Below are 143064 nucleotides of genomic sequence, written 5' to 3' on the forward strand. Positions count from 1 at the left end.
ACCTTGGGCTAGTCACAGCTCTTCTGAGCTCTCTCAGCCCCACCTACCTCACAGGGTGTTTGTTGTGAGGGGGGAAGGGCAAGGAGATTGTAAGCCCCTTTGAGTCTCCTGCAGGAGAGAAAGGCAAGATATAAATCCAAACTCTTCTTCTTCTTTTTCTTTGTAGACTACAATACTGATTTTGGAACAACAGAAGGCCCATAAGAGCAGTCTAATATGCCAGAACAATGTAGCTTTTATATTTGTTGTTTAAAGGAGACGTGAAATGCACGGCCACACTGCAGAAACGCACTGAGATGTCGCCTTTCACCCACAGAAAAGGCCTTCTCTTCTCCTGGCTCTCCCCAAGTTTAAGGGAAGAAAAGTCTTGTTTAAACCATCCACCAGGATTTCAGAAAGCTTGCCGTTTCAGATCCATGCTTAACATACCAGGGCGGTTCTCTTTTGTGAAGAGCTGGATATGAGTGTCACCAGGTTATTCAAGGAGAAATTTGTCACCTTCTTTCATAATGCTTGCGACTTGGAAGCCACCCAACGAGACAGGCAGGTGAAGAACGGCTCAAAAATGGCATTTGGCCATTTTTCAAGGGGCGGGGGGAGAATTCCTTCTCCGTTTACAACATAGTATCTTTCTGCATACCCCCAGTGTGCAGAAATCTAGGCCTTCTAGACCTTGGGCTAGTCACCGCTTCTCGGAGCTCTCTCAGCCCCACCTACCTCACAGGGTGTTTGTTGTGAGGGGGGAAGGGCAAGGAGATTGTCAGCCCCTTTGAGTCTCCTGCAGGAGAGAAAGGGGGGATATAAATCCGAACTCTTCTTCTTCTTCTTCTTCTTCTTCTTCTTCTTCTTTTCTTCTTCTTCTTCTCCTTCTTCTCCTCCTCCTCCTCCCCTCCCCCTCCCCCTCATAGGCTACGTCCTCTTCTTTCTTTCCCACCAGTTTCACGACCAGGAGCAAACACCTGCAGGAATTACAGACTATAAGATTGGGGTGTTGCCTGGCCTTGAGTCTATGGTTATTATGGTCCTTCCAGCGATGCTTTATAGTCAGGGATAAAACTCAAGAACTGGGAGGGGGGGAAGGTAAAACTGTGGGTTGATATATTGTGACAAAGACCATTTCAGAAGTTATTGTCGAAGGCTTTCACGGCCAGAATCACTGGGGTGTTGTGTGGTTTCCGGGCCGTATGGATGTGTTCCGGCGGCATTTTCTCCTGACGTTTCACCTGCATCTGTGGCTGGCCTCTTCAGGAGGCGTTCCAGATGTTATTGGCACTTCCATCATCCCTGCCAGCATCATGCTGGCAGGGGATGGTGGGAACTGTAGTCCATAACATCTGGAGGGCTGCGAGTTTGACACCGGAAAATTATGTTAACGAAATGGCAACCATGGTTTCAATACATATCTAAAATAAATGAAATAGCAACTAATCCAGTAGAATACTAATTGAACTAACGACCTTCACTTTGGATGATAATAGTAAAATTAAAAACTTTTAAAAGATAACATTTAATCTAGCATATAATGTACAATGAATTGTATATTATATACAGCAGCAGTGGCGTAGGAGGTTAAGAGCTTGTGTATCTAATCTGGAGGAACCGGGTTTGATTCCCAGCTCTGCCGCCTGAGCTGTGGAGGCTTCTCTGGGGAATTCAGATTAGCCTGTGCACTCCCACACACGCCAGCTGGGTGACCTTGGCTAACCCCAGCTTCTTGGAGCTCTCTCAGCCCCACCTACCTCACAGGGTGTTTGTTGTGAGGGGGGAAGGGCAAGGAGATTGTAAGCCCCTTTGAGTCTCCTGCAGGAGAGAAAGGGGGGATATAAATCCAAACTCTTATTATTATTCTTATTCTGACTAATGTTTTTTCTATTTTTCAGATATGGAACTTAACAACCTTGACAAAGAAACAAAAGAAAGGTTACTGACTAACAACAAATAGGTTTAGATTCTTGATATTCTATATTGATATCAATTTTAGGTAATCAGTTTAGATGACTAGATGAGAAGAAAACTAGGGAACTCTGTAGGGGAAGTCCGGGGGGGGGGGGGTAGTGCAGGAAGCATGGGAGGGGGGAGTTAGGAGGTTTATGATTACTTCCTGTTTATGTTAAGGGGTATTGTTTTAAACCGATAGCAACTTAGTATCTCCTAAACATTATAGTGGGGAGGGGGATGTAGTAATTAATAAAATGTGGAATTTATGGATGTTAATGATTTATACTGATTTATACTGATTTATAGCCAATGTCACTGATTTATACTGATTTATACTGATTTATAGCCAATGTCACTGATTTATACTGATTTATAATGATTTATAGCCAATATCACACCAATCTTTAAGAAAGGGTCTGGGGGGACCCAGGAAATTACAGGCCAGTCAGTTTGACATCTGTTCCTGGTAAATTAGTAGAATCTATCATTAAAGATAAAATTATTAAACATGTAGAAAAGCAAGACCTGCTGAGGAAGAGTCAGCATGGCTTTTGCAGAGGCAAACTTACAAACTTACTAGAGTTCTTCGAGGGTGTAAACAGGCATGTGGATAAGGGGGAACCAGTGGACATTGTCTACTTGGATTTCCAAAGGTTTTGACAGAAGTTCCTCCACCAGAAACTTCGTTGAGAAACCTCAGAAATGGAAGGGAATAAGAGGGGAAGTCCTCCTATGGATTAAAAAACTAGCTGAGGAACAAGGAAACAAAGGGTGCCAAGGTATAACCGGGAAGTTCACAATGGATTGAGAGATGTAGGGAGTGGTGTGCTCTCAAGGATCTGTTTTTCCTTTGCAGGATCTGAGGTTTGCAAATGCCTTAGCAGACCAGGGTGCTCAGGAGCAGCTTAGCAGCAGCAGAAGGCTCTTTGCTTTCACATCCTGCATCGAGCTCCCAAAGGCACCTGGTGGGCCACTGCGAGCAGCAGAGTGCTGGACTAGATGGACTCTGGTCTGATCCAGCAGGCTAGTTCTCATGTTCTTATACTATTATAACCTCTCACCAATTGGTGGGATATATATGATTTGCTTCTTAATTGCACACATTTGATATCTTTTTAATGTATATTTTCTGAAACTTTCAATAAAATATTACATTTAACCAAAAAGGTCACTCAGTACTGTGCTAAGTAAGGATTTGCTGCCAAGGTCTCCCACGCAGCCTGCCAGTTTTGCAAGGAATCACTTCTCCGCTACAGTTGCAATTGGTCCAGAACTTTGCAGAGGGGGGTAACCTCTCAAAAAGGGCGCCCCTAATTTCAGTGGTCATTTTGGCAAGGAGACCAAGTCCCACGGTGCCCTGCCTGCCAGCCGGCCGACTCCTCCCTGGCAGCACCCCTATGCCCACAGAACTACTCCTACCACCTCATTATCAGGGGGTCAAGGCAGCCCTCTGGCTCCCAGATGTTCGCCATGGATCTACAGAACTGCTTCGCCCCTGCCAGTTGGCTGCTTGCTGGCAGGGGCTGAGAGTAAGGGAATTGTAGTCCACGAACATCTGGAGAGCCGCAGGTTGCAGACCCCTGCCCAATATGCATACGATGTCACATTGGAGAACGAGGTTCCTGCCCCTGCGCAATTTGCCAGTATACGATAAACAGAGATGCCTTCTTTTGAACCCGGCCTTCGTCTGGCCAGAGTCCACATCTTGTCTCTCTGCTCATAGAGGGGAATTGCTCACAGCCCCTGGCTCCATTCCGTGACATGCAGAATAATGCACTTTCAAACTGCTTTCAGTGCTCTTTGAAGCTGTGCAGAATAGCAAAATCCACTTGCAAACAGTTGTGAAAGTGGTTTGAAAACGCATTATGTTGCATGTGTGGAAGGGGCCTCTGGCAGAGAAAGGTCTTCTGCATCACCCAGCACTTGGTCCTTTTAAAAAAAAATGGAGACGCCAGATATTAAGCTTGGACTATCTGTACACAGAGATGCTCCGACGCTGGGCCACAGAACCTCCTCCAGAGAGGGTCAAAGTGCCACTGGAGTTTGGCCCAGACACCACCCCAAAGCATCCCCGTAGCAGAGAAGAGGAGGAGTTTGGATTCATAAACTGATTTTTCTCAACCGTAAAAAAAAAAGGAGTCTCAAAGCCGCTTACAAATGCCTTTCTCTTCCTTCCTTCCTCCCCACAACAGTGAACACGTTGTAGCCAGGGTAGGTGTGAACCGGTGACTAAACGAAGTCAGAATCTCTCTAGGCAGAGGATGCAAACGGCGGCCTCAGCCAGTATTAGATGTTCGGACTGGACTACACCAGTTCCCATCAGCCCCTGGGTCAGCGCATGGCCAATTGGGTCACGTTGGCAGGGGCTGATAGGATTTATAGTCCATGAACCTCTGGAGAGCCGCAGGTTGCAGACCCCTGCTATAGAAGAACAGGATCTTTATTGAAAGGCTGAGGCTCCGTTCAAAGGCTTGCAAGCAATGGGATAAAAACTGTGAGAAGTGCGTCCACGAGAACCCGAATTCCTCCCCACAGAGAAACTCTTCACACAGCTGGACCAGCAGAGCCAGGACTGGGAAGAGTGCAAGTGCACACGGATAACACAGCCAAAGGTGACTGTGCCACAGCAGGTGTGAAGCAGTAGCTGACCAACATTCCAATCCCCTCTTCACAGCAGGTGGGGCTGTGTCAGGCGGAGAGAGTTCTGAGAAAACTGTGACTGGCCCCAGGTCACCCAGCAGGCTTCATGTGGAGGAGCAGGGAGGCAAGATAAGAGTCTCATGTGGAGGAGGAGGGGATCGAACCAGGTTTTCCAGATCAGAGTCCACTGCTCTTAACCACTATACCACCATAGGCTGTCAAACTGCATGACTTCAGATGTTATGCATTAATATTCCCATCCTCATGCCCTGCTGGCAGCATGATGCTGGCAGGGGATGATGGGAACTGTAGTCCACTGCACATCTGGAGGGTCATGAGAGTTTGACACTCCATGCACTACACCATGTGCTGGACGCGATGATCGCTACTTGCGACAGAAGTCTGTCCCACTGGATACATTGTCCCAGTGGCTGGGAAGATGGCAAGCCAATGACGTCCCGTGAGGAATCTCACAAGCCCCTCCTTGTGGCAAGCCGATGGCACAGGAGACCACTGCGACATAACCATGCTACCGAAGATTAGGCAGACAATTCAGGTTTCGCATTACCATGTATGACACCTCCAGTCTCAGTGAGAAAGGCAAGCTATGAAGTCAATAAAAAGAAATACTTCAGCAGTGGCATAGGAGGTTAAGAGGCTCGTCATCTAATCTGGGTGGAACCGGTTTTGATTCCCGGGGCTTCTGCCCGTCCTGACAGGCTGTGGGAGGCTTATCCTGGGAATTCAAGGGATTAGCCTGTGCACTCCCACACACTCCAGCTGGGTGACCTTGGGCTAGTCACAGCTTCTCGGAGCCTCAGCCCCCACCCTCACCTCACAGGGACATGTTTACAGGTGGCCAAGGGGGGAAGGGCAAGGAGCCATTGTCAACTTTGAGTCTCTCCTGCAGGAGAGAAAGGGGGGATGATCCGAACTCTTCTTCCTTTCTTCTTCAGCAGCACAGAATTACTCGTCCTGTTTTAGCATAATCAGCCTCAGGTGTGTCGCACTTCCTTTCGTATCTCTGGACAAGCACAAAAGTAGCAGAATCAGAACCTCCAATTAAAGTTTCCCTCCTTCTAGGTGCAGTTCTTCTGGAAAGCCACCTGGCCCATGCTGTGGGGCGGGGGGGCATACAAAGCCCCCCCATGAGGCACTGTCATCCCCACAAACTCTGCCCAAGCCACTGGAACACTTGAGCAGTGAGGCAGGTGGGTCTAGAGAGAGAAGTTCACTGAGAGGACTGTGAGCTGGCCCAAGGTCAGCCTCAGGCTTCATCTGGAGTGAGGGATCAAACCTCGTTCTCCAGGCTTAGATTCCAGTGCCTGGCAGGAGGAGTGTGGAATCAACCCGTGCTCCAAGATTAGAGCCTGCACGGCCACGGAAGGGAGTGGGCTAATTGAACTTGGTTCTCCAGGATTAGAGTCATGAGCTCTCATGTGGGAGGAGGGAGATCCGAATTCAGTTCTCCGGATGACAGTCCACCATTCTTAACACTACACCACGCTGGAAGCACACACCCCCACCCCCAACACACTGCACTGAATCACTGGATCGCCTTCCAGCAAAGGAATCCTTCTAGCGGTGGAACCCAACCGAGTGATAACTCACAGGTAGACCTTAGCGCAGTGGTGGTGAACCAATGGCACTCTAGATGTTCATGGACTACAATTCCCTCAGCCCCTGCCAGCATGGCTAATTATGCTCAATAAACACCACAGTATAGAGTAGGTGTGAAGCCCAGCCCTGCAAATGGCATTCTAGATCTGTTCATGGACTACAATTCCCATCCCAGCTCCCCTGCCAGCACCTTGGCCAACTGGTGCTCAATAAACACGAAGAGTATACCATAGAGGTAGGGTGGCCAACCTATGGCACCTTTCAGATGTTCATGGGCTACAATTCCCCTCAGCCCCCGCCAGCATGGCCAACTGGTGCTCAATAAACACAGTATAGAGTAGGGTTGGACAATCCATGGCACTCTAGATGTTCATGGACTACAATTCCCCTCAGCCCCTCGAAAGCCATGGCCAACTGGCACATGCTCAATAGAAGCACACAGGTATAGAGTAGGCTTGGGACAATCTATGGCACTCTCTATGATGTTCATGGACCTGAACACTCCTCAGCCCCTGCCAGCATGGCTAACTGATGCTTCATTATAAACCTGCAATTATATATAGTGAGGGGGGACAACCTATGGCACTCCAGATGTTCATGGACCAATTGGCCATGCTGGCAGGGGCTGAGGGGAATTGTAGTCAATCAATCAATACAACAACCTTTATTAGGCATATTGGAATTGTAGTCAATGAACATATGGGCCAATTTTCACAGGTTCACCACAGAAGCCTCCCAGCACCTTCCAACAAACACACACACACTTTTCATGCTTAGCAAAGGCTCTTTCCTTGAAGGGTAACCCGCCTCCTCCCTTGAAGCCTGGAAGACTTCTGAGCAGCCGGACAACAGCCATCATTGGCACCCACCCCCGCCATTTTTTTTAATTAGAGAAACATTTGGTCACCCTAAAAGCTTCCTTAGAACTTCGACGGAAGGAAGGACGGCCACTTCAGGATGAGGCAAGGCAAGGCAGCAAATCGCCTGTTCCTTGAGGGGTCAATTGAGTGTTAATTTCAGGAGAAGCTGATGGGGAGGGGAGGGAGACTCCTGGCTGTCATGGGGGGGGGCTCACCCCCTCCTCCCCGGAAAACTCCCAGGACGACTTCTAGTTGCCCCCCCCCCCTTCTATGATACAGACATCAATCAAGGTCCCCATTCCCAGTTCCCTTTAATTCCTTTCCCCTGGGGTTCTAAAACAATAATATAGCCCTCCCAAAGCACACCTGGGTGAATGAGGGATGGAGAGAGGGTGTCTACCCAAATGCACCCCCACTCGCAGCCCCAAGAATTCCCCTAGGGCCCAAAGGGAGGCTGAGATGCCAAGAAAGGGGGGGGGGGTCTCTCCTACGCTAATATCCCTTGGAGGGAAAGTGTATGTGTGGGGGAGGGATTTAAATGAAAAGGCTGACTGATGCGCCCGCAACACACAGAGAGAGACAACGAAAGACGGGTCGACGGGATTCAAGGTTGCAGGCCGGCAGGGTGGCTTTTTGCATTTCGGTCTGGGACGCTGCAGGGACTCGTCTGACACACGGACCCGAAATATAGGAAACCCCCCCCCCCCCCATACACACACACACTCTCTCTCTGCTTGCTACGCTTTTGCTTTGCAGCACGGCGGCACGTTATTAAATTCCCTTCCTTTCCCTGCACCTTGCAAGGACGGGAAGCAGCAGGGGTATGTCCTTGCTTCAAGGCCGAGACAAAAACAGATGCTTCCACTCCCCGTCTTTTCTTCCGAGGCAAGGGGGGGGGGGTGGCTGTGTGCCTCCCAAATCCACTATGGGGGGGGGGGAATACTCTACAAAGCAGGAAAGGGGGGGGGGAGCAGTCAACAACCACACCTCTACAAAAAACACAAGCCCAGTAAACTGTAGAAGAGGCTCACTGACATCCAAAACTAATCAGCAGCATCTTCTAGATTTCCAAGGGTGCCCCTCTAATAGGAGACTCAGTGACAGAAACCTGCCTTCCTCCAGAGGACCTGCAGTGGGGCAGGGGAGGAGACGGGGTGGGAGGAAACCCCTCTCGGCCAAGTCTGGCGCGTGTTAAGAAAGTGGGGAGGGGGGGGGGTTGTAACTTTCGACCATTAAATCGGAACCGTGCACGGCCTCCGGGGATCCTAGGACCGACCCTCGGGAACTCAAGCACCCCTCCCACCCCACCCACCCCCATACAAACAATAATTTCGAGAGGACTGGAGCTTCCGCAGACCTCGAGGATTTCTTAATAACACAAGCCCCTGAAAACACAGCCCACTCCGTCCCCACTCAATATCTGAGCGACACCTCAGGGTACATTTTGTTTACCCCCCCTCTGCCAATGACAGACATCAATCAAGGTCCCCATCCCCAGTTCCCTTACCCCTTTCCCCAAATTCTGAAAAACACACATAGCCCTCCAAACACTTCGGGAGCAACTGAGATTCACCCCTCAGCCAGTGGCACCTCCCCTCAGTCCCAACCCTAGTCTACCTTGGGAAGGCAGGATTCCTACCCCCCACAACAACTCAAATGAAGGATTCCCACACACCCACAACAACGCAATACCAGATTATTGTTGTCTCCCCACTCTGCTAGCACCCCTTGGCAGCACCAGAGCCAGGAAATGCCAATATCCCCTCCGACAAAGACCGAAACTGAGTGAAATGACCCCAACTTGAAGCTGTACAAGGTTGAAGAATGAAGGACCCCCAACCCACCCCCATTGTCCCATCCATTACGGCCAGGGTGGTGTGGTAAGTTCTGCAGGACCCGAGTTCGACTTCTCCGGCAAAAACATGCCAGGCTCCTGGGGCTGTAGTAACACCTCCCCCCTCACAGAGAAATGCCCTAGAAAGACTTTGGGACCCCGGGAGGCGGGCGTGGTGCACAGCAGACTGGGAACTAGCTAGATCGCAGGATAAAACCAGGTGTTGTTTTTTCACGGGGAAACGCGCTGAGCATAGTGGCTAACGTCCAACCCAAGACACGGGAGAGCCAAGGACTCTGAGTCTCTCCCTTTATGCTGAGAGTTGGATTTAAGACCTTGGGCCCGTCTCAGCCTCTCAGGTTGGAGTAAGGATAAGATCAGGAAGGAGGGCCAGGAAACCCACCAGCAGGGCTCCACAGAAGGCACCTCAGGGCGTCCTTAAAAACATGGGAAGGCTTCAGGTTGGTGGCACGCTTCCCACCATCTTTAAAAGACTGGGGAATGCTGGAAGGAAAAGGAATGATGGGTTGCCAGCGTGTGCACACCTTGAACCTCTATTGGCTGTTGGTAGGTGTGGGGGGGCCTAGGGCCACAGTTTTAAGAGAAGAAGAGAGAGAGAAGAGGAGAGAGAAAGAGAGAAGAAGAAGAAGAAGAAGAGAGAAGAAGAAGAAAGAAGGAAGGAAGAAGAAGAAGAAGAGAGAGAAGGAAGAAGAAGAAGAAGAGAGAAGAGAGAAGAAGGAAGAAGAGAAGAGGAGGAGGGAAGAGGGAGGGAGGAGGAAGAGAGGGAGGAGAAGGAGTTTGGATTTATATCCCCCTCTCTCTCTCTAGAACTGCAAGGGCTGAGACTCTCAAAGGCTTACAATCTCTTGCCCCTTCCCCTCTACAACAAATACCCTGTGAGGTAAGGAGTGGAATTAGAGGCTGAGAAATGAGCTCTGAGAAGCCTGTGACTAGCCCAAGAGTCACCCAGCTGGCATGTGTGGGAGTGCACCCATATAGGGCTAATCTGAATTCTCCAGTAGATAAGCCTCCCACAAGAAGCTCCAGGCAGAGCTGGGAATCAAACCCGTCCCTCCAGAGATCAGAGAGTGCACCTGCTCTTATGCTTTCACTGCTTCTTAGCCACTACGCCTAACAATGATCTAGATTCTCCCAGAGTGGGCCCTCCCTGGAGTCAGGCATGGGGCTCAGGAACCAAAAGTTTGCAGTGGGAAATTATTTAAGTTCTCTCAAAGCCCCCCCTGTAAAGACTCCAGTAGGCAGCAGAGCGCTCCAACTCTTGGTGCCCCCCAGTGATACCATGGGACTGTTGATCTTCATCATCAGCTCCTGCCATGCTGGGCATGAACATCTGGGGCACCAGAGTTTGACACCCCTGCTCTAGGGCACCTGGATCCAGGGTCAAATTCTTCACCCAGGCCTTGTGCCCCTGGTTGCAAAATAGGCTGACCTTCTGGGGCGGCTGAACCCCGACATGGCTCCGAGTTGAGACTGGGGCACCTGAAAGGGGTCTGGGGATGAGGGGTTGGCAACCGGGGGCCCACAAAATCCCCCCTGCTGTCCTGATCCTCTCTGCACAGCTCAGCAACTGGAGAAACACTCCACCCCCACCCCCCCATGGCTGGGTGTCTAAGGGAGGCCATTGTCCCTCCCCTTATGACCCTTAATTCTGAATGAGGGGCAGAGAGCCCCGGCCCTGACTTTAATGGAACTGCTGCACCCCCATCATGCCTCTCCCGGAGAAACCCCCACCTGCCACTCCCCTGAGTCTGAAACTTGGGAAAAGCTACGCCCAGCTCTCCCTGCCCCACTGTGGATCAGCTGCGCCCTCCTCCAACAACGCCCCTTGGAGAGGAGGGCTCTGAGCCTGAGCCCAAGCCTGCATTGGAGAAACAGAGCCAGGAGGACCCCTAGCTGGCACCTCCCCCCACCACCAACCCCATCCCCGGGGGTCTTCCCAGGGTTTCCCTAGGGTGCCATAAGGAGAGGGGGGGTCTCCTAGGCGGCCATCAGGCGTAAGGGTCTCTCCAGGCTGGCATAAGGAGTGGGGAGTCCCTCCCTAGGAGGTGATGGTGCAGGCGGCTTAGATCGATATGGACTACAATTACACTATCATACCCCCCCGCCAGCATGTCCAAATTTGGGTCATGCTGGCAGGGGCTGGGATGGGAATTGTAGTCCATAACATCTGGAGTGCCAAAGGTTCGCCACCACGCCCTAGGACACAGTCTAGTAGGTGTCAACTGGTTATCCCTCCAGATGATGATGGACTACAGTTCCCACACATCATCCCCAGCCAGCATCACATGCTGGCAGGGGACGATGGAAACTGTAGTCCATAACATCTGGAGTGCCAAAGGTTCACCACCAGGGCCCTACGGCATAGGTGTCAAACTCACATCCCTCCAGATGTGATGGACTACAGTTCCCATCATCCCCAGCCAGCATCATGCTGGCAGGGGACGATGGAAACTGTAGTCCATGGAGTATGCCAAAGGTTCGCCAAACCTCACCACAGGGGCCCCCTACCGCATAGGCAGGTGTCAAACTCACATCCCTCCAGATGCTGAGGGACTACAAGTTCTTATCATCCCCAGCCAGCATCATGCTGGCGGTGGGGACGATGGAAACTGTAGTCCATAACATCTGGAGTGCCAAAGGTTCACCAGGCCCAGGGCCCTAGGGCATAGGTGTCAACTTCACATCAAACTCATACCAGAAGGCGCAGGGACATTTACAGTTCCCATCATTTCCCGTAGCCAGCATGGATGTTGGCAGGGATGAGTGGGAACTGTAGCCCATAACATCTGGAGTGCCAAAGTGTTCACTCAACACCAGGGCCTCTACGGCATATGGTGTCGAAACTCACATCCCACTCAAGATGCTGATGGACTCTGATGGATTCCCATGTTCTACTATCCCCAGCCAGCAGCATCATGCTGGCAGGGGACGATGGAAACTGTAGTCCATAACATCTGGAGTGCCAAAGGTTCACTTTCACCAGGGCCCTAGGGGCATAGGTGTGTCAAAGTCACATATCCTCCAGATAGATGGCTGGATTCACAGTTCCACATCATTCCCAGCCACAGCATGATGTTGGCAGGGGATGATGGGAACCGTGTAGTCCTGTATAACATCTGGAGTGCCAAAGGTTCACCACCAGGGCCCACTACAGGGCATAGGTGTGTCAAACTCCCACATCCCTCCAGGACGGCACTCCCCGCCGCTGGGGGGAGACATGAATCTCCCCTGGGTTTTGGCCCCTCACCCCAGAGACATTGTGCCTGCCGAGGAGCCCCAAGGTCAGTGGGGAGGCCTGCCCTCCCCCGCCCTCCCGGGGAGGTTCGAGCTCGGCCCGGCTTCACCTCGCTGAAGACCTGTCGTGCGCCCGCCCCGCCCCCTCCGCCGCGGGCCCTCAGCCTTGAAGCCCGCCAGGGGTGGCGAGATGATCCAGGCGCCGGCCGACTTGACGCGCTCCTGCTCGCGCTCCACCGCCTTCTGCGAGCCGAACATCCGCAGCGAGAACTTGTTGACGCCCGGCTGGAGCATGGCGCTGAACTGGCGCTGCATGAAGGTGGCTTGGCTGCCGCCCGCCTCGCCCTCCGGCCCGGCCCCGGCCCCGCCGCCCTCCTCGGCCCCCTTGGGCGACCCCCCCGCCGCCGCCGCCGCCGCCGTCCGGGCTGCTGCACGAGAACGAGACCTTGGCCGGCGCCTGCGGGGCCGCCGCGTCTCCCCGCCGGCACTCGCCGTTGGGGGAGCCCCCCTTGCCGGCCCGGCCGCCCATGCCGCCCCCCCGGCCCAGCCCCAGCAGCCGCCCCGCCTGCCTCCTCCCCGGCCCCCGGGACGACGCCCCGGCGCCCCCGCCCCCTGGGCCGCATTGCCGGGATCTCCAAGCCAGGCTCCCCGGGTGCTGCACCGCCGACGCCGCTGACGCCGCCGTAGCTCCTGAGGCCGCTCCGTGCGCGCCAGCCAGCGCCATTGCAGCAGCGGCGTGCGCGAAGGCGGCGCGGCGCCAGGCGGGGAGGGGCTCGGCCGGGGGAGGAGCCGCCGACGGGCGGGCGGGCGAAGCGGTGAGCCCCCCCCCCCTCCCCACATGCACACACACACAAGGGAGACGGGGGACGCCCCCAGCCCCGCACGGACGCCCGGGACCCAGCGCCTGCGCCCCCCCCAACACCGGCTTCGGCTGCAGATTCCACTCCTTACGGCGCCCTAGGGAGACCCCCACTCCTTATGCCAGCCTAGAGAGACCCTCACGCCTGATGGCCGCCTAGGAGACCCCTCCTCTCCTTATGGCAGCCTAGGGAGACCCCCGACCCCTTATGGCAGCCTCCCAGGGAGACCCCCCACTCCTTATGCCAGCCTAGGGGAGACCCTCACGCCTGATAGCAAATCGCCTAGGGAGACCCCACTCTTATGGCACCCCCAAGAGACCCCCCTACCCCATTACGCCGTCCAGCCTAGGGAGACCCCCCCACTCCTTACACCCTAGCTTGGAGAGACCTCTCACGCCTGATGGCCGCCTAGAAGACCCCCCCTCTCCTTATGGCACCCCACAGAGACCCCCTACCTCTTTACGCCAGCTCTAGGGTAGACCCCCACCCTTGCTATGCCAGCCTGGGAGAGACCCTCACGCCTGATAGCGCTGCACTTCAGGAGACAACCCTCCTCCTTATGGCACCGCGCTAGGAGACCCCCACCCCAAGGTTTTCAGCCTAGAGAGACTCCCTACCCCTCATGGGTAACTCCTGTAGGCAGTGGACTTGAGTAACCTAGATTGGTACTCCAAGACTGTTATGGGACTACGCCAGCATCTCGGCCACTGGCCCACCATGGCCCAGTGTGAGAAGCCATACAGAATGGGGGCTTGATGGAATTGTAGTCCATAACATCTGGAGTGCCAAAGGTCTGCCATCACCACGGCCTCTGGGGAGCACTCCCTCCCTCACTCCAGCTCTCGCAAGTGAAACCACCTTTTTCACTACAGTGGCTGGTGGCTGCTTCGGCCACAGTTTCTTTCTCCCTCTTCTGCTTCCTGCACCTCCTGCTGGCGCTTTCTAGCTGCAGGGATCACTCCAGCACAGGTAGTGTTTGTTCCAAGCAAGGCAGGCCCTTCCTGATGTAGAGACCAGGCCTCCCTTCCTGTGTGTAAGGCTGGTACTGCAAAAGTAAGTCGGGAAGTTATTAGCAGACTGCTAGGAACGTGGGGAGGAGGAAGGAAGGACTGAGCTCGAAGCTAGGAACAGGGAGAGGGAGGAAATCCCAAAGAGACGGACTAAATTATTTTTTTCTGAAGAAAGAAAAGTCGCAGGCATTGTGACCCAAATTTCAGAGCGGTCCCCAGCAGGCCAGGTGGATGGATGCAGGTATGCATGAACGAGCCCAGCTAGACAGATGCCCAAAGCCAGGGGTGTCCAACTCTGGTGGCCCAGGTGTTCATGGACTACAATTCCCATCAGTCCCTGCCAGCAGGGCTTAGGCTGAGCAATTCAATGTATAGCTCTAGCACTCCCGTCATCGGATACCTTCTGACTATGATTTTATCGAGTCCCTGCCAGCCCAAGCCAATTGGGACAGCAGGGAGTGATGGGAATTATGAATTAGCCCAGAACATGGGGGGGGCGCCAGAGTTGGACACTCCTGCCTAAGAAGATAGGAAGCCCCTCCCATTGAAATGTAAAGAAGGCTTCCAACATGCCCCCCCCACAATAAGCGTCAGGGGTGTCATCAAATTAGGTGCCTAGAGACGTAACCTCCTCCCCATCCCCCCAGGCTTCTGGCTCTCTACATTCCAGCAAGAGGTAAAAGCCTTCAGCCTGGTGAGGAGGAGGAGGAGGAGGAGGAGGAGGAGGAGGAGGAGGAAGAGGAAGAAGAAGAAGAAGAAGAAGAAGAAGAAGAAGAAGAAGAAGAAGAGAGAAGGAAGAGGCGGAAGGGCGGGCGGGCGGCGTTTCGATGAGTATCCCCCTTTCTCTGCAGGAGAGAGACTCAAAGGATGGGGCTTACAGCACCCTTTTTGCCCTTCCCCCCTCATATAAAACACCACCCTGTAAGCAGGTAGTGTGGAGCTGAGAGAGCCTCCGAGAAGCTGTGAAATCAGCCTGTTGGGTCCCACCCAGCTGGACGTGTGTGTGGGATGGTGCACAGGCTAATTCTTGATTCCCTCTAGATAAAGCCTCCCACAGCTTTCCGAAAGGCAGAGCTGGGAATCAAACCCGGTTCCTCCAGATTAGATAGACGAGCTCTTAACCTCCTACGCCGAACAGATGTGAATATCAACAAACCCAAAGGCCTCCCTAGTAAAGACCTCATTACTCAAAACCTCATTACTCACACAGAGAGATTATCTTGACGTCTGGTCACGGTTTGAATGCACGGCCTCTGAAATGAGATGTTGCTCATTATGGGGTCACCCAGGAGAGCAGCCTAATGGTAGGTACTACTCATGAGTCATGAGATTTTGACTTGTGTAAAAGTGCTCCGTGTCGTTCCATGGCATGATCCCACAGGTCCCTAACTGTTAACTTTTTATTTCTATACATTCCAAGAGTGTATTGGCATCTTTGCCCTGTGATTCGTTTATTTATTTTGCTATCGTATCAAATCCAGCATCAACTGCCCAGGTTCTACCAGAGCTGCTCCTTGCGTGTAAGTCTGCCAGGGGTCTGCAACCTGCGACTCTCCAGATGTTCTTGGAGTACAATTCCCACCCCCCACCCCCGGCCACTATTTTCTCCAATTTTTTAAAATGACTTCAAACTAGCATTTTACATGAGGCTTATCTGTGTCTTGGGACTTGAGTATTGTGGGTTGTGACACTAATGAAGCAGCAGTGGCGTAGGAGGTTAAGAGCTTGTGAATCTCATCGGGAGGAACTGGGTTTGATTCCCCGCTCTGCCGCCTGAGCTGTGGAGGCTTATCTGGGGAATTCAGATTAGCCTGTGCACTCCCACACACGCCAGCTGGGTGACCTTGGGCTAGTCACGGCTTCTCGGAGCTCTCTCAGCCCCACCTACCTCACAGGGTGTTTGTTGTGAGGGGGGAAGGGCAAGGAGATTGTAAGCCCCTTTGAGTCTCCTACAGGAGAGAAAGGGGGGATATAAATCCAAACTTTTCTTCTTCTTCTTCTAATGGTATTCTATACTGTCCATTGTTACGGGAGATAACTCCAATCCTACCAACCTCTCTCCAGTAAACAATGAGAGTCATGGACCCATTTCCAACTCAACTTCCCCCATCTCTGGTCCACATCTTCAAGTTTTTAATAGTGGATCTAATGGATGCGTCTATGAAGACATCAACGGCAAACTCTATGCTGGGGATAATTAGGAAAGGAATTGAGAATAAAACTGCAAAGATTGTCATGCCCTTAAATAAAGCCGTGGTGCGACCGCACTTGGAGTCCTGTGTTCAGTTCTGGTCGCCACATCTCAAAAAGGATATCGAAGAGATAGAAAAAGTGCAGAGAAGGGCAACAAGGACGATTGAGGGACTGGAGCACCTTCCTTATGAGGAGAGGCTGCAGCGTTTGGGACTCTTTAGTTTGGAGAGGAGACGTCTGAGGGGGGATATGATTGAAGTCTATAAAATTATGCATGGGATAGAAAATGTTGAATGGGAGAAATTTTTCTCTTTCTCACAATACTAGAACCAGGGGGCATCCATTGAAAATGCTGGGGGGAAGAATTAGGACTAATAAAAGGAAACGCTTCTTCACGCAACGTGTGATTGGTGTTTGGAATATGCTGCCACAGGAGGTGGTGATGGCCACTCACCTGGATAGCTTTAAAAGGGGCTTGGACAGATTTATGGAGGAGAAGTCGATTTATGGCTACAAATCTTGATCCTCTTTGATCTGAGATTGCAAAGGCCTTAGCAGACCAGGGGCTCAGGAGAAGCAGCAGCCGCAGAAGGCCATTGCTTTCACCTCCTGCATGTGAGCTCCCAATGGCACCTGGTGGGCCACTGCGAGTAGCAGAGAGCTGGACTAGATAGACTCTGGTCTGATCCAGCTGGCTTGTTCTTATGTTCTTAACGGCTCCTTAAATCAGGTTACTGAACTTGATTGACTATCTGATTGTTGTTCAAGCATTATGTCTTGGCACATCGCTGGTTGGTATAAGAAGTTCCAGAATGCTGATTTCTGCAATCTTTTAGCCAAGTTTAAGATAATTATGCTCCAAGAAACCTGGTCACTTGCTCCTCCACGTCCACCAGGGTTCAATACTTACCATCTTACTGCCTTTAAGAGCCACTCCAAAGGGCGCTTTAAATCTGGCCTCGCTATGCTCACTTCCACAGATCTTATGTTGACTTCCACTAATGGTATTCTATAGTCTTTTCTAAGACCTGAAGGTTTATTTCGAGGAGGAGGGGCGGGGAGAGATATATTTGCAGTTTACTCCAGTGATAAAACCAGCTCCGGGGTCAGCTGGGGTGTTTTTTTTGTTTTCTCCCATTTGGAATGGCAAGGGGGGAGGTGATTGTAACGCTGCCACAACGCACAGGTGCATTTTCCTTCTGAGCGGGCGCATGCGTTGAGTCACGTCCATAACATTTAGAAGTCCCCGTGGAGCAGCAGAAGCCCTGGGGACAGGAGGCTCGGTGGCATTCGCACGGAAGATCTGTATCTGTAAACAGCCCAAATATTCTTTGGGAAACTGTGGGGCCCCCCCCCCCCCCCGCATTCCACAATACAAACCTTGGTGCAGGGGTCTGCAACCTGCGGCTCTCCAGGTGTTCATGGACTACAAATCCCATCAGCCCCATCATAGTCCATGAATATCTGGGGCAGCAGAGTTGGACATGGGGTGCCAATTGGCCATGCTGGCAGGGGCTGGTGGGAATTGTAGTCCATGAACATCTGGAGAGCCGCAGGTTGCAGACCCCTGTTAGGATCTGGGAGAGGCAGAATTGAATCCCCACTCTGCTATGGACGTTCTCTGGGAGGATTCAGGCCAGATGGTGTGTAGGTCCAATCCCCTGGTGTTCTCTACTATGTGGGACTGGCTAATTCCCATCTGCCCCTGCCAGCATGGCCAATTGGGAATCATAGTCCATGAACATCGGGGGAGCCAGAGTTGGACATGGGGCGTCAATTGGCCATGCTGGTAGGGACTGATGGGAATTGTAGTCCATGAATATCTGGGGCACCAGAGTTGGACATGGGGTGCCAATTGGCCATGCCGGCAGGGACTGGTGGGAATTGTAGTCCATGAATATCTGGGGCACCAGAGTTGGACATGGGGTGCCAATTGGCCATGCTGGCAGGGATTGATGGGATGTGTAGTACATGAATATCTGGGGCACCAGAGTTGGACACGGGTGCCAATTGGCCATGCTGGTAGGGACTGATGGGAATCGTAGTCCATGAATATCTGGGGCACCAGAGTTGGATGTTGGGTGCCTATTGGCCATGCTGGCAGGGATTGATGGGAATTGTAGTCCATGAATATCTGGGGCACCAGAGTTGGACATGGGGTGCCTATTGGCCATGCTGGTAGGGACTGATGAGAATCGTCGTCCATGAATATCTGGGGCGCCAGAATTGGACACTTCTGGTGTAGAGCCTCACTCCCGCCTCACTCCCCTAGTTAGGGTCTCTCAAACCAGGTCCAGAAACCAGGTTGAAGCTGGGCTGATCGGCCACTGCTTGTCGTGCATGCCTTGCTGGATAGCATATCCTGGCTTGTTCCAGTTTTAGCGCAAGGCCAGCTGGGTCTCTGCGGAGGTAGCGTAGCCAGCATCTGTTAAGGCAAGCAGGGGCTGGAAGGGTTACCCGTGAGGTGAATTGTGGTTTTCACAAACCAGCTGTCACGAAAATAGGCCAGCGTCCTGCGTGGCGCCCACCCAAAGCCACAGACTTCCAGACTTTCAACCATGTGGTAAAGCATTCTGGGACACTGCTCAAGGTCACCCCCTCCATTGCGGCCCCGTCCGTTTGGCCTCGCTGCCTTTGTCCTACGGTGAAAGGGTGCCCTAGAAATCACGGAACATGATATCAAGGAGCACCAGGGAATGGGGCCGGGGAGGACAGACGTTCTTTCAAGGAAGGTTATCGACGGATCCTCTTCGGGTTTCTCCAGCTGTCTTTGATGGGACCACGAGAGGAGGAAGTTGCACACCCCGCTGCCAATCTCCAGGCGGGGCCTTGAGGTCTCTCGGAATTACAACAAATCTCCAGATGACAGAGGGCAGCTTTGCTGGAGAAAACCACAACTATGGAGGGGTGGTTGTATTGCCTTGTATCCCGCTGAGGCCTCAACACTATGGCCCACCCCTTGATCTTTAGGGTCTTCCTGACCCAGAGGTGGCAATCCGATGCCCGGTGCCCAGCATTCTCCCCCATGCTTTCCCAACTGCATCAGAGGAAGGGCGAGGCAACACTCCCCTTCCGTCCTCTCCTTTGCATGCCACCCCTCCCTCCCTCCCCCTCCCCTTCCTTTAAGGTCACCCTCCTCCCTCCTCCCTCCGCTTAGGTGGTAGCCATGTCCAGATGCTGGACCCCCTTCCCCTTCCTCCCCTCCCTTGCATGCCTCCCCTCCCTCCCGCTCCCTTGCATGCCACCCCTCCCTCCTTCTGGTGAACTAGATTACATGCCAGCTACAACCCTAGACCCCAGAAGTCTGAATTGAATGAATTGAATTGCCCAGATAAGCCTCCACAGCTCAGGCGGCAGAGCTGGGAATCAAAGCCGGTTCCTCCAGATTAGATACACGAGCTCTTAACCTCCTACTTACTGCTGCTCCTGAGTGGAGAACTAAGACATTTGAAAATCATTCCTTGAAGCCTCATGACCGCTGACTAATTGCTGCAGAGTAACGGGAAACTGATGAACTAGCAACCACGTCCTCTTGGAAGTGTATACTAGAAGAATAATGAGGGAACGCTCAGATAGATGGGGATTTCGGAAGCCAAAATCCAGATATTCAGAACGGCTGCAAAGGGAGCAAATATAGATCTGGAACACAAGTGACAGCGACACAAAGATCACCCTGAAGGCACCTAATTGCGGAACAAATAACACACTCCCTCGGTTACATCCCCGATAACTAATTGGCATTTCCCTGAACCAGAGTCCCAGCGCTAATCTTAGCTGCTGCTGCAGCAGAAGACGGCACCGATTCCAATGTTGTGGCATCCCCCTCTCCTACCCTGTTTCCCCGAAAATAAGACATCCCCTGAGAATAAGACGTGGCAGAGGTTTTGCTGAAGTGCAAAATATAAAGCATCCTCCGAAAGTAAAGAGGCGTAGCCCAAGTTTTGTTTGGAAGCGTGCCCGTCAGACAGAACGCCAGAGCGTGCAGCTGTGGAGGAAGCTGAGGAAAAAATAAGACATCCCTGAAGAAGAAATACAGACGCATGGCGCATCTTGGGGGTTAAAATTAATATAAGACACTGTATCTTATTTTCGGGAAACATGGTAGTTGAAGATTGAGATGCGTTCCTATACCTCAATGCAATGCAATCGCTACAAGATACTTAATAAGGCACCAGCCTGCTATACATGCTACCGCACTCGCTGTAATGGGACATTCTTCCTTGTAGTCTTGTCTTTTATGGCTTCACATCGTACGATAACTAGCGCTTACTCCCTGACAATTCCTGTACTCCTATGGGAAAACAGGATGTTTCCGTTTTTCCTTCCTGTGAAGGGACAGGAGGCCAGGTGGCTTCATCTCTATAGGACTGAATTGCCGCCAACAATTTATAAAACGCAGTAATTAAAATACAAAACTCCAAACGCTGAAAAATGAGTTCCGCTCCTATGTTTCTGGGCTCAGTCGTAGAGTTAAAGAAGAGGTCAAGATTCTTTTGTTTTGGGGAGCAAAAATTAATATAAGACACTGTCTTATATTCGGGGAAACATGGTAACAGGGAGGTGATTTGGAAAGTGGGGGAATGCTGGGGGAAATGGCATCGGTTCAGGTTGCCGCTGCAGCTTGGCCGTTCTTACTGTTTTCCGTTTTGCAAGTCTGTGAGGCGGGAGCACCAGTCCCAAATCACGCAGTGAGCTTCACGCGTCACGTTGCCAGCCACTACATCACAGGTGTCAAACTCACGGCCCTCCAGATGTGATGGACTACAGTTCCCATCATCCCCTGCCAGCATGATGCTGGCAGGGGATGATGGGAACGTAGTCCATCCCATCTGGAGGGTCAGCGAAGTTTGAGACCTTTGCACTCATATCAGTGATGGTGAAGACCTTTCGGCGGGCCGAGAGTGCCCAAATTGCAAACCCAAAACCCACTTATTTATTGCAAAGTGCCAACACGACAAATTTTAGCACTTACTTTGAATACCGAGGCTTTTCGTTTAGCGAAAAGGGTTAGCTCCAAAGCCGCGTTACTCAGAATGCAAGGCACGCTTGGTGGCTTTGCTTTGTAGTTAGTGGCTTTGTTTTGAAGCAACCATGCAACTCTTCCAACGGGTGTATCACGACCCTAGGAAGGTTTACTCAGAAGCAAGCCCTATAGCCAAGCTTGTTCCCAGGTAAAGGATTGCACTTTAGTTCTTTGCATGAAAATCAGTGGGGTTTAACAGCGCTTAACAGGGTTGCCTACACTGCTTCCCCAAACCTAGGTCTTAGGTTTAATGCTTCAATAACAAATCGTGAGCCCCCCCAGGCCTTGCAGGCCAGCCCTAAATGTGTGTGGGGCTTCTGTGGGGGGGGGGGGACTATGCTGCGTACCCCACAGAGAGGGCTCTGAGTGCCACCTCTGGCACCCGTGCCATAGGTTCGCCATCACTGCAATATGTCATTAACCGTTGTACAACACGGCATGCGGTATGCAGTTGTGTTTCTTTGTCTCTCCCCCATTCCTCTTGACTTTCTACGTCTCCGCCTGCTGAAATGTAAAGCAGGCATTCCTTGGGGCAGGGACCTGATTCGTGATGTTGCGCACGTCAGCGGCGGACTCGGAGGGAGACGCTGATCAGCTTGGCAAGGATCTGGCAAGGGAGGAGGGCGGCCAGGGGGGGGGGAGGGGGGCTGCTGGAGGACAGCACCTTGGTTTGCCTCGCATTAATTGCTCCATCTCCTTGTGCGTTTTTTATATGCGAACCTGCAGATAATGTTTCCGAATACCAATGAGCGTCACAATGACTTTCCCGGCACGCCGAGGCGGATCGTCTGGCTAACCGTGCCGGCCCAGAATACCAGGAGAGAATAACAAAAACCGTTATTTTAAAGAGATCTGGTCAGAGGGGAAGAGAGAGAGAGAGAGAGAAGGATTTTAAGGCAGGGATTATTATTTTTTTTAAAAAAGAATTCAGCTCCATCGATTTCGTCTCGATTTCCATGCGTACAAAATCTGCGCATGTAATTAAATTATTGAAGAGGCCTCCGTTTCAGCGCAAGGGCGCCGGCTGGAACAGGTCTCCTAGCAGTGGGGTTGTGACAGGAGCTCTTTTGCACAATCCGAAGGCTGCTTTCTACCTTCTCCGAGGCAAGGAACGGTTCCTCCCCGTTGCCTCGCTGAAAGGTGCGCTGGCAGATGACTGCTCTTTGCTCAGGGCTGCAGAAAGAGGAATTCTGCAGGGGCCCATGCTTCCACCCCCATTCCTGCTTTCAAAGAACACCGCCTGCCCCATCCTCTCCGTCACAGACCTGTGGCCCTCCCCTGGACTGTCACAACACCCCGCCAATGGGTTTTCCGGCACCTGCTTCCTTCTTCAGTCTATCCGGCTGTAACGTTCGTGACTGGACGTTCAAATGTGATGCATCAAAAGATAAGATTAGCCGGCAAGGAAAAAAAAGGGGGGGGGGAGAAAGGTGCAAAAACGCTCTGCCAGAAATCCAACAAATCAGCACCTTATCTCATGGAATGCAAATTCTGCAACGTTCAGCGTGACATATTGAACCAGAAAAGCAAAAATAGAAGCCGATATCGGCGGCAAACTGACGACACAATGCCGATTCTATATGCAGCCTAGAAAAAAATATATTTTTAAAAAGTTCTCATGAATTATTCTCAGTCAATAATCAAAACAGAACACAAAGAAGCTCCAGCGCAGCGTTACGAAGTTGATACGGTTCTCCGGAAGATCATATGCAGGGGTGCTGTGTGGTTTCCGGGCTGCATGGCCGTGTTCTAGCAGCATTCTCTCCTGACGTTTCGCCTGCATCTGCGGCTGGCATCTTCAGAGGATCTGATTGTAGGAAACGAAAACCAGTGGAGTATATATACCTGTTGGAGTGTCCGGGGTGGGGGAAAGAACCATTGTCTGTTAACAAGTGAAGGGTTCAATTAGCAAGCTAGATTTAGATGTGTGGAGTGGGATCCACCCATTAGCATGTGAGTGACAATGAAGATAGCAAGGTCAATAGGTGAAGGCATCTGAATAGAAGTAGCCCAGCCACAGATGCAGGCAAACCTCAGGAGAGAATGCTGTTAGGAGGAGGAGGAGGAGGAGGAGTTTGGATTTATATCCCCCCCTTTCTCTCCTGCAGGAGACTCAAAGGGGCTGACAATCTCCTTGCCCTTCCCCCCTCACAACAAACACCCTGTGAGGTAGGTGGGGCTGAGGGAGCTCCAAAGAACTGTGACTAGCCCAAGGTCACCCAGCTGGCGTGTGTGGGAGTGCACAGGCTAATCTGAATTCCCCAGATAAGCCTCCACAGCTCAGGCAGCAGAGCTGGGAATCAAACCCGGTTCCTCCAGATTAGATATACGAGCTCTTAACCTCCTACGCCACTGTTAGAACACGGCCAGACAGCCCAGAAACCACACAGCACCCCAGTGATTCCGGCCGTGAAACCCTTCGACAATATAATATGCAGGGTTGCACAATTCAGAGATGCTTCACATCAATAGATACCTAGTCTAAATCTCCCAGTCTAAATCCTCCTTTTGGTTCAAATTGATTAAAAGCGATCATGCTAGAACTCCTTGTTTGGTCAATTTTTGGTTGCAAAATCTCAGAACCGCTTTCACTTCAATTTGCTTCCAGGCTACGCTCCCAAATACCGCAGGCCCCTCGACTTTGTACATGCGGAGCACCCATACCCGAGGACATACTGCATTATATTCTAACTTGTTCTCTTTGTTTACAACCCGGAGCCAAATCTTCTCAGGGATAACTGATGGACTTCAAACCTTTCTCAAGCTCAAGAAAATGGTCCTTTCCCCTTCCTGACCACAATTCAACTGTTTCCTATTTGGGGGGGGGGGGCACTTTTGGCTTTGGCAGCCCGGAAAAGACAAGCTGGAATTACATCCAAAATGAGAAATAACTCTACTGATCCGTTTCTTTCATGTTCTTCTCTTTAGTTGGTTCTACGGTTCAATCTGTAAATCTGCAATTATGTCGTATAATGTATATTTTATATATGCTTCTGTGAGATTCAGATTGTAGTCGGCCATGGCCACAAATAATAAAATTTATTTAATCATGGAATCATAGAGTTGGAAGAGACCCCAAGGGCCATCAAGTCCAACCCCCGGCAATGCAGGAACACACAATCAAAGCTCTCCCGACATATGTTCATCCAGTCTTTGTTTAAAAACCTCCAAAGAAGGAGACTCCACCACTCTCCGAGGTAGTGTGAATTCCACTGTCAAACAGCCCTGACGGTCAGGAAGTTCTTCCTAATGTTTAGGTGGAATCTCTTTTCCTGCACCTTGAATCCATGACTCCGTGTCCTGGTCTCTGAGGCAGCAGAAAACAAGCTTGCTCCCTCTTCGACATGGCATCCCTTCAAATATTTAAACATGGCTATCATGTCAGCCCTTAACATAAGCATAAGCATTTTATTGTCATTGTGCACGCACAACGAAATTTACAGCAGCGTTCCTCAATGCACACAATTTCAGACTCATATCCCATCCTCACTTTCCCCTTCCTCCACCCATCCCTACACAGCCCCAAACACATCAACACGAAGCCGTGGAGTTCAGCATAGCCACAGCTCTAGAGTAGAAGCTGTCTCTAAGCCTCTTTGTCCTAGTTTTTATAGACTTGTATCGTAACCTCCTCTTCTCCCGACTGAACATCCCCAGCTCCCTAAGCCTCTCTTCGTAGGGCATGGACTCCAGACCTTTTACCATTTTGGTTGCCCTCCTCTGGACCCGTTCCAGCTTGTCACTATCCTTCTGGAATTGCGGTGCCCAGAACTGCACACAATATTCCAGGTGAGGTCTAACCAATGCAGGATAGAGAGGTAATGTTTCCTCAGCCTTGAGCATTTTGGAATACTCGCCGCTTTGTGCTGGAAACCTGTACGGATGGGGTGTCGGACGTATTTGTTACAAGGGCCAGACGTGACATAAATGGGACCGTGTTGGGCTGGGCTAGGGAGGGGGAGGGGCTGCCTCAGAGGCCCCCAAAATGGGATGGGGGGAGGGTGCCTGCAGCAGGATGGGGTAACTGCTTTGAGAGGACATATAAGGCCCCTGTGCTTCAGCTGGCTTGCAGGCCTGATAAGTTCCCTCCAAGGGCCAGCTCCCCAGCTCCCAGGCTGTATGTCTGACATCCCTGCTGTGTTGGACACCCCCGCCATAGGCAGTGCTTCTTTCCACTACCTGGTCCATCCTCAGTAGCCCCCTACCAGAAAAAGTCTTTGGACACAACCAGTGGTGGGATCCAAAAATTTTAGTAACAGGTTCCCATGGTGGTGGGATTCAAACTGTGGCGTAGCGCCAATGGGACTGGGCGGGGCACGACGGGGCGTGGTCGGGCATTTCGGGGGTGGGGCATTCCTGGGCGGGGCTGTGGCAAGGACACAGCCGCTGCGCCGGTCCTTGGGCGGGAAACGAATGCACGCAGGCGCAGGCTGCCACGCACGCCGGTGCACCTCCTGCTCGACCGCTTCAAGTTCTGCGCGCTACTGCTGAGAGGAGGGGCGTCACTGAGGCAAAAATCACGGGGCAAAATCGCCAATTAGTAACCCCCTCTCGGCACACACAAATAATTAGTAACCTACTCTCGGGAACCTGTGAGAACCTGCTAGATCCCACCTCTGGACACAACTTGGGAATGGCTGGGTGATGCCAATGGATCTGTGTGGGGACAACTTTTTGAAAGAAGACAAAAAATGCTCTGGTTTACAGACTGATGCTGTAGGGGTGAGCCCGCGAACCCAGCAGAACCGTAGATAGAGCGCTTGGGATGCCGGTGCCGGCTACGGCCTTCTGGGCGCACTCGCTCCCCCAATCCCCGTTCCCCCGTGAGTCACAGGTCATGAGATGCCTGACTCACGGTCACCAGATGTCCCAGACAAAGGGACAAAGGGGCTCTTGCCCCCAGGTGTGGATTAGACCCAGACGCGGATGCTTCCTCCTGCACGTAAAAGCACGTAGAAGCCCTATGAGATCATGCATCACATGATGATCTCCCGCTCTCCTGCCTCCCGGTCAGCCCACATCACCCCCCCTCTTGTAAACCCTAATAAAAGGTGCAGGAGACTGGCACAAGGGAGAGTTGCCAGGATCACGGGATCCCGCGCTCCCTGCTGCTGGCGCTCTCCACCAGATGAAATCTCCGCGTCTCGTCTCTTCCTTGGGGCCTCGTGGGCAAGACTACAGATGCAACTCACCTCTGCCAGGCAGGGGCGTAATGCCCATTGGGCAATGTGGGCAGCTGCCCAGGGCACCACCTTGTGGGGGGGGCATCAAAATGCAGGGTTCGTTTTTGGGTATTTTTAGTGGTATCCAACAAGTTTTGCCCAGGGCTACAGTTTGCCTCGTTACGCCCCTGCTGCCAGGACTGATCCGTTCACTACTCTAGGGTAGAAAAAGTTCCTTCCTTCCTTCCTTCCTTCCTTCCTTCCTTCCTTCCTTCCTTCCCATTCTCATTGAAGTAGAAAGACTGCAGGCACACCAGGTCATCATTAACAGCACGAGAAAATGCACTTCGTTCCTAGGAGGTTCCTTTTGCTCTGCCTCCTAAACCACATTTCTAAATGAGCGATCTGGCACACACCAACCTGCATATTATATGTTTAGCCAAAGATTCTCTTCTGCCCTTTTAGGCCTCGCAACACTTCCAAAAGGTAGGTGACGCTGAGCGCATACACGCGCAGCCGGCCAGTGTACTGGGGGTCCAGATTATCTCTGGCATGTCGGCCACTGTCTCACCTGGATCTATGCAACAAACCCAGATATTATCCCCCCCCCCCACTTTACTAAATAGTACTTGTTTAGTACATGCCTGTCTTATCTCAAGCAAATCACGGGAGGGGTAGTTGTTAAAAGTGCCGTGCAGCCTCAGGTGATTTTGGCAACCCTGAAGGGGTTTTAAGACAAGAAACTTGAAGAGGTGATTGCCTGGCTTTGTGAAGCAACCCTGGACTTGCTTGGTGATCTACCATACAAGGACTAACAAACAGATGCGTAGCTGCCGGGGGAGGGGTGGGGTGTCTTGCCCCGGGCACGTGTCGGTGCAGGGGCGCAGGGCACACGTGCCTCGGGCACAGTTCCCCCTCGCTACGGCTCGAGCTTTTGAAAGCTGACAAGTTCAGGCTGACCCAGCCCATCCACGTCAAGAGTTAAATGAGTCGTTTGCCCGCTTACCTCTGCCTAGCAACTCTGGTATTACTTAGTGGTCTTCCTTGCAAGGGCTTAACGGGGGCCAAGGCTGCTCGGCTTCCAAGATCTAACGAAATTGAGCTAGCTCGAGCCATCCGGGGGTCCGGACCCCATCAGGATTTCAGCTCTTTGCCATAACATTCCGTTGAGGACAAGCTGTTGCTGTGGCGTAGTGGTTAAGAGCAGGTGCGTTCTAATCTGGAAGAACTGGGCTTGATTCCCCACTCTGCCGCTTGAGCTGTGGAGGCTTCTCTGGGGAATTCAGATTAGCCTGTGCACTCCCACACACGCCAGCAGGGTGACCTTGGGCTAGTCACAGTTCTTCTGAGCTCTCTTCTGAGTTGTGAGGGGGGAAGGGCAAGGATATCGTAAGCCCCTTTGAGTCTCCTACAGGAGAGAAAGGGGGGATATAAATCCAAACTCTTCACTCTTCTTCTATATGTGCCGGAGGGGGAACTGCACCCGGGCATAAATATTGGTATTTATTAAATGTTAAATACTTATTAATTTTTTAATTGGACTGTTTTAACTAACCGAACTAATTGTATTGCAATTTTTAGACTGTTACTCGGTTTCCAATTTTACGGTCTACGTACGCCGAGACACTTTTATTGTATCGTTGTCGGTGTGTAAATCACCCCAAGCTCGCTCTGGGAGGGGCGATTAAGAAATTCAACAAACAAATAAATAAACGAGGCTATGGGCCGGGAGAAGTTGGCATTGTGGGAGTCTTTAGCTTGTTATGCTGATAACCCTATGCACGTGGAGTTTGTATTTTGGGCACGTAGTAACATCTCACCTTTCACAGCAGCCAGAACCTGGACTTTATCCTCGTTTTTGGTCTTGGAAACTTTGCACAGCCAGGTAACGTTCATAGGGATTTCACCCCGCTGGGATGCTGAGGGAGGGGGCTAGTGGGGGGGGGGGGGGTGTGAAGAAAGGATCATAGCCAGAGATTGTGTATACTCTTTTCGGCTGAACAATTAAAGTGCAGTCAGTTGTGGTGCGACGGAAGAGGAACTAGCATGCTTCGCATTAGAAAATAGTCCCAAATGAAGGAGAATTATAATTCATTCTCAAGCGCCGCCTTTGCCAAAAATGGTTATGCTGTGCATATTTAAACATGGCTCAGCAAGCAGGGGGAGCAGGAACCTGCCGGGGGTGGGGGAGGAGGAAACTTCAGGCTGCCTTGCTGACAAGGGGAGGTGGCGACGGCAGCGAGGCTTGGCTGGCGGGGAGCAGGAAGAGAGGGAGTGCACGGGCAGTCGCAGAGGGCCGAATTCGCCCACGGCTGTGGCAGAGCCGGGTGATAAGAACATAAGAGAACATAAGAACAAGCCAGCTGGATCAGACCAGAGTCCATCTAGTCCAGCTCTCTGCTCTTCGCAGTGGCCCACCAGGTGCCTTTGGGAGCTCACCTGCAGGAGGTGAAAGCAATGGCCTTCTGTGGCTGTTGCTCCCGAGCACCTGGACTGTTAAGGCATTTGCAATCTCAGATCAAAGAGGATCAAGATTGGCAGCCATAAAATGCCCTCCACCCACCCTCTTAGAGATGCATCTAGGTCAGTGGTTCCCAACCTTTTCGAGGTACCCTTGACCTCACTCTTCATATCTCACGGTACCCCTGCTACCACCCTCCACCTTCCCCTCCCATTGCCCCTGCTTGCCACACCCCCCACCTTCCCCTCCCAGGGTGAAGGGAAGCACTGGGGGTGGGGGTGGCTGCTGACCTTGTGGCAGGCCCTGCCCCATGGGCCAGCTCCATGTCCTTGCTGGCGCCGGTGGGAGACACCACAAAAATGAGGGGGGCAGGCGGTAGTGTTGCCATGGTACCCCTGGGACATGCTCACGGCACCACGGTACCCTGGTTGAGAATGGCTGATCTAGGTGATTTGAGATGCATTCCTAACTCAAAGTGATTGCTACAAGATACACGTAACCAGCCGGCCATATGTTACCACTGCCATTCTGGGGCATTCTTTCCTTGATCTGTACTTTATGGCTTCACACACTTACAGTCATATTTTGGTTTTCGTCTCCTTTGGAAATCGTTGTTTTCGGTTTTCGCCGATGGGATCCATCCTGTTTGTTGCCTTCGGTTTTCGTCAGTCGCCTCGGATTTCGTCGGCGACTTTTGCGTGAGTTGCTACGCCGTTTGCGTGAGTTGCTACGCCGTTTGCATCGCGCCCGCGCAAATGGCGTAGCCTCGGTTTTCGCCAAGGTAATCCAGATGGATTACCGACAAAAACCAAGTTATGACTGTAGTAGATAACTAGGCTTACCCCTGACACTTTGGTCTCATGGGAAACGGGATTGTTTCTGTTATCTCGTGGGGCTGGGATGCCAGGTGGCTCGCTATTTTGCCCCAACCTTGGGGCACCTTAGCTCCAAGCTAACTCTTTCTCGCATTTCCTGGGAAAACGGGAGGGGGAATAACATCGGAATAAAGGGGATCGCGAAAGCCAGGTTCACCAGAACTGACTTTGTCAAGATGGGTGCTTTGGTGCCTATCAATAAATACTGCTGATTAACTACACAGAGTCTGTTTATTGCTTCAAGGTTTGAGTCGGCAAAAGGCAAATGGGGCGGGGGGAGGGAGCAGAACTAGGTAGGCACTGGGACCCAAACAGACCTTCCACGACAAAGAAGTGGCTTGGACAGATTTATGGAGGAGAAGTCGATTTATGGCTACCAATCTTGATCCTCTTTGATCTGAGATTGCAAAGGCCTTAACAGACCAGGTGCTCGGGAGCAACAGCCACAGAAGGCCATTGCTTTCACATCCTGTATGTGAGCTCCCAAAGGCACCTGGTGGGCCACTGCGAGTAGCAGAGAGCTGGACTAGATGGGCTTGTTCTTATGTTCTTATGAAGGTCCAGCATGTGGCGGATGAATATACAGCTGTACTTTAATCTTTCAGTGGAAAACAGCATAACGGAACTCAGCTCCAGCAAATCTTGCTTGTATCCTGTTCGCAGCATTCCTGCTAATAAACCGATTTCTGAATCTGAGTGTCTGGTTGTTGTGGGGAAGTTGACAGAACGTGACACTAGAGGGCGCTGAAGCTCTGCTCCCAAACCTCCGGAAGCCTCATTCAGACACGCTTCTGACTTCTGAAATTTCGCCTTACATCCTATCATCTTTTTGCAATTAAATCTGCCAAGAGCCAAGAGCCCGTGAAGACCTGTTAGCATTTCAGCTCTTCCCTGGCTCTTGCCATGAGACTTTGGGAGAGGACCGGCAGCAAAAAGAGTGCGACCCCCTGGCTTGGTTTCCTTTGCTTTGTTGCATGCTGTAACTTTCTCAGCCGGCACCTGGCATTATCTTGAGTTTGCCTTGAAGCTCTGCACCGCCTAGGAACGCTGCGAGTGATTTCACCCTGCGGGGATCCCGAAGGTCGGGGCTGTAGGAATGTTTGGGGGAAGGATAATAACCAAGAACCGCTGCATTGAGACTCGATACTAGCCAATGCTGGCTTGCATGCTGTTTGTATAACCTGACAAGGAGCCAATTTCGGAAGCCACGAGCCTGGTAATAGAAGGGGTTGACAGATCTTGACAAAATCTTCCTAACGATGGTGGCTAGAAACCTGGGTTGTTTTTTCCTTAAAGGAAAGCAGAGATCCTTGGAAGACCTGATACGGAATTGCACATTCCTAAGGAAGAAGAAGAAGAAGAGTTTGGATTTATATCCCCCCTTTCTCTCCCGTAAGGAGACTCAAAGGGGCTGACAAACTCCTTTCTCTTCCCCCCTCACAACAAACACCCTGTGAGGTAGGTGGGGCTGAGAGAGCTCTGAAGAACTGTGACTAGCCCAAGGTCACCCCGCTGGCGTGTGTGGGAGTGCACAGGCTAATCTGAATTCCCCAGATAAGCCTCCACAGCTCAGGCGGCAGAGCAGGGAATCAAACCCGGTTCCTCCAGATTATCTTGATAACCAAAGAACCAACTCATAACATCTGTGCTCAACAAGGTCATGTGTGTACTAGCGCAAACAAACAATTTTGGTCCTTTGTACAATGGTATTCAGTCTTTTACTTTTTAACCCCATGGAGTATTGTATTGTATGACGTCTTTTATCTATTTGAAATCTCTGTACATTGTAAATGTTTGTATATTATTAAGAAGAAAAAGCAGAAGTGTTGGATTTATAACCCTTCTTTCTCTCCTGTAAGGAGACTCAAAGGGGCTGACAATCTCCTTTCCCTTCCCCCCTCACAACAAACACCCTGTGAGGTAGGTGGGGCTGAGAGAGCTCTGAAGAACTGTGACTAGCCCAAGATCACCCCGCTGGCGTGTGCGGGAGTGCACAGGCTAATCTGAATTCCCCAGATAAGCCTCCACAGCTCAAGCGGCAGAGCGGGGAATCAAACCCGGTTCCTCCAGATTAGAGTGCACCCGCTCTTATCCACTACGCCACTTCTGCTCCTGGATGCATATGTGAACCAAGCACATAACTGACTCTGGGGAAAACGGAGGTGACGTCAGGTGTCTCAGACAACACAAGTGACCCCCAGATTCCCATCTTCTGGGCTTCCTGCCATGGCGCTTCTTCGCCAACTTTGCTACAGGATTTCTTTCTCCTGATAGCATGACCAGGCTCTTGGCATGACCTGGCACCGTTCGCCTCCGCCACCCCTCAGCATATTCTGGTGTATCCTCGCGGGCTGGGATGGAAGAGAACATTCCAACCTCCTGGCAGAGAGATACTTGCCCTCACCTCTGAGTTTAAACAAAACAGATCTCTCAGGAGCAGCAGTGGCATAGGAGGTTAAGCTGGCTTCGTGTGTATCTGAAATCTGGAGGAACCCGGTTTGGAGTTCCCAGCTCTGGCTAGCACTCTTCTGAAAGCTGTGGAGGCTTATGCTGGGGAATTCCAGGATTAGCCTGTACACTCCCACACACGCCAGCTGGGTGACCTTGGGCTAGTCACAGCTTCTCGGAGCTCTCTCAGCCCCACCTACCTCACAGGGTGTTTGTTGTGAGGGGGGAAGGGCAAGGAGATTGTAAGCCCTTTGAGTCTCCTGCAGGAGAGAAATCCAAACTCCTCCTCCTCCTCTTCTTCTTCTCCTCTCTCTCTCTCTTGCACCTCAGATCAGCTAATTTTCTGATTATGAAACAGGAGTTTGTCCTCGCAGAAGCCTGCCCCGGGTACAAGCGCTGTGGAGGGAGCCAGTCCAGAGCAGCAATTCATGCAGAGGTTCAACAACCACCCTCCTCCCAGGGTAACTGCCGCGCTGTGAGCAGCTGAGCGACCCAAAGTACATGCAAAGACCGGGGGGTGGGGGGTGGAATCACACACTCAGAGGCCAAAGGGAGAAGGGTGAAACAGCAACCCGCTACAGAGGAGCGACAGGCAGCCTCCCCATCCATGATGGGCTACTCCAATCATCAAGAGCCCTCATCCATGGTTTGGATTGACAGTTCCCGACGAAGGAGAATCAAGAGGCTGACGAGGCACGGTAGACATTTCAAAACTTTTTTTTAAACCCTTTTCTATTTTACAGTAATTTATAACCGCCGTGTTGAACCAGCAAAAGATATCCCCACAGGGGAAGCCGAAAGACCGATCCACGCTTGCTGCTGAAAGAGGGAGAAACTCCGATACAGTGCCAGGAGCGGGACGGAGCAGGCTGGGCTCACGCTGGCATCTGAAGCCAGCGGTGGAATGGCAACCCCACTCAGTACACCAGTAGGGGCACGGAGGAAGATCTCTTTTCCGAACATGCAAGCACAAATCCTTAAGACTCCGGGCCAAACATTCTTTTCGACTGGAAGGTCTGCGAGGGACGGCGGGGCCAGCGGCTCCTTTGGGCCTGACCCCTGCAGGCAAATTTGATTTCCCAAAAATGCTTTGTGGTCTTTTTTTTCTTCCCCAGTAGGAGGCATCACAGATCTCTCTGTGGGGCTGGATTTGTCCCACACCCACCGGGTGGAGATGCTCCCGAGAGAATTTCCCCCAGGATACCGTCCTGGCAAAAGGAAACAGACTATTCCTGGAAGCAAGAGCTGAAATGCAAACAAGCGGCCCCGTTCCAGCCTGCCGTCCCTGCCTATGCAGACGATTTGCGGTAGAGGCAGGTGGGAGCTGGTGGCGCCTGCACCGAGGCAAAAATCGAGGGAAGGAAGCGGTCCCTGAAGGAAGGTTGCCTCCCCTACAGTCCCTGCTTTCCCTCCAGGAGTTAGGACAGGGGTGTCCAACTCTGGTGCTTCAGATGTTCATGGACTACAATTCCCATCAGCCCCTGGCCATGTTAGCAGGGGCTGATGGGAATTGTAGTTCAGGAACATCTGAAGCACCTGAAATGGACACCTCTGAGTCAGGCCATGGTGAAGCATCACAGGAGGGCAGCAGAGGGCAAACTCACCTCCAGATCTGAGGCATGGGGGGGAGGGGAGAGGGGGGGAACGGACAGGGCAAAACATGCCTCTTTTGTTAACTTCACAGAGATGCACAAGCTTCTGCAGGCACCTGCGCCCTCAGTGGCCCGATCTGTGAGGCCTCCCACGCTCCATAACCTCCCTCTGCCACGGCTGCACCCGCCCACAAAGAAACAGCAAAGTCCTCCATGGATCAAGAGCTTGCTACGGCAGCCCAATTGAGTGTGAGGGCTGCAGTTTCTCGGGGGAGGCCCTCCCTGCGCTGTAGAAACCATTGGGACTGGGCCCCTCCGTTTGGATCCTGGCGGGACAGCACAGCCGGTCCTAGGCCCGGGCCGGGCCACGCGTGGAACGTCGGGACCAGCAGCGGAGGTCAACTGAAGAAGTAGGTGGATTCCTTCACTTTCTGCAGGTCGAAGTCACCTGGAAGAGAAAAAAAGGAAGGTCAGGGGAAGGCAGAATGCATTGTGGGAACCCCAAGTTTCTGTTTACACAAGTGTGGCCAACAGCCCCTCTGCCCTCAGCTTGACACGACATGCTGTCTTTAAGCCCCAGATGATGTTCAAACCAGGGGTCACTTGGAACTGGAATTCCAAAACTGCGATCAAAAAAACAGTTTGTCAATTGGCTCACAGAAGGCTCCTGGGGGAGTGGAAGAATCCACTCAGAAAGGAGACAAAATCCCGCCCCCCCATGCCTCAAGGAGCAGCAGTGGCAGAGTGGTTAAGAGCAGGTGCACTCTAATCTGGAGAAACCGGGTTTGATTCCCCGCTCTGCCCACATTTTCTTTGGGTATTCAAAATGAAAGAGAAGAAGGGTTGGATTGACATCCCTCTTCGGGGTTACAAACTCGTTTCCCTTCCCCCCCTCCCCACAACAAACACCCTGTGTGGTAGGTGAGGCTGAGAGAGCTTAAAGAACTGTGACTAGCCCAGTGGTGGGATCCAAAAATTTTAGTAACAGGTTCCCATGGTGGTGGGATTCAAACAGTGGCGTAGCGCCAATGGGGCTGGGTGGGGCACGATGGGCGTGGCCGGACATTCCAGGGGGAGGGCATTAATAATTTCTCTGTTACTGTAAAAAACTCTTACTGTAAAAAAAAAGTTCCTAATTTCCAGCTGGTATCTTTCTGTCCATAATTTAAACTTATTATAGCAAGTCCTATCGTCTACTGCCAACAGAAACAACTACTTCTCCTCTAATTGACTGCCTGTCAAATACTTCATACTTTCAAATACTTAATTTTGTTTCTAGAAATCAAAAGAAGGAGACTTTCCTTAAACAAGGAACTTTACCATATTTCTAAAACATGTTTTTAAAACAGTCCAACAGGGAGAATTATCCCATTGTCTACCTTCGCTAACCAGCCACATAGGAAACAACCGGACTTTATGATTTTTGGACCTAATGGAATTTCTAACGGAAAAGCAGACCCAATTAGTAACCCCATCTCGGCACACACAAATAATTAGTAACCCACTCTCGGGAACTGGTGAGAACCTGCTGGATCCCACCTCTGGACTAGCCTAAGGTCACCCAGCTGGCATGTGTTGGAGTGCACAAGAAGAAGAAGAAGAGTTTGGATTTATATCCCTCCTTTCTCTCCTGTAGGAGACTCAAAGGGGCTTACAATCTCCTTGCCCTTCCCCCCTCACAACAAACACCCTGTGAAGTGGGTGGGGCTGAGAGAGCTCCGAGAAGCTGTGACTAGCCCAAGGTCACCCAGCTGGCGTGTGTGGGAGTGTGCAGGCTAATCTGAATTCCCCAGATAAGCCTCCACAACTTAAGTGGCAGAGCTGGGAATCAAACCCGGTTCCTCCAGATCAGAGTGCACCTGCTCTTAGCCACTGCTCTTAGCCACTACTGCTCCCTAGTTCACCAGATAAGCCTCCACAGCTCAAGCGGCAGAGCGGGGAATCAAACCTGCCCTTGACCACACCCCATGTTTATTCTCAACAGGTCTGTTTTATACCAACAGGGTTATTAAAGAGCACTGAGGATCCAAGAGTGCGCCCCCCACCCCCTTGAATAAATGAGTGCTCTTCCTCTCCAGTCTTCCGAAGTGAAGGGATGCTGGGCAAACAGCCAAGAGTGCATCCCAGGGGATCGCGTTTGATGGCAGGGAGTCTTCAGAGATCAGGGCCAGAGACACGGCAGAGGTGGGCCGGGAGCGCGCCTTCTTTTTGAAATGACCTGGCGGCTGCGCCTGGCCTGCAGTGTGGCAGACAGGAGGCTGGCGGGCCCCTGACCGGGCTCTGCATGCGAGGGAAAGCTCTCTGCCAAACAGCACGGCCGCTTCGGGGCAAAACAGACCGGAAAGAGCAGCTGGCTTTTCAGCCAGGACATTTCACAGAGAAACGCAGCCAAACCAACGAACGCTGCAGTCGGCGTCCCAGAAATAAAGCAAGGGGGAAAGCTCGCATCGGTCGACGACTGCAAAATGGGCAACTGATTTTGCATGACCATTTTCCCCGCCCCCCCCCCCCCCCGCCGTCTTTACACTTTCCTGCCTGACATAAGTGTTCCTCGAGGATACGAAGTTCTTAATCTAGTTCACCAGATAAGGAGCAGCAGTGGCGTAGGAGGTTAAGAGCTCGTGTATCTAAGCTGGAGGAACCGGGTTTGATTCCCCGCTCTGCCGCCTGAGCTGTGGAGGCTTATCTGGGGAATTCAGATTAGCCTGTGCGCTCCCACACACGCCAGCTGGGTGACCTTGGGCTAGTCACAGCTTCTCGGAGCTCTCTCAGCCCCACCCACCTCACAGGGTGTTTGTTGTGAGGGGGGAAGGGCAAGGCGATTATCAGCCCTTTTGAGTCTCCTGCAGGAGAGAAAGGGGGGATATAAATCCAAACTCTTCTTCTTCTTCTTCTTCTTCTAGAAGTGCCCTTAGGCATGTAACAGACAGAACTGGGTAAGTTTTACATGAGCTACGAGAACCGTCTCAGAACAGATTGGTGAAAGCACGGCCAGTCGAATGCACCTTTGAAGCCAGATGGACTAGAACAGAGGCGTCCACTAACCTGGCCACTAACCTGGATAGCTTTAAAAAGGGCTTGGACAGATTTATGGAGGAGAAGTCGATCTGTGGCTACCAATCTTGATCCTCCTTGATCTGAGATTGCAAATGCCTGAGCAGACCAGGTACTCAGGAGTAGCAGCAGCAGAAGGCCATTGCGTTCACATTTTGCATGTGAGCTCCCAAAGGCACCTGGTGGACCATAAGATCATAAGCACTCTGCTACTCGCAGTGACCATTGCAAGTAGCAGAGTGCTGGACTAGATGAACTCTGGTCTGATCCAGCAGGCTCGTTCTTATGAGGAGAGAAAGGGGGGATATAAATCCAAACTCCTCCTCCTCCTCCTCCTCTTCTTCTTCTGGCGCTTCTTCAGATAGCCCATGGGACTGCTACCCTATCAGCCCTTGTTGGCATGACCAATTGGCCATGTCAGCAGGGGCTGATGGGAATTGTAGTCCATGAACATCTGAAGCACCAGAGTTGGACACCCCTGGACTAGAAACCTGCTTCATCTTTGATGCAAAGGGTCTCAGAAAACAGACCAGCCAACACATCCTGTGCGCCTTCAGGGGCTTGGAAACAGTCCCTCATTTTCAAAAGCTGCCTCCAGGCGAGCAAGAGAGACTCTTCACAGATGTCAAGGGACCACCCATTCGTAACAGTCTGATTTTCTCTAAATTCCCGTGGGCATCAGCCAGCTGCGCCGCAGCGCAGTTTCAGCAAGATCTGCTTTAGCAGGTGCACAAGTACGAAAACCAGAGTTGGGCTCTGGGGCACTCGTGCCGCCTGTCTTCATTCCTGAAAAAAAAACCGGTCTCCAGAATCAACAACAGCATTCTCCATGTTCGTACCTTTCTTGGGAACACTAGACAGCAGCTGCACCAGTCTCTGGAACTCAAGGGGTTTCTTTTGCCTCCACTCAGCCCTAGGGAGGGGGGAAAAAAGAGAGATTTTGTCATATGACGAATTGAATTATGTGTGCCAGGGATCGGCAACCTGCGGCTCTGGAGCCACATACGGCTCTTTCGTCCTCGTACTGCGGCTCCACAGTGGCGATGCCAATGATAGCAAGTTGCACTTGGGACGCGGCGAGCGTGCCTCCTTCCCCTTCCTTCCTTCCTCCCTCCCTCCCTCCCTCCCTCCCTCCCTACGGTGTCCTTTCCCCTCCCTCCCTCGTCTGGCACCTGGGAAGGAGAGGACGCTGGAGGGAGGGAGGGAGGGAGGGAGGGAGGGAGGGAGGGAGGAAGGAAGGAAGGAAGGAAGGAAGGAAGGAAGGGGCAGGGAAGGAGGCGCACTCGCCCCGTCCCAAGTGCAACTTGCTCTCATTGGTGTCGCCGCCGGGCAGGGCTTGGGGAGGCTGGGGGCGGGGCTTGGGGAGGCGGGGCCAAATGGCTCTTTGGGTGCTAAAGCTTGCCGACCCCTGATCTATGCCGACAAAACAACAAAAAGCCCTTCCCTCCAATCTTTTAGCTCATGCAAGCAAATGAATCCTACATGGACTCAGATCTAGGAACCGGGTTTGACTCCCCGCTATCTGGAGAAGGCCTATCTCAGTGATGGCGAACCTTTTCGAGACCGAGTGCCCAAATGGCAAGCCAAAACCCACTTATTTATCGCAAAGTGCCAACACGGCAATTTAACCTGAATACTGAGGTTTTCGCTGAGAAAAAATGGTTGGCTCCGAGGCGCGCGTTACTCGGGAGTCAGCTGGGTGGTAGTTGATGGCTTTGCTTTGAAGCAACCATGCAACTCTTCCAACGGGTGAATCACGACCCTAGGAGGGTTTACTCAGAAGCAAGCCCCATTGCCAGCATCCCAGCTTACTTCCAGGTAAACGATCGCGCTTTAGTTCTTCACATGGAAAATCAGTGGGGTTCAACAGCGCTTAACAGGGTTACCTACACTACTTCCCCAAAACTGGGTCTTAGGTTTAATGCTAATAATCGAGCCCAGCGGCCCAGGCCAGCCTAGATGTGTTGGGGGGACACACTCTGTTTGCGTGTGCCCACAGAGAGGGCTCTGAGTGCCACCTCTGGCACCCGTGCCATAGGTTTGCCATCACTGTCCTATCTGGTGAACTGGATTTGTTTCCCCATTCCTAGGTTCCTCCTTGGCTAGTCTCAGTCGGTCACAAGGTGTCTGTTGTGGGGAGAGGAAGGGAAAAGGCATTTGTATGCTGCCTTGAGTCTCCTTACGGGAGAGAAAGACGGGATACATATCCATATTCCTCTTCTTCTTCTAAACTGGTAAACTGGATTTGTTTCCCCGCTCCTGCACATGAAGCCTGCAGGGTGACCTTGAGCCAGTCCCAGTTCTCTCAGAACTCTCTCAGCCCCACCTACCTCATAATGTGTCTGTTGTGGCGAGAGGAAGGGAAAAGGAGTTTGTAAGCCCCTTTGAAGAGGGAAAGGTGGGGGTATAAACCCAAACTCCTTTTCTTCTTCTATTTAGAATTCTGAAGTTTGTGCTGGGGGACTCTTAGCTAAGAAACTGCATCTCTTTCCCCGGAGACTCTGTAAAATCTCACAATGGGAACCTGGTTACTGATACTGCTTTTTTCATTGCTCTCTCTCTCTCACTACCCCTGATCTAAATAGAGGCTGTTTCGTTCCCAGAACCAAGAGAAATTTCATCCAAGAAGCCTCCCAGCCCTCCAGATGTTGTGGACTACAGTTCCCATCATCCCCTGCCAGCATGATGCTGGCAGGGGATGATGGGAACTGTAGTCCATAACATCTGGAGGGCTGCGAGTTTGACACCTGTGAATAAAGTCTTTTCCCCATATCAAAACCAACCCACAATGCTTCCGTAGGTCAGCTCACTAATCACACCATTTGACTGACTTCCTGCTACAGCCTTGGCGTTGGGTGCCATTTTAGGTTGCTATGGCAACTCACCATGCTCTCTGGATGCCGGGTTTTTAGGGGGCAAGGTTTGCATATGCCTAGGTGTTGACATGGCTGATCCAGGGGATTGGTTGGTTCCCCAGCCCTACGCTGAGGCCGTAAATGGTGTGAATATTTCCTGTTGTTTATAAATGGTGCAGCCCTTGGCTGCCAAGATAGGAGAATAATAATATTCAGCCCAGGAACGGGTTGACTTCAGGCTTGCTCTGTCGAGTGAGACCACGGCCCTGTGGAACCTATCGCAGTTCTGCAGGGCCGGCAAGCCAGAGTTGTTCCGCCGGGCATACGGTTGAGGCAACAACTTTTTCACCCCCTTGGATCTCCCCTTTCTCTGCACTCCACCTTGTATTAAGCTATTTATGGTCTTTTTCAAACCTCCCTGCAGGATGGACTGAGTCCCACCCGAATCCAAGCCTGTCATGACCAGAATTTTCAGTGAACCATAATTGTGTCGCCACATCGATGTAAACCCGTGGTGGTGAACCTTTGGCACTCCAGATGTTATGGACTACAATTCCCATCAGCCCCTGCCAGCATGGCCAATTGGATGGGAATTGGCCATGCTGGCAGGGGCTGATGGGAATTGTAGTCCATAACATCTGGAGTGCCAAAGGTTCGCCACCACTGATGTAAACCATTACAGAGGAGCCGCGTGGCGTAGTGGTTAAGTGCTTGCACTGCCACGCACACGGTCAGGAGTTCGAGCCCCCTGGGGGTCAGATATCCTGGCAGCTGGCTCATGGTCAACTCAGCCATCCATCCATTCCTTGGTCGGTAAATGAGTACCTAACACATAGCTAGGGGGTAAAGAATAGCTGGGGAAAGCAATGGCAAACTACCCCACAAAAACGGCTTGCCTATGAAATCACTGCATGCAGTGGTACCCCAGGGTTTGACACGACTGAAGGGGAAACTTTACCTTATACCATTAGATCCTTTTAGCTATTGTTACTGATTTTATGTTTTATATGATTATCATGTCGTTAACCACCCTGAGCCCAAAAGGGGAGGGGCGGTCTAAAAATCTAATGAAATAAATAACACTCTTCCTCCAACGGTCCGGGCCCTGCGGGACCTTGCTGAGTTCCGCAGGGCCTGTAAGACGGAGTTGTTCCGCCGGGCTTTTGGAGTGTCCAGCCGCTGAAAGTGCCCGCTCTCTCCCTCTCCCTCCTTTTCATCTTATAGGTAGGGTCCACTCCATCTGTAAGACCCACTCTTTTTCTTTCCCCCTCGGGAGGGTCTAAGAGGGACTTTGCGGGCATTGCTGTATCATGTATTAATTTGCTGCATTTTAAATATGTTATTTAGTGATTAATTTATATATTGTTTTTATGCTTATTGTATTTGAATTTTGTGTTGTCCGCCGCCCAGAGCCCTTCGGGGGGTTGGGCGGGATATAAATTTGAAAAATAAAATAAATAAGCAAGCAAGCAAGCAAGCAAGCAAGCAAGCAAGCAAGCAAGCAAGCAAATAAATAAATAAATAAATAAAAATAAACTGTCTGTGGTTCTCCTCCCTAGAGCCCCAGGGGTCATTTAGGATGCCAAAGGGTCATTTAGGATCTTATGAAACTGCTGCTTAAATTTTAAATCTTAAATGTTAAATGTTAAATTTCAAACTGATCAATAGGTTAAGTTTTAGGATGTATGATTGCTGTTTGAATAACAGCCGTGTTGTGAGCCGCCCCGAGCCCTTCGGGGGTGAGGCGGCTTATAAGTCAAATAGTAAATAAAATAAATAAAAGTCAAAATAAATAAAAGTATCGACAGTCAAGTGGTCTGGTGGGGAAGAGACAAGCAGCCGGCCACTCACGGGAAACGGGCACAGTATTTCTTGAGCAAGAACTTGGAGAGGTCCTGCAGGATGGGCTGGCTGTGAAGTTCCACAAACTGCTCTCGGCACACCTGGGAAACGGAATCAAGGTGAAAGGCAGAACCCCAATATCCCAAAAGCCAGCTCAGCAAACAAGCCCCAAGGGAGCAGCAGACTCACCTCCGCTGGGTCTCCCCCAACCCCTGGCAGTATTGACATTCAGGCCCTTTCCCTCCTCTGAGCTCCCCTCTCTTAGAAGGTGTGTCTCAACAGCAGAGTTTAAAGCGGAGTCACTCTGGTTAAGATGAGAAAGCCTATAGCAGTGGTGGCGAACCTTTGGCACTCCAGATATTATGGACTACAACTCCCATCAGCCCCTGCCAGCATGGCCAATCGGCAATAGTCTTCTTGCACTCACTGCAGCCTCCTACCACACTTGGAAAAGAATACTCTCCACGCAAGATGTTCTTTCCATAGGAAGGTTTCACTTTAGCAGTTGCAAGGTTACACAAGTCGATGCTATACAAGACTGTAAGACTATACAGAACTCTTCAGCAAGAACAAAGTTGAACACGCACACTGAACTTAACACTCAACTCAGAATTTAGCATATACAATGCATTGCATCTTATACATTCAAGCAGCAGGATATTTTCCCCCACCCCAGCAACAGCCTCTCATTGGTCTTCGACAATACATAGCACGTTAGTTTCAAAAACAGAAATAACTTATTTATTTATTTATTATTTGGACTTTTATACCACCCCATCCCCGAAGGGGTGTCAGGAGCTACTTCTGGAAGCTCACAGCTTATACAGACTTGCTGATCCTACGTTTTCTCAGAACTAGTGGGTCTATTGGTTGTGGTGGGTTTTCCGGGCTGCGTGGCCGTGGTCTGGCAGATCTTGTTTCTAACGTTTCGCCTGCATCTGTGGCTGGCATCGCATGCAGGCCACAGATGCAGGCGAAATGTTAGGAACAAAATCCACCAGACCACGGCCACACAGCCCGGAAAACCCACAGAAACCAGTTAAATCCGGCTGTGAAAGCCTTTGACAATACATAGCGGGTCTATGTTTCCAGTTCACCCTTTCTAGTTCACCTGTCGAATTTAAGGAAGAGGCGAGAGCAGACGACAAATTCACTCCGCAAGCCAAATCGCTCCCTTCAGCAAGAATGGCCAGGAGTACTCAAGAAGCTCGGCTGGAGCAAAGTGTCAGCTCTCCGGAAGCATCAATCGCTCCTCTAATATGAAATGAATACCTCTAACACGTTGTAGAAAACCCACACAGCTATTATCTGGCTTCAACAAAATCTTCAGAAGCTCGTGGGGGTATTTTCTTAGTTCATCACTTAGTCACGCTAATAAACATCCTCAAATTCGGCTCAAGCTGCGTGCGTCCCCGTGAATCACTCCCTCGCTGCAAAATGTCCTACCGGGGGGAAGCATCGGGTCCGTTCACACTTCACAGTAGTCCCCAGCCTGCTTGCTTCCCAGCAAGGGTGTCCCTGGAGACACCAGGAGAAGATGACCTCTCCTGGAACCCAAAGACCTTTCTCAGTCCCCGGCACCCTTTCCCAGCTGGGATGCCCCTAGGGAAGAGAGGGAACCAAGCCCAGGGCTTGGTACATGCATGGGGTAGAAAATGTTGAGAGAGAAAAATGTTTCTCTCTCACAATACTAGAACCAGGGGGGGGCTACATTGAAAATGCTGGGGGGAAGAATTAGGACTAATAAAAGGAAACACTTCTTCACGCAACGTGAGATTGGTGTTTTGGAGTATGCTGCCACAGGAGGTGGTGATGGCCACTAACCTGGATAGCTTTAAAAGGGGCTTGGACAGATTTATGGAGGAGAAGTCGATCTGTGGCTACCAATCTTGATCCTCCTTGATCTCAGATTGCAAATGCCTTAACAGACCAGGTGATTGGGAGCAACAGCCACAGCAGGCCATTGCTTTCACATCCTGCACGTGAGCTCCCAAAGGCACCTGGTGGGCCACTGCGAGTAGCAGAGAGCTGGACTAGATGGACTCTGGTCCGATCCAGCAGGCTTGTTCTGATGGTCTTACAGTGTTTGCTTGGAACAATGCCCACAATTCTGGCAGTCCTACTCATGAGGAAGGGCGCCAGATTCAAGCAAGGATTCGGATCAGCAAGGGGAAAGAGCAGGAACTGGTATTGAATTTTCATGCCCTTTGTGGTAGTTGCTATGAGCAACCCAGGAAGCCGAGACCTGCATGACGTATGCAAATCAAGCAAGCCGATTTCCTCTGTCCCATTGTGCCTGCTTCGTTTTAGGTTTGCTACCTGTGGAGAGCCTCTCCTCCGACCCTCTCAGGACACTGCCCCCTGCCCCCCCCTTTGGCAGCCCACACTGCCCCGGAGGGTGGTGGAGTCTCCTTCTTTGAAGGTTTTTAAACAGAAGCTGGATAGCCATCTGTCAAGGATACTTTGATTGTATATTCCTGCATGGCAGAGGGTGGGTCTTGTGGTCTCTTCCAACTCTAGGATTCCTCAAGCTGTTTCTGAGATCTTCCCCAAGCATCATTGAACTCTCAAGATGGGCTAGAGCAGGGGTGGCCAACCTATGGTACTCCAGATGTTCATGGACTGCAATTCCCATCAGCCCCTGCCAGCATGGCCAATTGGCAGGGGCTGGTGGGAATTGTAGCCCATGAACATCTGGAGTACCATAGGTTGGCCACCCCTGGGCTAGAGAATGGCCAATTGGCCATGCTGGCAGGGGCTGATGGGTATTGCAGTCCATGAACATCTGGAGTGCCATGAGTTGGCCATCTCTGGGCTAGAGTATGGCCAATTGGCCATGCTGGCAGGGGCTGATGGGAATTGTAGCCCATGAACATTTGGAGTGCCAAAGGTGGCCATCCCTGGGCTAGAGCATGGCTAATTGGCCATGTGGCAGGGGCTGATGGGAATTGTAATCCATTAACATCTGGAGTGCCATAAGTTGGCCATCCCTGGGCTAGAGCATGGCCAATTGGCCATGCTGGCAGGGGCTGATGGGAATTGTAATACATGAACATCTGGAGTGCCAAAGGTGGCCATCCCTGGGCTTGAGCATGGCTAATTGGCCATGTGGCAGGGGCTGATGGGAATTGTAGCCCATGAACATCTGAAGTGCCATAGGTTGGCCACCCCTGGGCTAGAGCACGGCCAATTGGCCCATGCTGGCAGGGGGTGATGGGAATCGTAGTCCATGAACGTCTGGAGGGTCAGAGGAGGTCACCCCTGCTCTTTGTATTGAAAACAAGTCAACCTCCCACCCCAACCCTGAATTCTGGAGTCAACAAACTCTGAACTCTGGAGTCAACTGACTTCAGAATTCTGAATTCTGCTGAATTCCAGAGCCAACAAACAGCACAAGCTGGATTCCGGAGCCAACAAATAGCACAGTTTGTGTCCTTTCAGGTATACAGGGGATGCACATTCCATAAGAGAGAAAGGCCCACACAGAAGCTAACTTTCGGCAGGTTCTGTCTTGGGTTAGCAAACACGTCCGGCGGAGAGGAATCTTACCTGGTTCATGATGTCTACAGTGAGGGCGTGGGTCCAGTAGCAATCATGGACGGAGACGAAGGTCAGCCCCCGCCTAGGAGACACAGAAGCTGCTGCATCAAGCTCTGCAAATACTCAGCATCCCAGGAAAGAAAAACAACCTACCAGAAACATTCTCTTTCCAGCCCTGTGGAGCCCGCCTGCACCCCCAACCTTCAGAGGAGGGGAGAAACCAGGCCGCTATCTACAAGGCAGGAGAGTTCCTAAGAGCGGCAGTGGCGTAGGAGGTTAAGAGCTCGTGTATCTAATCTGGAGGAACCGGGTTTGATTCCCAGCTCTGCCGCCTGAGCTGTGGAGGCTTCTCTGGGGAATTCAGATTAGCCTGTGCACTCCCACACACGCCGGCTGGGTGACCTTGGGCTAGTCACAGCTTCTCGGAGGCTCTCTCAGCCCCACCCACCTCACAGGGTGTTTGTTGTGAGGGGGGAAGGGCAAGGAGATTGTCAGCCCCTTTGAGTTTCCTGCCGGAGAGAAAGGGGGGATATAATTCCAAACTCTTCTTCTTCTTCTTTCTTGGGAGGGAGTTATAGCTCATTACAGGTCACCACTGGACTGGATTGCTTTGTCACTCGCTCCCAACGCTGTCACTGTCTTAGATGGATGATCCAAAGTGGCATTTTATACCTCGGCAGGAATCTTTGGGGTGCTCCTGCTAAGGAAAGACCCCCTCTTCCAGCAACAAGCGTTGAAAGAGGTCTCTGGCACAGGAAACGGCAAAATCTTCAGGGAATCTGACTGCGTCTCCCGAGATGCAAATAAAGATTCCTCCGCTTCGCAAAATTAAAGCGGACATCACCACGCGCCACTCTAGGGAACGGTCCCCGACCTTGTCTTGTTTGCATCTGAATTTTACATAAAACCACAAGCCAGACTTCCTACATTTCAGGTCCTTGGGTGCCTGCTGTTACCATCTCCGTCTTGTGCACGTGCATGTCGACCCGCCGATGGAGGGCCTAACTTGTGCATCTATGGCAGGGGGCTGCAACTACAATTCCCATCAGCCCCTGCCAGCATGGCCAATTGGGATTTGCAGTCCATGAACATCTGGAGAGCCGCAGGTTGCAGACCCCAGATCTATGGACACGGCCTTTGGTTAACTTTGGACGTGCTAACTTTGGACACAGCCACACGGTTGGTTTTCAAGCATTTGTGGGTTGTTGTGGGTTTTCCGGGGGCTGCGTGGTGATTGCCTGGCAGTTCTCACAAAAGGCCACACAGCCTGGGAAGCCCACAATAGAAAAAGTGCAGAGAAGGGCAACGAGGATGATTGAGGGACTGGAGCACCTTCCTTATGAGGAGAGGCTGCAGCGTTTGGGACTCTTCAGTTTGGAGAGGAGACGTCTGAGGGGGGATATGATTGAAGTCTATAAAATTATGCATGGGGTAGAAAATGTTGACAGAGAGACATTTTTCTCTCTTTCTCACAATACTAGAACCAGGGGGCACACATTGAAAATGCTGGGGGGAAGAATTAGGACTAAGAAAAAGAAACACTTCTTCACGCAACAGGTGATTGGTGTTTGGAATATGCTGCCACAGGAGGTGGTGATGGCCACTAACCTGGATAGCTTTAAAAGGGGTTTGGACAGATTTATGGAGGAGAAGTCGATCTATGGCTACCAATCTTGATCCTCCTTGATCTAAGATTGCAAATACCTGAGCAGACCAGGTGCTCAGGAGCAGCAGCAGCAGAAGGCCCTTGCTTTCACATTTTGCATTTGAGCTCCCAAAGGCACCTGGTGGGCCACTGCAAGTAGCAGAGTGCTGGACTAGATGGACTCTGGTCTGATCCAGCTGGCTTGTTCTTATGTTATGTCCAACTCTGGCGCTTCAGATGTTCATGGACTACAATTCCTATCAGCCCTTGTTGGCATGGCCAATTGGCCATGTCAGCAGGGGCTGATGGGAATTGTAGTCCATTAACATCTGAAGCACCAGAGTTGGACACCCCTGGACTAGAAACCTGCTTCATCTTTGGTGCAAAGGGTCTCAGAAAACAGACCGGCCAACACATCCTGTGCGCCTTCAGGGGCTTGCAAACAGCCCCTCATTTTCAAAAGCTGCCTCCAGGCGAGCAAGAGAGACTCTTCACAGATGTCGATTCTGGGCAGCTGAGCCCCTTTCTGAAAATGCAAGCCTGACCCAACGGGCTTCAAACGTCAAGGGACCCCCCGTTCGTAACAGTCTGATTTTCTCTACATTCCCGTGGGCATCAGCCAGCCGCGCCGAAGCGTGGTTTCATCAAGATCTGCTTTAGCAGGTGCACAAGTACGAGCTCCCATGTGAGCATATTAGCTCCCAAAGGCACCTGGTGGGCCACTGCGAGTAGCAGAGAGCTGGACTAGATGGACTCTGGTCTGATCCAGCTGGCTTGTTCTTATGTTCTTAACAACCAGCTGATTCTGGCCATTAATACCTTCAATAATACACTCCAGTTTGTGTGTGCTGCAATGGAGTAAGACGGGCTCCCGTCTGGCATCCGCACCACTGAAAACGGGATGGGTACCATCTCTCCCTCTCTCTGTCTCTCGGCTCGTGGGTGAAAAAAAAAGAAATCCCAGAAGAGACAGACATGGACGGAGGCCTCTGCCTCTCTAACTCCCAAGGGCCGTCATCTGATTTCACTGTCTAATCCCAAGTGTGGGAGCACCATCCAGTGGCTAAAACTTTCCACTCAAAGCGGGAAAGCGGTGCCAGTTCGGCGTCTTGAAGGAACTCTCTCTCCCGCCATCAAACCACGCAAAGGAAATGGGTGAGATAAAGCAAGATGTCAGAGGCTGGAGAAGTGAAATGTCTGAAGAATTCTGACAGCCACAGGAGTGTTGGAAGAAAGGGACTTTACGCTGTTTCCTGCCTCATCCTACAGAGGGTTTTTTTTTTACTAGCGAGCTAGTGGCTAGATAGGGACTTAGGAATTTGCCACCTTTACTCTATCATGCTGACTCTATCCCTTTGATGTAGACTGATACTCTTAGGGACTTCCTCCCTTGCTTCCGCCTTCTTCTCTGAACCTCTCCATCTTACCTTCACCATGCCTAGGGAGAGGATGTGTCTCCTACGCATCCGCCCCCATCCAGCTAGATTAGAATAGATAGTGAACCTATCTCTCCACCTTTCTATCCAGAACGGAGTTCACTAATAAATACTCTTTTCATTAGATTAGAAACTACAAACGACTCTGACTTTCTTTTGTGTCTGAAGTTCTCTCTAGCAAGCTGAGCCACGCGTGTGTGCCCAGGTAAGCGTCCCTGTGTTCAGCCTCTGTGCCGCTCTGCTACTTTTGCAAGGGAAACACACGCACCAGGTGTGGTTCTCCCAACAAGGAGAACTGTGGCTTCTCCCTCGGGGCTGGGAAGAGAAAATGGGGGGGGGGGGGATTTCTTATCCAACTGCACGTTCCACGCGGCACGAAAAAACCGGCACGGCTTGATCTATTTATGCAGTTTTTCAAAACCACAAATGTCCTCCGGGGTGGCCAACCTGTGGCGCTCCAGATGTTCATGGACTACAATTCCCATCAGCCCCTGCCAGCATGGACAATGGGGCTGATGGGGACTGTAGTCTGTGAACATCTGGAGTGCCATAGGTTGGCCACACCCGCTTTAAGAAGAAGAAGAAGGAGAGTTTGGATTTATATCCCCCCTTTCTCTCCTGTAGGAGACTCAAAAGGGGCTGACAATCTCCTTGCCCTTCCCCCCTCACAACAAACACCCTGTGAGGTAGGTGGGGCTGAGAGAGCTCCGAGAAGCTGTGACTAGCCCAAGGTCACCCAGCTGGCATGTGTGGGAGTGCACAGGCTAATCTGAATTCCCCAGATAAGCCTCCACAGCTCAGGCGGCAGAGCTGGGAATCAAACCCGGTTCCTCCACATTAGACACACGAGCTCTTAACCTCCTACGCCACTGCTGCTCATAAATAAAACACTCATTACAAAATAAGCCCAACATTAAAAGATAGGACTGCAAGGTGCGGCCCTCTAAGATTTTGGTATTTGCTAACAGGGAAAACTGGGGGGGAGGGGGGGATCAAAACTGGAAACGTAAATTCTTGATGTTGTAGCAAACAAAAGAAATGTCTGATCACAGGGGCTTAGGAGGAGAAGGTGGTCTGCAGGAATTTCCAGGCAGAAACCAAAGAAATTCTACTCTGTTGCGGCAGTAAGCAGCTGATAATGTTAAGGGGGGAGGCGGGGCGGAGCAGCTCAGGAAATGAACAGTTAATGTAACATAATTAGGGCACACATATGTGGTTTGACATCATAGTACTGAAGTCAGTTTGCTGCCCAACATGCCCAACTTTTGTCAAAAGTGGCACTGAAAACGTGGCTTGCTCGTCAATCGAGCCCAATGTGGCCACAACATGATTGTTACTACCTGTGGATCTAAGAGATTGGCAGAAACACGAACAGCACGCGTAACGACATAGTTTTAAAGCACTGATTTAAGAAATGTTTCACACATCGCTGCAAAACAAAACCATTATTTCAAGAGGGCCCCCCCGTCAATACCAAAAGTTGGGAGGCCAGGAAAAGAGAGGAGAAGGGGGGAAATCTCCACACGTCGATCTAAGGGGGCAGCCTCCCGCCGTCTTCTTTGTTCTCCTAAAATTCTAGCTTCTAATCACGCTTGAAGCAGCTTTTCGTAAACAACTGACACAGAGAGCTGTATCCTGCCACTATGCTCAGACAACATAAGCACGTTCATCTTTGAGAGACAGCATGGTGTAGTGGTTAAAAGCAGGTCAACTCCAACGGGGAGAACAAGGCTTGATCCCCTGCTCCTGCATGAGCAGCGGGCTCTCACAAACATACACAACTGAGGCACAAACTAACAGGCAGTGGCATGCCGGGCCTAAATGAACAGCAGTGGCGAAGTGGTTAAGAGCAGGTGTACCCGAATCTGGAGAAACTGGGTTTGATTCCCCGCTCTGCCGCCTGAGCTGTGGAGGCTTATCTGGGGAATTCAGATTAGCCTGTGCAATCAAAACACATATCAGCTGGGTAACCTTGGGCTAGTCAACAGTTCTTTGGAGCTCTTTCAGCCCCACCTGCCTCACAAAATGTCTGTTGTGACGAGAGTAAGGGAAAGGAGTTTGTAAGCCCCTTTGAGTCTCCTTACAGGAGAGAAAGGGGGGATATAAATCCAAACTACTCCTCCTACTCCTACTCCTTCCCCCCCCCTCCTCCTCCTCCTTATTCTTCTTTTGGGTTAGGATGCAAGGTGTGCCATGAAGTTTCCAAGGGCATTCATTGACAGCCGCAAGAGAATCTAAAGTTCCTGGGGGCCAATAAGAGGGCTGGAGGAGGCGGAAGATGAAGGGGCATCGTGAGTCATCTATCCTCCCACAGTGCTACTGTCACTCCAAGAGTTGATTTATATCCCCCCTTTCTCTCCTGTAACTCCTTTCCCTTCCCGCCCACAACAAACACCCTGTGAGGTAGGTGGGGCTGAGAGCTCAGAAGGACTGTGACTAGCCCAAGGTCACCCAGCTGGCGTGTGTGGGAGTGCACAGGCTAACCTGAATTCCCGAGATAAGCCTCCACAGCTCAAGCAGCACAGCGGGGAATCAAACCCAGCTCCTCCAGATTAGAATGCACCTGCTCTTAACCACTACGCCACTGCTGCTCCACAGAAACCTTTAGAAGTCACAAGTGTTTCACGCAGAAGCAGAGTCACTTTTCTGCCAGTGAATGTCTGTCCTCTGCTCTTTTGGTTTCCAAAGCTGTTCTGTTTCCGGCTGACCGCAGGGTTCTGGTGGCGCACCTTGCCTTGAAGCCTAACGAAAGCCCAGCTGGAGCAGTGCTTGGACAAGAAAATATTGTTTTGGGGCATGCAGCCAACCTGTCCTTCCAGCAGCCCAGTGACCCCAAGGACAACACCTTGGAGGCAGATTCCATGCCCAGAGACCTGAGAAGGAACAGGAAGCTGCCCAGCGCCCCGCCTAGTTTAAGATTAAATCATCCAATCGGCAGCACTTCCCAACAGACTCAGAGCCTATCCAGAGAGAGTCCTGGAAGGAACAAAGGCAGGGGTGGCAGGAGAGGCGTATGTAAAAGGGAGCGTGGGAAGAGAAAGAAAGAAGGAAAAGAAACTCTATTGTCGAAGGCTTTCACGGCCGGAATCACTGGGGTGTTGTGCGGTTTCCGGGCTGTATAGCCGTGTTCTAGTAGCATTGCTACCCCGCTCCTGCCCGAGTGGCGGGCTCTCGCAGACATACGCAACTGAGGCACAAACTAACAGCATTGCTTCTAGAATGCTACTAAAATGCTACTAGAACACGGCCATGCAGCCCGGAAACCACACAACACCCCAGGAAAAGAAAAGCTCGTGGGGAAGGAAAGCCCTGGCAGAAGGAGCGATGGGATTATAACCAGCGGTGGGATCCAAAACTTTTAGTCACAGGTTCCCGTGGTGGTGGGATTCAAACTGTGGCGTAGCGCCAATGGGGCTGGGCGGGGCACGACAGGGGCGTGGCCGGGCATTCCGGGGGCGGGGCATTAATAATTTCTCTGTTACTGTAAAAAACTCTTACTATTAAAAAAAAAGTTCCTAATTTCCAGCTGGTATCTTTCTGTCCATCATTTAAACTCATTATAGCAAGTCCTATCGTCTACTGCCAACAGAAACAACGACTTCTCCTCTGATTGACTGCCTGTCAAATACTTCATACTTTCAAATACTTCATTTTGTTTCTAGAAATCAAAAGAAGGAGACTTTCCTCAAACAAGGAACTTTACCCTATTTCTAAAACATGTTTTTAAAACAGCCCAACAGGGAGAATTATCCCCCATTTTCTACCTTCACTAACCAGTCACATAGGAAACAACAGGACTTTGTGATTTTTGGACCTAATGGAATTTCTAACGGGAAAGCAGACCTAATTAGTAACCCCCTCTCGGCACACACAAATAACTAGTGACCCACTCTCGGGAACTGGTGAGAACCTGCTGGATCCCACCTCTGGTTATAACAGTAAGTCGGGTGAGAAGGGCAGGGGAAAAGGAGAAATTCTAGGTGCGACTGTTGTGTTTGTGAAAGGGAGGGGAGAAAGAAGAGGGGAAAGCAGATAAAGGGAAATGGGAAATGGGTGGGATACGCGAGTACCACTATCCCCGTTCAGCTCGTTCTTCACGTACTTCTTAAATTTGGTCCAGCACAGAACTGCAGTGCGGTATGTGAACTGTGCAGGTAATGGTTGGGGCTGGCGGGGGGTGGGGGTTAAAAATAATCAGCAAAGTTTTGTTGTCTCTCCTACAGCCCGATGATATTTAACAGTAAAGTTAGTGGCTTCCGTGCCAAAGTCCAAGCCAGGGAATCCAAAGCAGAGGAAGAGAAGAAGGAACAGAACGGAAGCGGGGACTATCAAGGGCTACTTCCACACCATCCGCTAGAATTAAAGACCTGCCTTGTAGTAAATTTCAAAAGACTCGGAAGGACTTGCACAATATATTTGGAAAACAAGAACCACGAACAACTGACTGAGTATGAAAACTGTGCAAGAATGACATAGAGAGAAAAGTTATAAAATAAGAATTATTGCAGAAGAACAATCATACCGATCCTGAAGTTCTACCTTAGTAACTCGGGAAACAGATTGGAGATTCTTTTGTTAAGCTGGGGAAGTCCCCCTCAAAATATATGTAAATTAGTCCTTTTTTTTCTCTGTTCCTTTCTTTTTCTTTTCTTTCATATAAATATATTTTTTCCTTTCTCTCATATATTTTAAATTAAATTTAAATTAAATTTAAATTTCTGGGCGTTATGATTAAAGAGGACTTGACCAGGGGCATACAGACTGCCGCGGTGGTTAAGAAAGCCCAGCAAAGACTGTACTTTCTGAGACTTTTAAGGAAGCAAATAACCAGGATGGAAAAACTCCTGGTATCCTCTTACCATCATGCTATAGAGAGGGTCTCTAACCTACTGCATTCTGTGCGGGTTTCTAAAGTTGCACAGTGGGTCGGCGGGAAGGCGCTCCAAAGGGGGATCACTACTGCACAGAGGATTATCGGCTGCCCTCTTCCCTCCTTGGAAGAAATCTATCATTCCCGAAGCCTAAAGAAAGCCCAAAATATTCTGAGGGACCCGTCTCATCCAGCACACTCTCTTTTTAAACTGTTACCATCTGGCAGACGATACAGGGCCCTCAGAACTAGGACAAAGAGGCTCAGAGACAGCTTCTACTCTAGAGCTGTGGCTATGCTAAACTCCGCTGCTTCATATTGATGTGTTTGGGGCTGTGTAGGGATGGGTGGAGGAAGGGGAAAGTGAGGATGGGGTATGAGTCTGAAATTGTGGGCATCGAGGAATGCTGCTGTAAATTTCGTTGTGCGTGCACAATGACAATAAAATGCTTATGCTTATGCTTATGCTTATATTTTTCCATTCATATATTCCTTTTTCCTTTCTCTTATATATTTTCCTTTTTCCTTTCTTCCATATATTTCTTTTCTCTCATACCGGTATATATGTATATATGTGTGTATATGTGTGTGTGTACATATATATGTATACAGAGGTGGGATCCAGCAGGTTCTCACAGGTTCCCGAGAGTAGGTTACTAATTATTTGTGTGTGCCAAGAGGAGGTTGCTAATTGGTGATTTTGCCACGTGATTTTTGCCTTAGTTACGCCCCTCCTCTCAGCAGTAGCGCGCAGAACTTGAAGCAGTCTAGCAGGAGGTGCACCGGCGTGCGTGGCAGCCTGCGCCTGCGTGCATTCGTTTCCCGCCCAAGGACCAGCGCAGTGGCTGCGTCCTTGCCACAGCCCCGCCCAGGAATGCCCCACCCCCGGAATACTCGGCCACGCCCCCGTGATGCCCCACCCAGCCCCACTGGCACTACGCCACTGTTTGAATCCTACCACCATGGGAACCTGTTACTAAAATTTTTGGATCCCACCACTGTATAATGTATATATATGTATGTATATAATTTTTAACTGATTTTTCTGTGTCAACATTCTTAGCTTTTCCCTCTTTTATTCCTTCCCTCTTCTTTCTTCCTTGACTCTTCTCTTTCAAATGGAGGTCAATAATAGATTGCTAATGTGTAGTTTATGTGTTACTTATTATACTGTGAAACTAATAAAAATACTTTTTTTAAAAAGGCTGCAGAGAGTTGGTGGGGGGGGGGGAGTAAGGGAGGAGAGATGAAGCTTCCCAAGACGCCCTGCCCCCACACAGAGCTTCTAGAATCCTGAAGGGGGGAGGTGTTGAGAAATTGAGAAAAATTTCCGTACCCCCCCTTCCCGCCCCCGCTCTTGATGTCATGATTCGTGACAGGTCCCCAGCTCACACGCCTCTCTGCGCCGTTTCCGTACCTGTGGCAATGCAGAGCCGTCAACATCATGTGCGTGGAGTCCAAGGAATGGATGAAGCATGGGAAGGCGTTTTTCTGCTTCACTGTGTCGGGTTTCCTGAGGGCAAACAACGGGGAGGTACACAAAGAGACTCCGCTGAGAGCGAGCAAGAACCGACAGACGTCAGGCTTCGGCTTGGACGTCCCGGGTTCAAAACCCCACCACCAGCCGCTTAACGAGATGCTGTTTACGGACATCGCGGTTCCAGTTCTAAGGTCTCCCGAGCCCCCTTAGCACTTTGTGGCTCACTCTATTCTGTGACATCAGAGGAGAGAAGCCAATGACAATCAGAGGCAGGACTCTGCACAGGACCGTACCAAAAAATAGCCTCTTATTAAGATGCGGAGAGATGCTACTGCCATAATACCCAAATCTCTGCGCGGAAAGGAACGAATCCAAAGACTTGTGGCTCCTGAGAGGACACAGTTCACAGCCAACAACTGCCCTGAGGCAGAAGTGTCGAAGTGGTTAAGAGCAGGTTTAGAATGTTTGATGGTTTTAGGATTAATTTCATTGTATTGTATGGGATTTTATTGCGGCTTTATTTGTAACCTGCCCTCAGACAGTTGTAAAGGGTGGAGAAAGTAGTAGTAGTAGTAGTAGTAGTAGTAGTAGTAGTAGTAATCAACTGCAACTTGATGGTACCAAGACAGTTCAATGGGGTTTGTACCCTTTCAGGCCACTGATATGCTATAAATTCCTTTCTCTGCTAACCGTGGTGGCGGGGAGGGGAGTTCATCAAGATCTCTGTGTGCTAGTAGCTTTCTTTCATTCGTTCGTTCATTCGTTCGTTCGTTCTTTCTATTGGATTTCATAGACCGCCTCATCCCCAAAGGGCTCTAGGCGGTTCACAGTACAGTAAGGACCAATAAATTACTTAAAAACATCTAAAAACATTTAATTTGCAGACTAATGTTTGGGAGGCTGGTTCGAAAGGAACGAACAGGACAAAACCAGCCAACGTTTCAAAACATTCCCAAGGGAAAGGATGAAAACAATCAAGCCAGCCCCCAAATACTCTGTTCAAAATGACGTTCTCCAAAAGAAAGCTTGTACACGATCCACTTTAAAATCGCAGCTTAAGCTGGTTATTTTCCCAGGGGTGGGGGTGGGGGGCGGATGTTGGTGGGGCCACCACAAAAAGGCCCCTATTTCAGGCAGTTGTGCAAGAAGACGCCTGCAGAATTTAGAGTAACACCCCCACAGAAAGGTCCCGAGGATCACAAGGGAGGAAGAATAGGTCCCTTGCTCCGCCCACCCCTCCGGTCCCTGCCAGACTGATACTCACTGGCTGACATCGTGGCGTGAATTCAGGTTGACTGACTGAATGTTGCTATTCACCTGTTTGGGAGGAAGGAGAGAGAGAAACAGAGGGTGAGCGGACGAGTCGAAGTAACAGGGCCAGGGCTAAGAATTGCACCAGTGTCCACAGCACTAACTGCAGTGGCGAAGCTACAAGGGGACGGGGGGTGCGCTGTGCACGCGCCTGGGGCACAGAAAATCGCCTCAGGCCCCTGCTCCTCCCCCCCCCGCGACCCCTTCTTCCCCCCTTCCTACACTTACCTTAGTTCCTTTTCTTTTCGAGAACTTTTTCAGGCTGAAAGAAGCCGGTTCACGGTAAAAAGGGCCTGAGGAACTACAGTTCCCAGGAGACCTTGGGGCTCACAAGGTCTCCTGGGCAGTATAGTTCCCATCAGGCCGTTTTTACTGAGAACAGGCCTTTTGCAGCCTGAAAAAGTTCTCAAAAAGAAAAGGAACTAAGGTAAGTGTGGGAGGGGGGGCCACGGGAGGGGGCGCCACAATGGGGGGAGGGGCGGAAAATATAGAATGTGCACAGGGTGCAGTTTGGCCCAGCTACGCCTCTGACTAAATGCGAAGCCAAGGAGGCAGAGCAAAAGGAGGAGACAGTGCGTGATCTTTGCCATAAACAGCTCCCCTGCTGCCGCTGCCGCCCGGGAATTCCCCCAGGAACTGCAAACAAGCTCCTGGAGCACAAACTCCTGGCGGCCGGAGAGTCCAGCCAGACTTGCCTCTTCAAGCCCAACCACCCAGGCCTCCTCTCTTGCCTCCTTCAAGCCCAAACACCCAGGACACCCAGGAGCAGCAGTGGCGTAGGAGGTTAAGAGCTCGTGTATCTAATCTGGAGGAACCGGGTTTGATTCCCCGCTCTGCCGCCTGAGCTGTGGAGGCTTATCTGGGGAATTCAGATTAGCCTGTGCACTCCCACACACGCCAAAGTTGCCTTTGGGCTAGTCATTAGCTCTTGAAAGCTCTCTCAGTTCACCTATTTCATTGGGTGTTTGTTGTGAGGGGGAAGGGCAAGGAGATTGTAAGCCCCTTTGAGTCTCCTGCAGGAGAGAAAGGGGGGATATAAATCCAAAGTCCTCCTCCTCCTCCTCCCTCTCTCTCTCTCTCTCTCGTTGACATTTTGGTGTACATGAGAACACACACTGGGATCTAACTCCGATCCGGAAGCGTCTATGGCAACATCCCCACTGGCGATTAACCCTGTGATACTGACTTGATTTATCCAGGGTTCATCGAGATCTCCCCTCAGCCGAACCGCCGAACACAGATTCATCCCGGTTCTGGCGTCCCCCCCCACCCCATCTCGTGTTTTTCCCAAACTTTTCTTTCCTGTAAGGAGACTCAAGGCAACCCCTCTCCCTTCCTCTCCTCACAACAGATATCTTGTGGGGCAGGTGGGGCTGAGAGAGTTCTGAGAGAACTGTGACTGGCCCAAGATCACCCAGCTGGAATGTAGGAGTGGGGAAACAAATCCAGTTCACCAGATAAGAGTCTGCAGCTCACAGGGGGAGCGGGGAATCAAACCTGGTTCTCTAGATTAGAGTCCACCTGCTCTTAACCACTACACCATGCCGGCTCTCTTTAGCTATCTGGCACCGTGCAACAAAGTGTGTTGCCTTTTTTGGAAAAAATTTCTCTTCCTCCCAATCTTTTGGTTCTTCGCTTATTCACATGTGCTCTGACCACCACCCATTTACCAGTCACAGGTAAAGTTCTGCCTCGGATGTCATAGAAGAAGAAGAGTTTGGATTTATATCCCCCTCTCTCCTGTAAGGAGACTCAAAGGGGCTTACAATCTCCTTGCCCTTCCCCCCTCACAACAAACACCCTGTGAGGTGGGTGGGGCTGAGAGAGCTCTGAGAAGCTGTGACTAGCCCAAGGTCATCCAGCTGGCGTGTGTGGGAGTGCACAGGCTAATCTGAATTCCCCAGATAAGCCTCCACAGCTCAAGTGGTGGAGCGGGGAATCAAACCCGGTTCCTCCAGATTAGAATGCACCTGGCTTAACCTACTACGCCACTCCTGCGGCAAACCCTAGACCGAAGGCTTGGGCTTTATTAATTTTTGAAGTGAATACCCTGTCTTACCTTGGGTTTAAAAACAACAACAACAACAACAACAACCCTAAACATGATAATATTTGCTCTCAGGAAAAGAACAAATGTTTCCCCAGGGGCATTTCGGTTTGCAACACCTTCTCTCCCCGGGGACATCTGTAACCATGGCAACCGGATCATCGCTCCCAGCAAGCATCACCTTGATTTCCCCTCTGCTGACTCACTCCTTCCACCTGCTGACTCATGCCGTCGCCACTGCAAAATGCTGACTCACTGCCAATCGTCTTCAATCACGTTCTGTGCTCTGGAGATGGAGCGCTCACAGGCATGGTCTTCCTGCCTCCCCCCCCCCCCCACACACAAAAGCCATGCCCGTCTCTGCCATCCCTCTCCTGGCTGCAAACCAAACTGCAGCCCAAAGCAGCCCAATTACAGATGTTGAAACGCGTTTTGCATCTGGCTAGATAGAGACGGAAGCCGCAGGATGGCAGGCCAATTAAAGTTTCTGGGCACAGCGAGAACCAAGGACCTGTTTGCACGAGTCACACCTATCTCTCTAGGGGTGCTCTGGTCACAATAAAGCAGTGGTGCGACCGCACTTGGAGTACTGTGTTCAGTTCTGGTCGCCACATCTCAAAAAGGATATCGAAGAGATAGAAAAAGTGCAGAGAAGGGCAACGAGGATGATTGAGGGACCGGAGCACCTTCCCTATGAGGAGAGGCTGCAGCGTTTGGGGCTCTTTAGGTTGGAGAGGAGACTGCTGAGGGGGGATATGATTGAAGTCTATAAAATTATGCATGGGGTAGAAAATGTTGACAGAGAGAAAATTTTCTCTCTTTCTCACAATACTAGAACCAGGGGGCATACATTGAAAACAATTAAAAGGAATTAGGATTCAACTAAGGAAACACTTCTCTCACGCAACGCGGAGATTGGTGGCTTGAATATGCTGCCACAGGAGGTGGTGATGGCCACTAACCTGGATAGCTTTAAAAGGGGCTTGGACAGATTTATGGAGGAGAAGTCGATCTCTGGCTACCCATCTTGATCCTCTTTGATCTGAGATTGCAAATGCCTTAACAGACCAGGTGTTCGGGAGCAGCAGCAGCAGCAGAAGGCCATTGCTTTCACCTCCTGCAGGTGAGCTCCCAAAGGCACCTGGTGGGCCACTGCGAGTAGCAGAGAGCTGGACTAGATGGACTCTGGTCTGATCCAGCAGGCTTGTTCTTATGTTCTTAATCACACCTTCACAGAACTGGCTTCCCAAATCCAGGGAAAAATAATTAACAAAAACCAAAGAACCTAAGTATTCCACATAAACCTGGACAGAAACTCAAAGAGACGCAAAGCACTCCAATACTGCCTGCAAGCACTATGTTGAATATCACTAGTGCCCCTAATTACTAAACTATAGCCCTCAAGTGTACATTAAAGGTATATAAAGTGAAACATAACAACAAGAGGTTCAAACAAGCAAACATACAAAGATAGAAATCAATGTAGATCGGTCTGTAAAAGGGAAAAGCAGTCATGTAAATTCCCAACAGTCACTGCGAGTCTGTCTGTAACGGTATGTCTTTAGCCGTGTCCCTTTAAGAGTCAACAATGAGTGGCTACGTATTTGTTTCCAGAGCAAGCCAACCTACACAACAATGACCAATATGTATGCTTGGTATACAACCTTCAGTAGCTGAAGAAGAAAATCCCTTGTAAGACGGGACCCCTTTAGAGAACAGGTGTCAAACTCGCGGTCCTCCAGATGTTATGGACTACAGTTCCCATCATCCCCTGCCAGCAAGATGCCAGCAAGATGCTGGCAGCGGATGATGGGAGCTGTAGTCCATAACATCTGGAGGGCCGCGAGTTTGACACCTGTGCTTTAGAGGGAAGTGCTTCAAAATCGGGTCTGGAAACAAATGCATAACAACTGGTTGTGGTGGGTTTTCCGGGCTGTGTGGCCGTGGTCTGGTGGATCTTGTTCCTAACGTTTCGGCTGGCATTTTCAGAGGTTACCACAGAGAATAATACGTTTCACACTGTGTCTCACTAGTGGCAAACGTTAGGGATAAGACCTACCAGACCACGGCCACACAGCCTGGAAAACCCACCAGAACCAGTTGAGTCCGGCTGTGAAAGCCTTCGACAATACAAATACATAGCAACTCATTATTGTGGGATCCAATGCAGTTCCGCAGGGCAAGTAAGATAGCGCTGTTGAACCAAGCATATGTTTGAAAGACAGCTACGGTTACCATCTCTGGCCTCCCCTGCCCCACACTCCTCTACCCCCCCCCCCCCCCACTATCAGGTGGTAATTTCTTTTTTTCCATCCTCCCCCCTCTTTCCGAGCTCATTAAAAATGGGATGTTTTTGCCACCTTCGCTGTTTGGGAAAACTAGATTTTAAACTGAATTTATTGTTTTTTAGCTGATTGTATTACACGTTGTTTTTAGGAATGGCCGTAAACCATCCCGAGCCCAAAAGGAGAGGGCCAATACAAAAATTTAATAAGATACGTAAATAATAAATAAAAGAGGCAGGGATTGCACCTAGATGATTGGGATGAATTCCTAGCTCAATGTAGTTGTCACAAAATATATTGCCGGTGATTGTATCCACCCCGTTTCCCCGAATATAAGACATCCCCTGAAAATAAGACGTAGTAGAGGTTTTGCTGAAGTGCGAAATATAAGGCATCCCCCGAAAGTAAGACGTAGCAAAGTTTTTGTTTGGAAGCATGCCCGACTAACAGAACACAGAAAAATAAGACATCCCCTGAAAATAAGACATAGCGCATCTTTGGGAGCAAAAATTAATAGAAGACACTGTCTTATTTTCGGGGAAACACGGTAGTTGATTGAGATGCGTTCCTACCTCAATGCAATCGCTACACGATATATGTAACCAACCTGCTATATGTTACCACTGCTGTAATGGGACATTCTTTCCCTGATCTCTTCTTTATGGCTTCACATGCTACGTAGATAACTAGGCTTACCCCTGACACTTCTACTCCCATGGGAAACGGGATGTTTCCGTTCTCCTGTGGGGACAGGAGGCCAGGTGGCTTTATCTCTATAGGACTGGTGCCGCCAACAATTATAAAACGCAGTAATTAAAATACGAAACTCCAAAAGCTGAAAAATGAGTTCTGCAGAAGAAGAAGAAGAAGAAGAAGAAGAAGAAGAAGAAGAAGAAGAAGAAGAAGAAGAAGAAGAAGAAGAAGAAGAAGAGGAGGAGGAGGAGGAGGAGTTTGGATTTATATCCCCCCTTTCTCTCCTCATAAGAATGAGCCAGCTGGATCAGACCAGAGTCCATCTAGTCCAGCACTCTGCTACTCGCAGTGGCCCACCAGGTGCCTTTGGGAGCTCACATGCAAAATGTGAACGCAATGGCCTTCTGCTAAGCAAGTACTCCTGAGTACCTGGTCTGTTTCCAGGCATTTGCAATCTCAGATCAAGGAGGATCAAGATTGGTAGCCACAGATCGACTCCCATAAATCTGTCCAAGCCCTTTAAAGCTTGCTATCCAGGTTAGTGGCCAGGTTAGGTGGACTTCTGTTCTAGTCCATCTTGGCTTCAAAGGTGCATTCACTGGGTCAGGTTTTCACCAATCTGTTCTGAGACGGTTCTCGTAGCTCATGTAAAACTTACCCAGTTCTGTCTGTTACATGCCTAAGGGCACTTCTGGAAGAAGAAGAAGAAGAAGAAGAAGAAGAAGAGGAGGAGGAGGAGGAGGAAGAAGAGTTTGGACTCATATCCCCCCTTCTCCCTGCTGCAGGGGAGACTCAAAGGGGCTGGGATAATCGCTTGCCCTTCCCTCGCTCACAACAAACACCCTGTGAGGTGGGTGGGGCTGAGAGAGCCCGCAGGAAGCTGTGACTAGCCCAAGGTCACCCAGCTGGCGTGTGTGGGAGTGCACAGGCTAATCTGAATTCCCCAGAGAAGCCTCCACAGCTCAGGCGGCAGAGCTGGGAATCAAACCCGGTTCCTCCAGATTAGATACACGAGCTCTTAACCTCCTACGCCACTGCTGCTCTCCTTACAAGAAAAGTCAACTTGATGACTGCATCAACAGTAAAGGAAGGCAGCTTTTCAAATTGCCCTCTGCTGCCTCTTGCGGAGCAGTGCTTGGCTGCAACCAGACACAACGTCGGGAGTCGGCTGAAGAAGTCGAGCCCCCAGTGTGTACTGACTCACCTCTCAATGCTCCAGAACAAGAGGGGGGAAAGTTAGATGCCCCCCTGGGGCTGGCTCTGTGCCCGCACAACTCCCTAGAAATCCTTCCTTACTGCCTAAAAGGTCTTCGAAATCCCAGCCTGCAGGCCGAGTTCCAAGCCCTTCCGAAGGACCAGGAGAGACCGCAAATCGGCAACCGCGCACCGCAAAAGCAGGAAGAAGCGAGGCTTCCAGAAGGATGCTGGCGGCGCTTCCTAGCCTAGCCTGGCCCTTCAACCTTTTTCTTCTAGAAAAATCCTGCCTCCTAGTGGAGGGACAGGAAAGCACCCCATGGACCAGAGGGAGAACAGCAAGTAGAGAGAACAGGCCAAACGGACAGATCTGCGACTGGCTGAAGGCATTTGATAATAAGTCAGGACGTCGGCCGAGAGAGCTTCATCTTTAGACACAGATTCGAAGGACAAGCAGACCGAGGCCTCGGTTCCGATGCTCAGCGACTCCCCATCGAGGAGCTCTATAGAGTTTCTCCCCAGCCTCCGCCCCAGTCTGCAATTAAGGCTTAACTGCTGCAGCAAAGAAGGGCCTTTTAACCCCCAGAAAGTCAGCAAACAACAGCAGGGTGGTCCTCTCTGCCTGTAAGAACGTCTTGCCATTTACTGGTCCTTAAATTAAAAAAACAACGGAGTACATTTGCAAGCACCTCTCCTGGCTTAAACGTCACTCCATCTGCCCCCAAGGAAACGTCACTCCATCTGCACCAGCTAACTGTCCGTGAGTCGTCAATCATCAGGCGGCAAAGACCGGAAATTGGGCTACCAGAAGTTCCCGGGACAATGCGAGTGACCCCCGCCCCCGATGTGGAATCCTCTAAATCTCACAAAGATATGAAACTGCCTTACGCTTGGGCGCAAAACCAGTCCAACTCAGCCGCCCTCAGACACAGAAACATCTTTGGTGACTCTGGAGACCTTTTTATCCAGAAACCTGGATAAAAACCTGGACTTTATACATTCATAGCCAGAGGTGGGATCCAGCAGGTTCTCACAGGTTCCCGAGAGTAGGTTACTACCATTTGCAGCGCGTCGAGATAAGTTACCTATTGGCGATTTTGCCACGTGATTTTTGCCTTAGTTACGCCCCTCCTCCCAGCAGTAGCGCGCAGAACTTGAAGCAGTCTAGCAGGAGGTGCACCGGCGTGCGTGGCAGCCTGCACCTGCGTGCATTCGTTTTCCGACCAAGGACCGGCGCAGCGGCTGCGTCCTTGCCACAGCCCCGCCCAGGAATGCCCGGCCACGCCCCCGTCGTGCCCCTCCCAGCCCCATTGGCGCTACGCCACAGTTTGAATCCCACCACCATGGGAACCTGTTACTAAAATTTTTGAATCCCACCACTGTTCATAGCCTTGTGTTCAAAGCCACGCATAAACACCCTAACACCCAAGAACAAAGGCCAGGATACTTCTATTTAGATGCCCTCCCCTATTGACCTTGCTATCTTCATTGTTACTCACATGCTAATGGGTGGATCCCACTCAACACATGTAAATCTAGCTTGCTAATTGCACCCTTTACTTGTTAACAGATAATGATTCTTTTCCCCACCCTGGACACTCCAACAGGTATATATACTCCACTTGCTTTCCTACTATCACAGGGGTCTGCAACCTGCGGGTCTCCAGATGTTCATGGACTACAATTCCCATCAGCCCCTGCCAATTGGCCATGGTGGCAGGGGTTGATGCCAATTGGCCATGGTTGCGAATTGGCCATGGATGCCAATTGGCCAAGGTGCCAATTGGCCATGGTGGCAGGGGTGGATGGGAATTGTAGTCCATCAACATCTGGAGAGCCGCAGGTTGCAGACCCCTGTACTATCAGATCCTCTGAAGATGCCAGCCACAGATGCAGGCGAAACGTCAAGAGAGAATGCTGCTAGAACACGGCCACCCAGCCCGGAAACCACACAGCATCCCACAACAGCATTTGTTTACAGAAGGAACTGTGCCTCACGCCAAGTTGGATCGTGCCCGAGGCCTTTCATGCTTCCTCAGCCACAAGGCTCGAGGATTCATCTGCAGTTTCGGGTTCTTAAAAACCTGAAGGTTGTGACACTTGGTGCCCTTCTCCCACCGGCAAGACATGCAACCCCCCTGCCCCGCCCCCCACCGCAGAGCTCACCAGCATGATCTTCGAGCGATGGTACGGCTGGACGATGGGCAGCCCGAGGGGAGTCACCCACTCCACAGCGTGCCCGGACTTGGCGATAAGGCGGGCACTCTCGGTCAGCCAATTCTGCAGTGAGAAAGGAAGCGGTTGAGTCAGCGCTACACGTGGGCTGGCCAAAACATCCCAAACATTGCAAACTGCCCGAGCAGCATAATTTCTTTGAGCTTTGCAAATTTTATTCTGCTTCCGCTGGACACAAGAAGAGATATGCCTAGCCCCAGTGGTGTCCCAGGTCTAAATAATGCCCAAAGACTCAAAAGCCCTGCTTACTCGTGAGCGCAGAGCCTCTACCCCCTCACTCTTTCCCTTTCCCTGCAGGCTCTGAGGCTTGGCTTCACGGAAGCTGCCGCTTGGGCAGCCTGTCTCTATGATTTCTTAAAAGGGCAATGCTCTAAAGATTGCTTGTATATGTATGTATATGTATGTATATGTATGTATATGTATATGTGTATGTGTGTATGTGTATATATATACATACATACACACACACACACACACACACATACATATACATACATACATATACATACACATATACATTATTATTATTATATATATATATACATATAATGATTATATATTAGTATACATATACATACACACATACCCCTTCGGGGACGGGGCGGTATAGAAGCCCAAAGTATGTATGTATGTATGTATGTATGTATGTATGTATGTATGTATGTATGTATGTATAAATAAATAAATAAATAAATAAATATTTATATATATATATAAATAAATTGCCAAAAGCAGCATAAGTTTGCAATGTCTCTTCCATTCCGTTTCTTGAATACTGGAGCCAGGACAGAGGATCTGGTTAAGAAATGAATCCACCTTCCCGCATTGGGGGGAATCCACCTGAGTTGGACCTCCCCCCATTGGGGGAATCCACCTTCCCCCATTGGCTGATATAAGGTTAACATCTAATCTCGCATGGACTGCTAAGTAAAAGAAGAAGAGTTTGGATTTATACCCCGCCTTCCTCTCTTGTAAGGAGTCTCAAAGGGGCTTACAAATTCCTTTCCCTTCCTCTCCCCACAACAGACACCTTGTCACGGAGGTGGGGCTGAGAGAGTTCTGAGAAAACTGTGACTGGCCCGAGGTCACCCAGCAGGCTTCATGTGGACGAGCGGGGAAACAAATCTGCTTTTAACCACTCTGCCAAGCTGGCGCAGTTTGACCCAGAAGAGGCCAGCTCACCTGGATTTCCCGGGTGCCGGAGAACATCTCCTTGAGGCTGTTGAAGACCATCTGGACCAAGTAGTGAGATGCTTCCCAAACGTACTCCTGCATGGAAGGAAGGAGGACGGAACAGCATAGGGACAATCAGTGATGGTAAAGAAGTGGCCCCTCATCTCACCAGATTCAAGAGGATCCAAGGGACATACAGAGTTTCTGCAGGGCCTGTAAAACGGACCTGTTCTGTCAGGCATTCGGCCAGCCAGGTTAACATTGAAAACTTGCTATATAATAAACATCTGACCTCCCGTAGCCGCAAGGAAGGGGGAGGGGGAAACTTCTGATGCCATCTGAAATCTATGTAATTTATGCACTTTATGGTTCCTTAATTAGTGGGGATTGATCTCAGATTGCAAATGCCTGAGCAGACCAGGTGCTCAGGAGCAGCAGCAGCAGCAGGCCCTTGCTTTCACATCCTGCACGTGAGCTCCCAAAGGCACCTGGTGGGCCACTGCGAGTAGCAGAGTGCTGGACTAGATGGACTCTGGTCTGATCCAGCTGGCTCATTCTTATGTTCTTATGTGTTCAGCTGGTTTTAAATGTTAGATATATAATTGTTGGACACCGCTCTGAGCCCTTCGGGGGAGGGCGGTATACAAATTCAATAAATAAATAAAAATAGAACCAGGGGGCATTCATTGAAAACGCTGGGGGGAAGAATTAGGACTAATAAAAGGAAACACTTCTTCACGCAACGTGTGATTGGTGTTTGGAATATGCTGCCACAGGAGGGGGTGACGGCCACTAACCTGGATAGCTTTAAAAGGGGCTTGGATAGATTTGTGGAGGAGAAGTCGATTTATGGCTACCAATCTTGATCCTCTTTGATCTGAGATTGCAAAGGCCTTAACAGTCCAGGTGATCGGGAGCAACAGCCACAGAAGGCCATTGCTTTCACCTCCTGCCTGTGAGCTCCCAAAGGCACCTGGTGGGCCACTGCGAGCAGCAGAGAGCTGGACTAGATGGACTCTGGGCTGATCCAGCTGGCTTGTTCTTATGTTCTTAAAATAAAACTATGCTGGGATTCTTTCTGAGACTCCTGCATAAAAAACCCTTGCCCAACTTTTATAAAACCACGCATCAGGGAGACGTGGAGGTGGAGCCTTCACCATGTGTATGAGGGTTGACTTTACCCGACGAACCGTCTCCTGCGATCTTGCTCTTTGCCTAATGACACCACAGTTTACTTCAGCGATGGAAGGGGCGGCCCGCCCTTGAGTGGAGTAATTGACTTTCAAAGACAGCCGGGAAGTAAGAGAAGGAGGAGGCTGGGTTTTAATTGAGAGACGGTGGTTTTTCCTTCCTCCCTAAGCCTCAGTGACTTGGAGTGTTAATTTTGTATTAGCTATATCCTGTAAGGTTTGATATATCACGTGGGGAGCTGATGACTTAACCTCATGAACCTTTGCCCATAAATCTTTAAACTTTGTTTGGAGCTGCGATTGTTTTTACAGAGGTCCCTGTTCATGAACCCTTTGATGAAGATTATTTAATGAATCAATTTGCTCAATTTAATATACCACCCACCCCCGAAGGGCTCTGGGCAGTGTACAAGACACATATTAAAACTTTACTAGATAAAACCAATGACAATAACTAAGAAGAAGAAGAGGAAGAGTTTGGATTTATATCCCCCCTTTCTCTCCTGCAGGAGACTCAAAAGGGGCTTACAATCTCCTTGCCCTTCCCCCCTCACAACAAACACCCTGTGAGGTAGGTGGGGCTGAGAGAGCTCCGAGAAGCTGTGACTACCCCAAGGTCACCCAGCTGGCGTGTGTGGGAGTGCACAGGCTAATCTGAATTCCCCAGATAAGCCTCCACAGCTCAGGCGGCAGAGCTGGGAATCAAACCTGGTTTCTCCAGATTAGATACACGAGCTCTTAGCCTCCCACGCCACTGCTGCTAAACCCAACAATAATAACATAGTACAAAATGATTTCAAAAATATCAGACGACGGCTGCCGTCCAGGGTGCTCTTTTATCCAAAGTTCAATGTTTTAACAGTGCAGGGACTAACGCTTTGACAGAAGCGGCGCTTAAATAAGATTCTCTAACGTTAAAAAGAATTAGAAGGGAGGGGCAGGGAGTCACTAGGACCCCAGCGGAGCATTTCAACACAAAGAAGCTCCAGGAAGGTGTGGCGGATTGATTCACATGACTCCTGAGACTAGACCAGGGGTCTGCAACCTGCGGCTCTCCAGATGTTCAAGGACTACAAATTAATGTGCTACGTCCAAAACAATATAAGATTCACAAACACACGCTGGCTCAAGCAATTTATATTACCTGTCAGTTTCTTGTAAAGTATGCCAAATTGTTGGCTATTAGACTTATCAAACTATTATATTTCCATAACACATATATATCTCCACTTTAAATCCAATTCATGCAACAATTTATTACAAGACAACCTCCTCTCAAGTCTATAATCATGTATTTGTTAAACCAACAATGATTCCTATAAGTTGTCAGTATGTGGAACACAGCTCCTTGGATTCTTCTACTCTGAGATTCTGATAAAAGCCAGTAAGAATGTAGTGAGATATACCGGTATATGTGTTATGGAGATATAATAGTTTGATAAGTCTAATAGCCAACAATTTGGCATACTTTACAAGAAACTAACAGGTAATATAAATTGCTTGAGCCAGCGCCTATGTGCCACGCGTGTTTGTGAATCTTACAAGGACTACAAATTCCATCAGCCCCTGCCAGCATTGGCCATGACCATCTAGAGAGCCGCAGGTTGCAGACCCCTGGACTAGACAGACCAGGTGCCTGCCTCCCCAAAGCTGATTGTAAAACCCATACACACACCATCACTCTTTCTGCCACCTCTGGGGTGAGACGTGGGAGCTGGATTGGGGCCTGGGGCCTCTCCTCCCAATGGGGATAGGGTTGTTGTGTTTTTGTTCCAGGTATAGAACTGAGGAATCTGGCCAGAAAACAAAGGAGGGGGGGACATGCCAACCTGTGGGAAGCCCTCGATCTCCTTGAGGCGTTTCTCGATCTGCAGGCGGCCCCCGTACCGGGTGACCCCGTAGACCACCGTCATCACCGTCTGCTTCACCACTTTGCGCCCGATGAAGCCGTCCAAGACTTGAGCGATCTTCGTGCCCTTCTCTGCATCTTTTTTCCGAAACACCTCCACCTGCAGCCGGCAAACACAGACGAGAGAGATCAGCAAAGTACCACGCTCTCCCCCTCCCAGGGGTGGAGGGGAAAAGCCAAACGGATCAGCCAGGTGGAGAGGGCTGTCCAAGGTATACTTAGGATTAAACATCAATTTGCCTGATGAACGTATCCCAGGAATACCATTTGGGGCATGCTCCAAGGTCCCAGGCCCACTGGCCGGTATCAGACCCTAGAAAGCCACTACCAATTAGAGTAGACAAACCGACCTGGATACGCCAAAGACTTGACTCTGCAGGTAGCAGCCTCGTACAGTGGAACCTCGGTTTTCGTTGGTAATCCGTCCGGAAAGAATCGATGAAAACCGAAACCGATGAAAACCGAGGCAAACTTTTCCATAGGAATCAATGTAAATCCAATTCATCCGTTCTAGGCACTCCAAAAAACGTGCCAAAAACACATTTTTGGGTGAATAAACATAGCGTTTAATGCTGAAAACAGTAACAAACAAGAATACTAGGACCAGCTTCACAGCCAGTGGACCAATGTCGCACCAGAAAGCTGTCCCAAGAGGTCTGTTTCTGACGTCTCTCTAAGATTTGTCTGAAATGGGGCAAGACGTTGTCATCAAACAAGTTGCAGACACGGCCTGCAACAGCTTTATCCACAACCCCCTGCACCCTACTGCAAATCGATGAAAACCGAGGCTAATTGATGAAAACCGAGACAAATTTTTCACTGAAAAAATCGATGAAAACCGAAACCGATGAAAACCGAAGGCAATGAAAACCGAGGTTCCACTGTATATTCTTGTGACCCCGCTTCCTCAGACTGAAAAGAAAACTTTTGAGTGAACTCGGTGGTAGCGGTCTCTTACTTCTGGTTTTATTTACCGAGTGCATGTTGTCCCACCCCTTCCGCCAAGGAGCTAAGAACCATCGCCATGATTTTAAAACTGCACTAAGATTAGGCACTGCAGACAATTTTGGAGGGTGGGGGATGGGAGGCAACACCTTCAGTTGTGAAAATGTATTAAAAAAAGATGAATAATAGGACTACAGCTACTGTTGCACTCTGGCTATAACTAATTTTTCAAATGAGTATATCTATATACATGAGTTTATATCATTGTTCATATTTTTTATATTTCATTAGTTATAAATACAATCATTTCTTGTCAACAACATCCAACAGGTAAGTTCAACTTATTTTTAACAATTACAACAGATAGATTCAGGGTCATCCATATTAGTTCAGGTAAGTATTTAGTTCATACTCTCCCGTCAACATCCATAAGGTAAGTATTCAATCAATGCGAAAACATGTATACACATAAATATATATTCAGTCCATCTTGGTTCATCAAAATTTTATATAAATCCACTCAGGTAAGTATTCTGTATGTATTCAATAATAAGTCCAAAATTGTGGACAGGCATAAGTCCAAATTCTTTTAAACACAAGGAGGAAAACGCATTGCACCTAATCCGTGTTTTTCGATGGCTTCATCAGCCTCACAGGTTGTAGATATAATTTATTTTGGCTTCATTTGGGTACTCTGTAAAGGTAACTTCTTTTCTTATGTGAGTAAAAGAAGATGAAAACATTGAGAAGAAGAGGAGGAGGAGTTTAGACTTATACTTTACCTTTTTCTCCTGTAAGGAGTCTCAAGGCAGTTTACAAACTCCTTTCCCCTTCCTCTTCCAACTACAAGTGACATGTGAGGCAGTTGCCTTGAGAGAGTTCTGAGACAACTGTGGCTAGCCCAAGCAGGCTTCATGGGTAGGGGCGGGGAAACAAATCCAATTCGCCAGATAAAAGTCTGCCGTTCATGTGGAGGAGTTGGGGGAATCGAACCCAGTACTCTAGATTAGAGTCCACTGCTCTTAACCACCACCAAGAGCAATCTCGTCCAGCATTTTCTTTAAAAGTAAATTAACAGGCACAGTCTACCGGATTCAAATCTCTCTGTTCGGCGGCAGGCCAGAACAGCCACCCTTCCAAATGGACACTTTTGACAACATGTTCCTTTGGGAGTGTGTTCAGTATGCATCAGAACAGAATTGCTGGGGGTGGGGGGGTTGTTGTTGTTAAAGTAATATTTTCCTGCAGCCTTCAGAGCAGTGACATGGGGAGGGGAAATGGCCCCCAGGCCTCCCCTGCAGTGCTCCCCCTGTGACTCCCACAGTGGCATTTGTCCCCGGATGTCCCCATGGCCACTACGCCTATGCTTTGGAGTACAAAGACACCGCCCCCTTGCTCCCTTCACTTTATTTTTATTTGTATCCCTCCCTACCCTCCGCTAAAGGGCGCCTCAGGGCGGTTCACAGCACACATAGAAGAAGAAGAGTTTGGATTTATATCCCCCCTTCTCTCCTGTAGGAGACTCAAAGGGGCTTACAATCTCCTTGCCCTTCCCCCCTCACAACAAACACCCTGTGAGGTAGGTGGAGCTGAGAGAGCTCCGAAGAACTGTGACTAGCCCAAGGTCATCCAGCTGGCGTGTGTGCGAGTGCACAGGCTAATCTGAATTCCCCAGATAAGCCTCCACAGCTCAGGCGGCAGAGCGGGGAATCAAACCCGGTTCCTCCAGATTAGAACGCACCTGCTCTTAACCACTACGCCACTGCTGCTCCTATACATACAGTATACACAAGTTAATATTTCAATATAAATTACTATAATAATAACATGGTTAAAAACACTTGTCTCAGTACACACTTATTTCCCAAATACCTTTATGTTCGAAATATACAGAAAACTGGTACTCAATCATTCCTCATCTAACTTCCAACGGGGATGTAATTTAATAAATTCGGTGTCATCACGGTAATTTGTCTACCCTTTTTCTCGGTCCATTTAATGAAAGAATGGGCGGGGGAGGGAGGGAGGCAAAGAGGGAAAGGAGAACAAGAAAATGCAAGGAAGAAAAGAAGTGTAGGCCAAAAAAAAGGGGGGGGGGATGGAAAAGGGGAAAGGGAAGGGGTAGGAGTACCCAGAGGCTCAATTGAAGCGAAGTGCCTTTTCCCGGGAAGGGTCAGTCATGAAGAAGAAGAAGAAGAAGGAGGAGGAGGAGGAGGAGGAGGAGGAGGAGGAGGAGGAGGAGGAGGAGAGGAAGAAGAAGAGGAGGATGAGGAGGAGTTTGGATTTATATCCCCCCGTTTCTCTCCTGCAGGAGATTCAAAGGGGTTTACAATCTCCCTGCCCTTCCCCCCTCACAACAAACACCCTGTGAAGTAGGTGGGGCTGAGAGAGCTCCGAGAAGCTGTGACTAGCCCAAGGTCACCCATCTGGCGTGTGTGGGAGTGCCCAGGCTAATCTGAATTCCCCAGATAAGCCTCCACAGCTCAGGCGGCAGAGCTGGGAATCAAACCCGGGTTCCTCCAGATTAGATACACGAGCGCTTAACCTCCTACGCCACTGCTGCTCCTGGCTCCTGGCCAAACCCGCCTCACGGGCTTGTTGTGTGAGGATGAAACAGAAGCCAACGAAGTAGGGCACTCTGGGTCCCCACCAGAGAGAAAGGCAGGCTAGTAACAAAGTAGGTCAATAAATAGTCGCTCCTTGCACCCTCCCCGTCCTCACCTGCTGAGCCACGCCGCTGTAAACGTCCTGGGGCACGTCAAACGGCATCAGGTTAACCGAGGCCGCGCCAATGGCGTCCCGTCCGAGGGCCGCATAATGCTGCAGCCCATTGCAAGAACCGTCCTGCGAAGAAGACCACACAGATCACTGGCTGGTGGCAAAAAGAGGAGAGAAGCCGTGGGATGCCCAGCTCCTGGAAGGGACATCTGCTATCAGAGGTCTCCTTTTCAGTCCCACCCGCCCCCCGGTGCCCACAGCTTGGGGGAGAGGAGTCCTGTCACCCACGTACCTGATGGACGGGGAAGTGGGAGATGTAAGCAGCCGGGTCCGGGGCTCTTGTGGCCATGGCTATCTCCATGCAACACGCTAAGGCCTGCCACGGCTCATCGACGGTCATCCACCATTTCCTGCCCTGGGGAGGAACACATATAAGTTGTGGTTTGTTTTGAGGAATTGGGAGGAAGCTCGTTCCAATTCGGAGCAGAAACACCAGCAAGGACTGTTTTGGGAACCTCTTTACTTGGGCAGGCCCACCAACCTGGTTTCCAGCAGACCTTTGTTTATCCAGTTCAGCAGTCCCCAACGCAGCGTTCAGGGGCACCAAGGTGCCCATTGGCACTTTTCCCGGTGCTCGCCAGATGTTTTTAGGTAGTGGATTGGGCCAGGTAGAGCTTTTGCCCAACAAGGCATCTAATTATGGGACTGATATTTCAAAACGCAGCTTCAGAAGCAGCTGCCGCCATGCCATAAAGATCTGATCCGGTTCATTTCTCTTCTCCGCGCAACTGGTTCCCCCGTCCCCACTGCAACCTTCACAACCACCCAGCAAGATAGACAGGGCTGCGAAAATGCTAACGGCCAGAGGGAACTCCGTGGCTGAATGGGAGATTCGAACCCAAGTCTGGCCACAACACAGCGGCTGCACCGATCGCTACCTCCCGTTCTCGGTTCAGCTGCTCAAATCGAATCGAATCACACTTTAGTATGATTGTAGATCCGTATACCGTATACACTCGTGTATAAGCCGACTTTTTCAGCACATTTTTTATGCTGAAAAAGCCCCCCTCGGCTTATACTCGAGTATATATGGTACTTATAAATCATTCAGTGAGAGGCAGGAAAAGAAGTGTCAGCTCAGTCGCTGCTGCATTTCCCACCCTAATACTCGAGTCAATAAGTTTTCCCAGTTTTTTGTGATAAAAGGTACCTCGGCTTATATTCGGCTCGGCTTATACTCGCATATATACGGTATATCGATCTTTTCCGCACACATAAGCCAAGACGGTCTTTGAAAGAATGTCAGGCAAATAACTCTAGACAGGAAACTTCTTGGCGAGTTTAATGTTTTTAAAATAAGTCTTCCTGCTCTAACGCAAGTCTTCTTTTTGTGTGTAAAATTTAAGAGGATGAGTGGGAGTATAAAAAAAATATTTAAATGCAGCCAAGGCAGCCAATTGCTGTTATCCCCAGGTTACAGGGGATGGGACACAGAGGCTGACTGAGCTGCTCACAACTGCCCTGCAATGTAGTCCAGTGTTGCTATTTCCCAATTAGAGGTAGTGGCGGAAAGAGGGTGGCTTTTGATGTCCCAGAAGGACGCTCGTTCACGTATTGCTGAGGCTGCGGATGAGAGCAACTAGCAACCACCTTCAGACGTTGCTAAGAATCGTTCTGCACTTAGCAAGATGGAAGACACTGTACAACGTGGGTCCCGTGGCCTTTGGAGTGATACACCACACAAGGGAACCAGGCAAACACCAAGAAGCACATCTGAAGAGTGTTGCTGGCATAAGAACAGTAGCTGTAGCAGAGCTCGGACTCTGGTATCCCCCCTTTCTCTCCTGCAGGAGACTCAAAGGGGCTGACAATCTCCTTGCCCTTCCCCTCTCACAACAAACACCTTATGAGGTAGGTGGGGCTGAGAGAGCTCCAAGAAGCTGTGACTAGCCCAAGGTCACCCAGCTGGCGTGTGTGGGAGTGCACAGGCTAATCTGAATTCCCCTGATAAGCCTCCACAGCTCAGGTGGCAGAGCGGGGGAATCAAACCCGGTTCCTCCAGATTAGATACAAGAGCTCTTAACCTCCTACGCCACTGCTGCTCCTACAAGGGGGGGGGGCACCTCACACCGGGCGCACGCATGGGGGGTGGAAAATCGCCCCCTGACCCCTCCCCCCACGACCCCCCGGCACTTACCTCAGTTTTTAGTTTCAGGTTTAGTTTCAGGCTAAAAAGCGGCCTGTTCCATTCAGGCTGAAATGGGCCCTTGTGGGAACTACACTGCCCAGGAGATCTTGTAAAGCCCCAAGGGCTCCTGGGTAGTGTAGTTCCCGCCCGGCCTTTTTTCAGCCTGAACTGAACAGGCCGCTTTTCAGCCTGAAACAAAGCCTGAAACGAAGAACTAAGGTAAGTGGGAGGAGGGAGGGGCAGGAGAGGGGAGGGACAGGAGCAGGGCCCATGGGGGGTGGCAAACACAGAAATGCGCCCCGGACGCAGTTTGGCCCAGCTACGCCTCTGGTTGCTGGACCAGAGCAGAGGCAAGTCCAGCCCAGAGTCCTATCTCTCACAGCAGGCAACCAGTGCCTCTGGAAGTCTATCAACAGTGCATAGAGGCCAAGGTCTTCCCCTGATGTCATCTCAGTGCCATCCTGGCACTGGCCATCCTGGCACTGAGATTCAAAGGTTGATTGCCTCTGAACATGGAGGTTCTTTTTAGTCAACGTGGCTAGCAGCCGCGGATAGACCTCTACACAAATCTGTCTAATCCTTTTTTAAAGCTTTCTATCCCTGTGGCCATTACCACATCCTTAGGCAACAAATTCTCCATCTGTAAAATGGATAAATGTTAGGGTTGAGGGTCACCACAACATGAGGAACTGTATTAAAGGGTCGCTGCATTAGGAAGGTTGAGAACCACTGCCTAAGACTCTCTGCATCGGTGTTCTCCATCTGTAAAATGGATCAATGTTAGGGTTGGGGGTCCCCACAACATGAGGAACTGGTATTAAAGGGTCACGGCATTAGGGAAGGTTGAGAACTACTGCCTAAGATTCTCTGCATCAGTGTTCTCCATCTGTAAAATGGATAAATGTTAGGGTTGGGGGGTCCCACAACATGAGGAACCATTAACGGGTCGTATATGCTATAGGGAAGGTTGAGAACTACTGGGTAAGATTCTCTGCAGACCAGCTGCTTCCATCTGTAAAATGCATAAATGTTAGGGTTAAATCACCACACAAACATGAGGAACTGTATTAAAGGGTTGTGGCATTAGGAAGGTTGAGAACCACTGCCTAAGACTCTCTGCATCAGTGTTCTCCATCTGTAAAATGGATCAATGTTAGGGTTGGGGGTCACCACAACATGAGGAACTGTATTAAAGGGTCGTGGCATTAGGAAGGTTGAGAACCACTGCCTAAGACTCTCTGCATCAGCGTTCTCCATCTGTAAAATGGACAAATGTTAGGGTTGAGGGTCACCACAACATGAGGAACTGTATTAAAGGGTCGTGGCATTAGGAAGGTTGAGAACCACTGCCTAAGACTCTCTGCATCGGTGTTCTCCATCTGTAAAATGGATCAATGTTAGGGTTGGGGGTCCCCACAACATGAGGAACTGTATTAAAGGGTCACGGCATTAGGAAGGTTGAGAACCACTGCCTAAGACTCTCTGCATCAGTGTTCTCCATCTGTAAAATGGATCAATGTTAGGGTTGGGGGGTCACCCACAACATACGAGGAACTAGTATTAAAGCGGTCGGTGGCATTAGGAAGGTTGGAGGAACCACTGCCTAAGACTCTCTCTGCATCAGCTGCTTCTCCATCTGTAAAATGGACAAATGTTAGGGTTGGAGGGTCACCACAAAACATGAGGAACTGTATTAAAGGGCCGTGGCATTGGGAAGGTTGAGAACCACTGCCTAAGACTCTCTGCATCAGTGTTCTCCATCTGTAAATGGATCAATGATATTAGGTTGGGGGTCCCCACGAACATGAGTGGTAGGAACTGTATTAACGGGTCGTAAAGTATAGGAAGGTTGGAGAACCACTGCCTAAGATCTCTCTGCATCAGTGTTCTCCATCTGTAAAATGGACAAATGTTAGGGTTGGGGGTCACTACACAACATGGAGGAACTGTATTAAAGAGGTCATGCCGCATTGTGGGGAAGGTTGGAGAACCACTGCCTTCTGGAAGACTCTCTGCATCAGTGTTCTCCATCTGTAAAAAATGGATCAATGTTAGGGTTGGGGGTCCTACCACAAACATGTAGTGAACTGCATTAAAGGGTCGCTGCATTAGGAAGGCTGCTGGAGAACCACTGCCTAAGACCTCTCTGCATCAGTGTTCTCCCCATCTGTAAAATGGATCAATGTTAGGAGTTGGGGGTCACTTCAACATGAGGAACCTGCATTAAAGGGTCGTGGCATTAGGGAAGGTTGAGAACCACTGCCCTAAAGACTCTCTTGCATCAGTGCGTTCTCCATCTGTAAAAGCCGGATCAATGTTGTTAGGGTTGGGGGCCACCACAACATTGAGAGGAACTGTATGCTAAAGGGTCGTGGCATTAGGGAAGGCTTGAGAACCACTGCCTAAGACTCTCTGCATCAGTGCGTTCTCCTCCATCTGTAAAATGGATCAATGTTAGGGTTGGGGGTCACCACAACATTACGAGAGAACTGTGCATTAAAGGGTCGCGGCATTAGGAAGGTTGAGAACCACTGCCTAAGACTCTCTGCATCAGTGTCCTCCATCTGTCAAATGAATAAATGTTAGGGTTGGGGGTCCCCACAACATGAGGAACTGTATTAAAGGGAAGAATTGCATTAGGAAGGTTGAGAACCACTGCCTAAGACTCTCTGCATCAGTGTTCTCCAATTCTGTAAAATGGATCAATGCTAGGGTTGGGGGTCCCCACAACATGAGAGGAACTGTACATTAAAGTGGTCGCTGCATTAGGGAAGGTTATTGAGAACCACTGCCTAAGACTCTCTTGCATGCAGGTGTTCTCCATCTGTAAAATGGATCAATGTTAGGGTTGGGGGTCCCCACAACATGAGGAACTGTATTAAAGGGATGCTTCACAGCATCAGGAAGCGCCGTTGAGAACCACTGCCCTAGACTCTCTGCATCAGTGTTCTCCATCTGTAAAATGGATCAATGTTAGGGTTGGGGGTCCCCACAACACATGAGGAACTGTATTAAAGGGTCGCAGCATCAGGAAGGTTGAGAACCACTGCCTAAGACTCTCTGCATCAGTGTTCTCCATCTGTAAAATGGATCAATGCTAGGGTTGGGGGTCCCCACAACATGAGGAACTGTATTAAAGGGTCACAGCATCAGGAAGGTTGAGAACCACTGCCTAAGACTCTCTGCATCAGTGTTCTCCATCTGTAAAATGGATCAATGCTAGGGTTGGGGGTCCCCACAACATGAGGAACTGTATTAAAGGGTCGCAGCATCAGGAAGGTTGAGAACCACTGCCTAAGACTCTCTGCATCAGTGTTCTCCATCTGTAAAATGGATCAATGTTAGGGTTGGGGGTCCCCACAACATGAGGAACTGTATTAAAGGGTCGCAGCATCAGGAAGGTTGAGAACCACTGCCTAAGACTCTGCATCAGTGTTCTCCATCACCAGCAAGTGGATGAAATGCTAGGGGTTGGGGGTCCCCACAACATGAGTGAACTGTATTAAAGGGGTCGAAGCATCAGGAAGGCTTTCTGAGAACCACTGCCTAAGACTCTCTGCGGCATCAGGTATTTCTCCATCCTTGTAAAATGGATCAATGTTAGGGTTGGGGGGTCCCCACAACGATGAGGAACTGTGAATAAAGCGAGGTCACGGTTATTAGGAAGGTTGAGAACCCACTGCCTAAAGACTCTCTGCAGATCAGTGTTCTCCGATCTGTAAAATGGATCGTAATGTTACAGGGTTGGGGGTCCCCACAACATGAGGAACTGTATTAACGGTGTCAGCGCCTATCAGGAAGGGTTGAGAACCACTGCCTAAGACTCTCTGCATCAGTGTTCTCCATCTGTAAAATGCGATCAATATTAGGGTTGGGGGTCCCCACAAACATGAGCGAACACTGTATTAAAAGAATTAGGGTCGCGAAATTATCAGGAAGGTTGAGAACCACTGCCTAAGACTCTCTGCATCAGTGTTCTCCATCTGTAAAATGGATCAATGCTAGGGTTGGGGGTCCCCACAACATGAGGAACTGTATTAAAGTGCATTGGCATTTAGGAAGGTTGAGAACCACTGCCTGGGCACTCTCTGCATCAGTGTTCTCCATCTGTAAAAAATGGATCCATCATGTTAGGGTATTGGGGTCCCTAACAACATGAGGGAACTGTATTAACGGGTGCGTGGCATTTAGGAAGGGCTTGAGAACCACTGCCTAAGACTCTCTGCATCAGTGTTCTCCCATCTGTAAAATGGATCAATGTTAGGGTTGGGGGTCCCCACAACATGAGGAACTGTATTAAAGGGTCGTGGCATTAGGAAGGTTGAGAACCACTGCCTAAGACTCTCTGCATCAGTGTTCTCCATCTGTAAAATGGACTCAATGTTAGGTTGGGGGTCCCCACAACATGAGTGTAGAACTGTATTGAACGGGTCGTGGCATTAGAAGCGCTGAGGAACCACGTCGCCTAAGACTCTCTGCATCAGTGTTCTCCATCTGTAAAATGGATCAATGTTAGGGTTGGGGGTCCCCACAACATGAGGAACTGTATTAAAGGGTCGTGGCATTAGGAAGGTTGAGAACCACTGCCTAAGACTCTCTGCATCAGTGTTCTCCCATCTGTAAAATAGATCAATGTTAGGGATGGGGGTCCCTACCAACATGAGGAACTGCTTCCATTAAAGGGCATCGGCATTAGGAAGGTTGAGAACCACTGCCTAAGACTCTCTGCATCAGTGTTCTCCATCTGTAAAATGGATAAATGTTAGGGTTGGGGGCCACCACAACATGAGGGACTGTATTAAAGGGTCGCGGCATTAGGAAGGTTGAGAACCACTGCTCTACACCCATTATATTTCCCCTGTGCGGAATCCACCCTCCCGAAGATGGAAAGCTGCCCCTCCCCACGTGCATAATTTGCACTAACCGTCAGTGGGTGATCCGCCGAGTCTAAGACGTCCTCCACGATCTCGTTGGCGTAGGCCAGCCTGTCTTGCAGTGAGCTCTTCTTCTTGAGCCCGGTGAGATTGATCAGGTGGATCTTCAGCCAGTCAAGGCCGCGCGGGCCCAGTGGCTTCCCCTCGGCGAAGAGGAGGATGGCCCGCGTGAGGTCGTTGCCCAGGTGGTTGAAGTGGGGGGGGCAGGGGTAGGTCCTTCCGCGGAAGTCCATGTTGTGGGGGAACCAGAAGGCGCGGTCCCCCATGTGCTTGGCTATGGACAGTTTGTAAAGGGTGTCCATGCGCAGGCTGAACGTCTCCATGGCTTTCTTGCGGCACTGGGCCACCTCCCGCTTCCAAGCTGACTTGGTCAGGGGGGCCCCTCCGAGGGTCAGCCGGGCAGGCTGGGGGGCTTCGGAAGGCGGGGGCGGGACGTCCAGCTTCTCGTCGCCTTTGTCGTTGAAAATGGAGATCACGACGCCCAAGACGGCCTGGTTGACTTTCCACGGGCAGTTGCCCAACTGGTTGAGCGCATCCATGACCGAAAAGAGGTTGTTGCGGGGACACCGCTCTAGAAGCATCTGGTGCTGCACCGCCCCGTCCACGCACCGCATGAGCTTGGTGGGGCTGAGGAGGTAGGCGCCAAAGGAAGGAGAGATCCACGGCACCGGCGGGCACAGCATGGGCATGACGAAGGAGTCAAAGGTGAGGGTGGTTTCGGAAGCCTTCGAGAAGAGCCGGGTCAGGAGCGGATGAGGTCTGATGAACCCGATCTGAAGGAAGAGGAAGGGAAACATTCAATTTGAAGGTGTCCCCCACAAATACTCCTTTTGGGCTGAAAAACTGGCTTTTGGCCAGAACATTTACCATATATACTTCTGTATAAGTCTACTTTTTCAGCACATTTTTTGTGCTGAAAAAAGCCCCCCTCAACTTATACGCAAGTGAATGGGTGGTGAGCAAGTGGGGGGAACGGAGGAAGGGGAAGGTGAGGGGGGGTCCAGGGGTTTGCTGGACCAAACGCTCTGAAATTTGAACACAACGTAGCTAATGCCTCCCAGCGTGTTTTACGCTAGATAATTCGCCTGCAAGGGAAGGGAGTGAAAGGGACAGGACCAGCCACCTGCACATGGCCCACCCACCCTAGCAGAGGAAGGGGAACATGAGGGAGGGCTTGGCCAGGTTGCCATGCAAGGGAACGGGAGAGAGGGAGGGGAGCGAGGGCCCCCTTGCCCCTCCCCTCTCTTGCAAGCATTGTGCAATGACACATGTTCGAACCGTTCGCTTCCCCTTTTCTTTCTTTTCCACTTCACCAGACTCAGCCACAGCAACGCGTGGCCGGGCCCGCTAGTGTTTGTATATTCTGATTGATTGTTCTGTGTGTGAAAAAATAAAAATTGCGACAAAAGAGACATAACTTTGCAAATCTTGCATTTTTGAAAAACGGATGCTGAATTCTGCAAGTGTGTATAAGTTCTGTGACTGGACACACACACACACACACACACCCCCAGATGACTGTGCAGAAGTTCAAAGGGCTTTCTCACCTGGCGGCCGCTTCGGAAAGAATAGACGTGGTACAGGATGGGAATGAGTTTCGGCTCCAGGCTTGGGGTGAGAAGATTGCTCTCCATCTTGAGGACTTGGACCAGCAACTCGACCAGGTGGAGGCCCAGCTGCACCATCAGTGAGTGGGGCCAGACGCAGTCCTGGTTGACTAGAGAAGGGCTGTAGCCGGCCCTTGCTTCTAGCTCCTCCCAATATTCCCGGGGCAAGTAATTGTCAGGCTGCAGAGAGGAGACAAGAAGAGGGTCAAGCCACAACTGCTTGGGAAGGCCAAACAACCACCGAGGGCACAAAGCTTCCAGCGTCTCCTGCCTCAACCAGCCAACTATCAGCAGAGTTTAAAGCAGAGTGGTAAGATGAGAAGATCTAGCAGTCCTCTTGCACTCTCTGCAGCCTCCTACCACTCTCCATGCAAAAAGAATACTCTCCGCGCAAGATGTTCTTTCCATAGGAAGGTTTTACTTTAGCAGCTGCAAGGTTACACAGGTCTATGCCAGGGGTAGGGAACCTGCGGCTCTCCAGATGTTCAGGAACTACAATTCCCATCAGCCCCTACTAGGAGGGCCAATTGGCCATGCTGACAGAGGCTGATGGGAATTGTAGTTCCTGAACATCTGGAGAGCCGCAGGTTCCCTACCCCTGGTCTATGCTATACAAGACTATAAAGCTATACAGAACTCTTCAGCAAGAACAAAGTTCAACACACAGAGAACTCAACTCGGACTCTGAACTTAGCATATACAACAAGCAACAGGATACTTTCCCCGCCCCGGAATCAGCCTCTCATTGGTCTAGAGCACAGGTGTCAAACTCGTGGCCCTCCAGATGTTCATGAACTACAATTCCCATCAGCCCTTGCCAGTATAGCCAATGCTCATGTTGGGAGGGACTGATGGGAATTGTAGTTCATGAGCATCTGGAGGGCTGCGAGTTTGACACCTGTGTCTAGAGTTACAGTTGAACTCAGCAATCATGTTAAAGGTTAACTGCTACTTCACCCTAGACCAGTGGTGGCGAACCTTTGGCACTCCAGATGTTATGGACTACAATTCCCATCAGCCTCTACCAGCATGGCAAATTGGCCTTGCTGGAAGGGGCTGATGGGAATTGTAGTCCATAACATCTGGAGTGCCAAAGGTTCGCCACCACGGTCCTAGACTGACTGTCTCCGGCCTTTGGTGTTGGGCAAACTTCTGCTGGCTAGAAGATGACCCTTTTGTGAGCCTTTACTCTTCTTCTTCTATATCATAACACCAACTGTGAATACCCCCAGAATCATACCGGCAGGAGTTGACCCAAGGACCATTGTCTCTGTGGTAACATTTTCGTTCTCGGTAATGAAAATGCAGCCTACGTTAACATCCTGCACGTAACTTACTTCGATTCTAATGCTTAATTCGTTAGCTTTCACACATGCCAAATAATGCACCTTCAATCCACTTTCAAAGCGCTGTGAAGGTGGATTTTATTGGGCAAAATCCGCTTGCAAGTGATCGTTAAAGTGGACTGAAAGTGCGTTATTTAGCATATGGGAAAGGGCCCTGTGAATGAGGCATGCCAAGATTTTACATAGGTAATGAATTTTACGCAAGTGGTTTTTTTCCTAGCTTCTGAACAACCCACGGGTTTGGCGAATAGGAAATAAAGACTGAACAGATCTAGCCATCCTGGTGACTCTTATCAGGGCAGGAAAGTGGGGGATAAATTTGTAAAAATAAAATAAAACTAGTTAGATGTCTGCGGACATTCCTTCTGCGCTGCCCTAGTTGGGCTGAGTAATCCACTGGCTAGACTGCTGCCCTTCCAGTCCCACACAGGCCTGCCGTTACGTACCGGAGTGTCCTTCGCCAGCAGCTGGACGTAGCTGTCGTAGAGCCTTTGGATGTTCTTCACCAAACAGCTCCTGGATTTCTTCTGGATGACATACTTGTTGTAGACTTTGGTACCCAGTTCTCTTGCCAAGATCAGAAGGGATTCCCCCTGCGGCGGGAAGCGGGAGAGTCCCTGAAAGGGGAAGCAAGCGGCATCTCTAAAAAAGGAGGGTATGATCAGTGGGGGCTTCTAAATTTTTCCTTTACAAAGGCAACATTCTATCAAAGAGAATACAAAACAGAGAAGAAGAAGAGTTTGGAGTTATATCCCACTTTTCTCAAACACAAGGAGACTCAAAGGGGCTTACAAGTTCCTTTCCCTCCCCCCCATAGCAGACATCTTACTTACTTATTTAGGTATACCGCCCTATCCCCGAAGGGCTTCTCGAAACGTCCTTCGAAACGCATAAGAAAAAACTAATTGCAGAGCGCTGTCCTCCTTGATTATAAGCACTATTGTACTTTTGAAAAATCTTGACCTGCCTTTAACAGCCTTGAAGTATTACGAGGACATTTACAAAATAGAGAAGAAGAGTTTGGAGTTATACCCCACTTTTCTCAAACACAAGGAGACTCAAAGGGGCTTACAAGTTCCTCCCCCCCCCCCCCCCCCATAGCAGACATCTTACTTACTTACTTATTTAGGTATACTGCCCTATCCCCGAAGGGCTTCTCGAAACGCATAAGAAACGCATAAGAAAACGCATAAGAAAAAAATAATTGCAGAGCGCTGTCCTCCTTGATTATAAGGACTGTTGTACTTTTGAAAAACCTTGACCTGCCTTTAACAGCCTTGAAGTATTACGAGGCCAGTTACCTATCTAGAATCTGGCTAGCTGTTCTAAACTATATACAAAAAGTTTTTTTCATTACTTCAGTGGGAGAGATGTAATAATTTTTCCAAAACTTCTTATTATTGTGTTGTAAAATTATTTTGGTTACTTATAAGTAAATTGCTACTCCAGCGGGAGACACAATTTTTGAACTAATTATTGTAGCCCGGTTGGTACAAGTTTTCTTCTTTTCACTTTGGTTGTGTACCTTCCCCCTTTTGCATAGCATGAAGGTTCATAGCATTCTGTCAATAAACCAATTTCTGAACCTTGGAGTTTGGGTATTGCAGGGGTCGGCAGATCCTGACAAAAAGCGGTTTTAACACAATGACCTAAAAGCTGGTTTGCTTTAAAATTTTACTTGCTAAAATTTGTTTGGCATTCGTTTTTACAGTAGCTAAAGTGTGAATATTTCCCGCCTCCCCCCTTGTACTTTCTAATAACCTGCCAAATAAAGATAACTGGCTTATTTTTCAGTAAACGATAAGCTCTCTGAAGTTGAACCTGCCCAATCTGCTGGTCTCAGTTCAAAGAACAACACTAACAGTTATTTCATTTGTTATTATTGGAAAGCTGGACCATCTATTAAAGTTCTGCTTGTTCCTGCCTATTGATATTACTATTTGATTCCTTTGTAGCACCAAGGCAAGTTGGCTTCGTTTTGATCCACAAGCAATAGGGGGGCAGTCTTGGCTTGAGGTTAGTAGGTCCATTGGGTCAGCCACTTGTCCACATTGATGTAGGTTCAGACTCTGGTCCACTCTAGACGTTGGGCACTTAAAATCCTTGGAAAGAAATATTTTTCCAATACATCTAGCTTAGAACCAATATTGCTGAATTTAGCTAGCAGCAGCTCAAAGGATTTAGATATTAAAATTGCTTCCTTAGATAGGAGTTCAGTTAATGTGACCAGACTGTCATGCGAGTCAGGTAAGGAGTACGGCTTATTAATATAATTGTTCTCTCTTATCTCACTTGGCTTCTTTGGAGCTAAAGGCTCATTATCCAGTTGTGTTACAAGCTCATTTGTACTATCACATTTAAAGGTGAATAGATCCTGGAGATACCTGCTGCTAAACAGTATAACAGAGCAATTCTTTTAGAACTGTCTAGTCCAGATTCTCTAACTTAGGGGTGGCCAACCTATGGGGCTCCAGATGTTCATGGACTACAATTCCCATCAGCCCCTGCCAGCATGGCCAATTGGAGCTGGTAGGAATTGTAATCCATGAACAGCTGAAGAACTGTGGGTTGGCCACCCTGCTGTACCTGAATGGAGGATGAACTCCAGGCTCAGTTTTGCCACGATCTGCCGCCAGGGTAGCGCCCCGTCTTACCTGCATCAAAATGTCCACATATTCCTCATCCTTCAACACGCACAGGAAAGGGTACAAATTCAGCTGCCCTGATTGTTTCTGGTGCAGATGCAGCTTGGATTCCTGGAAGCCCTGGAGGAGGGCTGCCCGCCACCGGGAACGCAGCGCAGCCAGGAGCTCCCGCTATACGAGAGGCAGAAACAGAAGTGTAAATCACTGTTGGGTCCCAGTGAGCAACTTCATGCCATGCGGTAGGGAACAAGAAAACCAGCAGCTCCCACTTGTGGTAGAATGTCAGCCTAGGGGCAGCCTGAGGGCTTTGAGTATCTAGGAATGTCACAGCCACAGGGCTCTGAGAGTCACTGGACAGACAGATCAGTCATGGATTCAGAGAGGGGAGTGTTGTATTGGTCGCCACTAGCAATGGAGGGAGAAAACCCTGAGTGCAGCCAGAACGCAAAGGAACCTCCCAAAATAGCAACTGGAGAAAACCTGATGTTTTGTACGTTCATCTTGACGAGGGTCTGCAACCTGTGGCTCTCCAGATGTTCATGGACTACAATCCCCATCACCCAATTGGCCATGCTGGCAGGGGTTGATGGGATTTGTAGCCGATGAACATCTGGAGAGCCACAGGTTGCAGACCCCTGATCTATGAGTACACGAAGAACATCCACAGAAGTTAAGTATTTACAGGCATCAGACACTCGGGTCTCCTTCACATCTACACCATTCGTGGATCTCTTTGAAAGCGATACCTTTATTACAGAGACTTGATATTATTGTATTTGGGATCCCCTGTGTGTGTATTATTCATTGTTTGGTTGTTGTTATTTTTAATATGTAAACTTTGTTGTTTATTAAGAGTTGTGGTTCTGCTATATAAAGGTTTTATATTATTTCCATTAAACGCCAAACAAGCCCAGGGGATTTTTTTGAAAACGTAGACACAAGATGCAGGGACAAACTGAGCCGAACGAGCACAGAAACTTGTTCCGATTCAGGCAAACCACCTAGGGGGCTTTATTTTCTTCTATTCTGCACTGGTCAGACCTCTTCTGGAATACAGTATCCCGTTCCGGGCACTGCAATTCGAGAAGGATATTGACAAGCTGGAGCAGGTCCAAAGGAGGGCAACCAAAATGGTAAAGGGTCTGGAGTCCATGCCCTACGAAGAGAGGCTTAGGGAGCTGGGGATGTTCAGTCGGGAGAAGTGAAGGTTAAGGGGTGACGTGATCGCCACTTTTAAATATTTGAAGGGATGTCGTGTTGAAGAGGGAGCAAGCTTGTTTTCTGCTGCTCCAGAGACTGGGACCAGGATTAATGGGTTCAAGGTGCAAGAAAAGAGACTCCACCTAAACATTACAAAGAACTTCCCTGCACTTGGGCTTCTTGCAGCTGCCATTCTGTGGCACGTCACAGCACCAGCACTTCAAAAAGGGCACAAAGATTGGGCCCCCTGCTGTACACTGGTGCTAAATATAGCTATAATCAGACTTTGGTACGGCACAGGCCTCTTGCAGAATGAGGCACCGGTCAGCCCGCGAAAGGCCCCATTTACCGCTCTGACGGCTTGCTCCGACAGGGGCTTTTCCGCCTCCACTGACTCGATGGTGACAGCGTTGGACGCCTCCAGCTGCTGCTGCTGCTGAAACCGTTCCCGCAGCTCTTGCGCCGTGAAATCCAGCTTGGGGTAAGAAACGGGCTCCGCCTGCGACAAGACCAAAAGGGGGGCCCAACTGTGCATCCGGGGTTCAGATCCGGGCGCCGGCAAGACCAAGGTGCAGGGGGGGGGGGGGGGGGCCCCGGGGCGTGTTTGCTCAGACCGACAAAGCCCGGTGGAGATTTAGAAACTGGCTTTTTGGTGCATTGGGTCAGGAATCTTTTGAGGCAGCCCCCCCGCTAGAAACGGCCTGCAGTCCGCCGCCACCCCACACTAAGCGGCGAGCCCAAAGAAAAAGCGCCCGACTCCCATAGGCAATCCCTCCACGTCACCGAACCTCCGGAGCAGAGCTATCAGCAAGGAACGGGCTCCTAGGAGGATTCGGAACTCCAACGGCCTCAGAAGGACAAGGCTTTCCCGATGCTCACACAGGGGTCAAAAGTGGTGCCAAAGATCCCGGAAGTGAGAGCAGGGAACCCACAATCTTTCCCCTCCCTTTGAGGTTTTGCCCCTTTGGGGTTGCTCCCCTGTCCAACACGAGATTGAAGAGCGCCGGCTTTCGTTGCTCTTGAGACTCTTAAATATCGATACCCCCCGCCCATACACACACACACACCTCACTCCTCACAGGGATCGATGGCCAGCATTTTCCTAAAAACCCAAAAAAGGATGGTACCAGCTTGCACAATATCAATATAAGCAGGAGTCTGCAACCTTTACCACCCAAAGAGCCATTTGGACCCGTTTTCCATGGTCCCGAAGATCTACCGAGCCAGAGAGGCGACTCTGTATGGAGCCACCTCCGGTTTGGCCCCTCCACTCACCTTTCCTTCCAGCGCTGCTCTTGAAGGCTGGAGGGACATGCCCATGCTACCCTCCGACCTCCAGGCCACACAGAGCCGCAGAATAAGGCTGAAAGAGCCGCATGCGGCTCTGGAGCCGCAGGTTGCAGACCCCTGAATATAAGGAATATTGAGATTCCATGGAAAGGGCTCCAAAAAAAAATTGGCCATCTTCAGTGTCGCGTTGGACAGGAAAGCAACATGGAAATGGGATGTGAGGGCGATCTGGCTGCGACATCTGTCACCCCATTGATCGCCAGGGTTGATTCGGCTGATCTGGCTGGCTAGGCGGGTGTCACCCTACCTCCCTCACCGCTCCATGTGCGTCCCTCCCGAAGCTGCGCGCTCGGTGGAAGAGGACGACCGTCCCAGATAGAAGGAGTGTACCGTTCTTCGGTCAAGGGTATACGATAGCTGCGCTCCCCTGCTAGAACCTCCAAACAAACATGGAAATGGGGGCAGGCAAGGAGCGCAAGTCACACAGCAGGCAGCGGGGCCCGTCCGTGTGTGTAAACAAAGTCTTTGAGAGGAGGCTCCACTGCAAAGGCACTACGGGGCGAGGAGCTTCACAGAAACTTCTCCGTGCATAACGGGCCATTTGCGCAGTGGACGTATTTAAACGGAGACACGCCTTCCCGCCACAGCACCATTCTAAGAACTGGAGGCAGAACCACCCTCCACCCGGCGCTTACCTTTGTGTAGAAGTCCCGGAACAGGGGAACGGTACAGATCTCAGCCGGGCGGACAAGCGGTGGAGGCTGGAAGTCCGGCATGACCCTCCGGATGGCCTTCAGCGCCATCTTCGTTTCGGCCTCCTTGTGCTGGGAGTCTCTCAGGAGATCTTCTAGTCGGAGGCCATCTTCCTTGAGCTGCTGGAGGCACCTGCGGGAAGAGGAGAGGCAGAGAAATATCACTGTGGTGGGGGAGAGGGGACCTGCAGCTGACACTCTCAGCAAACAGATCCCAAAGGATGCTGGATATGAACAGCACAGAAGAAGAAGAAGAAGAAGAAGAAGAAGAAGAAGAAGAAGAAGAAGAAGAAGAAGAAGAAGAAGGAGGAGGAGGAGGAGGAGGAGGAGGAGGAGGAGGAGGAGGAGGAGGAGGAGGAGGAGAAGAGGAGGAGCAGTAGCTTGGATTTATATCCCCCCTTTCTCTCCTGTAGGAGGCTCAAAGGGGCTTACAATCTCCTTGCCATTCCTCCCTCACAACAAACACCCTGTGAGGGAGGGTGGGCTGAGAGAGCTCCGAGAAGCTGTGACTAGCCCAAGGTCACCCAGCTGGCCTGTGTGGGAGTGTACAGGCTAACCTGAATTCCCCAGATAAGCCTCCACAACTCAAGTGGCAGAGCTGGGAATCAAACCCGGTTCCTCCAGATCAGAACGCACCTGCTCTTAGCCACTACACCACTGCTGCTCTCAATTTGCTGGTGGTCCCAGGCCCCTCCATGATACAGCTGGCCTCTACCCGGGCCAGGGCCTTCAGTGCCTGGTGGAACACTCTCCCCACAACCACCTGGACACTGTGGGACCTAGAACAGTTCCACAGGGCCTGCAAGATGGAGTTGTTCCGCTAGGCTTTTGGGGAGGTCAGCCGTTGAGGGTGCCGTCCCCTGCGCCCCATATTCCATCCTTGGGGTACACACTTGTTGTGCTGACCACCCTGGTGAGTCTTCATTCTGATGTGTGTCACCTGATTTTTTAGAGCTAAGGTTGGTCTGTTAATTTATGGTTTTAACTGGAATTTTAATACGATTTTTTTAACGGATCTGTACATCGCCCAGAGCCCTTCGGGGATAGGGCGGCATATTAAATCTGACAGACAGAGACAGACAGACAGACAGACAGACACACACACACACACACACACTGACTGACTGACTGACTGACTGACTGACTGACTGACTGACTGACTGACTGACTGACTGACTGACTGACTGACTGACTGACTGACTGACTGACTGGGAAACAAAGGCAGCCCTGCAGTCGAGAGAGCTGGCACAAAACAGCTCCCGTCGGAAGCCTCTTTAGAGCATCCGAGCAAAATCCGGAAGAGCCCGGTTCAAACCCCGACAACACTACGGAACCTTGCTAGGTGACCTCGGGTCAGTCACTCTCAGCCTAACCTACCTCGTTGGGTTGTTGTTTGAGGATATAACAAGGGAGGGGTGATACCATAAACTGCTTTGGGTCCCCCTTAAGGAGAAAAGCAGGGCATAAATAAAAAAAACCAACAATGCAGGTTTTTTCCTCCTGCTATTCATCATGAAGACAGATACCAAATATAAAGGGAAGGTACAGGGAAGTCACTAGTAGAGAAGTGTCTCTACTATTCACCCTGGCTCTCACTTGCAATAAAAGGTGGCTTACGATATAAATAAAATACTTCAAGCAGGAGACAGGAAGCCAACATTTAAAAGCAGGAAGCGGTAAACCAGAGCCATTATCATAGGTAATGCCTAAAGTGCTCTGTGCTCGAAGTTGGATGGCTGATGCCCTTTGTAAGGGAGTGACAAACTCCTTTCCCTTCCCCCCTCCCAACAAACACCCTGTGAGGTGGGTGGGGCTCAGAGAGCTCCGAAGAACTGTGACTAGCCCAAGGTCACCCAGCTGGCATGTATTGGAGTGCACAAGCTAATCTGGTTCGCCAGATAATCCTCCACAGCTCAAGTGGCAGAGTGGGGAATCAAACCCGGTTCTCCAGATTAGAGTGCACCTGCTCTACGCCATGCTGGCTCTCCAGCCACAAATTGATTGCTGGAGGCAGAACCAACCACTCCCACACACGCCAGCTGGGTGACCTTGGGCTAGTCACAGTCCTTCGGAGCTCTCTCAGCCGCACCTACCTACCTCACAGGGCGTTTGTTGTGAGGGGGGAAGGGAAAGGAGATTGTAAGCCCCCTTTGAGTCCCCTACAGCAGAGAAAGGGGGGGTATAAATCCAACTCTTCTTGTTCACCTGCGGCAGGCTGCCCCCACCATGTCGTACCAAAATTCTAAAGGTGCCCGCAAGCTCGCCAAGGCTGGGGATCTCTGGTCCAAACTAACGGAGAGCAAGCTAGTACAGACAGAGAAGCGCCTTACCTGGCAATGACTTGTGGGTGGGCACCGGATCGGCCCATGCACTCCAGGGCAGCGGCGTAAGAGTCCAGGTTGGGCTTCAGTCCGGCCTCCTCCAGCTGACGGAAGAGCTGTCCGACGTGGTTCAGGGCGCGCTAAGCAGAGGAAGAGGCGAGAAAAGCTGTGGTTTCTGACTCCAGTCATTCCATGTTCTGAGTCTAACTGGCCGGCCAAAGAAAATCCAAAGAAAATCCAGACACATTGCAAATCACTCTGCTGCCACAGCCTTGAAGGCGGCCACAAATCGTCCTCTTCTGCTCTGATTTCAGTCCCCTACCCCTCTGAGCAGCAGTGGCGTAGGAGGTTAAGAGCTCGTCTATCTAATCTGGAGGAACCGGGTTTGAATCCCAGCTCTGCCGCCTGAGCTGTGGAGGCTTATCTGGGGAATTCAGATTAGCCTGTGCACTCCCACACACGCCAGCTGGGTGACCTTGGGCTAGTCACAGCTTCTCAGAGCTCTCTCAGCCCCACCTACCTCACAGGGTGTTTGTTGTGAGGGGGGAAGGGCAAGGAGATTGTAAGCCCCTTTGAGTCTCCTGCAGGAGAGAAAGGGGGGATATAAATGCAAACTCTTCTTCTTCTTCTTCTGGCCTGTAACAGTGCCGATTTGGAAACTGGCCCCTGTAGCTACCCCCTGAATATAACAGCCTCCCCTCCCACTTCATAATAACAGTACTCAGCTCCATCCCCCGCAAAGTCTCTTGCAGAACAAACCGCAAAGGATTCGAACTCCAGTCATCCAGGGTCCTAGCTATCTACACCACACTGAACCAAGCAAACCTGGAACAGTAGAACCAAACAACCTCTGAATGGAAACCTCTCTTAGCCATAAAGTTTCTTGGATGTCCCCCCTCCTCTTCCTCTCGGCCAGACAGCTAAAAGGCTGTCTTAAGGCATAGGGGTCAAACTCGCGGCCCTCCAGATGTTATGGACTACATAAGAACATAAGAAAGAACATAAGAACAAGCCAGCTGGATCAGACCAGAGTCCATCTAGTCCAGCTCTCTGCTACTCGCAGTGGCCCACCAGGTGCCTTTGGGAGCTCACAGGCAGGATGTGAACGCAATGGCCTTCTGCTGCTGCTGCTCCCGATCACCTGGACTGTTAAGGCCTTTGCAATCTCAGATCAAAGAGGATCAAGATTGGTAGCCATAGATCGACTTCTCCTCCATAAATCTGTCCAAGCCCCTTTTAAAGCTATCCAGGTTAGTGGCCATCACCACCTCCTGTGGCAGCATATTCCAAACAGCATCATGCTGGCAGGGGATGATGGGAACTGTAGTCCATAACATCTGGAGGGCCACAAGTTCGACACCTATCGTCTTAAGGCCGTGGTGGCGAACCTTTGGCACTCCAGATGTTATGGACTACAGTTCCCATCAGCCCCTGCCAGCATGGCCAATTGTAGGAGCTGATGGGAATTGTAGTCCATAACATCTGGAGTGCCAAAGGTTCACCACCACTGTCTTAAGGGATATAAACAAACAAGAAATATTGGCTGTTGTGGGTTTTCTGGGCTGTGTGGCCATGGTCTGGTACAGGGGGCTGCAACCGGCGGCTCTGGAGCCGCATGCGGCTCTTTCAGCCTTATACTGCGGCTCCGCATGGGCTGGAGGTCGGAGGGTAGCGTGGGCGTGTCCCTCCAGCCCTCCAGAGCAGCGCTGGAAGGAAAGGTGAGCGGAGGGGCCGAACCGGAGGCTCTCCGGCTCAGTACCGCGTTTCCCCGAAAATAAGACAGTGTCTTATATTAATTTTTGCTCCCAAAGATGCGCTATGTCTTATTTTCTGGGGATGTCTTATTTTCCTGTGTTCTGTTCGCCGGGCATGCTTCCAAACAAAGACTTTGCTACGTCTTACTTTCGGGGGATGCCTCATATTTCGCACTTCAGCAAAACCTCGACTACGTCTTATATTCGGGGAAACAGGGTAGATCTTCAGCCCCATGGAAAACGGGTCCAAACGGCTCTTTGGGTGGCGTAGGAGATTAAGAGCTCGTGTATCTAATCTGGAGGAACCGGGTTTGATTCTCCGCTCTGCCGCCTGAGCTGTGGAGGCTTGTCTGGGGAATTCAGATTAGCCTGTGCACTCCCACACACGCCAGCTGGGTGACCTTGGGCTAGTCACAGCTCTTCGGAGCTCTCTCAGCCCCACCCACCTCACAGGGTGTTTGTTGTGAGGGGAGAAGGGCAAGGAGATTGTAAGCCCCTTTGAGTCTCCTGCAGGAGAGAAAGGGGGAATATAAATCCAAACTCTTCTTCTTCTTCTTCTAAAGGTTGCCGACCCCTGGTCTGGTAGATCTGGTTCCTAGGAACAAGTTCTATCTGATCACGGCCACACGGCCCAGAAAACCCACCACAACCAGTTGAATCCGGCTGGGAAAGCCTTCGACAGCACAAGCAAGGAATACCTTCTTGGCATATCCGCCCATGAGCAGATTGTACATCTGTACGTCCAGCAGCTTCCTCCTGGCGTGGGACCGGTGGTAGAACATCAGGCACTGGTGAGCTCTCTCTGTCTGGCCAAGAAACAGGCAGCAGTCCAAGTAGGCCAAGATACTGAGTTGGACGTTCCTGTGGCGGTTTCCTCCTTCCTCTTCCAGGAACAGCTTCTCCTTGGCGGGCGCCCTGCTCGGTGCCTGCTTCGGCGTTTGCTTCGGCAGCCCTTTGGAGGCAACGCCGCCTTCCGAAGGATCGGCACCAAGACCGCCCGGAGCTGCGGCGCCCTTGAGACCATCAAGGCCGTCTCTGGATTCCCTGGGGGCTGGTTTTCCTTTCGTGGGACATTCAGAGAGGCCTTTCTCCTCCCCATGGGCAGCATTGTCCCCTGCCCTAGACAACCTCGTCTCGAAACCAGCCCTCGAAAGCTTGGCTTCGAGCCTCAAGAGCCGCTTGTGTTTGATGGACTTCTCTTTGCTCAGCTTCTCCATCCACCGGCTGGGATGGGAAGCGCTCTTCTCGCCGAGGTTCGGGGCAGGCTCCTTCCTGGTCGGTGCGGCCGCCTGCCACGGGGCAGGCTGGGAGACGCCCCTCTTCCTTGCCGGGGCCTCCTGAGCTTTCGGGGTCACCACCGTGGAGGCATTGTTGGCCTCCAGCTGTTTCACTCTGTTTTCCAGCACTGGGGAATTAAGAGAGAGGCTGTGAGGAGGGGGGGCACTAAAGCTTTAGTGAAGAGACCATCACCATTGGGCCGCGGTTCCCAATCTGGGGTAAGCAGACCCTGCCAGAGTGTTTGGGGGTATGCAGAAAAAGTTATGTAATGGGTTTGCTAATATGGGGTACAATTTTAGGGAAGAAGAAGAGTTTAGATTTATATCCCCCCTTTCTCTCCTGTAGGAGACTCAAAGGGGCTTACAATCTCCTTTCCCTCTCCCACCCCCCACAACAAACACCCTGTGAGGTAGGTGGGGCTGGGAGAGCTCCGAAAAGCTGTGACTAGCCCAAGGTCACCCAGCTGGCGTGTGTGGGAGGGCACAGGCTAATCTGAATTCCCCAGATAAGCCTCCACAGCTCAAGCGGCAGAGCAGGGAATCAAACCCGGTTCCTCCAGATTAGAATACACTTGCTCTTAACCACTACGCCACTGCTGCATTTCGCTATCACGAAATGGTTTGCCGAGGGGTACGGGATTGAAGAAAGATTGGCAACCACGAAGGAGGAGGAGAAAGAGGAGGGATTTGAATTTACGGCCCACCTTTCTCGCCTGTAAGGAGACCCACGGCAGCTGACAAACTCCTTTCCCTTCTTCCCCCTATAACATATACCTTGTGATGCAGGTGGAGCTGAGAGAGTTCTGAGAGAACTGTGACTGGCTCAAGGTCACCCCAGCAGGCTTCACGTGTAGGAGTGAGGAACCGAATCTGGTTCACCGGATAAGAGTGCACCGCTCGTGAGGAGGAGCGGGGAATCGAACCTGGTTCTACGGATTAGAGTCCACCGCTCTTAATCATTACACCACACAGGCTCAATCCCTAAACCACCCTCAGCACTGAAGAGTCTGTCAGCCTTGGGCAGCTGAGCTGTCTGACCTGGTGTGGAAAGCTCTCCATCCTGGGAGCAAGAACACCTGACTCTCACCCATACTACAACCACATGTTCATGGGGTACCTGGGTACCTGACACCCAGAGAAATTTTCCAAACCTTGAAAAGTAAACTTCTAGAACAGGAATATCATATCTTGTTGGGGCAAGCAATTAAATCATGCTCACCCCTCTCTGTCGGAATAATACCGGAACAGGGGCACATAGCCAAATATCTTGAATTATTAACTGAACCCCAACAGAGATGGATTATCACAAGGGCCAGATCCAACACCTTCCCATTGGCCATTACAAAGGGTCGCTACCTATCTATCCCTCTCCAGGATTGGGTTTGTCCACACTGTAAAAATCAAGTGGAGACTCTTGCTCACATGATTCGTGACTGTCCGAGATATGTGGGCATTAGGAATTTCTCTCCCAGGCTGGCCCTAGACAAATCTGAAAGTGACTCTGACTGTTCTGTTTTGGAGCTTCTGTTAAGCAACACAGATGTATTGGAAAAAGTAGCAAAATTTATTTTACAAGTGACCGAACTTTCTAAGTAATGTATACTGCTATATAGTCTTCCTGTCTGCGCTTTGAATGTACTCTTGATTTGTATTTCAAAAATGTCTGGCAATGCTCTAGAACTATTTTTAAATGCCAAATAAAGGTGGTTGTTGCTGTTGTACCTGGGGGCAAATCCCTTAGATATTACCTGGTCTTTGTATATTTTGTACGTAGCAAAATGTCTCCCTTGCTGTGATCCAATCAAGGGTCAGCCATCAACACAAGCTGTGGGCCACTCCTCCCCACAGCCCTATCACGAACAAAGGGCGAACCGAGAGCAAGCGTGCCGTAGTGGGGAAGAGCAGGTGCACTCTAATCTGGAGAACCTGGATGGATGCCCCACTCTGCCACTTGAGCTGTGGAGGCTTATCTGGGGAACTAGATTAGCTTGTGCACTCCGACACACGCCAGCTGGGTGACCCCCCCCTGCCTACCTCACAGGGTGTTTGTTGTGGGGGGAAGGGAAAGGAGTTTGTAAGCCCCTTTGAGTCTCCTTACAGGAGAGAAAGGAGGGGGAAATAAATCCAACACTACTTCCTCTTCTTCTACCTTCCTACCAGAAGAGGGCAAGGTTGATCGACAAATACAAACCATTCAACACCACCCCCGACGGCAGGAACATAGAGGAGAACAGTTCAAAAAGTGCTTGCAATGTATTTTTGAACATCATTTGTTAAGAAGAAGAGGAGTTTGGATTTATATCCCCCCTTTCTCTCCTATAGGAGACTCAAAGGGGCTGACAATCTCCTTGCCCTTCCCCCCTCACAACAAACACCCTGTGAGGTAGGTGGGGCTGAGAGAGCTCTGAGAAGCTGTGACTAGCCCAAGGTCACCCAGCTGGCGTGTGTGGGAGTGTACAGGCTAATCTGAATTCCCCAGATAAGCCTCCTCAGCTCAAGTGGCACAGCGGGGAATCAAACCCGGTTCCTCCAGATAAGAGTGCACCTGCTCTTAGCCACTACTTCAGATGCACCAACGATAGGGCACTAGATGCAAAATCGGAAAAGCTCAGATGTGCTTTAAAATAAAACAAAAAACCTAGTTTCCAGCCATAGGCTGCAGGGAGAAGACAACCCAATGATCAAACAACTGAGGGCTCAGGCAAAAAAGTTCTGCTCTCCTCTGTCCCTTGGCGTCCCATACGGCTGCCTAGGTGTGGCCAGGGATTTGTTCGCTCTTTCTGATCCGGAGCACCGACGTGCCATCGCTTTGGCCAGATGCAACGTGCTCCCTTCCGCTTTGAGGGATGGAAGAGGCTCCCACACACCCCATAGTGAGCGTTTTTGCACCTGCACGTTGAAAACTGCCAAAACTTTACATAATGTTCTGTATTATTGCCCCCTTTGTAACCGGGCCAGAACAAAGTCTCTCATCCTTATTGACAGGCTTAGAGTTTTGGACAATCCAGCAGAAGACCGTTTATCTGTTAAACAACGAATCCAGGGATGAGAGCCATAATGCTCGCCAGGTTTAATGTTATGCCTTCTGCCTTGTTACATGGCAGATTTCATAAGCAAGAAAAGGCTAAAAGATTGTGCCCATGTAACGATGGCTCAGTTGAATCTCTGGCCCACCAATTACTACACTGTCTCAGATTCAAGGAAATCAGATCCAAGTATGTGAATCTTACTCCTTTACATTTACCCCATCTCCCCGATTTAATTAGATTACACTACTTGTTGGACAATCCTGATCCTTCTCTCTGTATGATAGTGGCAGATTTTCTCCTGGAAATTACTAAACGCCAGTAGATTTCCTTCGACCTAACATTTATTTCCTGTATTGTATATGCTTTTTAATCCGTTTTTTTATTATTGTTGTACTGTTGTCTATGCCAATAAAGGCTTGCTGCTGCTGCTGAATCCAGGGATGATGGGAACTGTAGTCCATAACATCTGGAGGGCCGCGAGTTTGACACCTGTGCTTTAGAGCAAACGGCCAAGTTTTTATGCATGGTCATAAACAAGCGATGTTAATTTCGCTTTGTACTTTGTCTTTTAATTTTTGTGTTTTATTTTAAATCTTTGTACTATGCCGTTAAAGATTACCTGTATCTATATCTGCAGCGATCAAACAAGATTATTCCGGTCAGGGAACTATGCAGGCCCCAGACTACTAAAAATGTGGGAAATTCTTGAATAAGTTGTGCAAATATTTTTCTCTCTTTCTCACAATACTAGAACCAGGGGGCATTCATTGAAAATGCAGAGGGGAAGAATTAGGACTAATACAAGGAAACACCTTCACACAACGTGTGATTGGTGTTTGGAATATGCTGCCACAGGAGGTGGTGATGGCCACTAACCTGGATAGCTTTAAAAAGGGCTTGGACAGTTTTATGGAGAAGTCGATCTATGGCTACCAATCTTGATCCTCCTTGATCTGAGATTGCAAAGGCCTTAGCAAACCAGGTGCTTGGGAGCAGCAGCAGCAGAAGGCCATTGCTTTCACCTCCTGCAGGTGAGCTCCCAAAGGCACCTGGTGGGCCACTGTGAGTAGCAGAGTGCTGGACTAGATGGACTCTGGTCTGATCCAGTAGGCTAGTTCTTATGTTCTTAAATAAAAGAATAAGACACACACAATCAGAAAAACCGTGCACAACTTGCCCAATGTGGTGGCGTGGTGGTTAAGAGTGTTGGTCTCGTAACTGGGAGACCCAAGTTAAAATCCCCACTTGTGCCACGGGAGCTCACTGGACCTTGGACCAGTTATGCTCTTAGCCTGACCTACTTCACAGGGTTGTTGTGAGAATAAAATGGAGAACAGGAGGACTTTGCAAGTCATTTTGGGTCTGCAATTGGGATGAAAAGCAGGGTACAAGTGAATTAAATAAATACTACTTTATTACTAAAGTAATAACGTTTTACTAAAGTAATGAATACTTCAGTAAATAAACACTAACCATTCGGAGATTGCCGCACTGCGTTTGAAATATTGCTCACAAGATTGCTGCCCTTGAGGAAATGCCTCCCCACTATTTTCATTAGCGTACAGAACCCCTTTCTTCTGGCTCACCTTCCAAAAGTTCGGTTTTCTCATACACCCATCTTTTCCTGGTTTCTTCCTTTGCTGTGGCCGAGGAATAACTGCGCACCACAACCCACAAGCTTTCTGCAACACAACAGAAGAGCATCAGGCCCCACCCCTACAAATGACAGCCCAAGTGGCGTTTGACCTTCCCCTAGATGGGGAAGGTGCAGGCGACAGAGAAGAGCACGGAAGGAAGCAAGAGTCCCTCATTTTCATGGAACCAATGCTCGCTGGGGCAAATGCAAACAACGGCCAGATGACCAGACGCAGGGACTTTTACAAAATGGATTCCCACCCTCTGCTTCGGCTGCAAAGGGCTAACCCAGACAAATAGAACTGGGGCCGTGTGCAGTTTCAGGTTGTGAGAAAACTCCAATGAACAGTCACATTTCTCACAATCTCACAGGGTGCAGACCCCCACCCCCTTAATCTATCTACTGGTCAAAAGGAGCTCCGGGTAACCTATCCAGCTTACCTCCAAAACTGCTCTAAGAGGTAGGTTAGGAGAGGACGGCTGGGGATTCCAATCTAGGTCTCTAGCCTAACACTCTAGAACACAGGTGTCAAACTGGCGCCCCTCCAGATGTTATGGACTACAGTTTCCATCATCCCCTGCCAGCATGATGCTGGCAGGGGATGATGGGAACTGTAGTCCATAACATCTGGAGGGGCGCAAGTTTGACACCTATGCTCTAGATTAGAATATTACACCAGCGGTTCTTTACACTCCCAGCTTGATCATTACTCTGGACCTATGATGGGAGGGGGGCGCAGAATTCAGGGGGGGGGGGCTGTTTGGAAAGGTACTCTGGACCTGTCGTGGGAGGGGGGCACAAACCAGGGGACTCTGGTCAAGGCAAAATACTTCCTATGGGATTTAGAGTAAGGGGTGGAGGAATAACCTGGCTGTGCTATTTAAGGATGGTGAAAAACGGCCCCCTCCCGCTTTAAGAAGGAAAATGTCCAGTTGCCACCTCCAGACTGGTAAATTCCTGGAGATTTGGGGGGTCGACCCTGGGAAGTAGGGGGAGGGGCCACAGTGGGGGTCTAACGCCACAGAGCGCCCCCTCCAAAGCAGGCGTTTACTCCAAGAGAACTGATCGATGTAACCTGGAGACCACTTACAACCCCTAGGAGATCTCCAGGCCGCACGGGGAGGATGGCAACCACAGGAAATCTGCAGTCCCCTTCCATTGGCGACCCCCCTCCCCATCAGTCCTGGGAGCCTACCTGTCCCCCGCAGCAACGCCCCCTGCAGCTTCAGCAGGGACATCCCCAGCCCACCTAAGCCCCCTTCATTCGGCCTCTCGCCCCCACGTTGGCTGCCGCCCCCAAGGCGCACGCGCGCTCCTTTCCGACCACGCCGCCCGGGGTCCGAGCATGCGCAGGAAGTCGCGCGTGCGCACGGCTTCAAGATGAAGGCAAGATGTGACGTCACGGGAAGCTGCGGTTGGGCTCCCTCTGCTGGCAGGCGGTGAGGATGCAGGTCGGGATGGAAAGAAGGCGTGGGGAGGAAGCCCGTCGGATTCCCACGTGCACGGGATGGGAGGAAATGCGGCGGTGCCCATGGAAAAGGGGGCACTTTTTTAAAACACGCGGGTTGAAGTCAAGGTTGTGTCTGGATGGGATGACCGGGCAGGAGGATTGAAACAAGGGCAAGCAGCCAAGTCTTCCTAGGGGGCCACGTTAGGGTAACTGTCCAGGCACCTCTAGGGACTGTGGATGGTCCAGGGGTCTGCAACCTGCGGCTCTCCAGATGTTCGTGGACTACAAATCCCATCAGCCCCTGCCAGCATGGACTACAAATCCCATCAGCCCCTGAACATCTGGTGAGCCGCAGTTTGAAGACTACTGCGGCCCGACCAGCATCAAATGGCTGCTATGGGTTTTCTGTGAGAGCCAGCGAGGTGTAGTGGTTAAGAGCTGGTGGATTCTAATCTGGAGAACCTGGTTCGATTCCCCACTCTTCCACTTGAGTGGCAGAGGCTTATCCGGTAAACCAGATGTGGTTCTGCACTCGGGTGACCTTGGGCTAGTCCTAGTTCTTCGGAACTCTCTCAGCCCCGCCTACCTCACAAGGTGTCGGTGTGTTGGGAGAGGAAGGGAAAGGAGCAAGCCACCTTGATTCTCCTTACAGGAGAGAAAGTTTGGGTTTAAATCCCAAACTCTTCTTCTGCACTGCGTGGCCTCGCGATCCGGTAGTTTTTGTGCGGCTGACGTTTCGCCCCCACCTGCGGCTGGCGTCTTCAGAGGAATGTCACAGTGACATGTGTTTCCCTACAATAGTTTTTTGTTTCTTTGTTTGTTTATTTTTGTTTATTTATTTATTTTTAATTTTTGTTTATTTGGTTTTGTTTGTTTGTTTATTTTATTTATATGTTAGATTTTAAGCCGCCCATCCCCGAAGGGCTCTAGGGCGGCGTACAGCAGGCCTGCAACAACAATACATAATAACATTAAACACAGCAGGCTAAAGACAAACATTTTACACATAAAAACTAGCGTAATTTAAAACAATTTGTTGACATCTGTGGCTAGCACCTTCAGAGGCACGTCATGGCAGGATGACGAGTTTCATTTGGGTAGTTTTATCTCCGAATGTTTTGTCCGCCTCTTCGGAGCCATGTCACGGTGAAGTGTGTTTCTCTCTGGCACTGTTGCGATGAAACTACCAGAAACACATCTTACAGCAAGATGCCTCTGAAGATGCCAGCCACAGATACGGTCCGGAAAACCGCAACAGCCAGTCTTCAGGGACTGCGTGTCACATGCACACCATTCCCCCCAAAGCTGGAGGAAAACTACCGGGGGCTCGGTGGCCCATCCGAGTTGAAGGACACCAGGCAGCTATCCTTGGCTGGACCTTCTCCTCCCTGCCCCCAAACCCCTGACTTTTTCTCTTCAGGGAGCAGCAGTGGCGTAGGAGGTTAAGAGCAGGTGTACTCTAATCTGGAGGAACCGGGTTTGATTCCCAGCTCTGCCGCCTGAGCTGTGCAGGCTTATCTGGGGAATTCAGATTAGCCTGTGCACTCCCACACATGCCAGCTGGGTGACCTTGGGCTAGTCACAGCTTCTTGGAGCTCTCTCAGCCCCACCTACCTCACAGGGTGTTTGTTGTGAGGGGGGAAGGGCAAGGAGATTGTAAGCCCCTTTGAGTCTCCTACAGGAGAGAAAGGGGGGATATAAATCCAAACTCCTCCTCCTCCTCCTCCTCCTCCTCCTCCTCCTCTTCTTCTTGTTCTTCTTCTTCTTCTTCTTCTTCTCTCCATGCTTTCTGCAGCCGTCCTTCCATAACCAACAAGTGCAAAACACATTCTTATAATGGTCTAGCTGGAGGGGGAAGGGTTTTTTTATCCGTCAAGTTGTTGCGTTGTTGTTGGTCTGCATTGCTGTTAGTCACACTGAGAGCTCCTGAGACTGGAATGTGGTGGTGAGCTCATGTTTTGCTAATCCATCTCTGAAGTCAGAGAGAGGCCTCCGGCTAGACTGGAAGTGGTTTCATTACAACACAAAAACACAATTTAAAAATTGTCACGTCCTGGGGTTGCCAGCTCCCAAGTTGGGACATTCCAGGAGATTTTTTGGGGGTGGGGGGTGGGTGAGAACAGGATCTCACTCTCATGTGAGATCCTGATATCCAGAGAGAAGGACTATTTAAAGAAGAGCCATTCAAGTGGAATTTGAAATTCAGTTTGGAAACTATCGTAAGGAAAAACAGTTGTGCTCCTAGAGGAGTAAGGAAAAAGAATACCTTGTACAACAGTTATTGGCTTGACAAAGGACTGCCGAAATAAAAACCTAATCTAGAGGTTTTATAGCCATACCTGACGGTGTACTTAACCAGAAATATTTTTGGTATATTTGTGATAGAAAGATAATGTTGAAATGATACTCACCTAGTGAGTTGGAGTACGCATGGGTGTAATATTTGTGGCAGTACCTGTTGTACACCTGCCCTGCCTGGAGGTTGGCAACCTCGCTAGCTTAAAATTCACATTCCCATTTGTGCCATTCCAGAATTCAGGGCTCCTGCATCAGGGCTCTCAAGCTCCCAGTTTGGAGTCTTTTCTAAACTTGTGCCGGAAAGAATATGCGTGTTGTACCGATGTGCGTATCACAGTTGCGTAGCTCATTGTAGTTCCAATTATTTCCTTAAAAACAACAACAACAACAACTCTGGTCAGATAGAGATGTCTGTAACATACGAGCCCCGTCTGGGGCCTCTGCTTTTTCAACTCTGGCACAGAGGAGAGATGGTGGCGGCAGGGAACGCATCCTGTTGACAGACCCGGCTTTTGAAGAGTCAGCTGTCAGGGCGCTGGCACAATTACGCAATTACCTGTTTGCATCTGGGCGGGTGCCTCTCCTGCCCAGGAACTATTCGGAGCAATGAGGGCAAAGGATGGAAAATAAAGTCGCCAGGAATCCCAGGAAGCTCCATTCCTGCAGTGGAAACTGGGAGGGGTCCAGAGGTGGGATCCAGCAGGTTCTCACCAGTTCCCAAGAGTGGGTTACTAATTATTTGTGTGTGCCGAGAGGGGGTTACTAATTGGGTCCTCTTTTCCGTTAGAAATTCCATTAGGTCCAAAAATCATCAAGTCCTGTTGTTTCCTATGTGGCTGGTTAGCGAAGGTAGAAAACGGGATAATTCTCCCTGTGGGGCTGTTTTAAAAACATGTTTTAGAAATATGGTAAAGTTCCTTGTTTAAGGAAAGTCTCCTTCTTTTGATTTCTAGAAACAAAATTAAGTATTTGAAGTATTTGACAGGCAGTCAATTGAAGGAGAAGTAGTTGTTTCTGTTGGCAGTAGGCGATAAGACTTGCTACAATGCGTTTAAATTATGGACAGAAAGAGACCAGCTGGAAATTAGGAACTTTTTTTTTTACAGTAAGAGTTTTTTACAGTCACAGAGAAATTATTAATGCCCCGCCCCCGGAACGCCTGGCCACGCCCCCGTCGTGCCCTGCCCAGCCCCATTGGCGCTACGCGACTGTTTGAATCCCACCACCATGGGAACCTGTTACTAAAATTTTTGGATCCCACCACTGGAGGGGTCCCTTGCATGCCACCCCTTACTCCCTCCCCTCCCTCACTCCCTTCCCTTGCATGCCACCCCTCCCTCCTCTCCCTCTCCATCAGCTGGTCAGGAGGAAGGAGGGTCCCCCCAGTTGTAACAATGAAGGGAACAGAGTGTCTTCCTGACTAGGAATGGCTGTCATGTATTTTAAGGCCCCAGGTTCACTGGCTTGGCAAACGGTCGGGGCCTTCAAATAATCTGGCATGCGACGAAGACCAAACAGCGGGGTCTAGATCAGGGGTCTGCCACCTGCGGCTCTCCAGATGTTCATGGACTACAAATCCCATCAGCCCCTGCCAGCATGGCCAATTGCAGTCTGTAGAGGATGGGCAACCTACTCTCCTCAAACGTGGGTCAGGATTTTGAACATTCACACAGCTCCGAAGGAAAAAAAAGACTATTTCTTTAAAACAAATTCTTGAAGTTTATTGAACTCAGCTGGATTCAACAAACGATAGTCAGATGGCATACTATGCATACAATCAATTGAATAAAAGCAAACAGAGACAAAATCACTGAACCTACTAAAATCAAAATATAAAATTTCTCCATCGCTTAGCAGGCAAAAGAAAAGATCAAGCAGTTCTCATAATTCAATAGACAGCCCCTAGCCAGCGTGAGGTAGCATTGCGTATTGGGAATGAAAAGGGAGGGGGGAAGCAAGAAAAAAAGTTGCCTTTGTTACACTATGGAAAAGCAGATATAAGGGAATTGCATATCAGGTGGCCCTAGTGGGCCAATCAATGCATTTAGTGCCAATTAACCAAAGCAGGTGATGTAAGTCTTCGCCTATCAGGTGTTGTGGCTGAAAGTTTATTGAAGTTCGAACCGTTAGCAAAACTTCGTGCAGCTGGGCCAAGACCTTCAATTAACCGTTACTCAGTACCAGGATGGGAAAGCTAGTGCAGGGGTAGGGAACCTGCGGCTCTCCAGATGTTCAGGAACTACAATTCCCATCAGCCCCTACCAGCACGGCCAATTGGCCATGCGGACAGAGGCTGATGGGAATTGTAGTTCCTGAACATCTGGAGAGCCGCAGGTTCCCTACCCCTGAGCTAGTGGGAAGCCAAAGATAGGCAATTATTTTCAGGACTTAATCTTTTGGATTCACAACAAAGAAGCCAAAAAGGCCATAGCAGTAAAGTTGAACTATTATAAAGTTCATCATCAACGGTTACTGTCAGAGACTACATACAAAATGGCTACGGTTAAGCTAACATAGGCACTCTCTCTACACAGTCCATGAACATCTGGAGAGCTGCAGGCAGCAGACCACTGGTCTAGGTCAAGTCAAGCCTGACCTCTCCTGAAACTGAGGCTGTTCGTTTATTACAGACAACTGACCCATGCAAAGCAACCAGGCACAGTTTGCAAATACAGTACGGAATCGGTTAACAAAATAATAAATAGCCTTTGTAAACTAGTAAAATGAATACGCTGTCAATTCAAAAAATCACCATCTGAGATTCTCTGATTTTTTAAATTCTGAATACCTCCGTCGAAATTTTTTCAACCTCCAGTGTGACCCTGACGTTCTTGTCTGCTAACAGGGGGTTAATGCCAGACTGTGCTGAACGTGGTCTCGGGTTGGTCAACGGGGAAGAATCCTTTGTTGGGTGCACACAGCAGTGAAACTTGCAAGAGAAAAAGAACGGGCTGCTGAGTTTCAATGTCCCCGGGAATTACCGGGGCACAGTCAGAGGCCGTTTCTGCATGGGCCATTTAGACTGGCATGGGGCCAGTAAAAACACCATTGTGTGTGGGGGGGAGATCACACAGCGGTGTTCTCCCACAATGGTATTTTTCAGACTCACTCAATAAAGAAGAAGAAGAAGAAGAAGAAGAGGAGGAGGAGGAGAAGTTTGGATTTGTATCCCCCCTTTCTCTCCTGCAGGAGACTCAAAGGGGCTGACAATCTCCTTGCCCTTCCCCCCTCACAACAAACACCCTGTGAGGTAGGTGGGGCTGAGAGAGCTCCGAGAAGCTGTGACTACCCCAAGGTCACCCAGCTGGCGTGTGTGGGAGTGGACAGGCTAATCTGAATTCCCCAGATCAGCCTCCACAGCTCAGGCGGCAGAGCTGGGAACCAAACCCGGTTCCTCCAGATTAGACACACCAGCTCTTAACCTCCTACGCCACTGCTGCTGAGCGAATCTTTCGGAAAACGCCGGCTTCCATTCGGTGCCGAGCGAACGACACCGGGTGGAAGCTGGCGTTTCCCCCTCACCAGCAAAGATCCCTTTTACCTTGTCCCCCAGCTGCTGTCACTCTGGAGAAGCTAGGGACACACCTCCTGGCCTCTGGCCCTAGAGGCATTGCCATGGCCATGGGGATGTGTCCCTTGGCCTCCAGTGCGATGGCGGCCAGGAGAGAAGGTAAGAGGGATCTGCGCCAGCATGTCCGTGCAAACACGGCCCCATGGGCCACTGGGGCCATTTTCGGGGCACCGTGTGAACATCCCTGGGGGGCTGCCCCGGCATCAACTATGCCGGTGCACCTCCGCTCACGAGGCAGTGCAGAAACGGCCTAAGAGAGTACGGAACATCTTTAAGCTCACCACAAAGGTTTTCTGATGGGAATACATTTAACCGTGCTTTTGTAAACAGCCTACCTCGATAAAAACGGTCAGGGCCTTCAAATAATCTGCACAGCAAAAAGGAGTCACTCCGTTTATGTGGAAAGGGCCGGAGAACAACAGTGTGAGAGCAGGACCTAAGGTCAGCTGAAATAATATCCCATAGTCCAATTGGCCGTGCTGGCAGGGGCTGATGGGAATTGTAGTCCATAACATCTGGAGTGCCAAAGGTTCGCCACCACGGCCATAGTCTCTGCTCCATTGATTGGAGTGCAAAATCATACCCCAGAAGGTCAAGAAAAGAGAAAGAAAGATGAATTGAGGGGGCTTTTCGTGCGGCCATTTTCATCCAACTACTGGAGTAACCGCCCTAGAGTTTCATAACCATCCCCGTGAGAAGATCTTTATCTCGAACAAAAGGCTCAGTTCTACAATCCGTGGCGTGTTGGTCAGGGAACATTCACCCATTTCTAGTAAGAGGATTGCATTAGAGACACAATTGAGTACTTTTAGGATCACTCTTAGAAATCTAGCCTGGAGTCGTATCAAGCTCCTGCAATAAAAACATAAGAACGAGCCGGCTGGATCAGACCAGAGTCCATCTAGTCCAGCACTCTGCTACTCGCAGTGGCCCACCAGGTGCCTTTGGGAGCTCACATGCAGGATGTGAAAGCAATGGCCTGCTGCTGCTGCTGCTGCAGCTCCCAAGCACAACTTCACTCATCCACATTGCTGTGGCACACAACAATTGCATCACCACCTTTGTATTAAAAACTTGTAGAGCGGGAGAAACATAATGTCCTCCCTAGGTGGAATAAAAGCGTGAGATGAAGAGTAGGCTAGTGATATCTGGTCACCCTTCATTGATTATATTAACAGAAATTTGAACGTGGAAAATCTGAAGAGGGGACCGGAGGAAGAAGAACGAGCAGTATTATTGTCCAAGAATGCAATCTGCATCGTATAACGAATTAAGATTAATTGATACTTGGATTATATTTGTGAGAGTGTTACGTAAGAGAAACTTGGATGTAATTTAGGGCAGCGGAAGTCTACGATCGAATGTTCGGCTGTTTTATCTTTTCCCTTTTTTTCTTTGTTTCCCTCTCCTTATTCTTTTTTTTCCCTGTTTGGTAATTCACAATATTTTTTCCCTTTCCTCTTTTATATATGTCTTTGTTACATAGTCCACGATATAATTCTGTTCAGAAATCGAAGGAAATGCTACCAAATAGACCTTATGAAAACTTTAATTGTTTTTAATATTTGCTTTTTTTATTTCTGTAATTTCCTTGTGAACACAATAATATATTTGGGGGGGGGAGGGGGAGAATAGGCCAAAGGTCCCTGAATGATGGTTCTTTAAGCCCAGATACTGAAAGTTCCTTACTCAAAAAAATGACCATCAAAAGGCCATCAGTGATGTAAGAATATCCTTTCAAATACCAGGACTTTAAACTTTGTATAATTAATGCAGAAGTCATTTCAGTTGCAGCGATCAAGGAATTTCCTTAGTAAATACAACAACACTGACTTGCAACAGGAAATCATAACCGCATGATCAGCGAATAATAAAGTAGGGATCTTCCTCTTGCTTAGACAAGGAAGGTGAATAAGGTTGTCCAGCCGGGTTGATTCAAGGTAGTTTTTATAAATATGATCTATGGAGTTTATTGTGCTTTGGTAACGTTAGGAGAAGATGAGACTCACTGGGAAAGACAACAATGTGAGAAAAAGCCAAAGGCATCGAGAAAAGAAGAAGAAGAAGAAGAAGAAGAAGAAGAAGAAGAAGAAGAAGAAGAAGAAGAAGAAGAAGAAGAAGAGGAGGAGGAGGAGGAGGAGGAGGAGGAGGAGGAGGAGGAGGAAGAGGAGGAGGAATTGTTTGGATTTATATCCCCCCTTTCTCTCCTGTAGGAGACTCAAAGGGGCATACAATCTCCCTGCCCTTCCCCCCTCACAACAAACACCCAGTGAGGTAGGTGGGGCTGAGAGAGCTCTGAGAAGCTGTGACTAGCCCAAGGTCACCCAGCTGGCGTGTGTGGGAGTGCACAGGCTAATCTGAATTCCCCAGATAAGCCTCCAGAGCAGGAATCAGCAGCAGCAGCAGCAGCAGAAGAAGAAGAAGAAGAAGAAGAAGAAGAAGAGGAGGAGGAGGAGGATTTGTATCCCCCCTTTCTCTCCTATTAGAAGACTCAAACTCCTTTCCCTTACCCCCCCCTCCCCCATAACAAACACCCTGTGAGGTAGGTGGGGCTGAGAGAGCTCAGAAGAACTGTGACGATCCCAAAGTCCCCCAGCTGGCGTGTGTTGGAATGCACAGGCTAATCTGGTTCCCCAGATAAGCCTCCACAGCTCAAATGGCAGAGCAGGGAATCAAACCTGGTTCCTCCAGATTAGAGTTCACCTGCTCCTAACCATTACACCACTGCTGCTCCCAGGAACATGAGATGGAGTGACTCTATCAAGGAAGCCACCAACCCTCCTTTGGCAAGACCTGCACAAAGCTGCCAGCGATGGGACATTTTGGAGTCTTTAACTCATAAGGGTCGCCGTACGTTGGAAGCAGCTTGACCATGCTTAACATGCCCACACCACCGCTGCGACTTCTCTTACTTAAAGCTGCTCTTAAAGCATATGCCAAATTATGGGGCAGAAAATAGGTAGGAAATTTTTCTTCCTTGTAAACTCTAATGCTCTGTCCCACTCATCACCGGCGCGACAAGGCCGAAGTGTTTTAACGTGATTCATAGTACAGTTTGGAGATGCGCTGCCAGAAGACACAGAAATGGTACAGTGGAACCTCGGTTCTCGTTGGCAATCCGTCCGAAAAGGATCGATGAAAACCGAAACCGGTGAAAACCCGGGGCAAACTTTTCCATAGGAGTCAATGTAAATCCAATTAATCCGTTCTAGGCACTCCCAAAAACATACCAAAAACACATTTTTGGGTGAATAAACACAGTGTTTAATGCTGAAAACAGTCGCAAACAATAACACCAGGACCAGCTTCAGAGCCAGTGGACGAATGTCGCACCAGAAAGCTGTCCCAAGAGGTCTGTTTTTGATGCCTCTTTAAGATTTGTCTGAAATGGGGCAAGACGTTGTTTATTAAAACAAGTTTTTTCAGCAGACACGGCCTCAAGCGACATGCCTTTGTCCCACAAGTGGATTTTTCTCCACAAACTTCTGCTCTTACTGTAAATCGAAGGAAAACTGGGAGGTAAATTCATGAGAAATTGTGACACATTTTTCACTGAAAAAATCAATGAAAACCGAAACCGATGAAAACCGAAAGGCAATGAAAACCGAGGTTCCACTGTACTTATTTTGCTTTTAATTGTTATGAACATAGCACCATCAGCTTATAATCAGTGGTGGCGAACCTTTGGCACTCCAGATGTTATGGACTACCATTCCCATCAGCCCCTGCCAGCAGGGCCAACTGGCCATGCTGGCAGGGGCTGCCCCCCCACCCCCCCCCCGCCCCTCCCCCCCCCGCCCCCTCCTCCACCCCCCGCCGCCCCCCCCCCCGCCTCCGCAACCCCCCCCCCCCCCCCCCCCCTCCCCCACCCCCACCCCCCCCCCACCCCCCCCCCCCACCCCCCCCCCCCCCCCCCCCCCCCACCACACACCCCCCAACCCCCCCCCCCCCCCACCCACCCCCCCCCCCCCCCCACCCCCCCCCATCCCCACCCCCCCCCCCCCCCACCCCCCCCCCCCCCCACCCCCCCCCCCCCCCACCCCCCCCCCCCCCCACCCCCCCCCCCCCCCACCCCCCCCCCCCCCCACCCCCCCCCCCCCCCACCCCCCCCCCCCCCCACCCCCCCCCCCCCCCACCCCCCCCCCCCCCCACCCCCCCCCCCCCCCACCCCCCCACTCTTCTTCTTCTTCTTCTTCTTCTTCTTCTTCTTCTTCTTCTTCTTCTTCTTCTTCTTCTTCTTCTTCTTCTTCTTCTTCTTCTTCTTCTTCGGTACAGATGCTTCCTCCTCCTCTGTGACAGCAACGCTCGCTGCAGACCGGAGCTCGTATTTTCCCCATTAAAGGCTGTGGTGAAACACAAGGTTACGCTTGCGACACTCGTTGTTGTGTGTGTGGGGGGGGGGGACCAGACGGGTCGGACAAGCCTGGGGTGATGATGACACAGGATTCCAGGGAGGTGAATGGCAATGAGGAAGCCCAAAATAGACAACAAAATCTCGAGTGTTGCCACATAACTTATGCTTGTAAAGAAATGTGCCCTTTTTTTCCCCCACTGAGACTCCAGAGTCACTCCCTCTGGCTTTCTGAGCTATGCGGTTCACTATGTTCATTTCAAAAGGGAGAGGTGCTGCTAGAGTAGGGTTGCCAGGTCTCCCCTGGCCACCAGCGGGGGTCGGGAGGGGGAGGTGATTACCAAATTCAGGTTGGGAAACCACTGGAGATTTGTCGTTTAACTTTATTTAGACATTATTCCAATTCCGTTTTGTAATATTTCACTTCTTGACTCCTAGGAATTGGGCCGTTGTAAGGATTCCGAAACCAGACGCACCGGAGTTTGGTCAGCCCAAACCCAAACATGATTGTGAAACTTTGACAGATTATTTACAAGGTGTCGATATATTTTTGTATTATTTACATGCTAAGCTGATAGCCGTTATTTGGTTTGGGTCTGCAACCTGCAGCTCTCCAGATGCTCAGTCCAGGCTTTCCAGCATGAAAGTCTCCCTGTCGCCATGAGGCTCATTGGGCGACCTCTGCCCAGGCTCCCTCAACCTCATCTACCTCACAGGGTTGTCGTGTAGATAGTATGAGGAAGGGAAGATCAGGCCAAGCTGAGCTCCTTGGAGGAAAGGCAGGGTATAAAAAGGGCTAGGCAAAGCCCAACTATGGAAGGAGAGTGAAAAACACAAGGCAGGGCTGAGATTAAAAGTTCCCTCATTATCCAGATAGCAAAAATCCCGAGACCATGAAGAGCTGGTTTCCATCAATCATGGAGCAGTTAAAGTAGGGGGGCCAACCTATGGGGCTCCCAGAGGTGTAGCAAGAGGGGAAAACACCCGATGCACTGGTGCGTCCTCCGCCCCCGTCCTGCTCAAGAATGCCCCCGGAACGCCCCCACCACACCCCCGCAGAGGTGCACGCCTGGTGCATCGCATGCACCCCACACCCCCTTGGAGCTACACCTCTGGATCAGAGGTGGGATCCAGCAGGTTCTCACAGGTTCCCGAGAGTAGGTTACTAATTATTTGTGTGTGCCGAGAGGGGGTGACTAATGGGTGATTTTGCCACGTGATTTTTGCCTTAGTTACGCCCCTCCTCTCAGCAGTAGCGCTGGTGAGAATCTTGAAGTAGTCACCCAGTAGGTGCATCGGAAGGCGCGGCAGAAACAGCCTGCGTGCAGTATTTTGCTCGGCCAAGGATCGGAGCAGTGGCTGCGTCCTGGCCGTAGTGCTCGCCCAGGAATACTGCTCCCGGAATGCCCGGTCACGCCCCTGTCGTGCCCCGCCCAGCCCCATTGGCACTACGCCAGTTTGAATCCCACCACCATGGAAACCTGTTACTAAAATTTTTGGATCTCACCACTGCTCTGGATGCTCCAGATGTTCATGGACTACAATTCCTATCGGCCCCTACCAGCATAGCCAACATGCATGATTGTCAGGAAGAGGGATGATATAATTATTACTTTTATTATTTATTAGATTTTTACGCCGCACCTCCCCTTCCAGGCTTAGGGTGGCTCACATCATAGTAATACAATATAAGCTGTCTAAAACAACGTAAACAGTAAACGGAAAAATCAACGGCAATAAATACCTCTAAGCAGTGGTGGGATCCAAAAATTTTAGTAACAGGTTCCCAAGGTGGTGGGATTCAAACTGTGGCGTGGCGCCAATGGGGCTGGGCAGGGCATGACGGGGGCGTGGCCGGGCATTCCGGGGGCAGGGCATTCCTGGGCGGGGCTGTGGCAAGGACGCAGCCGCTGCGCCGGTCCTTGGGCGGGAAACGAATGCACGCAGGCGCAGGCTGCCATGCACGCCGGTGCACCTCCTGCTCGACTGCTTCAAGTTTTGCTCGCTACTGCTGAGAGGAGGGGCGTAACTGAGGCAAAAATCACATGGCAAAACCACCAATTAGTAACCCCCTCTCAGCACACACAAATAACTAGTAACCTACTCTCGGGAACCTGTGAGAACCTGCTGGATCCCACCTCTGCCTCTAAGACAGGGGTGGCCAATCTATGGTGCTCCAGATGTTCATGGACTACAATTCCCATGCTGGCAGGGACTGATGGGAATCGTAGTCTGTGAACACCTGGGCCACCAGAGTTGGACACCCCTGCCCTAGGGGAAATGGCCCCACTTTGAACTCACTTCATTGCCCAAACTCCACCCTCAAAGCTCAGGGATTTCTCAGTCTGGAGCTAGACACCTCACAGTATGAAAGTACTAAACAGGAAACTGCCACTCGGATGCCAAGTCCCTGGAACTGTAATGCCACCAGCCCTGACAGCGGGGCTGCTTAGGGATTATTCAGTGGAATGGTGAAAAGCACTCTGTTTATGCTCCGAGACACTGTCGTCACTGCAAATGGCATCCAAAAGGCATGACTCTCCCGACCAGTTTATGGGGTATCAAGAAGAGCATCAGTGCAGAAGGGTGAGCCGAGGATACAAAGTTGAGGAAACCGAGTCGTGCTGGCTTCATGATGTCATCCAAATGCCCGGCCCTCACTCAATGTGAAATATATCTCAGGGCTATAGTCCAGCAATTACTTCCTTAGAATAATCTCTACGGAAATTGGGATGAACTTCCTGAATAAATATCCATCCAACCTGGCTGGGCTCATTGGATATGCATATTTTTGGGGCACTCCCGGAACGCTTGTGTGCAAGAGAGGTTGCGCTGTGTACTAGGGATGCCAGCCTCCAAGGCAGTGGTTCTCAACCTTCCTAATGCCGTGCCCCTTTAATACAGTTCCTCATGTTGTGGTGACCCCCAACACTAACATTTATCCATTTTACAGATGGAGAACACGATGCAGAGAGTCTTAGGCAGTGGTTCTCAACCTTCCTAATGCCGCGCCCCTTTAATACAGTTCCTCATGTTGTGGTAACCCCAACACTAACATTTATCCATTTTACAGATGGAGAACACTGATGCAGAGAGTCTTCGGCAGTGGTTCTCAACCTTCCTAATGCCGCGCCCCTTTAATACAGTTCCTCATGTTGTGGGGACCCCCGACCCTAACATTTATCCATTTTACAGATGGAGAACACGATGCAGAGAGTCTTAGGCAGTGGTTCTCAACCTTCCTAATGCCGCGACCCTTTAATACAGTTCCTCATGTTGTGGTGACCCCCAACCCTAACATTTACCCATTTTACAGATGGAGAACGCTGATGCAGAGAGTCTTAGGCAGTGGTTCTCAACCTTCCTAATGCCGCGACCCTTTAATACAGTTCCTCATGTTGTGGTGACCCCCAACCCTAACATTGATCCATTTTACAGATGGAGAACACTGATGCAGAGAGTCTTTGGCAGTGGTTCTCAACCTTCCTAATGCCGCGACCCTTTAATACAGTTCCTCATGTTGTGGTGACCCCCAACCCTAACATTGATCCATTTTACAGATGGAGAACACTGATGCAGAGAGTCTTAGGCAGTGGTTCTCAACCTTCCTAATGCCGCGCCCCTTTAATACAGTTCCTCATGTTGTGGTGACCCCCAACCCTAACATTTATCCATTTTACAGAGTCTTAGGCCCATCAGCCCCCATGTAGTCCATGAACATCTGGAGAGCCGCAGGTTGCAGACCCCTGTTTCACAGAGAACTTTTGTATGTATGTGAACACATGAATTTTTGTTATAAAGATTTACAAGGCATTGCTGTCTCGGGACAAGCGTGTTAGTCTTCAGGGTGTAAAAATGGTCTGCTAGAATAGGGTTTCCAGGTCTCCCCTGGCCACCAGCTGCGGGTGGGAGGTGAGATTACCAAATCCAGGTTGGGAAACCCGTGGAGATGGGGCCTGGGAGGTGAACGGTGGTGGAGCTACAAGGGGACAGGGGGTGCGTCGTGCGCTGGGCGCATGCCTGGGGTGGAAAATCGCCCTGTCCCCTTTCCTTCACACCCCCTGCATCCCCCCTGCGGCACCCCCCGCCCCGCCCCCTTTCCCACACTTACCTTAGTTCCTTTCCTTTTCCTAGAACCTTTTCAGGCTGAAAAAAGGCCTGTTCACAGTACAGGCTGAAAAACAGCCTGAGGAACTACAGTTCCCAGGAGACCTCGGGGCTCACAAGGCGGAAAATACAGACTGCGCACCTGGCGCAGTTTGGCCCAGCTACGCCTCTGGAGGTGAATGACCTCAGTGGGGTACAAAGCCATAGGGTCTGCCTGCCAAAGCATCCTTTTTCTCTAGGGGAACTGACCTCTGTAGTCTAGAGAGGAGCTGTGATTCTGGGGGATCCCCAGGCCCCGCCTGCAGGCTGGCACCCCTACATTAGGAAGTCAGGCTGGAGATTCAGGGATGGAGCCTGGGAGGTGAACAGTGGTGGAGCTACAAGGGGACAGGGGGTGCGTCGTGCACTGGGCGCATGCCTGGGGGGCGGAAAATCGCCCTGCCCCCTTTCCCAAAGGGGTCCCGGCCCCCAGGTTGAGAACCACTGCTCCAAGGGATCCCTTGGAATTATACCTCACCTCCAGATTCCCCTGGAGAACGTAGATGCTTTGGATGGTGATCTCTAGGGCATTTTATCCTAACATCCACTCCCAACTCTCCAAGAGTTTCCTAACCTGGAACTGGCGACCCTTTCCCCCTTCCCCTGCCTGGATCTGGCAACCCAGATTGGCTCCCAGTTGAATTCCGAATCATCTTCAAGGTGTGGGTTTTGACCTTTAAGGCCTTACGCGGCCTGGGACCCTCGTACCTTCGGGACCGCATTACCCCATATGTCCCAGCTCGGCCTCTGCGTTAGGCAGAGGCCAACTTACTGGAGATCCCTGGCCCCTCAATGATGCGGCTGGCCTCCACTCGGGCCAGGGCCTTTACAGCTCTGGCCCCTGCCTGGTGGAACACTCTCCCTCCAACTGTCCAGGACCTAGGTGATTTCTGCAGGTCCTGCAAGACTGAGTTGTTCCACCGGGCTTTTGGAGAAACCAGCCGCTGAGTGTGCCCCCCCCCCCCAGTTTAGGGGTCCTCAATATCAGCGGGACTCATTATTGGGACTTATGGGTCCTTAATACCATCAGGATCCACTATCTCTCCCTCCTCCTTCTAGGTAGGAGGATTAGGTTTAGGTGGGATGCCATCTGAGGATACAACAACTGCTGTTTTTATTATAATTATGGAAGTTTGATGACGATGATTTTGTGTGGTTTTATGTTGTACACCGCCCAGAGCCCTTCGGGGATGGGGCGGTATATAAAATAAAATAAAATAAAATAAATAAATAAAATAAACCCTATTTTAGGCCCCGTAGAAACAGCTCTCGCAGAGAACGAAACGCTTTGGAGAACAGATCTGGAACGAAGCCACCGCAAATCGGAAGCTCCTCCCGTTTCTCCATCCACCCCAGATGGAGACTCTGGCCATTCGGAGAGGGCTGGCGTCCCTCCGTTTCGAGGAGTACCAAAAACCGCCCTGCCGCAGGGATGCTTCGGCAGCTTCTATAAAAAGAACACGATTGCGCCCGGCTGCATTTCTCAGGGTGTTTCTCCGCCCCATCACCAGGGAAGAGGAATGTTTGCAAACACGGCCGGGGAGAGGTTGTCTCCCCCCTGGCACTCTGGCATCCTTCTGGGAGCAAACAGGTTCAAAGTGGCCTAAAAATGGCTGAGCAGACTGGAAGGGCCACATTCCAGCCAGGCCGGAGCTGCTGCGTCTGAGAGTGGCACAGCAGGAGGAATTGTGCTAGGCACCGCTTCTGCCACCTCTCCAGGTCTGGGAAGAGCAGACCCCAAACTGGGTGTTCAAAAGCTTCCGTGAGCTCTAAGGTCCCCTACAGAGGAAGTGGCCCGCTGTGCTTCTGCGTGATGCCCTGCCCATGTCTTCTTAATCTTCTGTGCAGCAGTGGCATAGGAGGTTAAGAGCTCGTGTATCTAATCTAGAGGAACCGGGTTCGATTCCCAGCTCTGCCGCCTGAGCTGTGGAGGCTTATCTGGGGAATTCAGATTGGCCTGTGCACTCCCACACACGCCAGCTGGGTGACCTTGGGCTAGTCACAGCTTCTCGGAGCTCTCTCAGCCCCACCCACCTCACAGGGTGTTTGTTGTGAGGGGGGAAGGGCAAGGAGATTGTCAGCCCCTTTGAGTCTCCTGCAGGAGAGAAAGGGGGGATATAAATCCAAACTCTTCTTCTTAATCTGCTGAAGCCAGGTAATCTCACTACCTCTCTCTGAACGAGCCAATCTTCCTGCAGGAGCCAATCGGCAGGCTTACTCTCCCTCAAAGGAGGGTACCTGTTGCATCTCTGCAGACTTCTGAGGCTCACAGCAGTGACCTAGATGGTCACACCATATACAGTCGTAGCCTGCATTCAGATTTCACATTCCCTGTTACTGGGCATGCTCAAATTCTCCCACCTTCCTTCCTCTCTTGTGAACTATTCATGACCTGAGAAGACGAAGAAGAAGAGTTTGGATTTATACCCCACCTTTCTCTCCAGTAAGGAGACTCAAGGTGGCTGACAAACTCCTTTCCCCTCCTCTCCCCACAACAGACACCTTGTGAGGCAGGTGGAGCTGAGAGAGTTCCGAGAGAACTGTGACTAGCCCAAGGTCACCCAAGTGCGAAAACACATCTGATTCACCAGATAAGCCTCTGCCACTCAGGCGGAGGAGTGGGGAATCAAACCCGGTTCTCCAGATGAGAATCCACCTGCTCTTAACTACCACACCACGCTGGAAGTCTGCAGTGAGCCCTGATGTCCGAAAACAAAGAGTTTTCTCCCCCTTTGGCCCTGATTTATTATCACAGTTTGCGCACAATAATTCTCCAGTGAAACATATATGCCAAGGAGTACATTCCAGTCCACTTAGTGGGGTTTACATTTGCATAAACGACGGCAGGATTAGACCGTGAGTTGCCAAACACTTCGCCCCCAAACACACACACACATTCATTCTTACGAACTGAAACACCCGATTGCTCAAATAAACAGATTTATGAATAAGGGAGGAATAGCCCTTTGGCCCCGCCTTGAGAACTGTGCACTTGGCTGGGAAAATAGACTTGACCAATCCCTCCCCTTGTGGGCAGGAGGAGAAATAAAATTAGCCCGTATATAGCCCCATGATCTCAATGGCACAGGTTTGTATGAAGCCGGCGTGACTCTCTCCTGCACACCTCGTCAAAACAGCAAGTTATTCCTCTCAGCTCTGGTGAAGTCCCGGACTCATCTCTCCAGGAAAGGAGGCGCTCAGGATATTGACAGAAGCATCAAGGAGCCAGAATTGAAGGCAACCTTTCCAACTCAGTCTGAGGCTGCAAGTAGTCTTTGATTTTACCTTTGCTGGGCCGTGTCACTTACTCACGACCGGCGATCGCTTCGTAGTTGGCGGCACACTTTCCCACCATGGGAGCATCTGCGGCACACTCGTTCCTTTTCGTGGACAACCCTGCCCCAAGGATCACAAGCCGAGGATTTTAGGATTTTGCCAGACGGCGCTTTGAAACACATGGTTGACACTGACCGGCTCGAAGCTGGATGACAGATTCGGCGTGGCGGCCTGGACTGCTATGGGGTGGCGAGAGCCGCTCTGTAGCTTTGCTATTTGGTTTCCTGTCGTGTTCCTGCTGCTGGACGGGTCAGCTCAGGGGCACAGAGGCCCGGGCGGGCCATCGGACGGCCATCGTTTGAGAGCCGGGGGCAACAGGCACGCTCGGAGCTACCACCACCTCGAGGGCGATGTGCGCTGGAGGCGACTCTATTCGTCGACCCATTTCTTCCTGCACATTGACCCCAACGGCAAAGTTGAAGGGACCCGCTGGAAGAAGTGCCCGTATAGTAAGTAGTGGTTGCGTTTGACATTTTGCCCAGGGAATCCTGGCTGCCGCTCGAATGTAAATAAAATGTCCGGGCCTCGTTGTCACAAAGCTGAGGCTGAAAATAAGCTAGCATGAGGACCAGGAGAGCGGTGAGAGCTCGGAGTCCCCAGAACTAACCAAGTTAACCAGTTAACTTGCTAGATTAATCAACAGCGACGGTTGATTAATCTGCATAGCACTACTTTTGACAAATGGTCTGTTAGAATTATGGAAACTAGTGGTCAGCTGCGGAGAGTGAGTGATTGCCTTTTTTCACATGCTCAGGGGTTCTCTCTCTTTCTTTTTGATGATGGCTTTTGACATTTCGTGAGCCCCGTGACGCAGAGTGGCGAGCTGCAGTACTGCAGTCCAAGCTGTGCTCATGGACTGACCTGAGTTCGATCCCGATGGAAGGCCATTTCAGGCCACCAGCGAGAGGTCAACTCAGTCTCCCTTCCTTCTGAGGTTGGTAAAATGAGTAGCCGAGTAGACAAGCGGGAAAGACGATGGCAAATCACTCCGTGAACATAGTCTGCCTATATCTTTTCCCACAAAAAGATCTCAGGAGATGTGTGAATTGACCTGCCACATTTTCCTGGGCCTTCTTCGTGGTGGAATTCTCCATTGAAGAAGAAGAAGAAGTGTTTGGATTTATATCCCCCTTTCTCTCCTGCAGGAGACTCAAAGGGGCTTACAATCTCCTTGCCCTTCCCCCCTCACAACAAACACCCTGTGAGGTAGGTGGGGCTGAGAGAGCTCCGAGAAGCTGTGACTAGCCCAAGGTCACCCAGCTGGCATGTGTGGGAGTGCACAGGCTAATCTGAATTCCCCAGATAAGCCTCCACAACTCAAGCGGCAGAGCTGGGAATCAAACCCGGTTCCTCCAGATCAGAGTGCACCTGCTCTTAGCCACTGCTCTTAGCTGCTACGCCACTGCTGCTCCTTGTTCCTGCTCCGTTCTGTCTCCCCAACTTCTGGTTCCCTTTTAGCATTTAAGAATCTTATTTAAGCACTGCCTTTGTCACAACCATTATTCTCTGTACTGTTCAACATGAAACTTTGATAAAAGAGCATTTATATTGCCTCGGACGGCTGTAATATAAATGCTCTTTTATCAAAGTTCCATGTTTGGCAGTGCAGAAAATAATGGTTTTGATTAATGTAGCACTTAAATAAGATTCTTAAATGCTAAAAGAGAATCTGGACTTTTTAAAAACGCAGAAACCCGCCGCTTTAACTTCTACCAAAGAACCCACAACCACACTTGGATCTTTTAGTCACGCACAAGTGTCAAACTTGTGGCCCTCCTGATGTTATGGACTACAGTTCCCATCATCCCCTACCAGCATGATTCTGGCAGGGGATGATGGGAACTGTAGTCCATAACATCTGGAGGGCCGTGAGTTTGACACCTTTAGTGGAAACAAGTATGGTAAACACTGGGATGGGAAGTCCTGACTCGGTGCTTTCGCTTTTCCTAAATTTCAGAACTCTGCATCCAAAAGAGGTTCTGAAACTGAACCCGGATAACCCCGATTTCTGTTGAGCAAAGCGCCCCGGTTCCACAGCAATGCTTATCTAATACTTTTATGGTCTGTTTTATGAGTCTGGAGTCCTGGCTGCCTCTACAATCAGAGTACAGATTTCTAGCCCATCTGGGTTTCAAACCTAGGGCTTAAAAAAAACCACAGTAAAATCAAATTCCAAATAAAAAGAAACCTAAACTTAATTTTTCCCCTGGTCAGGCATATTAACTTCTCTCTCATCCAGATTTTGTAGCATTTGAGTCACTTTTCCACATCAATAGTATAGTCAGACAGGTTTTTGCTTCTTCTAGGGCAGGCCAAGTAGCCAGTGGGTGATTTTGGCCCTGCTAATTCTAAGCAGAGAGTTGGCAGAGCTACGAAGAAGAAGAAGAAGAAGAAGAAGAAGAAGAAGAAGAAGAAGAAGAAGAAGAAGAAGAAGAAGAACAAGAACAAGAACAAGAAGAACAAGAAGAAGAACAAGAAGAAGAAGAAGAAGAAGAACAAGAACAAGAACAAGAACAAGAAGAAGAAGAAGAAGAAGAAGAAGAAGAGTTAGATTTATATCCCCCCTTTCTTTCCTGTAAGGAGACTCAAAGGGGCTCACAAACTCCTCACAGCAAACACCCTGTGAGGGAGGTGGGGCTGAGAGAGCTCCGAAGAACTGTGACTAGCCCAAGATCACCCAGCTGGCGTGTGCTGGAGTGCACAGGCTAATCTGAATTCTCCAGATAAGCCTCCACAGCTCAAGCGGCAGAGCGGGGAATCAAACCCGGTTCCTCCAGATTACAGTGCACCTGCTCTTAACCACTATGCCACTGCTGCTCTTAGTAAGGGAGGAGGCTACGGTTGCCATCTCTGGGTTGCCATCTCTGCGTTGTAAAATTCCTGGAGATTTAGGGGTGGAACCGGGGAGTATGGGGGAACTCGGGAGAAATGGGTTGCCAAAGAGCTCATCTTCTGAAGTTGCTATTTTCTCACATTTCTGAGGTCTGGAGATCAACTATAATTCCAGGATATCTCCAGTCCCCACCTGGAGATTGGCAACCCTAGGGGGGCCAGGGGTACCCAATTCTGAGGCCTTACAAAAGCCAGGCTCTGCAAACGAGCTGGTACGGCCTGGGTTCCCTTTCGCCTCGCTCACAGTAATGCAAAGTTGCTGTTCTCTCTTGCCTCACCCCGTTCGTAAAAGGATGATAAATGCTGGCCTCCTTTAAAGGCTGTTTCTAAAGCTTGCACAACGAGGCTTTAGATGAGCACGGGTGAGTGTAGATTCTGCAGAAGCCGTGGTTCAAGTCTCATCTGAGTCAACTGTCCTTAGAGCTATAAAGGCTGGGTAGGAAAAAAAAAACAGGTGAGGAAGGAGTACCATAAAAGCTATAAAATACCTTATATACTTGTGTATAAGTCTACTTTTTCAGCACATTTTTTGTGCTGAAAAAGCCCCCCCCCCTCGACTTATACGCGAGTGAGGGTCCCACTTAATTCTTGTGTGGCGTTCCCCCCCCCGACTTCACTCTCTCCTGCCTTCTTCTCTGCCTCCCCTCTTCAGCCGCTTTCTCAGCCTCCTTCTCTGCTTCGATCTCCTCTGCCTTCTTCTCTGCCTTCCCACTTTCAGCTGCTTTCTCTGCCTCTGCCTTCTTCTCGGTGGCGGCTGGCCCCTGGCTCTCGGCGGGTGAGCTGGACAAGCTGTGGGATGGAGAGGTCGGTGGCAGTGACCTTGGGATTGGTGAAATGGGGGTCAGTGGCAGAGACCCCCAAATAGCGCCCGACCATATCTATTTTTATTTTTGAAATTTACCAGTAGCTGCTGCATTTCCCACCCTAGACTTATACTTGAGTCAATAAGTTTCCCAGTTTTTTGTGGTAAAATTAGGTGCCTCAACTTATATTCGGGTCAGCTTATACACGAATATATACGGTATTTCCTCTCTTGCAATGAGGGAAACACTTTTTATTACAGGATTTCCACTCTCTAACAATGCGCTTCTTTTGGGTTACCACAAAATGTTCTCCATTTTCAATATATGTTTTCTGCTGCCTCTCAGATTGATAAAAGATACATGTGCTAAAGTAGTGGGAGCGGGGGGGGGGGGAATAATGTGTAAATTCTTAACTATTGGGCACAGTTGCATTTTTTGTTTTGAAGAACAGTCAGGCATTCCTACTGCTCGATTCCATCAATATACCAAATTGAATATATATGTTTTATGTTGTCTGAGCAATATAGTCAGTTCATGTTCGGCAAGTAGACAGTATATTTAATTTTTCTCCCAATTTTCAACACCCCCCCTCCCAGAAACCCCATAAAAATGGTTGTGTGCTTGTGTTACACACTGTGTCCAGTGTAACACACTTCTCTTTGTGATACACCCCTGAAGATGCCAGCCACAGATGCAGACAAAACGTTAGGAACAAGATCTACCAGACCACGGCCACGCAGCCCGGAAAGGCCACAACAACCAATTGAGTCTGGCCGCGAAAGCCTTCAACATCCAATAAAAATGGTTTGTTTTCCTCATGGCTATATAATTTCTAGGTGTCTTAAATCTCTAGCTACCCTTACAAACTTTAAGAATGGTTGTTTCTAGGAAACATGATAAGATAAAATTATGCACGACATACGGGAAACAGATAGAGAAATATCTCTGTTATAACAACAGAATTCAAGGTAACCTCAAGGAACCGACGAGTGGCAAATTCAGAACAAAGTTCACAGCTTGCGCAAACAGATATGTGGAGCTTGTAGCAGCAAGGTGGCTTTAAAAGGAAATGAAACTGTTTATGTTGTCTGAACGGAACCTCCATGTGCGAAGGCAGTATACCTCTGAAAATCAATTGCTGGTGAGAGCTGTCACGTCATGGCCTCTTGTAAGTTTCTCAGAGCTTAGCTGCTGTAGGAAACAGGAGGCTGGACTCCATGGACCCCAGTCCGATCCTACAAAGCTCTCCTGATGTCCTTTGTGTATGATAGATAAATAGTCATATTTTTACTTCCAGAGTTAGATACGAATTAGCTTAGCTATAAGCCAAGCTACAAGGGTCAGTGCTATCAGTCACAGACCAGGAAAGGGATTTGGGCGTCTTAGTTGATAGTTCCATGGGAATGTCAACTCAATGCATGGCAGCTGTGAAAAAGGCAAACTCTATGCTGGGGATAATTAGGAAAGGAATTGAGAATAAAACTGCAAAGATTGTCATGCCCTTATATAAAGCAGTGGTGCGACCGCACTTGGAGTACTGTGTCCAGTTCTGGTCGCCGCATCTCAAAAAGGATATTGAGGAGATAGAAAAAGTGCAGAGAAGGGCAACGAGGATGATTGAGGGACTGGAGCACCTTCCCTATGAGGAGAGGCTGCAGCGTTTGGGACTCTTTAGTTTGGAGAGGAGATGTCTGAGGGGGGATATGACTGAAGTCTATAAAATTATGCATGGGGTAGAAAATGTTGACAGAGAGACATTTTTCTCTCTTTCTCACAATACTAGAACCAGGGGGCATTCATTGAAAATGCTGGGGGGAAGAATTAGGACTAATCAAAGGAAACACTTCTTCACGCAACGTGTGATTGGTGTTTGGAATATGCTGCCACAGGAGGTGGTGATGGCCACTCACCTGGATAGCTTTAAAAGGGGCTTGGACAGATTTATGGAGGAGAAGTCGATTTATGGCTCCCAATCTTGATCCTCTTTGATCTGAGATTGCAAATGCCTTAACAGACCAGGTGCTCGGGAGCAACAGCCGCAGAAGGCCATTGCTTTCACCTCCTGCATGTGAGCTCCCAAAGGCACCTGGTGGGCCACTGCGAGTAGCAGAGAGCTGGACTAGACGGACTCTGGTCTGATCCAGCTGGCTTGTTCTTATGTTCTTAAGCCAGCCAGGGCTTGTTGGCACATTTCCATCATGCAAGCAAGTGACATTCAGCAGAATTTTACCTTGCTTGTTTATTTAAAGAGTATGGTTCTGGCCCCCAAGACTGTGAAAACCTATTTGAATGTGTGCTGGATGGCTTTTCAGAAGCCTGAGGAGGAAACGTTAAGACTTCTGCGGAAACATGACCTCATTGCCTCACTTCTCAGCTACAAAGACAAAACAATACGAACACACGCGCTTAATCTGAATAACGTATGCATGAGTCAGAATTCACTTGTTTGGGTTACCGCGGCAGGAATAAATGGAGCCTCCGTTCAGAGAGGCAGTGTATCTGTGGACACTGGATGCTTGGGATAGTCCGTCTAGAGTCGAAACTGAGCAGCAGAAAATACCCCCGGCATGAATCAGGCAGGCAGGAAGTTTGGCAGCCAGCCTGAGTCTTTCCTGGTTCAGCCGATTACTGACATTCCTTGCAGATGATTCCTGCCATCTTTCACACTTAAAGCCAGCATCTGGTTCATTTCAGCAAGGAGCGGAAGATGCCACTGCCTGTCTGGGTGAGGGACTACCCTGATATAGGCTGGTCTAAACACAGAGATAAGGTCAAGAAGGGCAGTAAAAATCTGTCAGCTGCCGTTCAAAAGTTCTTTTTTCCACAATGGTGGTCAGTTTATCCCGGCAGCTTTGAAATTCTTCAACATGAAGGTGGTGCAACACCTGCTATATGGATTCATAAGAACATAAGAACAAGCCAGCTGGATCAGACCAGAGTCCATCTAGTCCAGCTCTCTGCTACTCGCAGTGGCCCACCAGGTGCCTTTGGGAGCTCACATGCAGGAGGTGAAAGCAATGGCCTTCTGCGGCTGTTGCTCCCGAGCACCTGGTCTGTTAAGGCATTTGCAATCTCAGATCGAAGAGGATCAAGATTGGTAGCCATAAATCGACTTCTCCTCCATAAATCTGTCCAAGCCCCTTTTAAAGCTATCCAGGTGAGTGGCCATCACCACCTCCTGTGGCAGCATATTCCAAACACCAATCACACATTGCGTGAAGAAGTGTTTCCTTTTATCAGTTCTTCCCCCCAGCATTTTCAATGGATGCCCCCCCGGTTCTGGTATTGTGAGAAAGAGAGAAAAATTTCTCTCTGTCCACATTTTCTACCCCATGCATAATTTTATAGACTTCAATCATATCCCCCCTCAGACGCCTCCTCTCCAAACTAAAGAGTCCCAAACGCTGCAGCCTCTCCTCATAGGGAAGGTGCTCCCGTCCCTCAATCATCCTTGTTGCCCTTCTCTGCACTTTTTCTATCTCTTCGATATCCTTTTTGAGATACGGCAACCAGAACTGGACACAGTACTCCAAGTGCGGTCGCACCACTGCTTTATATAAGGGCATGACAATCTTTGCATTCATGCATCGAAGCCCTCTCTTGAACTCATCCAGTCTGCTTTTCTTCATAAAACTGCTGGGAGTCCCTCTTGTGTCCCTTATGCTGTCCTTTGCTTGGAAGCGGGACAGCATCTTGGTCTGCAACCTGCGGCTCTCCAGTTGTTCATGGACTACACTTCCCATCAGCCCCTGCCAGCATGGCCAATTGTAGTCCGTGAACATCTGGAGAGCCGCAGGTTGCAGACCCCTGCCTGGGCCGCAACTTTCAAATTCTGGCTGCGTCTTTGCTTCCACTCAGATCCACAGTTTGATCTCACTTGCAACGCGTGGCCTTCAGACCTCTGATTGGTGGCCGTGCATTGACGCCAAGATCCTGGCCCTGGGTATTGCGTGGGATTCTTTACTCGTGCTCCCCGCCTCAGAAATATTTCAGCAATGAAAAGGCAGATTGTTCGAGCAGGAATACCAATTCCTTATGAGAAAGGCATAGAGTTCCTGCTCTCCAGAGGTGGGATCCAGCAGGTTCTCACAGGTTCCCAAGAGTAGGTTACTGATTATTTGTGTGTGCGGAGAGGGGGTTACTAATGGGTGATTTTGCCACGTGGTTTTTGCCTTAGTTACGCCCCTCCTCTCAGCAGTAGCGCGCAGAACTTGAAGCAGTCTAGCAGGAGGTGCACCGGCATGCGTGGCAGCCTGCGCCTGCGTGCATTCGTTTCCCGCCCAAGGACCGGCGCAGCGGTTGCGTCCTTGCCACAGCCCCACCCAGGAATGCCCCGCCCCCGGAATGCCTGACCACGCCCCTGTCGTGCCCCGCCCAGCCCCATTGGTGCTACGCCACAGTTTGAATCCCACCACCATGGGAACCTGTTACTAAAATTTTTGGATCCCACCACTGCTGCTCTCCTTTCCATTTTGGTATTATTCCTCAAAAAATTTGTATCGCTGTCCATTTGGACCAATTACTTGTTTATAATCAAAGATGCGTCTTGACCCGAACTGGATGCAACACCTTTCCTTCTCCTTTATTACAAGGCCGGTTTTCTAAAATCCCACGACACGAACGGCGTTGCTTATTTTGTCCATCTGTAATCGATTCCCTCGAACATACCTTACTTTTTTTTGTCCTAGGTACAATTACTGTAGACCTGATTTTGCTGCATTGTTCTTGGTCGGGTTTGAGCCATTATCTGTCAGCGTTAAAATGATTGATTTGCTTAATATAAGGTGACCAGATGGTCACCTTTGTGAACCGAGACAGATGGGTAGGCGGGCGGCCGCACGCACACAGCCACAGGAGCGCACTGCCTTCTGGGGCACTGCCGTTTGGCGGGAAACGGCAGCGCCCCAGAAGGCCGTGCTCCTGTGGCCGCGCGTGCGGGAGGCTGCCGCACTGCCTTGCGCCCCAGAAGGCAGTGCGGCAGCCTTCCAAAAATCGGGACAATTGAAATAACCCGCGGGATGCGGGACAAATTGTTTTAAGGCGGCACTGTCCCACCCAAAGCTGGACGTCTGGTCAGCCTAGCTTAATAGTACTGAAGTCAAGATATCTGAAGTTGTAGCTAAAAAAATTTTTTTTAAGTCTTGTGTAGTTAGAAAAATACCTAAGGTTTTGCTCAGCTTAACTTTGTATTATGTTTTGACGTTTTTTCTCTTCTTGTTTTGTAAATGCCTAATAAAGGTTACTGAATTGAACTGAACTGACTACCCTGATATGCATAAATGGGCCGAGAAAATTCTCCCCCTCCCCCCCAGGCAAACTCAGGCCCCTTCCACACACGCAAAATAATGCGTTTTCAAACCACTTTCACAACTGTTTGCAAGTGGATTTTGCCATTCCGCACAGCTTCAAAGAGCATTGAAAGCAGTTTGAAAGTGCATTATTCTGCATGTGCGAAAGGAGCCAAAGTCTAGCCTGAATTTTACCTTGCTAGCTGACACCCATTCTGTGTGCCCATTTCTGGGGAAACAGGGATTGTCTCCAAAGTGCACCCATATGAGAAATTAATCTGTTGAACAGATCAAACCTTCTGTGAGACCAAAGCACTCACAACCATGGAAGGGCCAGGAGTGACCGCTGCTTCTCTGCAGGAGTCTCTGGGCTTGCTTTCCAGACTCCTGGAGAGAAAGGGAGCTCGTTCAGCCACGCTTCTTCAGTGGGTATAACTGGCTTTGGGGATCTGGATGATTTTACATCTTGCTGGCTGATTCTCACTTGACTGCGTTCTCACCTCTTACGTTTATTGATGAATTACTAAGGAAGTTCCATAAGGTGGCATATTGAGCTGGGACTTTATCGGTTGGATTGCAGACTGGCAGCGTTTGGTTTATGAATGGCGTTTGACTCACCTACTCTCTGTATGCATTTTTGCACAGATATATTTGTATGCTGCCTTGAGTGTATCTATATAAGAAGAAGAGTTGGATTTATATCCCCCCTTCTCTCCTGTAGGAGACTCAAAGGGGCTTACAATCTCCTTGCCCTTCCCCCCCTCACAACAAACACCCTGTGAGGTAGGTGGGGCTGAGAGAGCTCCAAAGAACTGTGACTGTCACTAGCCCAAGGTCACCCAGCTGGCGTGTGTGGGAGTGCCCAGGCTAATCTGAATTCCCCCAGATAAGCCTCCACAGCTCAAGCGGCAGAGCAGGGAATCAAACCCGGTTCCTCCAGATTAGAGTACACCTGCTCTTAACCACTACGCCACTGCTGCTCCCTATAGTGGCATAGGAATGATTAGCCCAATTTGTATATAGACTTATAGCGCTGCACCTTTTTATCTTGTGCATTTTAATACAGATTTGTACAGTCTTTGCTCCAGCCTGATCTTTCAGCCATCTGAGGTATGGCGGCCTGATTTTTTCTTGCACATTTTTACACTGTACCTCAGTGGCGTAGGAGGTTAAGAGCTCGTATTTCTAATCTGGAGGAACCGGGTTTGATTCCCAGCTCTGCCGCCTGAGCTGTGGAGGCTTCTCTGGGGAATTCAGATTAGCCTGTACACTCCCACACACGCCAGCTGGGTGACCTTGGGCTAGTCACAGCTTCTCGGAGCTCTCTCAGCCCCACCCACCTCACAGGGTGTTTGTTGTGAGGGGGGAAGGGCAAGGAGATTGTCAGTCCCTTTGAGTCTCCTGCAGGAGAGAAAGGGGGGGATATAAATCCAAACTCTTCTTCTTTCTCATGTATCTGGATTGCAGTCAGTGCGATTCTAAACAGAGTTGTGCCCTTCTAATCCTATTGAAGTCAATGGGCTTACAACAGTGTAGCTCTGCTCGCAGTGCTGATGCAGACGTGGCAAATGACCCGACTTTGGAGGAAACTGTCCATTGGATGTCAAGATGAGCACACACACCCCAATCTGGACTGGCTTCTTTCCAGTTGAGTGGCATGCCCAGAACAAGAAAGCACGCAGGCACACAATGGGCAGTCTCTTTCAAGGACAGGCAGCTTTTTACTGTGAAAGTGAACCTTATCAGCAATCAGAGACACAACAGGCCTCCAGTTCGTACATACATAAGCCTCTATTGCAGTGGTGGCGAACCTATGGCACACGTGCCAGAGGTGGCACTCAGAGCCCTCTCTGTGGGCACGTGTGCACAGAGTTCGTCATGTAGGTGGAGCGGAAAATCACACCCCCACCCCCACACACACATGCACACATCTAGGCTGGCCTTGCTTCTGAGTAAACCCTCCTAGGGCTGTGATTCACCCATTCAAAACATTGTACGGTTGCTTCACCAAGCTTACTCCCGAGTAATGCACTCCTTGGATCAAACTGTTTTTCCTAAACTAAAACCTCAGTATTCAGGTTAAATTGCCGTGTTGGCATTTTGCGATGAATAAGTGGGGTTTGGGTTGCAATTTGGGCACTCGGTCTCGAAAAGGTTTGCCATCACTGCTCTATTGGCATCCAAAATATAATGTGGTATAATCATTAAAAGGCGACACGGTCGATTAACATTAAAAAGTAATAGAAAGCAAAATAGAAAACAAAATTATAAAAATACATGTTACAATATCTAAAATTAACACTTATTCCTAACAGTGCAAAGGTTTGTAGTGCCCTGTAGTAAACTAGATACGCTCTCACACAGATTTGCAGAAGGGCCAATTAACAAAAAGGACGACAAAGCTGCAACGGACGAGTCGGCTCTCAGTTCAAGAATAGGGGCTAAGAACTTGGCCTGGATCTCAGCATAGAGCCGTGGTGGTGAACCTTTGGCACTCCAGATGTCATGGACTACAATTCCCATCAGCCCCTGCCAATTGCCCATGCTGGCAGGGGCTGATGGGAATTGTAGTCCATAACATCTGGAGTGCCAAAGGTTCGCCACCACTGGCATAGAATAAGCAGAAGAATAAAATATGGCGGACTGTTTCAATCGTTCCTGAATCACAAGGGCAGACGCTTTCTGCATATGGTACTCTCTGGAGTCTTCCAGAGAGTAAAGCAGATGGCATAGCATTAAAGTGAACGGGAGCATAAGGTCTGTGCTGCCTTGGATTTTGTAAGAGAGCAATATTCAGCTATATGGCCTGGTGTACTTGCAGAGGCGAAGTGCTCACGGGGACATGTGGAGGGGGGTCACATGTCCCCGGGTGCATGCTAGCTGGTCATGTGGGGGAGCGGAGAATTGCCCCCTCCCCTCCCCTTGGCCCTGGCCCACCCTGCTGGGCTGTTCCTTCAGCTAGCAGAGTCTCCGCCAGCTAGCAGAGTCTCCGCCGGTTTTCAGCAATTTGCAGTAAGGTGCAGGGGTTTGTGGAGAAAAGTCACCCAGACAAAGCTGTTGCAGGCCGTGTCTGCAACTTGTTTAATGACAAGGTCTTGCCCCATTTCAGACAAATCTTAGAGAGGAGTCAGAAACAGACCTCTTGGGACAGCTTTCTGGTGCGACATTGGTCCACTGGCTCTGAAGCTGGTCCTCGTGTTCTTGTTTGTGACTGTTTTCGACATTAAACACTATGTTTATTCACCAAAAATGTGTTTGGGGTATGTTTTTTTTGGAGTGCCTAGAACGGATTAATTGGATTTACATTGATTCCTATGGTGTAACGAACCAGTAAAGTCCAGTCAAAGTTTGCCTCGGTTTTCATCTGTTTGCCTCGGTTTTCATCTGCCTCGGTTTTCATCTGTTTCGGTTTTCATCGATTCTTTTCGGACGGATTACCAACGAAAACCGAGGTTCCACTGTACTAAAGGTATATAACGGAGGTTTCCCAACCTGGTGCCCATGGGCGCCCACTGACATCTTTATTGGCACCAGGGTTGCCAGCTCCGGGTGGAGAAATACCTGGAGATTTTGCAGGTGTCGCCCGAGAAAGGTGGAGCATGGGTTAGGGCAGGGGTGGGCAATTATTTTTTCCATGGGGCCGCATAAGGAACAGAAAATATTGTGGAGGGCCAGGCCAAAAGGCAGGGGGGCGAGGCGCTTTTGAAAGCCCCACAGAAGCCGGCAGCCCAGGCAACCGGTTTCTGCGGGGCTTTCAAAGGTGCCTCGCTCCCCAGCATGGCAGGGGGGCCAGTCAGGGTCATCCGGCAGGCCGCATGTGGCCCGCGGGCCGTATAATGCCCAGGTCTGGGTTAGGGTTACGGGAAGGGACTTCTGCTAAGCACAATGCCACAGAGTTCACCATCCAAGCAAACATGTTCTCCAGGAGAAACTGATTTCATCGCCTGGAAATCAATTGAAATAGCGGGAGATCTCCAGATTTTACTGGGAGGTTGGCCACCCTACCTGGCACCAACCAAAAGTTTTTAGAAATTGGGTGGGGTCAGGTGAGACTGTTGCCCAGCAGGGCTTCTGATTGGCCACCGGAGATCCCATGGCCACCGGAGATGGGAATTGTAGTCCATGAACATCTGGAGAGCCGCAGGTTGCAGACCCCTGGCCTATCTAAACTTTCTTGTCGGTCTCTCATTCGGGCACTACTTGCTATTCATCAGGTCGCTGGTCACAAACCCTCCATCCGTATCTCGGGACCCCCAACAAACCTGGATTATTCTGCGTATTCCCCCCATCACCTAGTCAAGACAGCTCTCCGTGGGATCCTTGTTGTGTTAGAACAGTGATGGTGAACCTTTTTGAGACCGAGTGCCCAAATTGCAACCCCAAACCCACTTATTTATCGCAGAGTGCCAACATGGCAATTCAACCTGAATACTGAGGTTGTAGTTTAGAAAAAACGGTTGGCTCCGAGGCGTGCGTTACTCGGGAGTAAGCTTGGTGGTAGTTGGTGGCTTTGCTTTGAAGCAACCGTGCAACTCTTCCAACGGGTGAATCACGACCCTAGGAGGGTTTACTCAGAAGCAAGCCCCATTGCCAGCAACCGAGCTTACTCCCAGTAAAGGATCGTGCTTTAGTTCTTCGCATGAAAATCAGTGGGGTTTAACAGCGCTTAACAGGGTGACCTACACTGCTTCCCCAAAACTAGGTCTTAGGTTTAATGCTAATAATCGAGCCCAGCGGCCCAGGGCAGCCTAGATGTTGGGGAGGGGCACACTATTTGTGTGTGCCCACAGAGAGGGCTCTGAGTGCCACCTCTGGCACCCGTGCCATAGGTTCGCCACCACTGTGTTAGAATATGCACATTCCTCTTGAGAGGTACCTCTTGAGAAGTATTGACACATGCCATGCTGGCAGGGGCTGATGGGAATTGTAGTCCATGAACATCTGGAGAGCTGAAGGTTGCAGACCCCTGGACTCTGGGCAGATTAAAATAATAATGTTTCAGTGGCAGCTTCTACCTGATGGCTCATTTTATTCTCTTGCTCTCCTCTTTCGCAGCATGTTTTCTAAAATTACCCCAGAGGTGGGATCCAGCAGGTTCTCACAGGTTCCCGAGAGTAGGTTACTAATTATTTGTGTGTGCTGAGAGGGGGTTACTAATTGGTGATTTTGCCACGTGATTTTTGCCTTAGTTACGCCCCTCCTCTCAGCAATAGCACGCAGAACTTGAAGTAGTCTAGCAGGAGGTGCACCGGTGTGCCTGACAGCCTGCGCCTGCGTGCATTCGTTTCCCGCCCAAGGACCGACGCAGCGGCTACGTCCTTGCCACAGCTCCGCCGAGGAATGCCCCACCCCCAGAATGCCTGGCCACGCCCCCGTCGTGCCCCGCCCAGCCCCATTGGCGCTACGCCACAGTTTGAATCCCACCACCATGGGAGCCTGTTACTAAAGTTTTTGGATCCCACCACTGAATTACCCCCCTCTTCTCTCCTGCACTGGGGCTTTGTCAGTGTGGCAGCCATTTTGTGGCTGCGCCCCCCCCCCCACACACACATTAGACTTCTAAAGGTTCCCACCAGCTCAAAAAAAGTTGGGGATTCCTGATCTACAACATGGGTGGGTGGTCTCTATCGGCACTCAAAGTAGGGGGAAAAATCCACCCCTTTTTCCCGGGGCGGGGGAACTAAATCCTCGTTGGCATCACATCTACAAAGAACGAGATATTTGGTAGTCCAGTATACCAGTGCCTTTGAGAATGCACAAAAGATTTTTTTGAAATGAACTTCGAGCAACGATGTTGGCCCGTTGCAATGCCCTTCCATCAGCCATATCAACAGGGAGATTCACTGAAACCCCTTACCACCAAAGGCTATGCATGTGCAACGGGAACTGTGTAGACTCTATAGATCATATTTTACTTTATTGTCCACTCTACGCTGTACCCAGAGTCAAATACTTGTCATCCCTGCTACTCAAAAAAGAGTATGCATCTGACTTGCAAAAGATTAGCTTTCTGTTGGACAGCCCCAGTAGTGACGCAAACGATGCAGTCTCCAAATTTTTGGATTTGTATGTGAAACAGCGCTCTAGGAGCAAATCCTGAACATCAGCCTTCTTTTCCGGTACATTTATTTTAGTTTCCCTCTATTTGGTTTAGTGGACTTGTGTATATAATATTGTTATGCCAATGAAGGTTCTTTGTTTGATGAAATGAACTTACTCCTGAGATTACTACTATAACTGCTAACCTTTTTTTTTTTGCAGAGGTTGTTAAAGATAAGAGTGTACTGTGAGTTTTATTTTGAACTTCATTATTGTGTGTTATTTAAATACCAATGAATGAATGAATGAATGAATGAATGAATGAATGAATGAATGAATGAATGAAAAGATCTTTTGCAACTGAGCCTCTGCCGCCATCTGCCTCCTCCCCGGGTTCAAGCAGGAGTCTGAGACTATCTTAAGTACTGGCACTTTTCTTGTGGGACCTGGGTTCGAATGTCTAATCTGCCATGGATGCTTGCCAAGTGAACCTGTTACTCTTGTTCCCAGACCTACCTCATAGGGCAGCGATGGCGAACCTTTTCGAGACCGAGTGCCCAACTGCGACCCAAAACCTACTTATTTATTGCAAAGTGCCAACACGGCAAAACCTGAATACTGAGGTTTTAGTTTAGAAAAAAACGGTTGGCTCCGAGGCGCGCGTTACTCGGGAGTAAGCTTGGTGGTAGTTGGGCGCCCAGCAGCCCAGCCCAGCCTAGATGTGTGTGGGGGGGTGTGGGGGTGATTTTCTGCCTCCCCACATGACAAACTCTGTGCACGCATGCCCACAGAGAGGGCTCTGAGTGCCGCCTCTGGCACGCGTGCCATAGGTTAGCCACTGATGGGATTTGGCAAGTGCCAGTAACACAATCCAGTAATGAAGGAGTGAATTGTTGCATGCTAATTAGTTAGTGAGGTCAGAAGTCAGTGACTAGGTAATTGATACCTATTGGTTGGGTGGGCTACATGCAGGTCTGCCCGTAGGCTTTAGATCAGGGGTAGGGAACCTGCGGCTCTCCAGATGTTCAGGAACTACAATTCCCATCAGCCCCTACCAGCATGACCAATTGGCCATGCTGGTAGGGGCTGATGGTCCCCCCCCACCCCCCCCCCCCCCCACCCCCCCCCCCCCCCACCCCCCCCCCCCCCCACCCCCCCCCCCCCCCACCCCCCCCCCCCCCCACCCCCCCCCCCCCCCACCCCCCCCCCCCCCCACCCCCCCCCCCCCCCACCCCCCCCCCCCCCCACCCCCCCCCCCCCCCACCCCCCCCCCCCCCCACCCCCCCCCCCCCCCACCCCCCCCCCCCCCCACCCCCCCCCCCCCCCACCCCCCCCCCCCCCCACCCCCCCCCCCCCCCACCCCCCCCCCCCCCCACCCCCCCCCCCCCCCACCCCCCCCCCCCCCCACCCCCCCCCCCCCCCACCCCCCCCCCCCCCCACCCCCCCCCCCCCCCACCCCCCCCCCCCCCCACCCCCCCCCCCCCCCACCCCCCCCCCCCCCCACCCCCCCCCCCCCCCACCCCCCCCCCCCCCCACCCCCCCCCCCCCCCACCCCCCCCCCCCCCCACCCCCCCCCCCCCCCACCCCCCCCCCCCCCCACCCCCCCCCCCCCCCACCCCCCCCCCCCCCCACCCCCCCCCCCCCCCACCCCCCCCCCCCCCCACCCCCCCCCCCCCCCACCCCCCCCCCCCCCCACCCCCCCCCCCCCCCACCCCCCCCCCCCCCCACCCCCCCCCCCCCCCACCCCCCCCCCCCCCCACCCCCCCCCCCCCCCACCCCCCCCCCCCCCCACCCCCCCCCCCCCCCACCCCCCCCCCCCCCCACCCCCCCCCCCCCCCACCCCCCCCCCCCCCCACCCCCCCCCCCCCCCACCCCCCCCCCCCCCCACCCCCCCCCCCCCCCACCCCCCCCCCCCCCCACCCCCCCCCCCCCCCACCCCCCCCCCCCCCCACCCCCCCCCCCCCCCACCCCCCCCCCCCCCCACCCCCCCCCCCCCCCACCCCCCCCCCCCCCCACCCCCCCCCCCCCCCACCCCCCCCCCCCCCCACCCCCCCCCCCCCCCACCCCCCCCCCCCCCCACCCCCCCCCCCCCCCACCCCCCCCCCCCCCCACCCCCCCCCCCCCCCACCCCCCCCCCCCCCCACCCCCCCCCCCCCCCACCCCCCCCCCCCCCCACCCCCCCCCCCCCCCACCCCCCCCCCCCCCCACCCCCCCCCCCCCCCACCCCCCCCCCCCCCCACCCCCCCCCCCCCCCACCCCCCCCCCCCCCCACCCCCCCCCCCCCCCACCCCCCCCCCCCCCCACCCCCCCCCCCCCCCACCCCCCCCCCCCCCCACCCCCCCCCCCCCCCACCCCCCCCCCCCCCCACCCCCCCCCCCCCCCACCCCCCCCCCCCCCCACCCCCCCCCCCCCCCACCCCCCCCCCCCCCCACCCCCCCCCCCCCCCACCCCCCCCCCCCCCCACCCCCCCCCCCCCCCACCCCCCCCCCCCCCCACCCCCCCCCCCCCCCACCCCCCCCCCCCCCCACCCCCCCCCCCCCCCACCCCCCCCCCCCCCCACCCCCCCCCCCCCCCACCCCCCCCCCCCCCCACCCCCCCCCCCCCCCACCCCCCCCCCCCCCCACCCCCCCCCCCCCCCACCCCCCCCCCCCCCCACCCCCCCCCCCCCCCACCCCCCCCCCCCCCCACCCCCCCCCCCCCCCACCCCCCCCCCCCCCCACCCCCCCCCCCCCCCACCCCCCCCCCCCCCCACCCCCCCCCCCCCCCACCCCCCCCCCCCCCCACCCCCCCCCCCCCCCACCCCCCCCCCCCCCCACCCCCCCCCCCCCCCACCCCCCCCCCCCCCCACCCCCCCCCCCCCCCACCCCCCCCCCCCCCCACCCCCCCCCCCCCCCACCCCCCCCCCCCCCCACCCCCCCCCCCCCCCACCCCCCCCCCCCCCCACCCCCCCCCCCCCCCACCCCCCCCCCCCCCCACCCCCCCCCCCCCCCACCCCCCCCCCCCCCCACCCCCCCCCCCCCCCACCCCCCCCCCCCCCCACCCCCCCCCCCCCCCACCCCCCCCCCCCCCCACCCCCCCCCCCCCCCACCCCCCCCCCCCCCCACCCCCCCCCCCCCCCACCCCCCCCCCCCCCCACCCCCCCCCCCCCCCACCCCCCCCCCCCCCCACCCCCCCCCCCCCCCACCCCCCCCCCCCCCCACCCCCCCCCCCCCCCACCCCCCCCCCCCCCCACCCCCCCCCCCCCCCACCCCCCCCCCCCCCCACCCCCCCCCCCCCCCACCCCCCCCCCCCCCCACCCCCCCCCCCCCCCACCCCCCCCCCCCCCCACCCCCCCCCCCCCCCACCCCCCCCCCCCCCCACCCCCCCCCCCCCCCACCCCCCCCCCCCCCCACCCCCCCCCCCCCCCACCCCCCCCCCCCCCCACCCCCCCCCCCCCCCACCCCCCCCCCCCCCCACCCCCCCCCCCCCCCACCCCCCCCCCCCCCCACCCCCCCCCCCCCCCACCCCCCCCCCCCCCCACCCCCCCCCCCCCCCACCCCCCCCCCCCCCCACCCCCCCCCCCCCCCACCCCCCCCCCCCCCCACCCCCCCCCCCCCCCACCCCCCCCCCCCCCCACCCCCCCCCCCCCCCACCCCCCCCCCCCCCCACCCCCCCCCCCCCCCACCCCCCCCCCCCCCCACCCCCCCCCCCCCCCACCCCCCCCCCCCCCCACCCCCCCCCCCCCCCACCCCCCCCCCCCCCCACCCCCCCCCCCCCCCACCCCCCCCCCCCCCCACCCCCCCCCCCCCCCACCCCCCCCCCCCCCCACCCCCCCCCCCCCCCACCCCCCCCCCCCCCCACCCCCCCCCCCCCCCACCCCCCCCCCCCCCCACCCCCCCCCCCCCCCACCCCCCCCCCCCCCCACCCCCCCCCCCCCCCACCCCCCCCCCCCCCCACCCCCCCCCCCCCCCACCCCCCCCCCCCCCCACCCCCCCCCCCCCCCACCCCCCCCCCCCCCCACCCCCCCCCCCCCCCACCCCCCCCCCCCCCCACCCCCCCCCCCCCCCACCCCCCCCCCCCCCCACCCCCCCCCCCCCCCACCCCCCCCCCCCCCAAAGGGCAAGGGAGGATTGTAAGCCCCTTTGGGAGTCTCCCCACAGGAGAGAAAAGGGGGGGATAAAAAATACAAACCTCCCTCCTCCCTCCTCCCTCCCTCCCTCCTCTTCTTTCGCTCTTCTTCTTCTTCTTCTTCTTCTTCTTCTTCTTCTTCTTCTTCTTCTTCTTCTTCTTCTTCTTCTTCTTCTTCTTCTTCTTCTTCTTCTTCTGTCTCTACCTGTGGGCTCAGGTGAGTTAGGTGCTTGAGTCTCTGCAGTTGGAGCAAAGCTGGATGCATGGACTGCATCTGCAGGGACATCTGGCTCTGAGTTTGGACCAGGCTGTTGTTTACCTTGTAAAGCTTGCAGGGGCCTCGGCTGCTCCAAGGCCGCCTCTTGTTGGTTCCCAACCTGGTCTGGGCTGATTGGGCTTACAGAAATACTTTCCCTCATCAACCCCTACAAAAAAATGCCTTGGCTTCTTTTTTTAAATTGTTTTCATACTCTTTTGCATTTCTTCAAAAATCATATCCCAAAACAATTGTGCCTGTTTACATATCCGCCACATATGAAAAAAAAGGAATCCTTCCGAATGTTGATTCCCTGCTCCTCCACATGAGTGACAAACTCTAATCTGGTGAGCCAGGTTTGTTTCCCCTCTCCTCCACATGAAGCCTGCTGGCTGGCCTTGCTTCCAAGATCTGATGGAAATGGGCTAGCTTGGGCCATACGTGTCACGGTTTGGCATATACCGTACATACTCGAGTATAAAGTCGACTTTTTCAGCACATTTTTAATACTGAAAAAGCCCCCCTTGGCTTATACTCGAGTATATATGGTAATTCCAAGATGGCCGCCAGAGCTGTGGCACACGGAGAAAGAAGATCACACCAGCTGTGGCAGAAGCATTTTGCCTGCATCCAACTTTGAGTATTAAATTCACCATTCCCTTTTGTGTTTTTATGTAAAGCTAGGCTTGTAAATCCTCCAGCTTTGATAAAGCCACAGTCTTTGCAATTAGAGTTGCTCCATTGGCTCTGAATGCCATGTTAGGTATTACTCTGTGCCCTTGAAATTTGTGTTCTGACAGGCATGGCATCCTCTTGGAGAGAGATTCCATTGCACTTGTAGCGTTTAAAGACTGCAGTCTCCCTTCTTGCCTTCATCCTGTTCGTCCTCTGATCATGAGGATTGCTTTTAGTCAACTTTTCTTACAACCAGTGAGATACCTTCATGAATTTTATTGGTATCGATTTTATTTTTGAAATTTACCAGTAGCTGCTGCATTTCCCACTCTAGACTTATACTCGAGTCAATCAGTTTCCCAGTTTTTTGTGGTAAAATTAGGTGCCTCGACTTATATTCGGGTCAACTTATACTCGAGTATATACGGTAAATTAGATTTGCTGCTAATCTATATGTTTAAGTAAATAGCGCTCTGGTAGATTTTTACCCTGCCTTTCCAGAGTCAAACCTGGCTAAAAGCATTGGAGAAGGATATCTCCACATGGTATATTATTCTTTTTTTGTAGTAACAAGCCTTTATTGGCATAAAATAAACATACAAAATAAGCATACAGAATTTGCCCATTATTGCTCACAGTTATAGACACTGGTACTAAAATATATACATGGTCCTTCTGTAACTATAGGACATTCCTTCAGCTAAGTTGACTCACTTAAACGTCATCGGATACTGACAGAAGCTAGAAAAATTACTGCTGGCTATATGTGGTCATAATACATAGACATTGATTGGTATTCATCTAGACCAGGGGTAGGGAACCTGCGGCTCTCCAGATGTTCAGGAACTACAATTCCCATCAGCCTCTGTCAGCATGGCCAATTGGCCATGCTGGTAGGGGCTGATGGGAATTGTAGTTCCTGAACATCTGGAGAGCCGCAGGTTCCTCACCCCTGATCTAGACTACCGTCTATTATCTTTAGCAGAAATTTTGCTACATTCTCGCACACTGTGGGATCCATGTTGTTCAAAAGCATAGGTATCTTAAGAGCATCGGTTAGATTGTTATACAGAAGTGGGATAAGTGCAGATTGCGACATTCTGATTTTTGCAAACCTTACACAATGAAAGAGGGTATGATTGAGTGTCTCCACCTGACCCATATTGCATGGACATAGCCTCCTCTGTTTATCAATTTGTTGATATCTGCCATAGAGCAGCATAGAAGGCATTAGATTGAATCTGGCCAGTGTTAAGGCTCTTCTTAATTTAGGGTTGGTGATCCAATGTAAATAATTGGCCATGGTATATTATTCAATTTCACAACTTTCCCCCCTGCCCCAGGTATTGTGGAGATCCGCTCGGTGCACGTGGGTGTCGTCGTGATCCGAGCTGTTCACAGCGACTTCTACTTGGCCATGAACAGAAAAGGGAGAATCTACGGCACGGTAACGTGGCAATTCTTTTCATATGGAAGGGAAAGATGGGCACGGGGAAGGGCTGCCAACTCTGGGCTGGGAGATTCCTGGAGGACTGGGGAGTGGGGCCTGGGCGTTTGGTACTGTCGATCTCCCTGCAATAGCCACTCTTGAATGCAGAAATCGGTTTAGTGAACAGGATCGATGAGCCTACAGCCCCAACAATTCTTTTCGGGAACTAATGTAAATACCGCAATTCGGGGTTAATAACTCTTCCCTTCCAACCCCCTCCCTGGGAATCCCAGCAGAGTGAAGTGACTAGCACCATACTAAGCAAAGTGGGATCTTCAAGGTTGTTCCTTAGATAAGACAGGTGTTGCCCTGCTACAGGACGAGAAAGCATTATTGTGTCAAGAGCAAATTTTTATTTATTTATTTATTTTTGAGGCTTTTATACCGCCCCATCCCCAAAGGGCTCTGGGCGGTGTACAACAAATAAAAGCAACAATACAGGGTAAGTAAAAACATTAAAAAGCAGCAACAATTAAACAACAATTATCAAGAGAATGAAAATATAAATGGGTCCAACATCTTAATTTTAAAATTCCCTCCCCACCCCCCAAAGGGAGGCATGGTGGCCTCGTTAGATGACAAATGACCCAGTTGTCAGGGTCGGACGAGGGCCAAACAGGGAGGGGGGCACCACATCAGCGGCCAGTTCCTCCAAAGGCCCGGCGGAACAGCTCCATCTTGCAGGCCCTGCGGAACTCGCTAAGGTCCCGCAGGGCCCGGACAGCTGGAGGAAGAGCGTTCCACCAGGCTGGGGCCAGAGCCATAAAGGCCCTGGCCCGCATGGAGGCCAGCCGCATCATTGAGGGGCCAGGGACCACCAGTAAATTGGCCTCAGCTGAACGGAGAGGCCGTGCAGGGACATGTGGGGTGATGCAAAAAGGAAATAAGGCAGAGGTTTCCCATGTCCCCGTCTCCCAACCCACTGCGAAAAGCAAGGGGGACAGATGATACACAGAAGGGTATCATGCCATAGAGACCCACTTCTAAAACAGCCGCTTTCTCTGGGGGACTGATCTCTTGTCATCTGGAGTATTGGATCGCTGGTTCTGGGTTGGGAAATACCTGGACAGGAGGATGGGAATTGGGACTTTAAGAGGGTATCATGCCATACAGCCCACCTTCCCAAGTGGCCATTACCTCCAGGTGAACTGCTGCCTGTCACCTAGAGTTCAGTTGTAATAGCGGGAGATCTCCAGAGACCACCTGAAGGTTTTCAGTCCTAGGTTGGCTGTGCTTCCCCAAAACCTTAGATCAGTGGCGTAGCTGCCAGGGGACATGGTGGGGCATCTTGCTCCGGGTGTGGGCATGGCGTAGGCATTCTGGGGGCGTGCGTGGCAGGGGCGCAGGACACACAGGTGCCCTGGGCGCAGTTCCTGCTTGCTACACCCCTGCCCTAGATCAAGTTTTCTTTTGGTTTTTTGAAAAAAAGATTCTTATGTATCAACCGGACACGTAACCCGCTCCTTCCTGTGTCTCCCGTGCTCTCTTTAGAAAGTGTACAACCCCAACTGCAAGTTCAAAGAGCGCATCGAAGAGAACGGCTTCAACACGTACGCCTCGCTGCACTGGCAGCACCAGGGCAGGCAAATGTTCCTCTCGCTCAACGGCAAAGGCGTCCCGCGGCTGGGCACGAAGACCTATCGGCAGCACCCGTCCACCCACTTCCTACCCATGCTCATCGCGTGATGCAATTTGCTTTTCCCGCGTCGCACTATTTTATTACATGCGTATTTAATTTTTTTTCTATTTATTATTTTTGTAATATAAAAAAAAGTGAAGGACCAAAAAAAGGGGGGGTGTTAAAGTGTAAAGCAATAAAGGAAGTCCCAAACAGTATCGGGCTGTGTTTGCGTACCTAAGAGATGACGCCGGATGCAATGCCTTTATTTTCTCTTCTTGAATTAGGACTGCTTGGTTACATGGGGAGGTGGTCTAAAGCAGGCATCGTTATGATCCCGGAATTCCTTTTCCTTGAAAGCAAGGCAAAATCGTGGCCAGAATGTCTTCTAGGATCAGCGGAAGGAAATTCTGCTTGGGAGTAGCAGTGGCGTAGGAGGTTAAGAGCTCGTGTATCTAATCTGGAGGAACCAGGTTTGATTCCCAGCTCTGCCGCCTGTCAGTAATATTGTGTAATTCTTCTGTGGATATAAACCCAGCTTTTCTCACCAGCAAGAGGTGACCCTCCAGTTTTAAGTTGAACAGTATGCCTCTCCTACGCAGTGGCGTAGGAGGTTAAGAGCTCGTGTATCTAATCTGGAGGAACTAGGTTTGATTCCCAGCTCTGCCATTTGAGCTGTGGAGGCTTATCTGGGGAATTCAGATTAGCCTGTATACTCCCACACACGCCAGCTGGGTGACCTTGGGCAAGTCACAGCTTTTTGGAGCTCTCTCAGCCCCACCTACCTCACAGGGTGTTTGTTGTGAGGGGGGAAGGGCAAGGAGATTGTAAGCCCCTTTGAGTCTCCTGAAGGAGAGAAAGGGGGGATATAAATCCAAACTCCTCCTCCTCCTCCTCCTCCTCTTCTTCTGCTTCTGCTTCTGCTTCTGCTTCTGCTTCTGCTTCTGCTTCTGCTTCTGCTTCTGCTTCTGCTTCTGCTTCTTCTTCTTTCCTGTACGCTGAAGGCTCGCTCTGAAAGGCCTTGAACGTTATCAGTTGGTGGATTTCACACAGGGCAAATATAGTGGGGGCAGGATGCAATAAAACCATTTTGGCAGAGGTACTTTGCACAAGTCCCACCCCCCAAACGAGTCTGCCCTGTTTTATTTTCCCCAACCCAGGATTTTCGAAAATCGCTCAACCAGCGATCTTTTTGCAAAATCCCGGGTTGGAGCCGTTCCCAAGTGAACAGCCAGGCAGAAGGCGCTTCATTTCTCCCCTTTCCAACACGCCGTCCACGGTCAGGGAGAATCTGCCTGCTGTTGCCCTGCTGTTACAGGGAGGCCCCTTTTTCTTTTTAAAATTTTGCATGTTGGACATGCACAGCTACACAGGTACAGCTGAACCAACAACAACAACAACCACCTCCTTTATTTGGCATTTAAAAATAGGTTCTAGAGCATTGCCAGACATTTTTAAAATACAAATCAAGAGTACTTTCAAAGCGCAGACAGGAATACTATATAGCAGTATACATTACTTAGAAAGTTCTGTCACTTGTAAAAGAAATTTTGCTACTTTTCCCAAGAGCATGACATCTGTGTTGTTTAACAGAAGCTCCACAACAGAACAGTCAGAGTCACTTTCAGATTTGTCTAGGGCCAGCCTTTGGGAGGAAGAAATTCCTAATGCCCACATATCTTTCAGGACAGTCAAGGAATTAATGTGAGCAAGAGAGTCTCTTGATTTTTTACAGTGTGGACAGAACCCGCATCCTGGAGAGGGATGGATAAAATGCTGACCACTTTGTGAAATTTTGGCCGATGGGAGAGGTATTGGATCTGGCCCTTTGTGATAATCCATCTCTGTTGGGGGTTCAGTTAATAATTCAAGATATTTGGCTATGTGCCCCTGTTCCGGTATTATTCCGACAGAGAGGGGTGAGCATGATTTATTTGCTTGCCCCAACAAGATACGATATTCCTGTTCTAGAAGTCTACTTTTCAAGGTTTGGAAAATCTCTCTGGGTGTCAGCATACAGAGATCTTCCAGTAATAAACCTATTGAGTAAATTTTTGATTTGAGAAGTTGATACCATTCGGAGGCAAATAGGTCTGGTCGCGCAGTGTATATTAAACTGCGCACATCGTGCAGCTGAACCTATTGTGGGACAATTAGCATAGCTGCGGCGGTTCATTTCTGTATGCCTGTGCGTAAATGTGTTGCAGGATTTTTTTTTAAAGAAAAGAGAAGCAAAGGCGCGAAAGCAAACCGGATTGTTTTCATGGGCTCCAATCGCTGCCTGCTTGGCATGCATGTGAACAGGAGAAAGGAAATCAGATTCCTTTATAACAGTGGTTCTCAACCTTCCTTATGCCATGACCCTTTAATACAGTTCCTCATGTTGTGGTGACCCCCAACGGATAGAGGAGTGGTGTCTCGGTTCCTAAGACCATCGGAAATATGTGTTTTCCGATGGTCTTAGGCGACCCCTGTGAAAGGTTGTTCTACCCTTCCTCCGGCTATCCGGGCCTTGCGGGACCTCAACGAGTTCCGCAGGGCCTGTAAAATGGAGTTGTTCCGCCTGGCCTTTG

The 143064-nt window shown here is 50.8% G+C and overlaps 2 protein-coding genes across 2 annotated transcripts; one reads left to right on the forward strand and one right to left on the reverse strand.

Annotated features, from left to right (window-relative positions):
* Positions 1-32880: 32880 nt before the first annotated feature.
* POLRMT (RNA polymerase mitochondrial) lies at positions 32881-99435 on the reverse strand. The gene is made up of 21 exons (XM_048498272.1): positions 99368-99435; positions 98123-98218; positions 92929-93635; positions 90486-90616; positions 88099-88288; positions 86463-86612; positions 84923-85084; positions 82715-82885; positions 80863-81102; positions 79306-80088; positions 72486-72608; positions 72197-72319; positions 68451-68630; positions 65441-65527; positions 64190-64303; positions 55758-55810; positions 54431-54526; positions 45072-45144; positions 41532-41623; positions 37665-37738; positions 32881-34219 (listed from the first exon to the last, which is right to left on the reverse strand). Exons 1-21 carry the CDS (start codon positions 99408-99410, stop codon positions 34170-34172), a joined length of 3738 nt encoding a protein of 1245 aa, XP_048354229.1. The 5' UTR covers positions 99411-99435; the 3' UTR covers positions 32881-34169.
* Positions 99436-105571: 6136 nt separating this feature from the next.
* Positions 105572-140658, forward strand: FGF22 (fibroblast growth factor 22). Its single transcript, XM_048497763.1, has 5 exons — positions 105572-105590; positions 115345-115579; positions 117481-117773; positions 138728-138831; positions 140365-140658. The coding sequence occupies exons 1-5, from the start codon at positions 105572-105574 to the stop codon at positions 140557-140559; spliced, it is 846 nt and encodes a 281-aa protein (XP_048353720.1). The 3' UTR covers positions 140560-140658.
* Positions 140659-143064: the final 2406 nt, after the last annotated feature.

Source organism: Sphaerodactylus townsendi, linkage group LG05 (assembly GCF_021028975.2).
Source record: "Sphaerodactylus townsendi isolate TG3544 linkage group LG05, MPM_Stown_v2.3, whole genome shotgun sequence".
Classification (NCBI taxonomy): domain Eukaryota; kingdom Metazoa; phylum Chordata; class Lepidosauria; order Squamata; family Sphaerodactylidae; genus Sphaerodactylus; species Sphaerodactylus townsendi.

What these genes read in the sequence shown, in the direction of transcription:
- POLRMT (XM_048498272.1), bottom strand. Translation starts at nt 99,410, where the DNA reads ATGTCCCTGCTGAAGCTGCAGGGGGCGTTGCTGCGGGGGACAG. An exon ending in CCGGCACCCGGGAAATCCAG is followed by an intron (nt 64,304 to 65,440) that starts GTGAGCTGGCCT and finishes TTCTCACTGCAG; the next exon opens with AATTGGCTGACCGAGAGTGC. An exon ending in GTCTAGTGTTCCCAAGAAAG is followed by an intron (nt 34,220 to 37,664) that starts GTACGAACATGG and finishes TTTCTCTTCCAG; the next exon opens with GTGACTTCGACCTGCAGAAA.
- FGF22 (XM_048497763.1), top strand. An exon ending in ATCCTTCTGGGAGCAAACAG is followed by an intron (nt 115,580 to 117,480) that starts GTTCAAAGTGGC and finishes GCTGGATGACAG; the next exon opens with ATTCGGCGTGGCGGCCTGGA. An exon ending in CTGGAAGAAGTGCCCGTATA is followed by an intron (nt 117,774 to 138,727) that starts GTAAGTAGTGGT and finishes CCCCTGCCCCAG; the next exon opens with GTATTGTGGAGATCCGCTCG.